Below are 111,254 nucleotides of genomic sequence, written 5' to 3'. Positions count from 1 at the left end.
CTGTTGATTGCCTGGGATACACCAGATCCAGAGTTATCCAGCTTTCAAAAATGCATATAGGCACCTATTATATCCACTCTTGAAAATTTTCAAAAAGCCTTAGACAACTTTCCTCATCAAAGGGGCAGACTTAGTACTCATGAGATAAGAGGATTCATCCACTTATCGTTAACTATCTAAAACATTCTTGGAGACTGCCTGGACATGTCTCTGCAATTTTCTTGGCGAGATTTTTCAGAAGTGGTTTACCATTGCCTCCTTTCTAGGGCTGAGAGAAAGTGATCCAAAGATCATCCGGTTGGCTTTGTGCTAGGGATGGGACTAGAATTCAGGGTCCGTCCCCCCGGTTTCTCACCTGATGCCTTAAGCACTACCCCAAACTGGTTTTAGCTAAAACACAGAAAAGGAAACCGCAAGAATGAATGAGCAACTTTTAGTGGAGGAAAGTAAGAAATAGATCTGTGTTGGGACTACACCTTGTAAATGTACAAAACGGACCTTGGCTTAAGGATAGGGAGTGAGATGGCTAAGTTTGTGGATGATGCCCAACTTTTCAGTGTTCTGAAAACCAAGAAAGGGTATAATGGTATTTGGGAATGACCTTGGGAGACAGAAGGAAGAGTTGCAGATTGGATGATCATCAAGTACAGATAGTCCTTGACTTATGATCAGTGGCTTAGCGATTGTTTGAAGTTATGACAGACCACCCCACAAAAAGTTCTGATGACCTATTCCCCACCCCCACCCCGTGACTGCTTCAGGCGCCTAGCAACTGGATCACATTTATGGCCATTTGCATTTTTCCTTAAACTCTGCCAGCCTTTAGACACCAGACATGTTTTTTTATATTTTAGTTGGCCATATAAAATGAGAAAGAAAAATACGCTTTTTCAAATTTGTTATCCATAAGAGAATTTTATTTATTATATTTTCATGGGTTAATTCAAAGAACTTCAACATGAACAATTACAAACTAAGAACAAAATGCTCACTAGTTATGTTTAAACATCTTAGATATCATACCAATATTGCTTATTTGCTTGGTGCCCAATGCAGTATGATACTATTTCCATACATATTTATGTGGACACACAGAATCATTAGCCTTTAGGCAATACCATCACATTACCTCTAATTTTATATGACAATATTTTCCAGTCAAAGATGTTCCCTCTGGGAAATTCATGGGCCTGGAAAACTTTCTGTAGGTCATGTGATTTTAGTACATAATCCCACATGTAGAGATCTGTTATTTCTCCCACAAAATATGGCTTTTGCTCATCAGACATATTTTGTGCCCCTTGATCCTGTCCAAGCATTGCTGTGCCACCTGCTTGCAGAATGTGCCCCATATTATGCACCTTTCGGATACTACTTTTTCCATTCATCCAAAAGGCTGTAAGGCCAAATACTGACTCCCAGGTGACACAGATGTGGCTCCCCAAAGGGCTGAGATCAGGAAGGGCAAACCCCACACTCCTACCCCCCATGTGTAAACCAAAGTGGCCCATTGCTTCACGCAAGATTCTCAATTCATCACTTTGAGAATGATAGGAGAAGAGAATTATTTTGTGTTCATCTAAACACTCTACTGCAATCCTCATACAGAGTGTGAATTCCATCAAATTCAAAGGCTGCATTGGGGATATGATCACAAAACTGCCTTTTGATTCATTGGGAAAACTCAAAACTCTGCCTTGTAGACCTAGAAGACAGAACATTTTCATGACCTTTCAAGAAGCAGACTAAACCAGTGTTTTTACTTATGTGCTATCACAGAGCTATATATCTTACATACAGTAATTAGCATATGTTATGAAAACCATTATAGGGATAGATAGGAGATGCTGTCAATATCAAGACACAATGTCTGTAGACTGTGAAGGTATAAAAAGCAGAAATTCTACCCAAGCAAGATAGAGCTACTATTTATGCATTAAAGTTCTTCAATGTCTCAAGTGTTCTTCTTCATGGAATGGTACTATCTTGAAGGAAAAGGATCTTTCTAGAGTAACAGCTATTGCTAGATGGGCAGGTGAAAATCTGTCCAGGGAGGTCTTACCTAACTTCAGTTTGTATACCAATTGCAGTCATACCTGGAGTGACAGACTATCATGGCAGTGACTCTCTTTCTTATTTCTCATTTGGACTACTCCTGTGATGGCAAACCTGTGGCACACAGAGCCATATCTGCGGGCATGCAACCGTTGCCCTAGCTCAGCTCTAGCATGCATACACGCGCCAGCCAGCTGATTTTCAGCTGGCCCCTCCCACACCACCTCTCCCCTCCACGGAGTCTTCATGCGGCCCATTTTGGATGCCAGGTAAGTACAGGGCTAGCGTGGAGGCTCTGGGAGGGTGTTTTTGGCCTCCGGAGGGCTTCCAGGAAACTGGGAGAGGCCATTTTTGCCCTCCCTAGGCTCCAGGAAAGGTCCTGGAGCCTGGGGAGGGCGAAAAATGGGCCTACCAGGCCCACCGGAAGTCAGGAAATGGGCCATTTCCAGCCTCTGGTGGGCCTCCGGGGGGTGGGGGGCATTTTTGCCCCCCCCCGGCTCCAGGAAAGCCACTGGAACCTGGGTGGGTGAAAAACGGGCCCATTTGGCCTACCAGAAGTCTGGAAATGCGCCGTTTCCGGCCTCTGGAGGCTTCAGGAAGGCCTGCTAGGCCCAAAATGGGGTGCGGGGGGTTACATGTGCATGCACAGGGCACAGGGGCATTGAATATGGATGTGGGCATGCCTGCACATGACACACACCCCCGCACTGTGCTCCCCATACCGCTTTTGGCACGCGACGGCAAAAAGGTTAGCCATCACTAGACTACTCTATTGCATGTAGTACATGAGGTTGCTTTTTAAACCTGCTTAGAAGCGTGGTCTCAGAGTTGGTCCAGAATACATCAGTTCAGTATGTATGTATGTATGTATGTATTTATTTATTAGATTTATATTGCTGCCTATTCGCCCATGGCGACTCAAGGCTGATGGACATTCTAACATGAGCACACGGCACCCATGCCCTACATTGGTTTCTATTAGCTCCAAGTGTAATTAAAGTGCTGGGGGGTTTTTTGGTATCTAATGACAGGACTGTATTGTTACCCAATTTTGGCCCACTTGAACATATTCAAATTGAACATCTCAGAACCACCTTGTGATTCCACACATTTTTAAAAGATAAAGGTAGGGCAGAATTCATAGAGGCACTTTCATTAGGGGTATGCTGACATTTTGGAATAGCCTCCCCTCAGAAATTCAATCCCTCCTTACTCTACAGACTTTCTCTAAGCTGTTAAAAACAAAGTTGCTTTGGAGAGCCATGGAGGGTTGAGCTGATGTCCTTAGGTAGTGTAAGTAACAGTGGGATATGATTTGATTGTTTTTATCCTTTTACCATGGTTGTTGTATTGCAGTGTTGCTAACAGTATTTTCTGATTGGGTGAAATATAAATCAAATAACTGTTATATAACTTCTCTCTATTGCTAATTTTTTTTTGTATCTTTATCCCTCTTTTGTATCCCCTAAATAACTTTTATTATTAGGGTGTTCAAACATATATATGTGTAGAAAAATGATTCATTATTTATTTCTGTCTCTATCACTGTCCCCTTTCTCTGTAATTTCACTTTCAATGAATTAGTCTGAAAGGCCCCGAGACAAAAAGCAGTAGCAGCAGTAGTAACATATTGCCACCTTTTTTATCTGATACTTGTTTTGTGTCTTTCCAGCCAAACATCAGTCAGGACAAAGCAAATCAGGAACATTCAGTTACTACCCTCACCCTAACACTTCTGTATTCACCCACATGCCCTAATTGTACATGTAGATACATCTGGGAAAAGGTATGGTGACTTCTCACATACCTGAGTCAGTGTCACTGTCTAGAACAGGACTTCTTCCTCCATGAACTGTAAGAAATGAAATGTCTGAATTTCTAATATTCAAGAATGAAAAATTCATATTCACCATAAGATTTGACAGTATCACTACTGTGGCCTACTGGGAAATGAAAGAGCATGTAGATATGGAAAAGGGTGCCTTACCCCACCCCCATGAAAAAATATCTCTCCCCCCCACTCTCTCCCTCTCATCTCTCTCCCCCCCATTCCCCCGTCAAAATAAGCATTGCAGGCTTGCAGTTTGTCTCCTAAAAGTCCCCTCTTACAATCATATTTTTTTTTCTAAAATAAAGTAGATATTTCTCTAATTAGCCACTTTGCTGATCCATTTTATAGCAAGGGTCTCCAACCTTGGTCCCTTTAAGACTTGTGGACTTCAGTTCCCAGAGTTCCTCAGCCAGTTTTACTGGTTGAGGGACTCTGAGAGTTGAAGTCCACCTGTCTTAAAGGGACCAAGGTTGGAGACCCCTGTTTTATAGCACAACCTTCAGGATAGCTAAGGGTTACACTTTCAGACCAGTAAACCCCCACTGTTGCAATGTAGCCCCTACTACTTGAATATTTATTAACTATATAACTTTTGCCTCCTTTTCCATGAAATGAAAGATGTAGTGAAACACTAGATTATCTTTTTATTTGTCTGATTATTTTGCTATTCTTTTGATCACCCCATAAATACAAGAATGCACTTATCGCAACAAAACAGGCAACCATCAGTGCTGTCAGTTAAAGGTATGTGCATCTTAGTCTATATTTTTCTTACATTAGATGTCTGATGTAAAGCAAACATCCCCATTATGATGGAATACAGTATAATACAGTAAACACAGAACATACCTTGATGAACATATCTTTTCTTTTATGTACACTGAGAGCACATGCACCAAGACAAATTCCTTGTGTGTCCAATCACACTTGGCCAATAAATTCTATTCTAATTATATAAGCCATACATCCTGTATTCACTACTGTGTGCATAGTATTCACACAGTTTCTACTTACCTATACGAAGCCATGGATATGCAAGCACCTGCACTTCACAGACTGTTAGGTATTCATATCTCCCGGGGATTGTGATGGTCACATACTGTCCTTGCATGCCTCCACAGTTAAATGACATTGTTTCCCCAAGTCCCATGCTGTTGATTGTAGCACACCTGTCAAGGGACCAGATTGTTATTGAACTGCGGACTGGCACAACATGAATCTGAGTCCCTGAGTTTTATATGTGAGCTCTATCAACGTTCATACTAAGAGAAGCATTGATTTCCACAAGATTCTCAGAATGGATGGGGAACAATATCTGCCATAATTACAGATCTGCTAGTAATCTCTGTTCTCCCAGTATTGGTCCTTGTAAAACTATATTGTGCAAATTTTTTTGCTTCTGGAGCAAGTAGAATAAACTATTATAGAATAAACTATTATTATGATAGTATAGATTGGCAATCTTTCCATTGACTTGTAAATTAGTTACATTTTACTGCAGATGCACTAATTCATGTTGAAATTTTATTTATTTATTAAATTTATTGGCTATCCATCTTACCACAAGGTAAGTTTTAGATACATTGGTGCACTGACCAAAAATTGATTAATACTTATTTATTATTTAACCCAGCTTCAAAATATTTAACCTCTCCAAAAACAATTGCAGTTTATTAATGTTCATCTCAATATAATGTTTAAGGAGTAATTTAAAAATTAAAGTAATACTCAAAATTAAACCTTTGGGTCTTCATTCAATCAAAATGCAACATCTAACGAAAGGATAAGCTTAGGAAAAACTTCAACTTTTCCAGAAATAAAGACAAAATGAAGTAAGAAAGAAGGGCTTAAGTCAAAAAATACATAGTAAAAACTGAGCCTCCTCAATTGCTTAGGATGCTAACTGACAAAAAGAGATGAAAATAATCAGTAACGAAATGCAGTATTTTGAAAACGACAGTACCTAGAACTATAGCTACAGATGTGTCTATAGACATCTGGATGACTGCTAAATACCTGAAAAGTGCTATGTCTGGATTACACAATGGTGTTAAAAGCAGGCAGTGGATGTAGCTGCATGTCAAGCATCGGAAGGGAAGTTTAATTGGGATTTCCAGGGGAGATGTGGCAAACTGAAGATGGCCGGCTATAGCAAAGACCAAAAAACTGGTTCATAAAATGGTTCCCTGGAATCTTCCCACATAACGAGAGGATGGGAGATTGGATAAGTGAGGAAGGCTGCTCCTCATAAGGAGATCAAAGGACAACTGTTTTCCACTGGTGCAAGTGCCAGAAAAAGATGAGATTACCACTGTCTTGCTTGCAGCGCTTGTAAACACTTTTAAACACTTAAAAACACTTTCTAAGTTCACAAACCACACTTTCTAGTAATTTCAGAAATTGCTCATTAACTACTGAGCTATTAAAGCTCCATGGATTGACAAATCTGAAAATGCCAGATGAGTCTGCCTTCAATCACAAACGAAAGAAAAAATTAATGCTAAGATTAAGTATTTAAAGAATCTGAAATAAGCAGCAAAAAGCTAAATAAGATTTTGATTTTAGAAAGTTATGAATGGGCTAAGGGAGCAGATAAAATTGAAATATTCAAACTTTTATAATAAGATTTTGGAATTAATGAGGAACAAACAGCTACTTGCTGGAAATAGATTCTCTTTAGGCGTTTACAAAACAAGCAATTTCATGAATTCAAAAACTGGACACTAGATGGGGCTAAAGTTTAGAGGAACAATTTATAACCTGAAAAATGTTGAAAACTTTCTAACAATGAATGTATCGAAGAAGACTTTTGAAGAATGGAATCAGAAAATAGCCATCAACAATATCTATAATGATGTCTGCTTCTATGGATAGACTATGTCCAAAAGATGTTACCACTGAAATGACAGATATAGAACAAATTTTAGATGACAAGATAGAGATGGTGTCAAGATGGACTTACAATTTACAGACCAAGAAAATTACTTAAAAGAATTATTTTAGGCGCTCAACAACTAGACCACATTTATGGCCATTTGCAATGTCATGTGACTGCATTTTATGACAGTTTTGCCAAAAGCTGGCATTTACCAGTTTTCAGCAAAACCAGAACATTGGTTCATTTAATGACTTAATGACTGCCAGAAAAAAGTCATAAAATTGGGTCCATCACATGGGTGACTCAGTTTACAACTGTCACAATTTATGACCATGATGGGCAAGTTGTATTACAGTTGTAAGGCAAGGACTCTATTGAAAAGATACAGAGAAAACCTGAAATACTTCCAATGTTTTGCAACTATTTTGTGCATACTACAAGGTTGTACAGTACTATAACACTCATTTTTACTCAATATAGGAAGTGGATTAGAATTTGTTTCAAAATCTCAAAGAAACATGTTTACTTTTAAATGGGCTCATGGGATACAATGTGCAACCCTTTATCAGTCTAGCCACTCTATGCATCTTATGAAGTGAGCTGCAGATCACAAAATGTATGTCCTTTAAAAAAAATGTTAGTCAGAAAAGATTGTACCAAACTCCCTCTGATTTTTTTTGCCACCATAGACTAACATGGTGGATGACTGCTAAATTCCTAAAATTGTTACTTATCCATAATGCCACATTCTGCGATACTCCATTTCACAGAACAGGAAATCTAAATCTTCCTAAATTATTGTGAATTACATGACTTAAAAAAGCTTTAGTTGGGTTTATTCACACAAATGCCCAGATTTAAGATTCAGTAAGACATATTTCTCATTAACTCACTCGAGAGGACAATATAGTATTGTGCCAGTACCTGGGATTCATTGCGCCCCCCTTCTGCGGCAAATCTCCAATCAGAATCTCAGCTCCTTTTATCCGTGACTCACAACAATCTCCTCTGTTTGTGATCACTACTGCAGATACCTGAAAGGATAAAATCAAATCTACCATCCACCAGGGCTCAAAATCCTTCTTTGTCAGAGTACAGTCTCCATTTGTGTAGATATTTGCCAAGGATCCATCAATGGCCTTCCTTGACTCCCCTTTTTCTTCAAATGTACTGGACTGAAATGATAGTTTTCCCACTGCTACGTTAGGATCTGGCATGGAAATAGAGACAATGGTGCATTTATTTAATGCAAAAGCAAATGAGAGCATCTAATAATATGAGACACACATTTGATGTATCAGAAAATAATCTCTTAGCATCATCTAGATGACTAGCCAGGGTGATGGAAATTATAGGACTACCGTAGTTTTCAGTTGTTACTAGTACCTTATCCTCAATGGACATTATCTAATTGTGCCATTCCAAGCCTGGGATCCTGCATCTTAATTTTGAGCCCTAAAGCCAGCAAATTTTAGGAGAAAGGCAACCAGCAAGGAAAAAGCTGACAGGGAACTTTTATTTTAGTTGCAGAAAACCTGTTCAGTGCTACAAGTGATTTTTGTTACTTCCTTCAATTATCAGTCTACCTCTTTGTTTATAAATTAGTGCCTGCTGCCAGCTTTGTAATGCAGACCTTGGCTTCAGATAGTTGGTTATAGTTCAGCTTTTCTCTCTAATCCCTATTCTGTGTCTTGTAATCGAATAAAAGGCTTTATTTTCTTGGATATTCCAGGATTCTGTTCATAATCCAGTTCCACATTTTCTTTTCCTTTTTTTTTGAAAAAAGTTCTTAAAAAAAACAAACCATGTACAGATCTTTGTTGAACAAGATATCAGTCAGGTACATAATTAAACATATTTCAAATTTCACCCTCTCATTGTATTGTTTATCCAATATTTTCCCTTCCTCTCTTTAAATTTTATTATTGCCCATTTCTATCAAAATCTCTATTCCACACCCTTTATCCTGAATAGCATTTAATCAAATCTAGTTCCCACATTTTTGTCCCCTTTCTTGCCCCTCCCTTCTTCATTAAACAAAATATTGTTAAAGACCAGTAACAAAAAGAAATAAAAACAAGGTAATATCTATAAAAATCTCTCCTGTCTTAAATCTCACCTTGATTAAAAGGTCTCCCATCACTTATTTATTTCAAAGTAAAAAATATTAAAATAATAAACTAAATAAAAAGAACAAAATAAAAAGGAACCAATATTATCCCATTTCTCACATAGTTCCGTATTCATATTCAAATATTCTATTGGAAGTTTTATCTCATAGTATTTCAATTTCATTGAATGTGCTTAAAATCTGCATATTTTCTTAATTTATTAAATTCCTTGTTTGCCCCGTTCCTCCTCTCCTCAACATTTTTATAATCCTCTAATCTTTAATACAAATTTTAATTTTACATTATTATAACATGCTTTTTATATTCTTCTCTACCATTGCTGCAAGCCGTTCTTGCTTCAACTTTATTCTTTGATATTATGACTCTTAAAATCAGCCATCTAATTACAAAAGGGTTCCTTCAGAGTGTCCTGAAATCACAAAGACAATCCCCTCCTGTATTTCTTCTTCTGCCTTTAGGTGTCAATCTTTAATATTGTTTTCTATTTTGTTCTTTGGAATTATCAGTCTTAAAGGTCATCTTTCTAGTTCCTCCTTTGAAATTGTCCTGAAATCACAAAGACATTTCCCTCCTGCATTTCTTCTTCTGCCTTTAGGTGTCAGTCTTTAGTCTGCAGTTACAATCCACAATTAACAAATTATCCATTTTGGAACCTTTCCTTTGTTTCAATTTGTTGCCTCTTTTCAATCCTGTAAATAGTTACATTATAATTCTTTAAATCCAAGTTTATGAAGAGTAGAGGAGCTGGGAAAAACTCAATTAAAGTCAATTTTTAAAGTCCTAGTTAATTCCACTCTTTTTCCTTCTTGGTTATAAATTTTTTAATAATCGATAAAAGCTTCAAAAATTCTCCAAAGTCAATTTTAAATGGAAATGATATTTTCTCTGTTTTTTCTATTCAATTAGGGCTCTAGAAATAGATTCCAAGCCACCTTTTGTCAGGTTTTAGGTATCTTTAATTATTTCCTTCCGTTTCATTTCCTGTTTAAATTAGCCACTATTTCTGTTTTTCCTTAAATGCTTATTGGTAAAATTGCCTTAAGTGCCTCTTTGTGAGCTGGTATTGACTCGCCCGGCGTCAATATCTTATTCAATATTTGTGCTTTATCCTCCTACCCGTTCTTGTGGCCATCCCAACTTCAAGCAGCTGGTGATGGCTGCGGTCCTCCTTGTTGGGTCGAGGGAAAAAAGCCAGAACTACAGGGAATTTGCAACTTCCCTGTCCGCTCCAGCGGCTCCCTCATTCTTCGCTGCCCCTACAGGACAGCTATGGTCTGAAGCGGACCTCCATTTTGAGGGGATTATCGGCACTCACCCCAGAGCTCTCGGGGTTCATGTCTGTTTCGTTGCAACGCTGGCCACGCCTCCCTCAGTTCTACATTTTCCCATACCCATTTGGATTTGGTGTCTTTGTTTTAAAAAAAGGAAAACTGGAGCCTAAAGGGGGAGGGATTGCTGGTGAAGGGAAATTTTCTCCAGATTCTAGGTGATGGAGAACATTTTCTCATTCAAGAATGTTTTAGCAGCATAACTCCCTGCCTGGCACAACTTTTTTACCTGGACAGCCTGGAACTCAGATAATAGAAGTGTGAAAGTAGAGATTCCAGGAAGGGTTGTGGCAAATGGTGTGAGTAAGGACATCTTCCTTCTGCTTTCACCCCTCTATGGATTTTTCCCTTCTGAAGAATTCTGACCATCGTCAGAACATCCAAAGGCCACTTAGTCTTCTGAGGCTATTCACTTTGAATTGCATGAAAAGGTTCTTTGCTGAGCCTTACTAGTCATGGGTTACTTAATCAATTTCTTCTAAAGCCATAATTGGTTGAATTCACACATTGCCATAAGCTATCAACCATGATTTGCCATCCAAACTGCCATGTAATATAGATTTCAAAAATTAAGCAAAGGGCAATCTGCTGCCCATTGGGTTATTTTTTAAGTGTTGGATATGTTCACCGCCTTGAGTTATTTGTTAAAATAATAAAGGCAGGAAATAAACAAACAGACAACCTTCCTTAGTTTTTTTACAGTAAGACAGATGGTTTCTAATCAAGGGAGATTTAAAATATATCCATAATTTTGTCTATATTGCTGCAATAACAATATATAATATTTCAGACAAATAGGATAGGGAAGCATTTAGTTATAAATAAATGTATTATGCATGCAAAGAGTTTATATTTACCTCCAACTGGGATTATTGAAGCTTCTACCATAGCCCCACTGCCTGCACCATCTAAAAAAAAGAAAAGAATTTACTAATCCAAAAAGCAGATGGCAGTTAGCAGAGAGAGAAATATGGCAAGGAAAATTAGGCAGAAATCTTTTCTTTTTAAGCCAATAGCACAGGTGCAAAACCAGCAGAGCCAAATATGGCTAACTATTACTAAATATATATACATTCAGATCCAGAACAGATACTTAACTGATTTCTAATACCTTAACTATGTGCCACATGAACCAATATATTTCTTTTTCCAGCCTCCTAGGCCTCTATATAAATTTTACCAGATTCAATGGATTTTAGTTCCAGTTATCATGCCTCAGGTGGCATCCTTAAATGTGACATTAAATCCAATAGGAGCCATATAAACTTTGCTGGATTTCATGTACCGAAATTAGGATTAAAACCTAAATTATCCAGCAAAGTAAGTAATTGATACTCTGCTACTTACATTTATATGCGATAAGCCAATGTAGAGCTACAATAACCAGGACTGCAACTTTGGGTAGCATGTTTTCTTTTACCAGCTTTTTCAAATACTGTGCAGACGTTTCAACATGTCTTCTGTAGCAGGAGATGTTCTCTTCTTTATCCATTCATTTTAGAGACAATCTTTTTTCCCTTAGGCTGTTCTCCAAACCTTGAAAGCCAAGACACCCACACAACACCTGCTGGCTGGGAAATTCTAAGTGATAAGAAAGTAGTGTATTTTATCCAGTAAAAGATTTAATGGGTCCAAAGTGTAATTGACTGAACAGGAATAGCCAGAACACAGTGACAACTGTAAAAATTCCAAGCAGAAAGTATTAGTTAGTATTTAACATACATATATATTAGTGACCTGAAGAAATAAGAGCTCTGCTCTATATGCACAGTAGAAACTTGGATAGTTTATTTTCTTCTATTTTTCTTAGCATTTCTCTTTTTTGATTGCCAGACCTCTTCTTTTAGGCTGTGTTAGTAGAGGTTAGTAGAGGTCACTCGGCAAAGTTTCAATACATGATGCCACAAATAGTTTTGTTTTCTGCCAACTGCCTCCATACCTAAGGCAGGATTAGAACCTGGGTTTTCCCTCTCCAAGCCTAGCATTTTAACCATTATATCATATTGCTCTTAGCTAGTTTTTTTCCTAAAAAGACAAGATGGTTTGGGAAGGCAAGATCAGAAAATACAGATAATTTTCTTTTTGAAACAGTGTTTATCCCAAGGAATCACAGTACATTTATTTTAAAAAAATCATTTAAAGGTTTCTGGAATTGGGTGGCACTGAGTAACTTAGTTTGATAATTTTTCCACTGAAACATTATAGGCCTTCTACTGTTGAGTTGAAGGGCGATTCATTCATCCTGAGTTTGCAGAAAACTATAAACAGCATATTTTTGTCCCCGCATTATTGTTAAGACATGTTTAAGCTGATATTAGGTGCAGGACAGGTGGAGAAAAGCCCTAGAATTCAGGGTCTCCCAATAGAGAGTAGCTTACAGAACAGCACACATAAATGAGCAGCTGTCTGCTGTCTGCAGGTACCAGATATATGTGCTTGAAATTCAGCTAATTTTTATAGTTAAATCTGCAGTCAGTTCCATAAGTAGATAGCAAAGGATGAACTTTTAAAACACCATTGGGCAATACGTTTTCTCAGGGGGCCACCTAAGAAACTAGAACACCTGTGGAGGCCCACTGCCACTGGCCCCCAACCCCTCTTCCAATGCCCCACCCTCTGATGCCCCACTCCCTGCCAATGCCTCATTCCCACCACCACCACAGACCGGACAGGATAGCCAAAGACCCAGATTGTAGCCTGTGGGCTGTAAAATGCCCAGGTCTGATTTAAATCTAGAAGGTTTTATACACCACACAAGAAAGAACAGAGAAAATTATAGTGGCTTAATACCATGGCTCTGTATTTTGGAAGAAATTGACATGACTCAGTTTGGTGCAGTGGTTTAAGTGCTGGCCTAGAAACAAGGAGAATGTGAGCTAGGCATGAAAGCCATTTGGGTGATTTTGGGTCAGTCAGTTTGTCAGCCTAATCCAGGCTTCTTGTTGTGGAGAAAATAGGAGGCAGGCATATTGAGCATATTAATGTTGTTCTTATTGATTTTTGTAGATCTGTTCTTTTTCTTCCTAATTATACTAATGACTTAGATATTAATAGAAAGATAGTAAAAAGTATCAATGCTTTTGAACCTTGGTGTTGGGAGAAAATTTGAGATTTTAGACAGCCAAGTAATAAAACAGTGGACCATAAATCAAATCAACTCAGAGTTCTCATTCAAGCACAAATAACTAGGGTCAAATTATCCTTTCATAATTTGAACACAATATGTGACTATCTAGCTCTCTGGATAAGGTCAAATGCTGAGAAAGAGGGGGGGGGGAGAAGATAACCAGCAGCAAGGTGAATAGACTGATGAGATGAGTGGAACATTAGAAGATCTGAAGGACCAGGTTAGGAATGGATCATTATGGAGAAAATCTATGCAGTCACTATGATTCAAGAATGGCTTCATGGCATGCAATCATAATCAGTGAAAGCATTGCAAAAAGCTAATACTGCAAAGCTGGAAGGACACCCCTTCTTCATTAATTTTCTCCATTAATTATTCAGCTGTCTGAAGAATTTACCTTGTCTAAATTTGAATAAATATTCCCACCACCTCAGAAAAAAATATCAGAACTCTTTAGACATTTGGAATGGATATGTTTAATTTCTCATTTTGTTTATTCAGCTGACTTAAGTGTGAATAACTAAATACAACTGAATAAAGTAACAATATCAACATAATTTAATAATTATCTTGATCTTGAATTACTGCCTTGATGCAGAGCTCAACTGTTCCTTTTGTTCTAAGATCAAAGGATGCAAAATACATTCAAGTAATAAATTGGGTACCAACTGTCTAAGATGAATTAAGTTACATTATACAAGCACTAGATGTTAAGTCACAAAACCCTTTTTTTTTAAGGACCATTAGGTTAATTGTTTGGGAATAAACATTATTTTCATAGAATGTGGTAATTTCTAAGATCATTCCATTTCTAAACTTGGATAACTCTATTAATAGTCTTACCCTAAAATATAAATACCTCAATAAATACCCCCTGGTGCAATTGTTACACCTATAAGTCTTTAATGTGTGCAGCATTCTCCTCGTATAACTAGAGAAGCCTCTATGAAGCCTTTACACCAATTATATCCTAAACTTGCTTCACAAAAGTATTTGCAAAGTAATTTGGGAACAGTGGCTGTTGGACTGGAATAAGCAGACAGGGTCCTTAGGAACTCAGCCACATAATCCTAGATCCATGTCCCTCCTGGCCTGGAGTATTGAGTGGGTTTTGGTGGTAATTTTTTGACTGAAAAGATTTTTCCTTTACCTCTTAGAGACTTTGGTTTACTTCCTTCTCAAGAAGCCTAGATCCAACTATCCTGAACAATTTTTATCTGGTATCTAATCTTAACCTTTTTGGAGGGAAGATGGGTCCAGGTTATCTGAGAGATTATCGCTTCCCAATTGTATCAGCCTAACCCATTAGATCCAGCAGAGGGAGCATGTTGAAGATATCATCTGCCAGGGACCTACAATTGACAGGTCCTAGGAAGCAGGCCTGCCCTCTGGAATATTTTCCCCAGTAACATTAGGTTAACTAGCTCCATCCCTTTTAATGTTTACTGGCCAAGTATGATTGGACACCCAAGGAATTAACTCTTTGGTGCATATGCTCTTAGCATACATAAAAAGACAAGATACATTTGTCAAGAATCACCAGGTACAACACTTAATGATAGTCATAGGGTACAATAAGCAATCAAATCATACTAGGAAACAATATCAACATAAATCTTAAGGATACAAGCAACAAAGTTACAGTCATACAGTCATAAATGGGAGGATGTCATGTTTATGTAGTGTACATTGGAGCTTTATGCAACAAAATTTTATGTTAATGTATGCGGATTAATGTACAAAGTGACAAAGTCTTATCTATCCATCTATCATTCAAGTTGTCCTGAAGGCCAGAGTACCTCAGATCGTTTCAATTCATATCCAGAAAACAAAAGCTGTTCTGTTTAGATCAAAACATCCACAATGCAGACTATCTGGAATCACTTCTCCCATGCCCAAAGCTCTTTACAAAACCCTAATGATAATGTAGGAAAAATCATGCAAAACTGAACTAGAAAACACCTGGTTTACACAAAGAGAACACAAAGCATTGAAGGGAGTGAGAGTACACTCAATTGGTATTGCACAATTTTTTAATGTCAGTCCTGAAACATGAAAAGATGAAATGAACCAGTATGTATGGCCAGCAGCTTCATAATTCTGCACTAGAACTGTGGTGAGTGGGTGACTTGTTAGAGGAAAGTGAGGTGCAGTATCCAAATGACCTGGTCAGGAAGCAAGATCATAGTAAATAGCCAGACACCAGGTGCTCACATCATAGAATTGACATCAGAACATAATGAAACAAAGCCATGTGGGAAGCTTTGCACTTTTCATCCCACGAATCGAGAATAGTTGCAAAGAATGTAACAAAAAGCTGCACACCCATATCTTCATACATACAAATTCACATAAAGACCTTTGGAACAGCTATGATTGGCCTCAGAATTTGATACCAAATTTTATATAAACTTACTCAAGAGCCTGAGGACCGATTGTTGGGGGCAATATGCTGACTCTGAAAACCACTTAAGAGTGCTGTAAGGCACTATGAAGCAGCATATAAGTGCTATCGCTATTTCTGTGCCTGGAACACATTGAGGCACACACATGCACACACCCAGAACAGAAAAACAGAAAACTGTTTTAAAGTTCCCCAAATCAAAACTATTAAGAATAATTATGGAGAAGAGACACGGACTTGTTTTCAGTTCATTTTATTAATCAATGACCTGTAATCCAGTGAAGTAGTTGTCATCTGTTGCTAGATACCTTTTGCCTAAATTAAGAAATGAAATACTTGTCTATTACAAATAAAGAGAAACGAACTTTGCGGTATTGATTTTTTATTAACATATTCCTGTCGGGGAGCTTCAGAATTTAAGCAGAAAAGATGCCTATCCCTTTTTAAATTTAAACACATTCGCTTCCAAAGTATTTTCTGCCACTCGGGATTAAACCTAAAATACCCTACAATATAGCGCCTTCTACAAGCTCAACCCTATTAGTTGAGCAGTTTCAAGAGTACCGTAGCCGCTAATGTGTGCGCATGCGCGTCAATATTCCCTCGAAGCCCCTTAAGTTTTAATTTTTTCATAAACGGTTACTTGCTATGGCCCAATGGCTCCCACTTACCTTCATGCCTAACCGGGATTAGAATAAAGATAATTTAATAAATCCTCTTTAATAAAGAGGATTAGAATAAGTACGCATACAAAGACTGACCGCTTTTTAAGTTTTCAAAGCACTTAAACTTGAAGAGACTTTCAGCTCTTTTCGAGACGAAGGTGGCGGCTCTTAAAAGAGCCTTTGGGTATGGTGTTAGTTTCCGAAACGGACCGAAGAAACTGGAGGGTCGCTGGACTTAAGCTCTCTCCCCGCGGATGCGCCGCGCCAGCTGAATGTCCTTCGGCATGATGGTCACCCTCTTGGCGTGAATGGCGCACAGATTCGTGTCCTCGAACAGCCCCACCAGGTACGCTTCGCTCGCCTCCTGCAGCGCCATCACGGCCGAGCTCTGGAAGCGCAAGTCGGTCTTGAAGTCTTGGGCGATCTCACGCACCAGCCGCTGGAAGGGCAGCTTGCGGATCAGCAGCTCGGTGGACTTCTGGTAGCGGCGGATCTCTCGCAGGGCCACGGTGCCCGGGCGGTAACGGTGAGGCTTCTTCACGCCGCCCGTAGCTGGCGCGCTCTTCCGGGCAGCCTTGGTCGCCAGCTGCTTGCGGGGCGCTTTGCCGCCCGTTGACTTCCGAGCCGTCTGCTTCGTCCGAGCCATCTCTTCGCAAAAAGGAAAAAAAGAGAACTGAAAAAGACAAATTCGCGGGACAGCATTTATACATCACCTCGCACTTTTGATTGGCTACTGCTGAGAAAAAGCCTCTTTCTATTGGAAGAAAGCTAATCATTGATTGGCTGAAGCCAGGAAGCCAAAGCTTCATTGGATAATTTAAAAATGCGCGCAATAATTTAAGATGAGACTGCCAATTTTTTAGCTTTTTTGTTACTGTTACTGTACTTGTATTTAATTTTAAATTGGTATCGTATGCTTTCCCCAAGTGTTATTGTATTTTTAAAAAGCCGGAAGGTAAAATCTATTTTCTTCAGTTCGTTTTCGCAGCTTGACTGAAAATTGAGGAACCTAGCAGATTACTATGGCGTCTTTTTTTTCTTCAAATATTCTATTGGAAGAAAGTGCCTTATATACAATTAGTCAACGGGCACCAATTTCATTTATGCACATGCACCCGTTGAAACGTGGTTTCGCTTCCATTATATTATCAATTTTTTATTTTTTATTTGCATTTATATCCCGCCCTTCTCCGAAGACTCAGGGCGGCTTACACTATGTCAAGCAATAGTCTTCATTCCATTTGTATATTATATACAAAGTCAACTTATTGCCCCCAACAATCTGGGTCCTCATTTTACCTACCTTATAAAGGATGGAAGGCTGAGTCAACCTTGGGCCTGGTGGGGCTTGAACCTGCAGTAATTGCAAGCAGCTGCTGTTAATAATAGACTGTCTTAGCAGTCTGAGCCACTCAAGGACCCTTAATTATTAAATCTTAAGCGTTCTGTCTCCCGTTTAATGTTAAGAAAACGGTTTAGTTTATTTAGTTTATTTAGCCCTTCTAAGAAATTCTCTTGTGGACAGTGGAAAATTTTGAGATGACACGATGGATATGATCATTTAACTGAGACTTCTTGAAGTCTTCCGCTTAGTAACTTTGTGCTCAGATACAAAGACACAACAGTTTATCAGTTTGAATCTCCGGAAGGGACAATGAAACACTGAAATGAAAAAGTAAACGAGTGGATTTCCAAGGTCCAGTGATGTTTTCGAAATTTTGTAAACGCTAATAAAGCAACTCTTAAAACATCGTTCATCTTTTTCCATTCTCCCTCGCAATCGGGGAGGGAAGACAGAGGGCGAGTCCTGCGAACAGTAGCCGTAAGCGACACGCGCCACATCAAATGTCCCAATAATAAACCAGTTAAGTGCTGCTTTATTTTATACTAGCTTCCATGCAAATAAAAAGGGTTCTGATACTCGTTTTCTATTGGAGAACAGAGCAAAGAGTGACGACCGATTGGATTACTTGACATCGAGCGGCTATTGGCTGTTCAGATGTCGTCTTAAGTGTGAGCCTATCACAAACGCATCACAAAACCCTTTGATAGGGAAGCAAAAGACCTGTAATTCAACCTGAGCGAACGAAACCTTCATTCACAAGCATTTTTAAAGTTATGCCGCGTCCATTCCGCTTCCTGGTCGGGGGAACAAGCATGTTTTCCTCTTTTTAAATTAAAAGGCGTGATTCACATTTATTGGCAGTCCATTTAAGCTTTTAGGGTTTTCGAAGCAAATTTGGAAGGTTTGCGACATCGGTACCAATATACTTCATAGGAACTTTCGATATAAACGCTCTTGCCCGTTTTAATGTATTCCCTAAATGGCGAGGGGGGGGGGAAACTACTGAAAGTGGAAAACTTAAGTGAAAGGCCGACCCCGTGCACCCTTGTTAATGAGAAAAGTGCCCACTTAACTGAGTGGCATTTGTTGTCCAGTTGCTTACTAACCAGAGGTGGAAACCTCCTACCCCCCCCCGCTCCCTCCCCACTTTTCAGAAGTAATGACTCGTCTGCTTTCGTGTGTAGAGCTCTGTTCTTAAAGTGTACGTGCTTCGAAGCTCAATAACACCCCTGAACGCTAAAGAATGCTAGCTTACAGGTTTCCACGCAAGCAACTCTGCATTGTTATTTCAAGATATTAAAAGCACCCGGACAGTGTTTTACTGAACGGACGACAGCTCTCTTTTAGATTTTGTGGGTGGCTCTTAAAAGAGCCTTTGGGTTTTTAGAAAAGCAACCACGGGCCAACTCTGGATTTACTTCTTCTTGGGCGCCGCCTTCTTCGCTTTGGCCGCTTTAGGCTTAGCCTTGGGCTTGACCGGCTTTGGCTTCACAGCCTTCGCTTTAGCCGGACTTTTGGCGACTTTCTTCGGCTTGACTGGTTTCGCCTTTTTGGGGCTCTTGGTGGCCTTCTTAGCCGCCGCGGGCTTTTTGGGTTTCTTCGGACTCTTCTTGGCCGCCGCTGCCTTTTTGGGCTTCTTGATGGCACTCGCGGGCTTCTTGGCAACCGGCTTCTTAGGCTTAGCGGCTTTCTTTTTGGGCGCTTTCTCTTTCCCTTCGCCCGATTTCTTGCCGAGCTTGAAGGACCCGGAAGCACCGATTCCCTTCGTATGCACCAGGGTGCCTTTGCTCACCAGGCTCTTCAGACCCAATTTGATGCGGCTGTTGTTCTTCTCCACATCGTAGCCACCAGCGGCCAAAGCTTTCTTCAAGGCAGCCAGAGACACCCCTTTGCGCTCCTTGGAGGCGGCCACCGCCTTAGTGATCAGCTCGGTGACGCTGGGACCCGACGCCTTGCGCGCTTTCGCCGCTCCCGCTTTCTTCGCCTTCTTCGCCGGAGCTTTCGAAGCTACAGCTGGAGCCGCGGCCGTAACAGCAACAGCAGGGGCCGTTTCAGACATGATCGCTGAGAGAAGCAACTAAAAAAAAAATTCTCCAAACACAAAAAGTGAGCTCAAGTAGGTCAGCCGCTGTTTATTTATAGAGCTGAGCTGCTTTGTGATTGGTCCGCTCCAGAACCCGCCCTGTTGCAAGGCTGAAGGGACTCTTCCGACCGCTCAGTTTGTGTTTCTTTAGAGTTAATAAATTGCAAATTTTACAGAATTTATGCCACTAAATAACGAAATCTTAGAATGGAGGAAAGAAGAAAGTGTACTTTTTATACCTTTAATTTTTCAAAAGGCAGAACGCAATATATACTTTTTAAAAGGGCTCATAACCACCGAATGCAGGATCTGGGAAGACCTGGAAAGAGTGGAAGTTTTGTTTTTCTTTGTAAATTAAAACAATGCATTTTTTAAAATGTTCGGAAAAACTATATAGATCACTTCTTTAGATAGTAATCTCTGAGGTGAGGCACAATATGTGGGTTTTATCATAACAGCCTCACTATAAATCAAGTTCAAGTAAACTGAGGTAACACAGACTTCTACAAAGTACACTCACCATTGCTAATCAAGCAAGCGCTAAGCAAGTCACTATCTCCAAAGAAAAACTGTCAGATAATATAACAATATGGGCAAAATTAGAATTTCATATGCTAATATATATGCTATAATATTCTTTTCTCATATTTACAAACTTAACCCTATATTGAATGCAAAAACGCAACCTAAAGATTGACCATTTCAGTGGGACCTTTTACAACTCAGTTTAGGAAGACTAACACTAATATTCTTGGCTGGGGATTGAATAATAATAAATTTAAAATTATTTTCCTGTTGAGATTTCACCCAACCATAAGAAACAAAATCACCAGACACATTTTTATTCATAAGAGACCTACATTCTGCTGAATTCAATGGGATTTACACCTAGAAAAATAGAGATGATTACAATTTAGATACAATTTCACTTTTCATTGGAGAAAAGCTTTATTGAGCAAACATTTTATTAAAAATTCTAATTTATGCCTCAGTTTAAATAAGTGCAGTCAGCATAAAAACCACTTTCTGTCAAAGGAATTTATTTTTTTAATTAGTTTGGCATTCAATCCTTAGCTTGAAATATTCTGATTGTTGAGCATCACCATATTTCCCCTTGTTACATTTGAGTACAAAATGGCCTTTAAAACTACATCCTATTTAGTTATTTGGGTGAAAATTTCAAGTCATGAGATTAATTTCATTGTAAATTTACAGTGCACACAGAGATGAACAAAATGTAAGTGCTTTCACATACCTTTAGAAGCAATATGTAATATGAAACTACAAATGCTGGGCATGTCAACAGTGAAATAAATTTAGCAATCAATGGAATTTATACTCAATACTTGTACATAGGATTATGAACTTTTATAGAGAATCCAAGGCAAGTCTATGTTGCTAAAAAAAATCTCAGAGTTCAGCCCTTTTTCCCAGATAGTAAAATAGGATTGCAGGTCACGTAGATTTCATCCTTCACTCTCTTCCAGAATGAAGAAGTTAGAATATTTCATTTATGACTACATATAACACTCTCTTTCCTGAAATACATCTAGTGAAAACAACCAAAAAATCAACTCTGTGAAAACTAGGTGACATATAAAGTGTTGATATTTAGGTAGGCTTTAAACTTTGAATTATATGCCTATTTTATATATTTTCAGATGATGAATGTGAAGAGTTCTGAAGTGAGTTCTACTTCTCCCTTAGCCATGGAAGCTGGCTGGGTGTTTTTCTTAGTCCAACTACCTCGCAGGGTTGTTGTGGGGAAAATAGGAGGAAGGAGTATTGTGTTCGCTTCCTTGAAATATTTGTAATAGAATTCTTTATTGGCCAAGTGTGATTGGACACACACAAGGAATTTGTCTTTGGTGCGTAATAGTAATACAGGCAGGATTTTAAAAAGTCTTTCTCTTACGTACAAACATACGTACGCCCTCCGCTCCATAGAAAATGTAACTGCAGCAACAATCGCATTTTGCTAAAGAATGGCAATCACGAAATCCTGAAACTCTCAGTTTGGCAGAGATGCTCGGAAAGTCGCAAAAACAACACAAACATCAAACCAGTGTAGTAGGCGTGGCTTTCTGGCATCAACCAAAGCGCGCGTTTTCAAATCCAGAAGCTTTCCAATGGAAATTGCCTTCCTGGAGCCAGCCAATCAAGAGAGAAAGCGGGACTCGCTATAAATTAGGCAGCGGGCGACTCAACCTTTCCTTAAAGGCTTCTTCCCTCGTCCTCGTTTGGGGCGAACGGAGAGATGGCTCGGACGAAGCAGACGGCTCGGAAGTCAACGGGCGGCAAAGCGCCCCGCAAGCAGTTGGCGACCAAGGCTGCCCGGAAGAGCGCGCCAGCTACGGGCGGCGTGAAGAAGCCTCACCGTTACCGCCCGGGCACCGTGGCCCTGCGAGAGATCCGCCGCTACCAGAAGTCCACCGAGCTGCTGATCCGCAAGCTGCCCTTCCAGCGGCTGGTGCGTGAGATCGCCCAAGACTTCAAGACCGACTTGCGCTTCCAGAGCTCGGCCGTGATGGCGCTGCAGGAGGCGAGCGAAGCGTACCTGGTGGGGCTGTTCGAGGACACGAATCTGTGCGCCATTCACGCCAAGAGGGTGACCATCATGCCGAAGGACATTCAGCTGGCGCGGCGCATCCGCGGGGAGAGAGCTTAAGTCCAGCGGCCCTCCAGTTTCTTCAGCCTGTTCCAAAAAATAACACCATACCCAAAGGCTCTTTTAAGAGCCGCCACCTTCGTCTCGAGAGGAGCTTGAGCCCATTTATCAAACAAATCCCGAGGCGGTTAAGGAGGGTTAAGTAAATGCTGTTGCCCCCATACAGTGTACCTACATTGTAGCACGAAGCAGGAGAAGAAGGGTGAATTTTGAAGTAATTCTGTCCGCTTAGTTTATTTGGACCCCTGATCTGGACATAAGTTTCCATTATGTGAACCGCCATTTTGGGATTGGGAAAATTTTGTATTTGTGTGGAGATTTATCACTGACCAGAGGAATTTGTTTCTTGTAGCTTTGGAAGGAGGGTTACTTCATCTCAATTGTGCAGGAGTCCACCAATTCCTGCACTTGCCTAAGGGTAGTCTCGAAGTTTCTGATCCTTCTCAGATGAGTGAAAAAGGAGAAGGTAAATTTAACTTCCTGCCCAACCGTTGAAAACGAACCTCAATTCAACTTTCCCCAGGAACTCTTAGATAGGAGTTTGCATGTAGGGAACAGTGCCTCCTGAATTTTGGATAAAGAGCAAGGTAGTCACATTCCTAGCAATCTTTACATCTTGAATCCATACACATGTTTCTGAACCCTTTGGGAACTGTGTCCTGTTTGTTAAACAGTAAAACATCTCAAAACCTGCTTTCATTAATATTTTAATTTGAAATTTTAAGACACTGCAAACCTCTATGTCCCAAATATGCTTTTTCAAGACGTGTTTTCTTTTGGGTTTTTTTGTTGTTCTGTTTTTCTTTGAAGTTTTGTTCATCCAGGAAGCGCCATCAGTTCTGACTGGTGAATTGGAAGGATTTATATTCCTTGCAGGAATATACTATAAAATGTATTCCCTAGATAACTTCAAGAAAAGCCAACTACAAGACTTTAAAACCTGGCTACGTGTTTCAGTTTTTCTTTAATTATCCCTTTCTCCATTCTTAAAAAAAAAAAACACCCTCACATTATTCACAAATTCCTAGATATTGATATAACCCACCCACAATTCACTATAGGTACTCCTTGATTTACAACCACAATTGGGATCACAATTCTTATTGCTAAGCAAGGCAGTTAAGTGAGTCATGCCCAATTTTACAATCTGTTTTGCCATGGCTGCTAAGGGAATCACTGCAGTTAAGTGAATCATAGTGTTGCTAGCAAATCTTGTCTCGTCACATTGACTTAGCTTGTTGCAAGCTGGCTGGGAGGATTGCAAATGGTGATCATGGTACCCAAGGATGCTTGCAACTGTCCTAAACACATCCCACTTGCTAAATTACCAAATTCTGATCACATGATCATGGGAATACTGTAATAATGTGAGGACTGGTGGTAAGTCACTTCTTTCAATGCCATTGAAACTGAACCAGGGGTGAAATGTAAAATCTGTTACTACCAGTTCTGTGGATGTGGCTTGGTGATCGTGGGGTAATGTGACTGGTGGGCATGGCCAACCTTTTTTTTTTTACTTTTAAAAGCATTTTTTCTACAACCTCTTCAGGAAGAGGTAGAAAAAATGCTTTTAAAAGGCTCTGAGGATCCCAGCTGAGTTGCCAGATCTTCAGAGGCTTTTTCTTTTCTTTTAAAAGCATTTTTTTTGCCTTTAAAATAAAAAAAAGCCTCTGATGATCAGGCAACTCAGCTGAGATCGTCAGAGGAGCCTTTTAAAAGCATTTTTTCTACAATCTCTTCAGCCAGAGGTTGTAAAAAATGCTTTTAAAAGCTTCTGATGATCCCAGCTGAGTGGTGCGATCATCAGAGAGGTTTTTTTTATTTTTAAAAGAATTTTTTCAGCCAAAGAAAAAATGCTTTTAAAAGTTAAAAAAAAACCTCTGATGATTGTGCAGCTCAGCTGGGCATGGGGGTGGACAGGGATTTTTGCTACCGGTTCTCCGAACCACCAGCCGCCATTGCTACTGGATCGGGTGATCCGGTTTGAACCGGGAGCATTTAACCCTTGCTTTGAACCATCATTAAACAAATGGCTGTAAATCAAGAACTACATGCCTTTTAGAATCATGGTATTTAATCTGCTGGCTAGTGATATTTTGCTTTGCTGAATGTAGCTTTCTATCTTTACATTAATTCTTTATTAATACAATGAGTCAGTTTACCATGGTGAGGTCAAGCAAGCAACGTGCCTAAGTTCCCTGTTGAGTTTGTTTCTGTATGTGGCATGAGTTCAGATCACAAGATAGAGAAAATCGTTAACCATGGAAAGAATGTCATATGAATGCAGTCACAAAAATTGATTAGTGATACCAAAGGGAAACATTTTACGCTTTCTGAATGGTTGTCATATACCCTCCTTGCTGTTATTATTTCTATCTATCACCACTAATATATCTACCATCCGACACCCTCAATTCCTGGCAAATAGATGGGGAAGAAATGGAGGTAGTGACAGATTTTATTTTCCTGGGCTCCAAGATCACCGCTGATGGAGACTGCAGCCAAGAAATTAAAAGACGCTTGCTTTTGCCAACAAAAGTGTGTATAGTCAAGGCTATGGTTTTCCCAGTTGCAAAGTATGGCTGTGAAAGCTGGACCATAAGAAAGGCTGAGCGCCAAAGAATTGAGGCCTTTGAACTCTGGTGCTGGAGAAGACTCCTGTGAGTCCCTTGGACTGCAAGGCGAACAAACAAGTCAGTCCTAGAGATCAACCGTGACTGCTCTTTAGAAGGCCAGATCCTGAAGATGAAACTGAAATACTTTGGCCACCTAATGAGAAGGAAGGACTCACCGGAGAAGAGCCTAATGCTAGAAAAGATTGAGGGCAAAAGAACGGGATGACAGAGAATGAGGTGGCTGGATGGAGTCACTGAAGCAGTAGGTATGAGCTTAAATGGACTGTAGAGGATAGGAAGGCCTGGGGGAATGTTGTCCATGGGGTTGCGACCACTAAACTTTTCTGATTTAGACTTTAAAGTCTCAAAGGTAACATTTAGATGGAACAAGGGCAAAATAAGAGATGTACATATGCTTGCTTACCATAGAAACAAAGGGAAATGACTTTTATTAAATAATTAATTAATAATAATTAATAAATAGGCTCTCTTACTTCTGCTATTTCCCCCAAAAACTTAGACAGATGCAAAAAGTATTCCTAACCATGTCTCCTCAAGGGGGGAGGGGAAATATTATCAGGCTTTCCTTAGCCTATTACAGACCTATTTTACTAATTAATACTTCCTACATCCCTCTTCCTTATCTTTGTTATTGTTAGTTGCCGTCGTATTTCACCCATCACAACCCCATGGACAACATTCCTCAAGGCCTTCCTGCCCTCTACCATCCTCCTTCCTTATCTATCTATATATATATAAATGGCTGTGTGTATGTTCCAGCATAACTCTGGAATGCCTAGAGCAATTTCAACCAAACTTGGTACACAGATTACTTACTCTCTAGAGAAAAATACTGTGGGGGTAGGACACCCCTAACACCCCTTGGGGTGTGTGTTCTGTTAAGATACAGCCTGTTGTGCCTTAAAACAGGGGTCTCCAACCTTGGTCCCTTTAAGACTTGTGGACTTCGAACTCCCAGAGTTCCTCAGCCATCTTTGCTGGCTGAGGGACTCTGGGACTTGAAGTCCACAAGTCTTAAAAGGACCAAGGCTGGAGACCCCTGCCTTAAAATGACTTCTACTGTACTGCCTTAAAATGGCTTCTACTGTCCAGCACAGTGGAGTTGCCATGGTAACGGCTTCACAGTACTCCACAAGGGGGCTCCCTCTGGTAAGGGGAAAAAATCCAACATTAGAAATTACATTTGGTCCAGACATTTTCAACAAGGCTTTGGTTATTCTTGAGAATAAATATATGGCCAAGATCATTAAAACATTACTGCAACTCGGTCTGCCAGCACCACTATGAGACCGACACAATGTACTTCACACAGATTTTCACGAGAAAAGAACTACAACATCAAACAAGTTAGTACATATATTGCGGACAAGAAGCCACTTCTAAATCAAGATCAGAAAAAATGATCACGGATCAGCTAGCAAAACAAGGTGGTATTTTCTTACTTGATACTTTGGGGGCACAGTGAAAACATTTTTAACTAGTTTAATTCTTGCCAAAATCAGGGCTCAGGGTGAAGTTGCTCTTCCTGTCTAATACAGGATTGGGATAAATAAATACCCGGGCAACACCGGGTTTATCAGCTAGTATGAATATAACTAAGAAATGCCTCACATTGCCATCCTTTGTTTTGTAGTTCCTTTTATTACAGGAAATTTTCCTTCCATAAGGAACATTCCATTTTTCCTTTAAACCATACTAATCCAGCCATTCTGGAGATTTTCTAATAATTCTCTAAACTGAAAGTGGTTTATGATGTTTCAGATATGGTCATGCCCTGAGACAGGTTTGTTTCATCTGAAGCACATACGTAGTACAAACAACTTCTGATTCAGTATATTAACTGCTCCTAGAATGGTTCAGTGTGATCCAAAGAAAAAATGCAAGCTTCCAGAATTCTCCAACCATTAAATTCCCAGGAACAAGATGTAGTACATATCTATTTTTCAGGAGACTTTTGTTCAGTTCATTCATGACCCTTCAAAGCATCAAAAAGCACCAGCCTATATAAATAATTTTACTTTCAGATGTTGTTAAATCTTCTGATTGTATAAAATATTCATGCTGTACTACATTCCATTCCTGCTTCCTGCATCTATCAATACGGTTTAGATGCCTTGTAACCTCAAAATAACTTTCTACAATTTAGAGTTCAAAAATTTATTGTCAGTGGATAGAAAAACTAATCACAATGTTAGGTACACAAAGCAGAATCCACAAAGGATTTCCTAGCTTGGAAGCAGAAATAATAAATAAATTGCCAAAATAATAAATTAGTGAGCACTAGATTGAGTCAGTGCTCCTTCCCTTAATGTGTGCTTTTTAAGCCTAGACCTCTGGACAAAATCACTTTCTCCTCCCATTTTGTCTTGCAAATGCTAAGATTTTAAGAGTTTGTAGGCCCGCCTAAAGTACAAAAGAATGAGAGAGAGGTGATAAATTTATGGACTGTGTCTTCTCTCTCAAATGAAATCAATGACGTCCTTTCCTAACCTTGTGAGCACCAAATGCATTGAATGTTACCTCTATATCCCACCAGCTACCATAACCAAAAAGTTACAAAGTTGGGGAATACTGGAAAAACAAATCTCTCTTTCCTGGATTCATTGGAGATTAAGTTTTACTAAATGTTATAATTACTTAATTTCCAAATGAACAATTTAATCAGAAAGTCCTCATTCTCTTTCTAAATATGAAGTGTTAATGCAGACACGTGATCACAAAAAGGGTTGTATTACATCAAATATTTATTCTCTCATAAGACAATGGTATTTGTCCTGCCAGCAAGAAGCCACTAATGTGACTGCAGAATAAGCAGGATACAAACCGTCTGCAATGCCACATATGGAACCAATCTTGTGTGCCCACCTCTATGACAGTGCACAAACCAAGAAAATTCACCAACTAAAAAATAGCATTGCAAAATATTTACAGAAGCCACCCAAACACAAAAGCCTGATGATCAGGTTTATATGTAAGAGATTAGAACCAGAATTTACCCTGGTAAACTATGTATTTCTTCTGATCACTAAAAATACTCAAGACAATATACTTCCCATACAGCACAGACATAACCAAGTCTTTCTTAAGAATTGATAATGTGACAGTGCCTTTTCGTCCATTTTCTATTATGATTTATCCTCCCAAGTATGATCATAGATTGAGATGGAAGATACTTTATTGTCACAAAAGATGTTGTTCAACTGGATACCACTATAACATGGAACCCCATTCCCATATCTCATCATAGAAGATAGAAATCTTAACTGATTGTCACAGAAGCCCCTCCATCTCCTTCATAAAAGCTTCATAAACATCATCCTTGGTCTGCACAGAAACAGGGGCAGATGAGCCAGGTTTAGGAGTAGTTTTGGTTATCTGAACAGAAGGCTCATCATCAGGTTTTCTCAGGACAGAGGCAGCTGTTCCCTTATTCTCTCGCCGAACTCGAAGAGCTGTAGGCACAAACCGGGTGATCTCAGCCTTGGGGTTTGTAATCTGTGGCTTTGCACTAATTGTTGCTGTGGCTTTCTTCTCAATAGTGGCTGCACTGGTATCATCCGTCTTGGGGCGCTGAATCAAGCTGGGGGGAGCACTCAATACACCTGGATTTGGAATTGGAGCAGGTGGGAATAACCCAGGTGGAGGAACCAAAGGAGGGCGTAACATGCCTGGACGAGGAGGTGGAATACCTGCAGAAAGAGAAATTGTTATTCTTCTGATCTTTGTGAAGAATAAAAATTTAAATTTCAAATTATATACCGTCTCAATTAAGATTCTCAAGAATTTTCCTAAGCATAAATTCATTGTGTTTGTTTCTTTATATGCACTATATCTGTATGAAAATTCAAGTGATCTACCAAGAAAGACTAATCCTAAAACACCTATCCTAGTGAATTTCACTTCTACCAACACAATTCATGTATGACAATATTTGCAACAGCAGAGTTACAGGCCAGTAGTTGAATTCCAAAATATAAACATTCCTATCACTGCATTTGCTAACATTGTACAGTACACAAAGTTCAACAATATTTATTTTCTTCAATCACAATCTCTCACATTTCATGGAATCCCAACTTAGAATGTTCTACAAGATCTCTGTTCTACTAGAAATCACTGGAGAAACAAAAACATCCCACTTCTCAATTATCACATTACCTGGAGGAGCTGGAGGTGGCAGACGAGGTGGGGGCCCCCTTGGAGGTGGGCCAGGAGGCAAACCAGGAGGGGGGCCAGGAGGAGGGCCAGGTGGCCGACCAGGTGGAGGACCAGGAGGTAAGAGGCGTGGCAAAGGTCCACGCAGTCCAGGCAATCCGGGTGGTCTTAAGAAAGGAGGAGCACCTAAAAATATCATACAAATACATGTTAATTGACTATTTCTCAATTAAGGGTAATTCTTCAGTATCATTTTTCTAATTGATATGGTTTAAATTGAAAAATGATGTTTCAAGAATGTAACATCACAAGAATGTAGCACAAGAATGTTTACAAAGCACTCCATTTCATGAAAAAGGTGACTTAGCAATTAAAACAAATGATTTTCTTTCTGAATCAAGCTCTCTCATATATACAGGTTATATATTATATAATGCAGAGTAGTATATATATCCATCCCAGTTTGTCACATGTATGTAGGGTAGTATATATCCACCCCAATTTGTCACAAAAGAAAAATGGGGGGGGGTTCCTTTTGTGACAAATTCTGCTGAGGTACCGTATTTTTCGGAGTATAAGAAGCACCTTTTCCCCCCAATAAAGAGGGTGAAAATCTGGGTGTGTCTTATACTCCGAATGTAGTTCTGCCCAGCTTCTCAAACGGGTTTCAGAGGCTGAAAAAAGCATCAGAAACGAAGCTTCAGAAAAAAAGCTCACAAACAGAGCTTCAGAGGCTTTTTTCTGAAGCTGTTTCGGAGGCTTTCAGAGGCAGAAAAAAGTTTTTTATGAAATGGAGTTTTAGAAGTTTCTGAGGCCGAAAAAAAAAAGCAAGGCACAGAGCTCACAACCAAGGAACCTGTTGCTAAAATTCACCAGTTGATTGGGGGTATTCCAGGAGGCCAATCCACCTGCCAATCAGCTTTTTTCTTATTTTCCTCCCCAAAAACTAAGGTGCGTCTTATACTCTGGTGCATCTTATACTCCGAAAAATACTGTAACTGAAATTCAGTCTTGTATATAGCAATCTTTTTATTAATCATATAAAACAACATTAGTGCCCCTACATATAGCTAGTTTAATAATAAAACTGCCTATTCAAATACCCACCTGGAGGGGGCCCAGGAGGAAGGCCAGTAGGAGGCCCTGGTGGTCTCAAAGGTGGTGCAGGAGGTGGTCCAAGAGGGGGCGGCCCAGGCATCGGAGGTGCTTGGATCTGAGTTGGAGGGACAGGCTGAGGTGGAGGTTGCTGCTGGGGCGGATTTGTTTGAGAAGGCGTTGTGGATCCTATCTCTGAGTGTGACTCTTCTGTGATTTGCTGCTGCTGTTGCTGAGAATCCTCTGCATCAGAGTCATCTTCATCGTCATCATCATCCTCTTCAGAATATTCTTCTATCTCTTTGCCACCCTCAGGAATTTCCTGACCTACAAACAATTACACTATCTCTTTACAATATTTAATAAATTAAGGGTTGTGGATAATAGTCTAATATTCCTTTATGTATTTTCTTAATGTTATGGAAATTTAAAAAACATATTTTCATTCATTATGATAAAAATGCACTTTAGACATATGAATTATCTTTGCTATGCAAATAGCAGACAAGGCAAATGTTTAGCAATTTCAAGGTTATTGGGCATGGAAGTGTAGGAATGTATTATTTTATTCCCTTTCCCACCACGATCTGGATAATTACCCTTTATTTGTGGCTTCTATCTTCATTGCAAAGGAAGCTTCCAAGGGAATCAGGGAAGTCTTCATTAAACAGAAATGTGTTTTCTCATTTGGGTGAAATCTAACAAAGATTGTGTAAATGAATGTAATAGGTACAATATTATATCTACTTTGGATCAGCCTTGCATATTAATGGTGGACTAAAATGAATGGTGACGCACTAAAATCAAGAAATTTATAAAAATGTTGGAACAGATCATCATGGTCCAGAATAAAACTGCACTTATAAAATGGTTTAGTATATTTTTCAAATTTAAGATGTGTGGACGTCAGCTCCTAGAATTCCCATCTTTTCAACATTTTCAAGAGGCTCTTGCTTGTACAAACTAAAAGTGTGTCCTAATATGATTCCAATAAGAGCATGTGCTACCATAAATCATCTAATCTTTCAGTCATGACAATTCTGCTTTAAGTCAGTTACAATTGGAACAAATTTCCATACAAACTGATTTACATTTATCCACAGTGAATATTTTATCTGTAGGCCCTCACTGGGATGATACTGTATGCTCCCTCGGTTTCCAGGTTGTAAAATTTAATTCTTTTGGATTTACACTTGGCTCCATTCTCAATGCTTTTAAAAGTTCACTCAAGATACGGTTTTTCATTTGGCTTTTGTTAATTAATTTGTGCTTTAGTTTTACTTTTACTATTTTACTTGGTATTTCAATTATTTCCTTGACTAAAATAACAGCAATTATATCAAATAAAATTGTAAATGAGCTCATTTTATGAGAAGAACACAAACCCACCACTTTTGATCTTTGTGTGATGCTTCTGGAACGTGTGAATTTAATAATCGGAAGTACAATGACTGCAAGCAAGTTATCATCTGAAATTATTTCATCACAATTGGTTTGTATTAATATCCCACATTATTTACTATGCTGAGTTTTTAATATAAATCCTTGCTTAAAAGTTCTCCTGGGTGTTATTTCTTTAAACAAGTATCCCTAGCTTTAACTAAAAAAAATAAAAAGAACATGGGACAAAGGGAAGATATTTTAAAAATTATTTACCGGCCATCCGCAACATCATTGCTTGAAGTGGAGTGAGTTCCTTCAGGTTCTTCTTCTTTTTTCTTGATTTTCCAGGAATGTCAGCAAAACGTACACTATGACCTACAAAAGTATGTGATGAAATATTGTATTAGATATATTTCTGAAGGAGAGGGGAATTGAGAGTGTGATTAAGTGTGGAGAGACTAGAGATTATAATTTAGGAATTATTTTAGATTATGATTGTTAGTTTTGATACCCTGCATTTTGTTTTGGGAAGTCGGGGTGGGGGCGGGGGTAAGGGGGAGGGGAATTGGGGGGTTGAGGCTAGAGATGGAGTGATGGTGAATGTACAGGGATTAATGAAGATGTATAAATATAATTAATGTAGGGTCGGGTCTGCCCAGTTACCATTTTAGAACGGTGGGGAGGGAGAAAAGAGAGAGTAGGAGGTAGGAAAGAGGAGAAGAAGAAGGAAGAGGGGTAGAAGAGGGAGAAGGAGTGTAGGGTGGAGGGAGGAGAGGATGTAGATAAGAGAAGGAGAGGAAGGTTTGGAAAGAAGGCAGAAGAAGGTAGAAGAGGGAAGAGAGTTAAAAAGGGGGGTGGTGACTGGGCAAGCCCGACTAATTGTATATAATTGTACATTGGATGAATTATTTGTTATGATTTTAAAAATAAAACTTTTTTATAAAAAAAAAAAAGTATGTGATGAAATATGAAGATTTTTTTTCATCTTCTATCAGGTTTATCAATAACTAATTTCCTGAAAGTTATCTATTCAGTTTTCAGTTCAAGACTACAGTAATTTCTTCCCAAGCCTATAGACGTGCATGTTATAAGTGCAATGTTTACTAATTTTTCTATTAGTTAATTCTGATCCAAATTGTTTTTCCTAAACTTACCAGATTTCTTGTCTTCACCACCTTCCCTTTCAGCACTGTCATCGTGATGCATGAACTCATCTCCATCACTGTCAGCATCACTTCTTTCACTATCACTGTCATCAGTAGTGTCATCATGCTTGTCCTGATCCATATCGTCAGGGTATCCCTCATCTTCACTTGTACTGGAAGCATCTTCATCGTGGCCTCTTCGACCTGTAAAATTTAAGGTATGTTTTATCTGAGGCAGGTGGAGGGGAGAGGAAGAGAGTCTTTTCTATCACATTTGCTTTTAAAATTAAAACAATTTTTCTAGTTCCAGCTCTTAAGCATACAAGGGAAAGAGACAAAATAGATGGCATATTCAGAAAATATCTATTTTTCTAATGACAGACAGGGAGTCTTTGTCTTATGACCATTTGTTTAATGATGGTTGGCATTAGAAAAAAAGTGGCTTCTGACCTGTCCTCAAAGTTACAACTGTTGCACCACCCCCGCAGTCACATGATCATGATTTGGGCACTTTGCAATTGATGCTTACTTATGACTGGTTTCAGCGCTCTGCAGTCACAATTGCAATTTGTGACCTTCTTACCCAGCTTCCAACATGCAGCCACTGGTGGAAGCTGGATTCACTTTATGACCACAAAAATGGTTGTAAATCTGGGTGTGAGCACCTCATGACTTGCTTAATGACCATACCACTTAGCAATCAAAATTCTAATCCAAATTGTGATCGTAAATCAAGGACAACTTGTACTAATAGTTTGAAGAGGGGAAGCCATTTACCTGTCTCTGGACTATAAGACATGTCTTCATCTCTTCTCCGAGGAGGCATTTCAACAGTGAATCCTACTTTACGTCCATACATCTGCAAAACCTGAGGTGGTGGTGGTCCTGGGGGAGGTCCAGGGGGCTTCCGACCAGGAGGCAGACGGGGTACACCATGCCCAGGAGGTGGAAGAACAGTAACAGGCCTGACAGGAGGCCTAGAAATATAATTCAGGTAAGTTAAATATTAGGAACTTTGGAAGTCTGAAACTTTTCCTACTTTTTTCTGATAAGGCAGTCTGAACCCTTATCAAACAGATGAGTGTGCTTCACCTTAAACAGATATAAGATCATAACTAATTGCTTCAGTTTTCAAGATATCTAAAGATATCAAGATATCTGACTGCCTAATTTATAAAAAAAATGAAAACAATTAGTGTTTCATTACTGAAACTGGCCAGTATTATTAACTAAAGCAGAAAATTAATACTAATCAGATTTATCCAAGTCTGGGGGGAAAAAAATCAAGAAACAATTAGCTATTTCTGATAGCTTCATTAAAAGAAGAGAGGAAAAAGGAATTGCAGAAGCTTATTCTTTGGAATATAATTCCAAACAATGATTTAATGTAATGTACAAATAGAGACTGTGAGTTGTGGTGGGTTTGCCATAATTATGCCTTCAGTTCCTGGTCTTACAAGCTGTTCATGTGTTTCATAACATGCATTTTCATATATAAAAGAACAGACAGTTTTGTTTCTTGGTTTGAATTCATCAGAACAGGTTAAAGCAGCAGTAACCAAAAAAATTATTTATAAAATATTATTAATAATACCAAAAAAGATATTTAAGGCAAAAAGCAAAAAGTATACTAGAACTAAAAATTAGACAAATAGGAAAATAACAAATGTGGAACTTTTTTGCAATTATCACAAAGATCATGAAAAGTGAAGACTAGGCCAAAAATGGAAGTCAAATTTGCATCCTGCAGGCTGGATGTGCTGGCCACACCCACGCCTGGTTTAGCGAAGGGGGAAAAGTCGTGATACGTCATACGACACAAGTTTGACACCTCCGATCTAAAACCTTCAATTGGGTTTCCTGGCTGAATGTCGATTCAAACCTGAATCTCTCTGGTCCTAATCTTATACTTTCTTGTAAAGAAAGTCAACTTTTGTCCAACTGTGTATTTTGAATTCCTTAATCTACAGTTTGAACATCATGATTGCTTGTGATGATAAAGCAAAGAAAATAGCAGTTACAAGCAAATTACAAAATAACAATACAGGATTCTAATCATTTTACCAACTCCATTCAAGTTCAGTCGTCTGCAATGTAATTTCTTTCTTACCCATAAGCTGATGTCTTTTTGAGAATGGAAGGAGGCTGGGCTCCAGGCAGAGGGATGTCTTGAATAAGGATGTTGGAAGGAGCATGAGGCATGTCAGGCAAGGGGATGCTCTCCACCTCAACATGCTGAGCATTCTGGGGAAAAAATAAGTTTCCTTAAGTGGTGCCAATGTATATATTCATCAGTGTTTGCAATATAAGTTGCATATTTCTATTAATTTTGAAGGAATTATATCCTGAAAATGATTCAAAATAAATACTTTTTTTTTAAAAAATAGCTGTTAAAATATAAAACCAGGAGGATTTTTAAAAAACTTTCCAATTATAACCTTGTTTTTTTACAAAAAGAAAAACTAATGGAAACAAAGTAGTAACATTTAGAAACATTGAATCAGAATTTCAAATTAATGCAACAGAACCAAGTGTTCTAGCAATTTGTCAGTAACAAACATTATTGAGAAAAAGGATTACTACACATAAAAATTTTAAGAGTCCAACTCAGTTCAATAACTGATTTATAAAATAGTATCACCAAAACTGAAATATAAGAAAACATATTTATATATTGCTTTTCAGCAAAACAAAATGGCAGTTAAAGTAGTAAACAAGAATAAAGAAGTACAGAAATAATAGTGATATGTTGTGTTTTAATCTGGTAGTTAAGATAGATAACAAGTAAATTCTACTGGCATCCTCTCTTTGCAGAACTACCTCTTGCAAAGATTTGATAACCTATCTGTATTGCATGACACTGCCTAACTGACTTTTTTCTATAATAGCTTTTATTGAAATTAAAAGTACAACAATAAAAAATTAATATAGATTAAGAAAAATATAAAAAAGTAAAAGTAAAATGTGCACCTAGAAAAAGAAAAAATGAAGGTGGAATGGAAAAAGGGAAAAAATATAGAAAAAAAAACGAAGAAAAAATATAGAAATGATTTCCCTTTCATTAAGACAAGAATCTCAATCCCCCACTTTCTAGCCCGGTGCCTTAACTACTAGACCAAACTGAGTCTCTGTTTTATTATTTTATTTAGGTTTATTATTTATATGTTATTAAGTTTAAAAATATCAAAAATAAATATTATTTAATTTTCAACAAATAAAATCTCAGTTGGTTTCATTTCACATCATTATTCTATCTTGCCAATTTTAAATCCATATTCAAAACAGCTTGATTTTCAGTTATATCCTGCCTTTTCTTTGAAGCCCTTAAAAGACAATCTAAAGAAAAAGTTCTGGGTACATCAATGCCAAACATCCTTGAATTCTTCCAGAGTTAAAATTCTTTTCTCCATTCTGTACTAGTAATTCTTCTCCTTTAATTATCATCTTTAATTCTTTCTGATTGCCTTTAATAGCCAGCATTCAAGATCTCCTCTTATATGTTTCTCTCATCCAGAATTGTTCACCAGGAAAAAAGTAGAAGAGGTTTCTTAACAATTATATTCAAAAACGCCTTATGTTTTAATAGGAATTTAAATAAACTACAAGAAATATTCCTATAATTATTTCAACATCTTATTTCCAGTCAACTTGGCCCCTTAGTCTCTTTAAAAGCTTTCCAAAATCAACATTCTAATCATCCTTTTGCTGCTTATTTCCAAATAAAAAATGTTTTATGTTTTAAACTTACATAAAAATGTTTTCATTGCAGGTTGAAGGACAATCATCCACTGTAATAAAACTTGTCCTTCTGAAGGTTCTTACTATCCAAAAAAGCAATTTACAAGCCATTTTCCATAAACTGATCAAGGAGGGAAGTGAGCCAACCCAGCATCCTTTTGAAAGTTCCGAACTGCATCTTGGGCAAGGCTGATTCTCCCAACTCCCAGAGCTCTAAAATCCACTGGAGATGGGAAGGTATCTCTGAGGGGCATTCTGTCTGATCCCAAGTCCTGTCCTTAATTTGGAAGAGAGTTTGGTGAGCCAATTCATTCACCGGCTACATTTTCCACTGCAGTCATCAGTTCCACTAAAAGCAAAATCCACCTTTGCTTCCCTGGAAATGCTTCCTACCACAGCATCTCATAAGCGCTTGACACTGCTTAATTGACCTTAAGTTCCATGTCATATTCTTTTTTAATTATGTCATTCTGACATAAGACATAATGTTAAAAAAATCTTCAGGTGCTTTGACAGAAAGATAGAAAATAACAATTGTAATAAATACATTATTTATTTTCAACTTCAAGAATTAATATTCATTGTGGTATCCCACTTCAGTTTCTACATTCCTTTAACTGTCTCCATTCTTAATGGTCATTTGAAGAACAAGTTAACTACAAGAATTGCTATCTTTCTTCTTCCCCTACCTAATGTTTATCAGAGCAATACAAGCAAAACAATCTTAACTGTTTTTAACTTTTTCCTTATGCAAATACATAATCATAAATATTTTCAGGACAACTATATAAATCAGGTCTGACAACAATGTTTGCAGACATCATGTCTCACACAATCCCTTTCTGCAAGGAACCCTAAAACAATTCTAGTTTTAAAAAATGGCCAAATTGTTACAAACAACCTTATCTCATAAGATTGGGGGGGGGGGAGAATGCCAAAATCTTTGACTCTCTCTGGCGTTTTTTGCCAATATCTTTTATATATTGGTACCCACACCAGACAGTACTTGAAATATATCGAAGACCACTAGTCCTTTGTGCACCATTACTGATCTCTGAACCACAGGCCTGGAACCAATGATTTAAAACATAGTATGTAATGAATACTAGCAACCAATTGCACAATGTTTGATTTCCCCGAGGACCAATTCGTACAAAGAGGTAACAATGTGAAATTCTGTAACACAAGTTTACAGAAGGAATATATGGTAAACCATAATAATTGAGCTCAGTTATTTCAGCCCTGCAAATGAAATCAGAAGATTTAAAAAATAAGTGTTTTTGCTGTGACCACTAATTACTAAACTCTATGAGAAGTTTTAATGAACATCTGGGCTCTTGAATGAAGCCATGTTTATAAGATTAAATTACAGCAATAACCATCATACTGTTATCAGCAAGACACATATTATGCACATGAGCAATTCCAAATAATTAAGATTGAAAAGCAATCTGAAGAATTCAACCAACCTTTCATGAATACTTAAGAAATAAAAATACAAAATCAAACCAATATTTTAAAGCTAATGTGAATAGGTACCTTTACAGCATCAAAGTACTGACTGAGCTGAGATCTTTTCTGCTCATATTCCACCTCTAGCTTGCGCAACTCCTTATAAATGTCTGGATTCTCCTTCTCATATAGTCGCAGGATACGCTCAAAAGTTTCACGCAGTTTCTTACGCTTGTCCTTAAGCACTTTTTCATTTAATTGAGGCTGTTGTACTGGATTAAATTCTATAAATAGAATTGGGACAGATACATGAAAAAAAATTGTGCAGACCTTCACCTTCCCACTACCTGAGGTTCATAGCAGCCAAGCACAATCATAAAGGGTACAGAAAATAAAGACAAGAGCAACTTTTTCTGATAAACATCCAAAAAAAAAAAAGAGTAAAGATTTCCCCTGTCTAGTTGTGTCCAACTGCAGGGGGCGGTGCTCATTTTCGTTTCTTAACTGAGGGAGCCAGTGTTTTCCAAAGACGTTTCTGTGGTCGTGTGGCCAGTATGACTATACGACCATCTATCACTTGTTAATTCTGAGTTTACTTTCTTTCTCATACAGTAATGGATAATGCTTGTTAAACTAGTTTTTCTATCACATTACTTTTTCTATACGAGTTGAAAAAGAGATTCAAACCTACCCATTTCATCAAGTTTTTCCATGTCTCGAATGATTTGTTTGGGATCCTTCATCTTTAGTACTGCCGCTCGCACCATCATGCGCTGCTTTTTGTTCTGAACTCAGCAGAAAATAAAAGCCAGAATTAAGGACCTGGACTTCACAAGCAATATATTTAATTTACTTAATACAATAAAAGTGCAACTTTTTAAAATTTTGAATGTTATATATCTGGCAAACTCAAGAGGGTTTTATTTATTCAGGTTTTACAGACAATATGACACCCACCAACACATCCAAATATATATTCATTCTTCCTCTCTTTAACACCTACAGTGGATATAGAAAGCCTACATATCCCTATTAAGATGCCAGGTTTTTGAGATATAAAAAAAACAGACCAAGGTAAATCCCTTCAGAATTTTTCCACCTTTAATATAATATATATGCTATGCAATTCAATTTAAAAAGAAACTGAAATCTTTTATGGTGAAAAATAACAATAAAAAACATACAACGTGATTGCACAAGTGTACATACTCTTAAACTACCATGTTTTTCGGACTATAAGATACTCCGAAGTATAAGACACATCTAGCTTTTTGGGAGGAAAACAAGGGGAAAAAATCTGCCTCCCAGCAATTTACCTCCTTGCAGCAAACAGCCTGGTCAGCTTCAGCACAGTCTAATTTAGTACAAGTAGCTGATTGGCGGTTGGGTCAGCCTCCTGGAATACCGCCTATCAGCTGCTCCAGGCTGCGGGGCTTATCACCGCCTATCGCCATCTCCGCGTGCCCCATTTTCAACCTCCGTGCACCACGTTTTCAGGCTCCATGCGTCCCGTTTTTGGCCCATTCCAGGCGGTGGGGATTGCTGCCACTGCCTATGGGTGCATGGGTGATAGGTGGCGATGGCGGGCAGTGGCGATCCCTGCAGCCTGGAACAGCTGATAGGCAGTATTCTGGGAGATCAATCCAACCACCAATCAGCTGTTTATACTAAATCAGCCTCTGCTGAAGCTGACCAGGCTGTTTGCTGCAGGTTGGGAGGCAGAGGCTGAAGGATCGGAGCCGGTGGGTGGGCGGGGCTTTGGCAACTTTTGCTGTATAAGACGCACAGACGTTTCCACCCACTTTTGGGGGGGGGTGTCTTATACACTGAAAAATACTATTTTGTTAAAGCACCTTTCTATTTTATGACAGCATTCAGTCTTTTGGAGTAGGAGCCTATTAGCAAGGCACAGCTTCCCTTGGGAATCTTTGCCTACTCTACCTTGCAAAAGCTCTGCAAATCTGTCAGACTGAAAAGGCATCTCCTATGCACAGTCATCTTTGGGTCACTCCTGCCCCTCACTCTGAGTTTCAACTAGATTCAGGTCCGCACTCTAGCTATGCCATTTTTAAACTTTTATCTTCTTCTGGTGAAGCCATTTTTTTTTAATTTGGATATATGCATTGGGACATTATTGTACTGAAAGATAAAATTCTTCTTCCGCATTTTAGTAGAGACCTGAAGGTTTTCCCACAGTGAGATAGGCAATTTAATAAATAAATAAAATATTTTGAACGTTCTTCTATCTTGTCTAAAGCCCCAGTTCCAGCTGAAAAAAAGCAGCCCCAAAGCATAAAGCTGCCACCATCATGGTGTACTTTTGGTGATGTGCAATGTCATTTCTGTAGCAAATATACTTTTAGGAATTATGGCCAAACAGTTCAACCTTGATCTCATCAATCCATGACACAGTTTCCCAGACTTGATGTAAATTTTTGCAAAATTCAGTCAGGCTTGGCTGTTCGTTCTTTATAACAAAAGGCTTCTTGTCTTGTCATCTTGTCATCCTACCCCATAGCCCAGATATATGAAGACTACGGGAAATTGTTGTCACATACACTACACAACCAATACTGGGAAGAAATTCCTGCAATTCCTTTAATGTTGCTGTAGGCCTCTTGGGGGCCTCTCAGATCACTTTTCTTATTGTTTTTTCATCAATTTTAAAGCCATATTTTCTCCATTTGTTGATGTCTATCTTCACTGTGTTCCATGGTATATCCAATGCCTTGGGGGGGGGGGGAAATTGTACCCTTCTCCTAACTGATACATTTCAATAATGAGATCACTTTGATGCTTTGCAACTTCTTTGTAGATCATGGCTTTTGCTATAAAAGTCAACTGCACAAATATCAGACAAATCTAGAAGAACAATTGAACTTTATATGGACTTGATCAAAATGTATATTGACTACTATTTACCATCAGGCTGAATGGTGATTAATTAATTTTGAAGACAATCACATCCATGCTTATAAGAAGATGTGCACACTTATGCAATTACATTATTGTGTATTTTTATTGTTATTTTTCCTCCTAAAAGTTTTTAATTTGTTTTTCAATTGAATTGTATAATTTATGTTATATTAAAGGTGGAAAAAATTTTGAATTCATTTATCTTGATTTGATTTTTTAAAATCTCAAAAATCTGGCTTTTTAGACTTTTTATATCCACTGTATATACATAATCATTTCATGTACTATCTTCTGTCCATGTCTTATGAGACAGTTTTGGTATCATTTTAAAATTTACTGTAATATTTATTAAATATAGCATTTATTAATAGGACCATAATCCTAACCCAGTGCTCTACATCAAATCTTGCTCAGACAAGACAGTTTATTAGGAAAAAAGTTGATTAATACTATGTTTCCCCGAAAATAAGACCCTGTCTTATATTGAACCCTGAAATAAGTGCTTGGCCTTATTGCCATGCACTCAAAAGCCCTATTGGGCTTATTATCAGGGGATGTCTTATTTTGGGGGAAACAGGGTATGATTTGTAAATTCTATATTAATACACATGCACTTAATACAAAGCTAACAGAAAAACATACAGCACTGCCAGCCTCTGTTTATAATTTGGCAAAGTTCTATTACCTTCTTCAGTTCTCTCTTCCGGGCCTCCTTTCCTACAAAAAGAAATTTAAATTATCACAAATATATATTTTGTAAAAAGAACAGTGCAAATATGGAGATAATACATTAATGGGCATATTTTATATATGAAGATAAAAACAAGATGAAATAAATCTAGCTAATATCTTTGGATTAGTTTTAGAATTATAACTGGATTTCAAATTTGGATATTAAGAATGTATAAAATTATGAATTAGAATGGAATCAGAAATCTGTCAACTTGTAGTTTTAAACAATTTGAAAATTAGTCTTCTATAATTTTTATTAGGTTAATAGGTTATTTACCTATTAACAGCAATAAATCTGACTCCACTCCCTAAATGTAAAAAACTATTTTGAACAACTGTTGGGGATTTAGTCATAATATACATAATTAGCAAAGAAAATTAAATTTTGGAAGAATAGATAGCACAGAGGATTTGGACTCAGACCTACATCAAGTCACTACTCGATCACGAAGCTAACTCTGGAGCAGCTATTCTCCCACCAACATACTCTATGTTCTTGTAGGGCTTATATTACACAAGATCACCCTGGATACCACGTTGCATTTCATAGAAAAGATGGCTGCTATCATAAATAATAAACTTAAAAAATAACTGATTTTATTTTGAGCAACATAAAAAAAGGATCATGTGCAGCTTTACATCATGAAGAATTTAATTCAATAAATTTAATTCAATACAAAAGTTATTATTTTGCTGGGTAATGATTGTTTTTCAAAGTAATTCAAAACATACATCTATTCTTTTTTAGCATAAAAAGGTAATTTGTTTCTAATATTGTCATTTCACATTGATCTGTGTAGTCAGCAAATGCCTTCATTTGTCCAGAGTACATATTATATAGAATATCACAGTGCACAATACTGCTTTGAAATTGTTATTTTCTGATATTGTCCAGTATTGTTGCAAGACTAAATTATACTAACTGCAGCATCTACTGGAAAATCTAATGCCATAATTAATTATACTCTCCCTTAAAGAATTCATGGTGTTTTCTATCTGGACATTAATTTCACATAAACACACATATCCATTATGTAATTCTCTTTTAATATAATCTTTGCAAAAGCACAAAAGAGAAACAGTCATCCAAAAAAATGAAAGGCACAAGATTAAATAAACCCCAGTTAAAAATACTGTATACCACCATCATTCAACATACCTCTCTAAACTTTCCTATCCTTCCAAATGATGGTCCATCACTTCATGTATGTTGCCTTTTGCCTGATCGTTGATCACACACACACTTTTTAAAAACTTCTCACCTTTCCCTTTTTCAGCATTTGGTCAACTCAATCTAACAACTTTTTTGATGTTTTTCTTAACCTATTAACTCTTTCTTTGAGGGTTTTTTTTCAACTTGATCCTCATTCATTCTCTATGACCAAACCACCTCAATATATGACCTTGACTTGCAACCATAATTGAGCCCAAAATTTCTGTTGCTAAGCAAGACAGTTAAGTGAGTTTTGTCCCACTTTATGATCTTTCTTGCCAGAGTTAGGTGAGTCTGCAATTGTTAAGTTAGCAATACAGTTATTAAGTGAATTTGGCTTCCCCATTGACTTTTGCTTGTCAGAAGTCCCAAAAGTTGATCATATGACCCTGGAACACAGTCATAAATATGAATCAGTTCCCAAGCACCCAAATTTTGATCACATGGGGGTGCTGAAATGATTATAAAAGTGAAAAGCGGTCATAAGTCACTTTTTTTCAGTTCCACTGTAACTTTGAAGTCACTAAATAATTGGTTATAAGTTACCTGTATTTTGTACTCATCATTTACTTTTATATTTGTATGTTCATTCAGAATGGCTACCACCTTAACAGCGCTTAAAACAATCCATCATATATCTATTCATCACCAACTGAAGGATAGCATTCCATTTATGGACAGCTGCAGAAAATGTAACTCTCTGGATCTGCAGGATATCCTTTTCATATGAATATTTTATGGTTGGGTTTAAACTTTTTTATCCATTTTGCACTATAAGTAATATTCTATCAACTATCACCGATTGATTCCTTTTTCGTATGTTTCCAGTACAACTTAAATAACCTCAGTTCAGACTTTCTGATACATTTAATTTTTCATTCATAATTAAATCTACAATTCTACTTTCTGCATAGATGCATAAATCCCATTCCAAAGTTGGCATTACTCTTATTCAGATCTACGGTATTCTTCATCTTTGATTCAAAGACATGCAATATAATTTAATTTAATTCATTAATCACTTTCATTTCATTGATTAATTCATATTATGTATTATTTTTCCTCTTATATTCCAAGTCATAATCTTCATATACCCTGACTGTCACTAGCGGGCCTTATAGGTATTCATCCCCACTGTGCATCCTGGCTTTGGTTAAGCGAGGTAAGTATAACAGAGAAGCTGTAGATTAAGTTACCGGCCTTAATAGCATTCATGCCATATGAAACATTCCCTGCTAATGGTAAGGACACTCTGGTCAATTTGGGCACATTTTGTCCAGTAAACTCAAGAACAACCAAATCCCAACTTTACTCCAAGCATGTTCATGCTATTCTGTGCAAGCTAGATTCTCCAATCTAGAGGTCACCTTGCAATGTATTTTTGTCTACATCCCATACATTTAGAAGGTATATGCAATGTATTCATACATACTTTTATTTTGCTAAATAAGTGATATTGTTTACTGGTGAACTGAAGAATATGGATGCACGTGAAGCCTGAATAGTGTTAAATACATAGAACATGTTACAAACCAACAATGACATATCCTCTCTATCCCATGTCCAAACTTGAAAAAGATTTCAAGGTACTTACGAGCTTGATCTGTGGGGTTCATGAACTTCCCACTCTTAGTGGAAGATGTAGATCTCCTTCCCATTTTGACTATTTCTCTCTTTTACTGCTCTACTTGATGAACCTAGACTAGAGGAAAAACATAATTTCAGTAATATCCTAACAGAGAATAATGGGCCATCTTCATCAGTTTCCCATGGCCTTCCTCGAATCTCTTGTGACCATTGCTTCTGCCAAAGAGTCTCTTAGACTTAAAACACATCCCTGACTAACAAAAGTGGAAAGGCAAAAGCCATTCCCGCACAGTTGCTGAATCCAAATTAATCTTCTTTTTCTTCCGTATTGAGATTACTTGGCTCTTGACAACGGGTGGCTCACGATCTGAATAAGACTAAAATAAAGATCCAATACTGCACAACCACAATCTCCAGTCTATTAACAGCCGCTTATTAATATTTAATCAAATCTAGCGTGAAATATTCGTAAATCTAGAAAGGAGAACGGAAGGTGCAACATAAACAACGCTCGATGGGCAAAGAGTGTAACTGTTTAGGACAGAGAAGATCCCGAAGGGAGAAATCTGCCTTTCTACCTTATTTTCCTTACCTGCCGCCAAGGCCTAAAGTCCTAAACCACCCAGAGAGCCACCAAGGCAATGTTTTCCACAGAGCCCATTCAAACGGAGTCCTCCAACCAGCTATCCCAGCCCGATGACCTGCCTCCGGTGGGGGAAAAAAATCGAATCCGCTTCCAGAGAGTTTTCTACTCAGGCGCCATCTTAAAAACCCACGCGATTTCACGCCTGTACCAACAAAACCGAGTGCGGGCTAGAGGTCCTCGCACGGCGCCGACTTCCGGCCAAATGAGCGACGTTTGGTCGCATAGACTTGATAGACTTGCCTCTAGCGCATAATTTCCGGGTTAATTGTACAGCATCTTCAGTGCATAACTTAAAAGTGTAACAGGGAAATGATAGCGACGGGGACGGGCGTTACTGTTTTTAAGACACGATCTTATGTTGCGTTAAGGTATTTATTGTTGAATTAATTTTTAAAGTTATTAAAATACACATCGTATACAATTCGAAAAGTGATAAATATCTGAGATTAACAGCACTGCGAAATAACAAGGGCTCAATTTAAAGAGGTTGCGACTCAAGGGCTTTTTAAAGCCACCTGCAACTGTAGCATAGTACTGGTGAATGTGTTCTGCATTTCAGTTGCATTCATAACAGCGTGAACAATCTATGTAGGACTTGTGCAAAAATCTGGCCCATATATAGCAGCCCTAGTTTATTATTCAGTATAGTTCCATATAGTTCATTTTTGCTCCATCAGTAGATATCTAGCTCTGTAGTCAGGTAATGCATTTATTGTATTAGGATCCACACAAAAAAGGCAAAAAAAAAAGAAGACACAAACATTCAACTTCTGCAAACGTTTTCATTATGGAAGAGAAGTTTTAAAAGTGCTACTATTCCTAGGGGAGAATGATCTGCGCTGTAGTTAAAAAGCACTAGCCACTGAAAAGAGAAAACATTAGTTTCTGAAGAATATGTCTATTGTGACTCCCACAGCTTAAAGCACTATCTACCACATCCTGCACCAGCATAAACTAATACCAACCTATGTTTTCTACCTCCAATACCAATCTCGTAACCTGCCACAAACATGAGTGGTGCTGCTTTGTTACAATATAAGTGGTACTTTAAAGATAGGGATAGATGGTTTTACAATTTACAAGATTTATCTTCCTCCTCTCATATCTCATCACCACAGGGGTGAAATGCTCCCAGTTCGGACCGGATTGGCTGATCCGGTAGCGATGGCGGGTGATTTGGAGAACCGGTAGCAAAAAATCCCTCCCCTCCGTGCCCATGCCCACCCAATTGCCTGGTCACCCACTTGCCCGCTTGCTGCTGCTTTTAAAAAATGCTTTTAAAAGGTTAAGAAAAAGCTCTGATAATCACAGCTGAGCCGCGTGATCGTCAGAGCCTTTTCTTTTTACTTTTAAAAGCATTTTTAACAACCTGGTTGGCCGAATAGGTTGTAAAAAAATGCTTTAAAAGTAAAAAAAAAAAGATCGCATGCCACAGCTGATCACCCCCCCTACCCCTGCATGCTGTTCTACTTGCCCCATGCCTCCTTTTGGTGTGCGCTGTGCGAGCACTCGTCACATTTGGTGTGTGGCACACACTGTGCATGCGCATGCGTAGCACATGCACAGCCAGCAAACCAGTAGTAAACCCGTTCAGATTTCACCACTGCATCCTCATCAACAACAATCAGTGGAAATATATCCCCTGCTTACTCCCCTTAATACTGTATTGTCTGGGACTAGACCTCGGTTATGAGATTAGGTCCGACAATTTATTAGACCCTTCTATTTATCCCTGTAAAATCCTAATGAGTTTATGTGTAAGAATTTTGCATGAGGGCATTTAAAGAGAAGCTCACTTATCAGCATTATCTATTGATAAACTCCCTTTGGATTCAAATTTAAACTTTAAATCTGTACCCCAAAGAAATCCAAACACTGATAATATGATGGAAGGACACTTCAATCTCCACAATGGAAGAATGGCTGCAAAAGTTGACAGAGTTAGCAGAGATGGCTAAATTGACTGCTTTGATAAAAGAAAAAAACTATAAGAACTTTTGTTTCTACCTGGAAACCGCTTTGTGCTTGAGGTGGAAAAAAATGAAACTTTGATTTTCGGTTTTACCAGTTAGGTAGATTTATTATATAATGTTGGAAGAAATGTCCATCTGAGTTCAGTTCCAAGTGGGGAGAAAGACGCTGGAAACATGGAGGTTGCTTGGAAGGATGGTTTAGTGGTGAACAGGACCACAGGGGTTTTAGGTCCTGGACAGCTGAATACATGGAGTGGAGACTCTCTTGGGCTTTGAACTTGAGCTTCCTGTTCCTGTGGCAAGGGCAAGTATCCTATTGGCTGTCAGACTCACAGGGGGTGGGGTCTTAGCTAACTTTGTAGGCTGTGTCTCAGGCTTGGTTGAATCTTGCTGGGTGATGTAATGAAGGGGCTTTGGGTAATTCCTATTGTGGCTGAGGGCTAATCCTATCTTTGTTGGATCTTGGGTGAGGGTATTTGCTTATGAATAAACCTAGCCATCTCTTTATCTCTTAAGTGCTGACATCCGCTGTGGGCTATTGAAGAGGGTAGGGGCTAGTGATTCTGCTTCCTGCCTCAAAAAACGTGTTTCTCCATTTCTCATCCAGGGAAATATAATATTCTGTCTTTTTAATATTTCCTAGAATATTTCATTCTTCTAGGAGAGGGGTGGGTACTAACTTTCTATAACAGAAATGGAGAAATGCTAGTTTATACTACTATGTGAAAGTAAAAAGTTGAGATTGTATGTTACTATCTTATTATATTGCACCAAAGGGAGTTGGAAGTCAATGCCTTTTCTTTCTTTTTCCCTTCTTTTCTGCACTCTTCCCTTTTCCTTTCCCTCCCCTTTTTTTCTATTCTTTGTTTTTGTATTTTATAAGCAATTTTTTTAAAAAAACCATTGATAATGTGCATGAATCTGCAAAAAAAAAGTTAGCTCTCTTTCTCATTATTCATTAGGCAATCTGATGCTCACCTGACCCTGCATTTCTCTGATCAGCTGATGATCAAAAATGACATGAAGCTGTCAGAGGCCTGGCAAGAGAAGACATTTTTGCTACCCAAAGCAGAAAAATCTGTACCTGCATCAGCTTCAGGTGGCAAATAATCTCACTCTGTGGAAGTCACTGACTGCATCATTAACGTACCATTTAGTGAAGTGGATCAGATTGGCTTTACAACAAAATCAGTATTTGGATAAGGGGGAAATCACTCCTATAACCCCAGGCCAGGTAAAGACAACTTAAGGCTGCTTCAGGCATGGACTGGAGTTTAAATAAAGGCAATGTCAGAAGCACATAGCAAAAGCAAAAGAAGACTGCTGGAACATGTTTCTACTGCAATTAGACAAAGCAAGGAAAGATTGCTAGAAAAGTACCACTTGCAATCTCTCCTTGTGGCTTCTTGCAAAAAGCTGAGGTCAGCAATTTCCTGAGTTTCAACAGTCCTACCTGCAGTGTTTGCATAACTTAATTCAGGAAGCATCTTTCCTCCTGTCCCCCATCAGAGGGGCTTTGCCTCAAAGCTCCCAAATTTCCACCCCCAGGAAACTGTGTCCCATCCTCCCTGAGCCCTATTAGCACCTTTCCTTTGCTTTTATACGAAGAACAAATTTGATTCGGTATATTCTTGAACCATTACCATTATCCTAAAATGCTTTATTTCGTTAAAAGATCCGTTTGGTTTTAAACACAAAAGAATCAACAGGTATCTTTTCCAACAGAGATTGTTTCGATACTTCCAACGTGATCCTCGAGTCCCACGCGGAGCATTTTACAATATTCTACGGATTAAATGAGAGAAGTGGCGCGGCCTTAAACCGAACAGCTAAAGCACTTTTTCTATCTCTATGGCAACGACGCAGCTCGACCGCGCCCCCTAGCGTTAATTGTCCGTTATTATTTTTTCTCCAGTTTTCAGCGAAGCGGCTCAAAGCGAAGCGGGCTCCGCGTGCTGCCTCTCCGTCACCAAGGGGAGGGGCAGTTGTGAGAGCGTGAGAGAGCGCCGTTTGGGGCAGGCGTGTGGTTAGATCCCTAAGGGACGGCAGGAGGCGCTCGCTGACTATTTTTTGCACTGACTTTTAAACTGCAACAGTTCTATAATATTTGCTTCTGTGGGAAACAACCCCACTTTAACCCTACTTGCTGTTAGAAAAATGCATCAAGTATAGCAACTATCAATGTTACGTTGCAAAGTTTAATCACATTTTTTTCCAGAGATATCAAACAAATGAAACCAAACATCCATAGCCCAGATGCAGCAAATGATTGTACTATGAAATTTAGATTTATTTATTTTTTAAAAAGAAAGCCGGTTTGATTCATTTAAAAGTGCAAGGTCCAATGTGCAGAAAGAAGCATCTATCTGAGATCCAGCCAAAATGATAAAAATTATGTTACGAAAAACAAGAAGCAAGACATCACCAAACGAAGACTTAATACTTCAACTACAAAGTTTGCAGTTAATCTTAGGTTTCAAGACCAATTGTATATAGGTCATTGCTGATGGTTCAAAAGGAAAACACCATTCTCTCTGAATCCACTTTCAAAGGTCCATCCTCATGCATGCATGCCCCCCCCCGTGCATGCGTGACTGCTCCCTATGCAGGACCACCCCCCACGCATGTGCTCCGCATCCCTCGCACATGCACCTTGCCCCACACCCTGTTTTGGCTTCCAGGTGGTGCAAGAGGCTTTCCAGGCCCAAAACAGGACACCGTTTTGGGCTTTAAAAGCCACCTGCACCAACATGGAAGCCAAAATGGGGCACTAGTGTGCAGCGTGACACACACCCCAGTGCCCCATTTTGGGCCTGGGAAGCCGCCTGCACCCCTGCACATGCTCTCCTCCCCTCTGCTCATGTCTGCGTGCGTCCCCCACATGCGCCCCACCCCGTGCATGTGTAGCAGAGACCCGAAGACCAGCTAGCCGGTAGGAGGCGTGCATGCATGCGCAGTGGAGCTAGGCTCGGGCAATGGCTGGCATGCCCACAGAGAGGGCTCTGTGTGACACCTGTGACACACGTGCCATAGGTTCACCATCATGGTCTTAGGGTATCTACCCTGGATTAAGCACTTCTTTACAGCTCATTAAAGCAGCATTCACCAGTCTAATGGCAGAAAATTACTGTATACCAGTAGAAAATTTCCTTCACCCTGCCTCACCTATCAGTATCCTGCCACTGAATTGTGAGTGTCCTTATTTACTGTGAACAGGGCAAGTTAAGGAAAGTAATTAATAGATTCTCCTGTTTCCCACCCACCCACCTACTATCTTCTTCCACCAGAAATCACTGCCAGCAGAAAAATGTACAGCAATCATTCCTTAATAATTCCTTAGGGTAGGATTGGGAAGCAATCCTAGTTTGGATAGATTATTCACCCAGCTGGTTTAGCTATCTTCAAATGTTATTCCAGACTTGCAGAAACTCCTAGCAACTGACTATAGACACTAGGAGAGATGGCAGAATAAAAGGCCTAACTTCTCTTCCTCCTTCTATCTCTCTAAACTGCTTTGTCCCCTGGCTACTATCAGTGCAACAGTGCAACTGCCCCTGAGTATCCATCAACTCATAAACTATTTTAAACAGCTTTAGTATAATTTTGAAAAAGTATAATTTTGAAAAGGCAAGAAGAAACCCAAATTCCACAATAGCCCAGCACTGAGAGACAGGGTGGAGAGATTGCACCATGAAGCATTAGGGGGAAAGCTGTCTCTCTTTTGCTTCATTCCAAGGCCTCATCACTTAATCAAGTACTATTTGAGGTGATCTAGATTTCTGAGCTATAGATCAGCTTGGCAAACTGGCAAATACTGGGCAGATCCCAGTTTTAAAAAAATTGAATTCTCCTGCTCAGAGATGAATAGTTGTGAGGAAATTGCACAAAAACTAGGGGGAAACAGTGTTAAGGGTACACCGTATCACTTCCAGAGTTCAAGGGTCATGAGAACATGGCAAAAAACATAAGATAACAGTTCTATGTTGGTGCTATGGTTAGGTGTAAATGGAGAAAGGTCCCTTTATAGACTTAAAATGGTTCCACTTAGACTTAAATTTTTGTATCTAAATTTCTGCAGAAAAAAATGGGACCTCCTGATTTCATCTTGACCATTCATTTTGTACATATAATGATGTTTTAACTGCTGACAGGAAGCAGTTACAGAAAACAGAACCAATAGAAGCTTCAATGAAGGAAACATCCAGTTCAAAACACCAATATCATTGCCAATACTCATGTCAAAGTACAGAGTTACAACCACGGGAGAGCAGGCATTCTAGACTGAGGAAAGTTAAATATTATTTAAATGTCATTTTTTTAAATGAAGTTTGCCAAAGTAGCAATAGCATATATAGTATTTAAAAAGTTTTAAAATGTTCAAAGCCATGACAGCAGTGCATTAATACTAGGAATTTTAAAACATTCATACTAAGTCAACCAACTAAAATCAACTCGTTCAAAAGACTAATTCGAGGAGACGTTTAAAATCTCATCTACAAAGCCAAACATTCATTTTAAGACAGGAAATTCAATAAGTGATTGGCCACCCTTGAAAAGGTATAATTGTGCTCATAAGTCCAATTGCTGCAAGCCAGGCCCACATCAGACATTTGAGCTTTGGTAAAAAATGTAGATTGAAGGAAGGATGTGCAAATAAAAGACATGTTAGATGTTGGAGAAAGCTTTATAGAGAAGTACAGGAGAATGCTAGCGTTGTTAGCAAAGGCTGAAAGGAAAGCTAAAAGTGTGTAAATGAAAAACTGATGTTATAGAAGTGGAGAAGTATGTATTTCAGAACCTTGTCAGTAAAATTATTTATTTAATCACCTTTATTATTTTTATAAACAACTCAAGATGGCAAACCTATCTAACACTCCTCCTCTTATTTTCCCCACAATGACCTCCTTGTGAGCTGGTTAGGCTGAGAGAGAGTAACTGACCCAAAGTCACTCAGCCAGCTTTGGTACCTAAGAAGGGAACTAAAACTCAAGGTCTCTATCTTTCTAATTGATTAGTGTTGTGACCAAGACCCAAGTAGGTAGTATTAGACACAATCAGTTCAAAAACAAACAGACTTTATTAGAACAGCTGAGAATTAACTCATTCTCAGCGTAGTCCAAACTAAATCAAAACAAATTCTTCATAACACAATTCTTCAGTCTTATCACCAACCTTGGTCTAATTAGGCAAACTGCCAAAGGCTTTTCTTGGCAAAAGTTCAGAAGCAGAAGACGCCAACAAGAAATAAATGCTGCAAGACAAGAAGCCAGTCTATCAACGTAGTTTTCTGGCAAAGAGCCCAAACACTGTTGCTGGTCTTTTAAGCCTTATGGGAGGGGCCAATCATCTCTTAGCTCTACTCCGGAGTCGTCCTCTTTGCTTTAGCTGCTCTTGCCTTCTGACAGATCTTCTCATGCGTGCACTAGGAACAGGCTCCTCCTGTTCCTCTTCCTCTCTACTGTCAGCCTCTGGAGGCTCCGGAGTCCGCACATCACTCCCAGATGGCCCTGGCCCCATCTCTGCCTCTGACGCAGAGCCCTCATCTGGGCCTTCCCCAGCCTCCAGGACTGGCCCATGTTCTTCCTCAGCCTCATCACTGTCCAGCTCTGCTGCCAGCTCTTCAGGCTGCTGGTGGACCCCAACAATGGCAGTGATAAATGTGATGTATTTGTTTCATTAGAACTGTTATCTTGATGAACCCATTTCTTCTTTATGTCTAGGGAAATTCTCAATCATCCAGGTCATGATTGTCCCCAAGGTGCTTTTTTTCAAGAGACAACTGGACTTTCTTGTTTTCTTCAGTTCTCATCCAAGAAGCTTCTTCAGCTCTGAAGCCATTTCTTCTTTAGAAAATTTTCCCTTAAAAATAATAAGTGTTAGAAAAGAAAGACTGCCACCCTCTTCAAAAATAGTCTTCATGTGTTGAAAATGTAGCATCCTGAAAATAGCAAGGAAAATAAAGGTAAACAATTATGAGAGCTGGTTATATGTGCAGCCTAGACAAGTGGGGGAGATACAGTAAGAGGTTGCTCTGTTTAGTTTAAACTGAAGCAGTTAGAGTGTTGTGTTGTTTCTTTGATTGTGTCCCATGATGTCACTGTTATATTATTGGTATCTTGCAGGATTATCCACCTGACAGGCCTCTGTGAGGTCATTGCCTGTGTAACCACTGATAACATTTCAACAAGATAAGCTGTTCTCTTCTAATTCTTCTCCACTGAACTGTATTTTCTTTTTCATCTCTTTCCAAGCAATCATACCAAGCCAAATGGCAGGTTGAGCCATGTTTTCTATTCATTTTAACTATGCTATTCCAAAGAAGTTAGGTTTCATTATTGTTTAAATTCAAAACTGGTGTGATTTTTGCTTCTGAACCTGTGCAATCATAAATATACAAATACAAAGTATTCCTAATGTAGCTTATTTAATAATACACAATTATTGCAACACAGAAAAAAAACTATAAAGAAGGTGGACTTTAAAAGAAAGTAGGAGAAAGACCAGAAGAAAACAGAGGAAAAATAAGAAAACAGCTGGTATTATCTTCATAGTATAAAAATCTAAAGGGCATATAAAATGTACTTCTGATCAGGAAATTCTTTTTTTCCTCTACAGTATCAGGTATATATGTGAAATGTGTGTCCTACTGAACACCAGAGTATATGGTTTGAAGACAGCTATTGACAACTGATGCAACTGGGTCCCTTAGGAATATCAAAGTTGGCCACTGAGGGTAGAAGATTGGAACATATCCAGATGGAATAAATAAGAAAATACAGGTAAAATAAATTCTTCATGTTCTTAAATTATTTCAGATTGGCATTTCTCTGTGAACAATATAATAGAAGATATATTATACATGAATTATGAAAGGCCGCTACATTTTCCTTTTGTGATAATATTGGCAATTTCTATTTCTTAACCACAATTAAAACATGTGTTTTTATTTTACTACTCCTTATTAACAACATACTCACGTCTTACTTTCTGATACTTTCTTGTAGTACAATATTCATGTATTTCTTTCTTCAGATCTGAGATCAGTTGCATATTTAACTTATCATATAAACTAGATCTTTCAGCACCTTTCAGTACTGTTGACCATAGTATTCTTCTAGATGGAAGGTTGTTAACCATGGTGTCCCGGGGTTTTGCGCGTTTCTCAGTGGGCAGGTTTCAGAAGGTGGTGGTTGTGGGTGGAGGGAAATCAGACCCCTGACCACTTCATGATGAAATGCATCAGGGTTGAGACCACTTTCCTATCCTGTTTAGCATCTACAGAAAATTTCTGGGAGAAGTCATTTGCCAGTTTGGGGTGAAATCTCATCGTGATGGCACAGTGGTTAGAATGTAGTAAAAGGTAAAGGTAAAGATTCCCCTCGCACGTATGTGCTACTTGTTTCCAACTGTAGGAGGTGGTGCTCATCTCTGTTTCAAAGCTGAAGAGCCAGCGCTGTCCAAAGACGTCTCTGGTCATGTGGCTGGCATGACTAAACAGAAAGGTGCATGGAACACTGTTACCTTCCCCACCAAAGGTGGCCCCTATTTTTCTACTTGCATTTTTTATGTATTTTCGAACTGCTAGGTTGGCAGAAGCTGAGAGCTCACCCTGTTATGCGGCACTAGGGATTCGAACTGCTGAACTGCCAACCTTTCAATTGACAAGCTCAGCACCTTAGCCACTGAGCCACCGTGTCCTGTTAGAATACAGTATTACAGGCTAACTCTGCTTACTGCCAGAATCTGTTTTTAACTTATTTATATATTATCATTACTAAGGATTAAGTAGTGAGCTACTCAAATATTGGGAGAATACTAAATTTCTCTGGGTGACAAAAATCAACGGTAATTGTGAAGGTCATCAGAATAATCTTTTAAACTGGGTAAATTACAATTAATGTCAAATATTGTGCAATTTAATTAAGAAGCACACCACCATTTTTTCCATATACATTGATTGAGTCTGAGCTGTCTGTGAGAAAAAGATCTTGCAATCATGGTTTCTACCTCTTTGAAGACATCAGTTCAATCAATGGCAGCTGAAAAATGGCAAATTACATGTTAGGGATTGAAAATAGGACATAAGAAATTGTAATCCCGTTTATGCAACTCTGTAGTATATCTGCAAATGTACTATATACAATTCTGATAGCCACATTTGAAAAAAGTATAGAAGAAAGTCACTCAAATTATTGGGGGTGTGTGTGTGAAAGGGCATTGAACCCTCTCATAAAAAAAAAGCTAGAACATTTGGGACTGTTTTGCTTGAAGAAAAGTCTTCTGAGGACAGAAGGCATGACTGAGGGGTATAATATTACTTGTGGCAGGGAGGAAGCTTTTCTCCCTAAGAACGTTGTGCCCAATGAAGCTGTCTGGAAGAAGTTTTATAATAGGTAGCAGTAAGCATTTCTTTACACAGAATATATTAACCTGTGAAATTCATTACCAAAAATGTGATAATTGCAAATAATTTGAATTGTTTAAAAGGGAATAGGATAAATTTACGGAAGACAATAGCAAGAGCACTTAGACTTACATACCATCCCATAGTGCTTCACAGCACTCTCTGGGAAGTTTCAATGTCAGCACCTTGTCCTCAATAATCTGGGTCCTCATTTTACCTACCTTGGAAGAATGGAAATGTAGGTCAATTTTGAGCCCTGTCAGGGTCAAACTCCAGGCTGTGGGCAGAGTTTGCCTGCAATACTACATTGTAACCACTGTGTCATCAAGGCTCTTTGACATGTCTGTCAAGAATTAGTCTTGTTGGCAATCTTATCCCTGCAAATACCAGATTCAAAGAAACAAAGACAAGAGAGATGGAATATTTCCTACATGCAAGGTCCTCAAAGCATTCAGTTGGTCACTCTGGAGAAAAAAGATGGGTTTGGCCTGATCGAAGAGGCTTATTCATATTTTTTAGCCATTCAAATAAAATATATTGTAGTAGCTACAAGTATGGAAATATATCAGAAATATTTTGAGTATGGCCTAGTCATCATAAAATATATATTATATTTGGTTTCATAAAATTAAGCAATTGATTTTCTTCCATTAAATATTGTTTTAATTTGAATTTCAGTGTGACATATCCTTTTATGGAAATGCAGTCCATTTTGTGTGGAGCAAGGTCTGAGGAGAAGCTAGTCAAGGCCAGCCGCGATATGTATGACTGTGTCTACATTTTTGTTTCTTCTACCAACACTGCATTCCGAATGCTCAACCAATTTCTTGGAAGTAAATTACCCATAATTACAGTACAGGAAAACCTTAGCATCAAGGACAATCTTCAGTTTCTACAGAGTGCTCTGAAAGAGATGCAGATGCTAATAGAGTTGAAAGACAAAGATTTTCAGGAAAAAATTGGAGTTCCTTTGTATTCCCAACTTATTCTGCCAAGCCTTTCCACTGATGAAAAAATCAGGCTTATAAAAGATATATATTCTCAATATAATGGCATTTTTGAAAATATCTGTGGTCCCATTTGTGCTGTTATAATTAAGAATGGTAATCTGCCTGAAATGCTTGAGATTGCTATTCGGAATGTAATGAGTACGCCTGTGCTGTCTCTTCAAGTGAGTGAACTTCTCATGACCAAAGAAGAAATTGCTAAAGCACTTCCAGACTCCAGTCCCTGTTCATCTCAAACTTCACCACCAGTCAAAAAGAAAACCCACAGTTTTTCTGTTGTGCCCGGTTCTTTTTCACTTACTAAATTCATGCGGATAATTCATTGTAAACAAACATCTAAAGATTCAGTTCAGTTGGCTGCAGAAATCATGGCAGAAGCTGTTCAGACTTTGAAACCATCTTGTGAACATTTCCAAAGATCTATTAAGATGGCTGAAGAGTATGTCACATTGATCATTGACAAAAGGCAATAAACCAGAAGAAAATTACTCAGCTTTTAGAAATTTACTTCAGTTTACAAATAAAAAGTAAAAAGTTGCAAATAAAAAAAGAGAAAAGTTCTGATTGCAGTATTTGTATTCCCATCTGCAGTTCAAACATGTTAATATTTTTTATATAATATCAGTGTCAGCAAAGGCATATGTATATGGTTTGGTTCCTATTCAAAATTCCCCTTAATAACTTTGAAGAGTTTTTTTATCAGTTCCTTTTAAATGGCCTTATCCTCCTTTATTAATTCTTCCCCGTGCTGCTACTTCCCTTCTACTGCTTAATTATTTTTACTGTATATTTGTGGTCTTCATTTCTTCATCACATTTCCATGACTCTGGAACACCTCGAGCCATTTCAACCAAACTTGGTACACAGATGACTTACTCTCTGGAAAAAAATACTGTGGTGGGATTGAAAAATTTAACAACCGGTTCGCTGCCCAGTTGCTGGGTGGGCATGGCCTACTCGGCCTCCTGCACACGGTGGGAGGGGGGTGTTTTTGCCCTCCTGAAGCTCCAGAGGTTTTCCTTGAACTTCCAGGAGGGTGAAAATGGTTTCCCCCAGGCTCTGGAGGCCGGAAACAGGCCCGTTTCTGGACTTCCGGTAGGCCCATCTTTCACCCTCCCAGAGCCTCCATGCAGGCCCTGCACTTACCTCACAACCAAAATGGACCACATGGAGACTCCGGGGAGGGGAGGGGAGGGGAGGGGTAAGTGGGATCAGCCAGTCCTTGGAACAAACAATTCGGCGAACCAGATTAAAATTAAAAGCCAGTTCACCCAAACCAGTCCGAAGCGGCTGAATCCCACCTCTGGTAAGACACCCCTAACACCCCTCAGGGTGTGTGTTCTGTTAAAATACAGCCTGTTATGCCTTAAAATGGCTTCTACTGTACTGCCTTAAAATAGCTTCTACTGTATACCACAGTGGAGTTGCCATGGTAGCAGCTTCACAGTATTCCACAAGGGGGCTCCCTCTGGTAAGGGGGAAAATCCAATATTAGAAATTACACTTAGTGCAGACATTTTCAACAAGGCTTTGATTATTCTTGAGGACAAATGTATGGCTATGATCAATAAAACATTACTGCAACTCGACCTACATGCACCACTACAAGACCAACTGTCAGCTTTGGAAGCCATATTAGGCCAGAAGCTTCCGTGCTGCCACTTTCTCATCTGTGGGAAAGTAGGAGAAGGGATTTAGTAGAGGGGTTGTCTTTAGACATAATAGCATTCTTCCTGTCAGTCAAGGTCAGGGCGATCCTGCAGCTGGAGAAGGAGTGGTTGGAGTGCTATCTCGAAATGGGACGGTTGGCGATTGGAGCATGTGATCGACTGCAGAGTCAGGGTGGTTTTTGGGGTTTTGATTTACTGAGGGAAAACCCGGACCTCTCAGACTCGGGTTTTCCCAGATGTGCCAGTTTACCTATCCTAGTAAATAAAACTTTGAAAGATGATATTGCTTTGGAGTTTTTACTTGGAGTTGGGGGGGTTTCTGGAACACTGACACCGACACGATGTACTTCACACAGACTACATACGAGAAAAGAACTACAACATTGAAAAGCTTAGTGCAAATAGCGCGGACAAGAAGCCACTTCTAAATGAAGATCAGAAAAAAGCATACCAAATGATCATGGATCAGCTAGCAAAACAACAAGGTGGTATCATTTTATCTGAGGCCTCTGGGGGCACAGGGAAAATATTTTAAACTAATTTAATTCTCGCCGAAATCAGGGTTCAGGGAGAAGTTGCTCTTGCCATTGCCTCTTCATGAGGTCAAGACATGTAAATTAATCATATGGGAGGAATGCACCATGACTCACAAGAAAGCTCTCAAGGCCCTTAACATCACTAGGGCCTCTGGTGGCTCAGACGGCTAAGACAGTCTGTTATTAACAGCAGCTGCTTGCAATTACTGCAGGTTTAAGTCCCACCAGGCCCAAGGTTGACTCAGCCTTCCATCCTTTATAAGGTAGGTAAAATGAGGACCCAGATTGTTGGGGGCAATAAGTTGACTTTGTATATAATATACAAATGGATTAAGACTATTGCTTAACATAGTGTAAGCCGCCCTGAGTCTTCGGAGAAGGGCGGGATATAAATGCAAATTAAAAAAAAAAACTATGAGAAGACAACTTTATGTTGCTTGCTCAAGGGTGGGTTCACCCATGAATTTATTTATTCTTGCTCCTGGAAGTGAAACTAAAAATGTTGTTTATAATAAATTTTGTGTTAATTTAATATTATAGTGAATTTATGAAACATTTTACTTTATAATTTGTATACTGTACTTATACTTTTAAAAGCTTGTAAATAAAATTACTTTGATTTGACTCTATACGTATGATTCATTCCTTTTCCTGTCTAATACAGGATTTGGAGAAATAAATAAAGCTGATAACACCAGGTTATCAGTAGTTATAAATAATAATTTGACAAAGGAAGTCCACTTAGCCTCTCCTTCCTTCTCACTCCATGTTTTTTTTCCAAAGTACACATACTCAGCACCTTGATTCCATAGCATTTGTTTTTGCCTGGGAATTCCCATCGTTCCCATATATTTGAATTGTCCGGCAAATAATACCCTCTCCAGTTTTATCCAGAATAGAAGTAAATACCATAGCAACAAGACACAGAATGAATCTGATTTTACTCTTCAAAGCAAGTTCAAGTAAGTGACTCAAGAAGATAGGCTGAATCCTTTTTGTTCATCTCTCCTTGGTAAACCCCAATTTTGTTATGTACCGTATGTGTATATGTGCAAAATCAGGATGGCCCCTAGCTGACTCACAAAAATTGAACATGGGCATTCAGTTCCTTGCATCTGATTTCTTAGGACAAACCTAGACAAATGACATATTTATATATTTGTATCTTTCTCATTTTTGTGTTTATACCATAGACCATCAAATATTTAAGCATAGGATAGGAACATAGCTGTAGAAGTTTTTGAATGGAAGAGATTGTATGATAGGGCTTCAAAAATAATTTGGAAATATATTCTGGGCCTTCTATTAAGACAGAAAAACAACAGGCTGCCTTAATGAGTAGCAGAAAGGTGCTAAATCTAGAACTTGAAAACAAACACAGAAAAAAACCCTCAGATGCTAGGCTGATGTGAAATACAAGAAAGCTACTCCAGAAGGTTTTGTTTCATGGGCAATTTTTTTCAGGAAAGAAACAATTGTTTAAGAAATATAGTCTTCGGTCTTTTAGTCTTAACAAATACACCAGAACTTGGAGTTCAGGAAAAAATAGTTGTGGTTAGGAGGTAACTAGCATGTACATTTCTAATTCAACCCAATGAAGAGAGAATTTATTGGCAGTTGGCTACAACATTCCCTACCAGTAATTGAAGTTGCTGAATTTGTTTTCATAGAAACCTCCACCTACAGCACATTAAACTAAGGAAAGTCTCATTATAGCAAATCTTCCTCGCCTCCTTTCCTTATCAATATATAACTGTCATCTCATTTAAATCCTTCTTCCTCCTTTATGCCAGTTGTATTTCTATGAGATTTTTTTTTAATTCTCTACTTATTGGCTATTGCTCAAGGTTGTTTTTCACCAACTTCCAACTGTGTTTCATTAAGGGAAATTGACAAATTGGATGGATGAAAACAAACCATTAGAAATGTAATCCAGTTAAGTGGTTCTTCCTCATTAATCCTTATTTCCGTGTATTTTAAAGCAGATGCTTGTTGCAATCCTATGCAGTGTTTCCTAATGGATATTCTGCTGGACATAATTCTTAATAAACATCTATGTAATGGGCCCAGAAATACCACATGATTAAGAACATTCCAGATGCTTTTTTCCCCATATACTTAGATGAGTGCAATAGCCATGACCACATATCTTCTAAATTAGAAATGTAAGAAGAATATTTTAAATTAAATCCATATTTCAGCATCCTTCCTTAGTCATTAAATGAAATAATCATATGTTGTCAGCAAAATAGCAGTAATAAAGAGAATAAAAAACCAAAACAAGCTTTTTGCATCACTATACTCTAGGTCCCAGTCAGGAACATGTTTAATCCCATTGTAGTTAAGGACTATATCTTTAGTATAGTTGAGGAATATGTTTCTTTGAAATGCTTGCATTGTACATGAGAATTTTTGTATTTATTTTTTTATTTCAAATGCTTCTATGACCAGGACAAAAAGTGTGCATTGATGAATTGATATAAAAATTTATGAATTGATATAAGAAAACCTTGTCAATAATACCTTCCATCATCATAGAAATTCCTCCTATCACATTGCAGTTTGAAATGTGAGAACATTTAGTATAGCATCTCTTTATAGAATTACAAATTTTACCATTAGATTGCCCTAGAAGTGACCCTCAACTTTCAATTACCTTAATAAATTTTTGCATTCCCTTTCCATGAAATGTTATTCATGTTTCAAGAAATATTGGAATTTATAGAATTACAAGAAGACCTTGCTAGTACTTAGTTGGTTCTCAGAAAATACTTGTCCTACTTATTTCTTGCTGTTAAAGCAAATATGTTGCTGTTAAACTCTTTTTAGTGAAGTAGAAACAAGATGCTATTTTTGTTTCTCTTAAGCTGCCCTGCACCAGTCACTCTTTGTCCTTGCAGATGTCCCAGCGGATGAGAAATGACTATATTCAGATGCTCCCAAAGTATTGGCGATATGCTGTAGGAAATCCCACTATTTCAGAGTAGTAGTTACAGGGTGCGTAATGCTCACACTGTTCTTGCTTCATCTCCATCGGGGACTTGAACATTTCATAGTACCTGAAGAAAAGGGACAAGATCAGAGGAAGAAGCAGCAATATTGTGAAATTATGCTGAAGGCTTGACTTCATAGCCTTGCACTGTATCCAGTGGTGGGATTCAAGTAATTTAACAACCAGTTCTCTGCCCTAATGATTTCTTCCAACAACCAGTTTGCCAAACTGCTCAGACAGTTAACAACCGGTTCTCCCGAAGTGGTGCAAACTGGCTGAATCCCACCACTGACTGTATCCCTTCCTTAAATCTTAATGTGAATGATGCCACTTCTTCCTTTAAAATGAGGTAAGCCAATCTTTCTATATTTGTGCCACCTCATTTTGTTGAGCAGGCTGGGACAAGTCGTTAGATAGGAACCTGCTACGCCTTTATACATTGCCCCATTAGTGTAGCATCATGAATCCAGCTCCTGAGTTATCCCAATTCCAGGCTTCCCAATTCATTTAGCTATATTCAGAGATAAACAATTGATAGGTAGGTCACCTGCTGCCACTAAATGGGTTTTAGTAATAAACACATTACTGCATTTGTTATGCCTGTATTTGCCAATAATTTACAAAGAAATTATGTTATTGTAATATATGCAATTTTATCTTAGTAACTGTTTTGTAAGAACCATAACACCTTTAAAACAGAGTGTTATTCCATGGAGAAACAAAGGAGAGTTTAACTTTATTCCTGCCAATCATTTTTACGTTTAAACTACAACAACCTCTCTATTAGATTTTAGCCACATATGTATAAACATGTAACTACAAGTTAGTATAGATGGGGAATCAATTTGAGAGTAAGTTATAGGTTTTCGGGGGGGGGGTTTAAAGTTGATGGATGAGAGCCTTAATGGGTATTTCTTATACCTGGAGTTGGGTTTAAATAAGTTTAATTTATGTTTTAATAAATTTAAAAACAATACTTTAAAATTAGTCACCAAATTTATGGTCAAGGAAGAGAAATTTAAGAGAAATTCTTCAAGAACTCCTCCAGGGAGTTGACATAGTACCACTGCTGTAAAAGCCTAATGGGGCAAAAATGTACTGGATGTCTTCTTTTGGGGAAATGTAAGAAGTTGAGGGTTTTGGAATTACTGGAGAGAGATTTGCACAGTGACAAAATATTCACACAGAGCCTTCAATGCTTCAGAATTGAACACAGAACTCTTATGTAGGAGAATTGCTTCAAAATTATTTTCTCGTTTGAAATAATTTCTAAAGCAAATTTTCTTGCAGCAAATTGAAAATTGGCAGAAAAAAATTCTTTTCCTGGTAACAAATAACACCAATTTGCAGTTTATTTTTTCTTAACTCTCTAAGGCTGATTCAGTGTTATGATGCCACTGAGAAAATGATTGAATACTATAAGGTGGAAAAAGAAATCCATGTAAATTAGAATAAAATGGTGACATGCAGGGATTAGGAACAGAGTGGCCAGAAAATTAGTGATTATCCTAAAAGTAGAACCTTGAGACTCCAAAAATAAGAGCTAAGTGATGGATATTAGAGGAAGAACATGAGTTTCTGTAACTTGGGCAAAAGTGAAGAGGAAAACATATGGATCAAAACTGCAAAAGGAACTGTATTCATCCCAACCATGGCAGAAGCAAGATGTTACAATGCTACAGGAGGTACAGGATCATAGCAGAGGTGGGTTTCAGCAGGTTCTGACCAGTTCTGGAGAACCGATAGCAGAAATTTTGAGTAGTTTGGAGAACCGGTAGTAAAAATTCTGACGGCTCCGCCTCCATCTATTCTTTGCCTCCCAAGTGCCAGCTGATTGGGAGGGAATGGGGATTTTGCAGTAACCCTCTTCTGGATAGGGGAGGGAATGGAGATTTTACAGGCTCTTTCCCCTGCCTCGCCCACCAAGCCACGCCCACCAAGCCACACCCACAGAACCGGTAGTAAAAAATTTTGAAACCCACCACTGGATCATAGCACTCTGGATCTGAGTGGCTAGAATAGCCATTGGAAGGAACATGAGATTTGTTGGTTGATGAGAAGAACCTTAATCCTGAATTTACTTAATACAATAAGCAATTTTTTTATTGGCATCATTGTGAGCCAGTTCAGTAGTACCAGAAGCCAGAATATGTATAACTTTCTCCAGCAATTACAAAGACAAAACCATAGTATATGATAATCATAACATTTAAACATATTCTTGCCCTTTATTTATTTCATACATTCAGCACCTTCATGAGATTGTAACAGCTGTGTGCCATCTGCTAAAATGAATGCAATATGTCAGCATGCATTTATACCAATACACGCCAAATAAGCCCTTCTGAAATACTACATCAGTTACACTAGATATCACCTTAAAAAGCACTTTCTCCTCCCCGCAATGATATTTAAATTAGCCTTGTTAAAGCAAAGAAGAATTGACTGGTATTTCAATGCTTCTCATAACCTTTGCATTCATCTTTTCTCAGTTACATTGAGAATGAATAATTACACATCTCTGCATTACCTTTCATAATATGGGTAAGCTCTCTTCTGTCTTCTCATAAAGGTATTTGCTTTTTCCTGACCAATTTTAATCCCTGTTGTAAATAAAATACGTTTTTAAAAATGAGAAAACAGCCTTAAATGCCAAAGCACAAAATAGTTTCTGAAGTTAAAATTCCTCTCATGCTCTAATTTGGGGCAGCAAACTTGCAGTCCTAGAAATTTCAGTTGCTTTTTGTGCAAGGACACAGGGCCAGTGGCAAAAACCGTCTGCCCAATTGTACCTTTTGGGAGCCTCCCTTACCCACCTTTTAGGAAAGAGCTACAGAAATAACACATTGGCATTTGCAGGCAATAGCAAATAAATGTCAGCAGTAGTCAGGATATCAGGAGCAGTGCAGCCAACAGCATGGCAACTAGAAGAGTGAGCTGTGGCCGCAACAGCAGGGTGATGGCATCTGGGCAAGATTGTTGCTGATAAGACATTCCAGGAAGCCAAGACACTATCATCCAAACCTCTCAGGTGAGTTAGAGCACTGGCATTTAGGACATCTATATTAGATCAGAGGGCCAGCTATGCTCCAATGAAGCTGGGACATCCACAATCATATGGAGTATGCCAGTGGTGGGTTTCAAATTTTTTTACTACCAGTTCTGTGGGCATGGCATGGCTTGGTGGGTGTGGCATGATGGGCATGGCAGGGGAAAGATACTGTAAAATCTCCATTCCCACCCCAATCCAGGGAAGGTTACTGCAAAATCCCCATTTCCTCCCGATCAGCTGGGACTTAGGAGGCAGAGAATAGATGGGGGCGGGGCCAATCAGAATTTTTACTACCAGTTCTCCAAACTACTCAAAATTTCTGCCACTGGTTCTCCAGAACTGGTCAGAACCTGCTGAAACCCACCTCTGGAGTATGCTGACAAGTAATTGCAGCACAGGGCACTGCAAACAAAGGCCCAGATGATGGGCATCCACAATGGCACTATAAGCCAAACCCACCTCACAAGTTTGTTGTTGTGGGGAAAACAGGAGGAGGAAAGTGCATTGGACATGTTTGCCACCTTTTCTAAAAGATGTTATTTGTAAAAACACAGCAGGATAGATTAGATGGATGGATGGATGGATGGATGGATGGATGGATGGATGGATGGATGGATGGATGGATGGATGGATCCATGCATGCATGCATTCATAAGCAAGCAAACCCACAATGCTGCTAAGAAATTATTAGAGGCCCAGAGCAGCAGCTGAAGAGGGACTTGTTGGCACAAAGCAAAGCACAGAAAAAAAGAATTGCTAATCTCTGAAGGCTTCTACCCAGGAGCAAAGTCTAGCATCATTATTCCTTACAAGCCCAGAGGAGCAATGAGAAATCTGCCTGAATCTCTCCCAATAATAGAGCCAACATATCAAGAACCAGGTAAGTGACTTTGGACAGAGTTGTGTGATGTGAGAAACAGTTTTGTTTTGTTTTTTGTCACAACATTATATACAAGCACATACATTGAAAGGAAACAATAGGACAGGAACGGTAGGCACTTTTGTGCTCTTATGCACGCCCCTTATAGTCCTCTTAGGAATGAGGTGAGGTCAATGGTAGACAGTTTTTGGTTAAAGCTTTTGGGAGTTTGAGAAGAAACCACAGAGTCAGGTAGTGTATTCCAAGCATTAACAACTCTGTTACAAAAGTCATATTTTCTGCAATCAAGATTGAAGCAGTTAACATTAAGTTTGAATCTATTGTTTGCTCTTGTATTATTGCAATTGAAGCTGAAGTAGTCTTTAACAGGAAGGACATTGCAATAGATGATTCTGTGTGTTAAACACAGGTCTTGTCGGAGTTGGCGGAGTTCTAGGTTTTCTAATCCCAGGATTTCAAGTCTGGTGGTATAAGATATTTTGTTGTAATCAGAGGAGTGGAGAACTCTTCTTGCAAAATATTTCTGGATTCGTTCAATTGTATTGATGTCAGAGATGTGGTATGGGTTCCAGACAGGTGAGCTGTATTCAAGAATAGGTCTAGCAAATGTTTTATATGCTCTGGTTAGTAGTGTATTGTTTTTGGAAAAGAAGCTATGCAAAATTAGGTTTACAACTCTTAGAGCCTTTTTTGCTATGTAGTTGTAGTGGGCTTTGGCACTTAGATCATTTGATATGAAAACTTCAAGGTCTTTAACACGGTGGGGGTCATCAGTAAGGTAATGTCCATCAAGCTTGTACTTAGCGTTTGGGTTCTTTTTTCCAATATGTAGGACTGAGCATTTGCTGGTTGAGATTTGGAGTTGCCAAGTTTTAGACCAATCGGATTCAAAGTCAAGGTCTTTTTGAAGGGTATTAGTAGTGTTCGTGGTGTTAAATAATTTGGCATCGTCAACAAAGAGAACACAATTACTTGAGATATGGTCACAGAGATCATTTATGTATAGTATGAAGAGTGTTGGTCCAAGAACGCTGCCTTGAGGAAAACCACTTTTGACAGGGACAGGATTTGATAGAGCATTGCCAATTTTGACCATTGGTTGTCTGTTTGACAGGAAAGCAATTATCCAATTGTGAAGAGGTCCTGAAATACCGTATGATTTTCGTTTTAGGAGAAATTTATTGTGTACTACTGAGTCAAAAGCTTTGCAGAAGTCTATGTAAATTGCATCTATTGATTTGCCTTGATCAAGATTAGTAGTCCATATGTTTTTGCAGTGGAGAAGTTGTAAGTTATATGAAAAAAAATTTCTGAAACAAAATTGTTTGTTAGAGGGTAGGTTGTTTGTTTCTAGATGGAGGGTAATGGATTGGTTGATGATAGATTCCATTACTTTGCAGGTGACGCAGCGTAGAGAGATTGGTCTATAATTTTCAACTAGGCTGGGGTCTCCTTTTTTGAAGATAGGAATGATTGTGGCTAGAGACCAAAGTTTGGGAAGGGAACCAGTCATGAAAGCTTTATCAAAGATTATGCTTAGGGGTTCTGCTGTATTAGTGGAAAGTTTTTTTAAGAAGTATGCACATAGTCCATCAGGTCCAATAGATAAAGATGGTCATGTATCATGTATGTATCATGTATTATGGGTCTTTACATGATCATGTATGTGATCATGTAAAGACCCATAAAGGAATAGGACAATGAAAGAGAGTAGTCTTGTATCAAGCTAGGGCATACAAAAAGGAATAGAAGAATGCAGAAGTATAGCATAAATAAAAAAATAAAACACTAGAGAAAAAAAATTCTTGCCACAAGTGATAGCACACTAAAGATTAAATGCTAAGTAGAATGGGAAATAAGGAACAAACAAGGTGAAACACTAAGTGTAAATTTTTGTACTTTGTAAATGTTTGATAATTTAAAAAACTTGTTTACAAGAATTGTCTCACCTTCTATTTAGTTTGGAACCTCCTCTAAAACTAAATGTATAAAACTCTGAGTTCCCTTTTTCTAGCTTGCTGCTGAAAACTGAAGATAGATTCCCGTCTGTCTGAAGTAGGAAGCAGGTGAAAGCTACAGTTTAAACCAGGGGTCTCCAACCTTGGTCCCTTTAAGTCTTGTGGACTTCAACTCCCAGAGTCCCTCAGCCAGCTTTGCTCTGAGAGTTGAAGTCCACAAGTCTTAAAGGGACCAAGGTTGGAGACCCCTTGTTTAAAATGTAAAATAGAAGTAGTAATTAAAAAATAAACCTCCTCAATCATCTTCAATCCAACTCTGTTTACATGAATGTTGTGGTCCTTAGCTCCCCTCAGAGTACAAAGCAAGCAAACATTAGGGTTGCCACAGCCTGCCCCAGATGGAGTGTTTGGTCACAGGACATTGACTGAAAGAAAGCCCTGTGGTTCTGATCAAAGCCCCAACTTCTCACAGTCCAACTATCTATCCAGGGATATGATTATGATAGAAGATCATTTCTACATTCAGGAAGCAGGAATTTTCTGAAAACCTATCAAGAATTTATTAGTATGAAAAATAGCTTCAAGACTGATTGTTTGGTGATATGGAGCTTCTACAATGTCCAGATATAAAGTGGTAGTGGTAGTGATTTAAGGGCTCAATATGCCCCATTTATTTGGGCAACATGTCTTCTTCAAAAGGAAATGTGGTTCTGTCTAGCAGTCATCATTGTGAAAATATTCCCTGAAGCAGAGAATTAAAAAACTACATTAATATACCATGTCATATTACTGTTCAGTGTTGTACACTAGAGGTAGTCCTCAACTTACCACTATTCATTTAGTTCAAAGTTACAGCGGCACTGAAAAATATGACTTACAATCAGACCCCCACTTAGAATCAACACAGCATCCCCACGGCACGTGATCAAAAACTGGTTGCTTGGCATTCGGCATGTATTTAAAATGGTGCAGTGTCCTGAGGTCATGCAATCACCATTTAGGACCTTCTGACAAGCAAAGTCAATGGGGAAATCCATATTTGCTTAAAGACCATATGATTCACTTACCAATTGTGGTGATTCTCTGAACCATTGCAAAAAAGATTCTAAATTGGGAGCAACTCATGTAACAATAGCCTTGTTTAATAATGGAAAATCGGGACTCAGTTGTGGTGATGAGGACTTCCTATATCTTGTGTCATACATGAAATATCAGGAATCATTGAGTATCACAGATAAATGTCTAATATTCTGAATAGTCAATGAATTGCTGAGACCTTTCAATAGAAAAAAAATGCCAGTGGTATTTTCGAGGAGAAAAATCATTTAAAATCTGTTGAATGGCCAAAGAAAATGTATGCCAGACACATCTCTTTTTCTTTTCTTTTTGAAGATGGAGACATCTTGTGAGATCTTGTATGATAGCTTTAGATCTGCCTTCATCAAATAGTATTTGAGGAAGCAACTTTAATCCACAAGTTTATGCTACATTAAATCAGGTAGGTGCCAGGAGAGTTATTTTGCTGCGACAGACTGACTTGGCCATCATGTTCTGAGAACTTTTCTTAGTTTTTGCCAGACTATCTGACAAGAATATTCCTATGTGTCTAGCCAATAGGACATTTATTCATTGGGGGACTAATAGGCAAACTGAGTTTGTGCCAAGTCTCTTTTAACACCTAAAAGAGATGTGTGTTAAGTTAGCTACTAGAGACCACAAGATTTCCTGTAAAATTTCTCCAGTTATTTAGCTCTTTGAAAATTCAAAAATTCAAAAGTAGTAGTATTTGTCACCATAATTGGTCTACACATGGAAAATCAAGGAATCCTTAACTTTCCCCCATCTAGTTCAAGGGATTGCTAACATATTGGAAGAAGGGAAACCTTCTTCCCCCAACTGAGTCCTATCATTCTCAGGCAGCCTGCATTGTCACCCCTTTCCCAATAAGTTTCCAGTGTCTTTTCTAAAGAGGTGGATAAAAACCAAACATCAAATGAACAATAAATAAACAAATATACACAGAGATGCTATCTATCTATCTATCTATCTATCTATCTATCTATCTATCTATCTATCTATCTATCTTTCTTTCTATCTATCTCTCTATCTATCTATCTATCTATCTATCTTTCTATCATCTCTATCTTCTATCCATACACACACCAGATCTATTAGAATTTGTAATGGGGAATTACTTACCTTCATCAAATGTTTTGGATGAAACTTTAAAAAAAAGATAAGATAGTATGAGATATCTAGTATAACTCAGAGACATTGTATCCCCACTCATTTAGGCACAACATACAAACACCCAAATACTTGTTTTTAGACTAAGTAGTATTTATTGGCCAATCAGTGTTTAAACAATTTTAAACGATTTTTAAAATATACTCAGAAAAAGTTTTAGTAGTTTACATATTTTCAGGGCTTTCTAAATAAGCCTATTTGTGTAAGTTATATGAGATGCTTGCTTTGTTCTGTATTCTAAATTTTAAAGCTGAAGAATTATGAAAAGACATGAAAAAGAAATTATTTTCTTTTATTACCAAAAAAATTCTATTCAATCTATCAAACACATTTTTTTAAATTTTCTCTATTTTAAAACGTCAGAAAGAAGGGATTTGGATATAAATTCATTGTGAATGTTCTCTTGACACTAAATAATCTGAGCATATCGTTCTTTTTCCTCATACATAAGAGAAAGAGACTGCTCAAATGTTGCTGGGATGTATGTTCATTCATCATTTGTATTGAGGTATGTGTATCGCTTTTCTTAAATCAAGGCTTCTTTCAGATTTATTGGAGCAGATCTCATATTAAGGATCCAACTGCTAATACCTAGATATGTATTGAGAAATAGTGTAAGTCTGAGGCATGTCACAGAATTGGAGAAGATCACAGCCTATATGTCAGGGTCTCCAACCTTGGCAACTTTAAGCCTGGTGGATTTCTATTCCCAGAATTCATGGGAGTTGAAGTCCACCAGGCTTAAAGTTGCCAAGGTTGGAGAACAAGAAGCAATGGGTGGAAACTGATCAAAGAAAGAAGCAACTTAGAACTAAGGAGAAATTTCCTGACAGTTAGAATAATTAATAAGTGGAACGACTTGCCTTCAGAAATTGTGAATGCTCCAACACTGGAAATTTTTAAGAAAATGTTGGATAACCATCTGACTGAGATGGTGTAGGGTTTCCTGCCTGGGCAGGGGGTTGGACTAGAAGGCCTCCAAGGTCCCTTCCAACTCTGTTGTTATGTTATATGTCATATTCTCTTACCTCCTTCACAACAGCAGGGGACTGTCAGCAGCAAGGCAAACAGCAGAAGCATCAGGAGATTCATCATTTTCTCCTTTTCCTAATAATTTTTCTCTGTTACTTAAGCTTCTCTTGAAAGGTCCAGTAACTTCTTACAAGCTTTTGCCTTTCAGCCACCGCTTATATTCTGTGACTACATACAACAGGCCCACAGCCAAGACATCTCTGGCCCTCTCTTTCTTGAGTCCTGGTTCTAATTCAAAATTTTTCATTTGGACTAAAAAGCCCACATCTGGTTCTGGCAGTCATTTGCACATTTGCCTTAAGCCAAAAGCTCCTGGCATTTTCAAAGAATTTCAAGGACTCCCACAAATGTATTTCAAACAAAAAGCAAATGACAAATTTGTTGCTGAAAAATAACAATTCATTCTAAATGGGTGGAAGATAAATAGTTGAAGATCCAGAGCTTCCTGGGATTTGTGGGATGTAAGAAAGTTTGCAGAAACAAAATGTTACTGAGAGCATCTGCACCAAGACAAATTCCTTGTGTGTCCAATCACACTTGGCCAATAAAAAATTCAATTCTATTCTATTCTATTCTATTCTATTCTATTCTATTCTATTCTATTCTATTCTATTCTATTCCATTCCATTCCATTCCATTCCATTCAATCCTTTGCCATTTTGAGGGCTCATGATTTCACTGCTAAAATATAGCAGAATGGATGGCCAAAGCTTTCTAAAATAATGCAATCTAAATAGAGAATGAGGAGATATTGCATCAACAAATGATTGCCAGGTTTAATTTTAAAAATTGTAAAAAAGAAAAAAGTGAGAAGCATATAGAAAATAATCTGGAAATGCCTCCACAGCTACCATTACCTCATGAGCCTAGGAGCCTTCTATTCTAAGCCAAGCCCTTGCTTCCTTCGGCTCAACAGAGGAAACGGTGGAGGAAATCTTACAGCAGCATGGTTTGCTTGTATAATATGCTACACCAAAAAGCCCAAGTATACAGCATACACAACTGTTGTCATCTTTAGTTTTGTAAGTGTAACTCTTAACCAAGTTCAACTCCACTAATTTGCCTTTACAGAAAACAAATGTGTAACTTGCCTCAGGATTGGAAATTCTGATTTCCCTACATTAAAAACTGTGGCTTTTGTAGGCTTGGCAGAAATGTTAACATAAAACTCTGATTTAAGGTGCACAAGCAGCATCAACTGGTTAGATGGCAGAAAGTGCATGTTCCTCTGATATTCAGATTTGGATGTTGTTTGGATATTGCCTAAGTATTATGATGCACTGGGATTTAACTCAACTGCTAAGCATTTCAGTGCACCTATATTAGCTACACTATTCAAGAAGGCACATTAATGAAACTGAAGAGAATGCTTTATATTTTTAAATAGGTAGGTATACTTTTTAAATAGGTAGGTATACTTTTAAGTCCACTGAAACTGATTCACAAGCAGGGATGTAGAAAGTTGGCAGCTTTAACTTCTAATCTTCTTTTTAAAAGTCCTATCATATTTATTACTCTAGAGATAAAAATAAAAAACCTTAACACTATTCTCCAAACTTAGTTTTATATGCAATAAAAATGCATTCCAGCTTGAATGGAAAAACATTGCTCTAGTTAACATTTTCTTGGAAATGATCACATATAATGCAACCAATTCCAATACTGTGGGTTTTTTAAAAAAAACTAATTCAGGATGTCTAACCTTTGTTCTTTCAGTGACTCCTTTTTTTTGGACAGTAGACTCTGTAAGGATATAATCTGAAACACTAAGCAGATCCACATTGTCTCCTTGGCTCATTGACAGTACACCTATTCACCACTTCCTGTATGTCGAAATGGATGATACATCTTCATCCCACGCCCAATCTATTGAAAATACACTATTGAAAATACACCCAGTGGTTCAAAACTAATGTTTTCTAATGTCGCCTTTCAGAGTGAAAGGGTCTCCAGCAGTCTGTTTTATTCCAGTAGCTGCAGGATCTTGCCTACCCCTTCTCTTCCAGGGACTGGTTGAACATAGCAATGAAAGAATACCTATTCCCTCTTGTTTTGATTGTAGTAGCATCTGAATTACAATGGCACTGTACAGAACCATCAAAGGAAAAAAATAATTAAAAGCGCATATGTTAGAAAAAAGAGATAAAGGTGTAGGGGAGAGGGAAAACATTCATTTATGTGAACATCTGGGAAATCAAGAGATTATTTGATTATGCCATAAAATTGGTGTTGATTCTGAGCAACCACATAGATTAATTTGTCTCCAGGACAAAAGGGAGGGAGGGAGACAGGGAGGGAGGGATAGGGGATTAGAGAGGAGGAAATAATCCCTAAAAGGAAAAAAAACTTTTTTTCCATGCATGGCTGAGAAGGGCAAGAACAGTGGTGGGATTCAGCCAGTTCGCACCACTTTGGGAGAACCGGTTGTTAACTTTCTGAGCAGTTTGGCAAACTGGTTGTTGGAAGAAATCATTATGGCAGAGAACTAGTTGTTAAATTACTTGAATCCCACCACTGGGCAGGAAATAAGATACTAATCGATCAAGTCTTTATTTATTTTATTTATTTGTCACAACAGTATATATAAGCATAAGCATGAAATAACTATACAATATATAAGTATATATATAAGCATAAGTATGTAATAACTATACAAAATTGGATACAATCAAAGGGAACATTAGGACAGGAATGGTAGGCATGCTGGTGCTCTTATGCATGCCCCTTACAGACCTCTTAGGAATGGGGTGAGGTCAATAGTGGATAGTTTTTGGTTAAAGCTTTGGGGATTTTGGGAAGAGACCACAGAGTCTGGTAGTGTATTCCAGACATTAACAACTCTGTTACTGAAGTCATATTTTCTGCAATCAAGATTGGAGCGGTTCACATTAAGCTTAAATCTATTGTGTGCTCGTGTATTGTTGTGATTGAAGCTGAAGTAGTCTTCAACAGGAAGGACATTGAAATAGATGTTTCTATGAGTTAAACTCAGGTTATGTCGAAGGCGGCGGTGTTATAAATTTTCTAAACCCAGGATTTCAAGTCTGGTGGCATAAGGTATTTTGTTGTAATCAGAGGAGTGGAGAACTCTTCTTGTAAAATATTTCTGGACAGGTTCAATTGTATTAATGTCCAAAATGAGGTAAGGGTTCCAGACAGGCGAGTATTCAAGAATTGGTCTAGCAAATGTTTTATATGCTCTGGTTAGTAGTGTAGTCTGGAGAAGAAGATATGCAAGATTAAGTTTACAACTTTTAAGACCTTTTTTGCGATGTAGTTGCAGTGGGCTTTGGTACTTAGATCATTTGATACGAAAACTCCAAGGTCTTTAACGGGGTGTGGGTCATCTATAAAGTGGTAATGTCCATCAAGCTTGTATTTAGTGTTTAGTTTTTTTTTTCCAATGTGTAAGACAGAGCATTTGCTGGTTGAGATTTGGAGTTGCCAAGTTTTTGACCATTCCAACACAAAGTCAAGGTCTTTTTGAAGGGTAGCTATATTGTTGGTAGTGTTAAATAGTTTAACATCATCAGTGAAGAGAACACAATTACTTATAATATGGTCACAGAGATCATTAATGTATAATATGAAGAGTGTTGTTCCAAAAAAGCTGCCTTGGGGAACACCGCTATTGGCAGGAACAGGATTTGATAGGGCACTGCCTATTTTGACCACTTGTTGTCTGTTTGACAGGAATGCTGTTATACAATTGTGGAGGGGTCCAAAGATGCTGTAGGATTTTAGTTTTAGGAGAAATTTGTCATGTACCACTGAGTCAAAAGCTTTACAGAAGTCTATGTAAATTGCATCTATTGCTTTGCCCTGATCAAGATTTGTAGTCCATATGTTTTTGCAGTGAAGAAGTTGTAAATTACATGATAATTTTTTCCTGAAACCAAATTGTTTATTAGAGAGTAGGTTGTTTGTTTCTAGGTGGAGGGTAATGGATTGGTTAATGATTGATTCCATTACTTTGCAGGTGACACAGTATAAAGAAATTGGTCTGTAATTTTCAACTAGGCTGGGGTCTCCTTTTTTGCAGACAGGGATGACCGTGGCTAGTGACCAAAGTTTGGGAAGGGAGCTGGTCATGAGTCTTGCATAAACTGCATTAAGCAACCAGTCTGTTGTTAACCCACTGCCACCCAGCCAGAAATTTCTGAAGTTGGTTTAAGAAAGAGATTGGAACAGATAGGAGAGAAGCAACTTAAACTACAATGTGGATTGCTCAGAGATGGTTAACTGGTTGACTGTTGGGTAAAATCTTTCCCTTAAGAAATGTTATCTGGCTCAGACAGCCTTTCCAATATTTTATCAGACCATGGTTTTTAAAAAGTTGCTCATAATTTTTAACACTTTCAGAAGAGGAAAAATAAGGTGAATGAGAATAATTTTACTGAAATATATTGTATTATTTAGTATTATCGGGGTTGGGGGGAGTCACCATACACTATAGTTGGTAAGGATTAGGAAACCAAGAACATTCATTGATGGCTTCCCAGAGTTGGAGATTTTTTTCAAATAGTTCCAATGAGAAAACTGCTATGAAGCCTGTGCTGTAGCCTGTAGCTTCCAGTTCAGAAGAAACAGACAGAATATTGAGAATTTTCTGAAAGGGATAAGGAAGCAGACAAATTTCCTTTTGGAAATCTGAGCTGAGAGATCATACTGGTGTGTTCTGTAGTTTTATTTAGATTCACATAAGTAAAAATAAAAACATAATTGAAAAGACAGTATTTCACAGCTGTTGTATAAAGGAAATCAACTCTAAAACTAAGAACTTAACTATATCACAGGATGGCACTATTTGCATTATACATTTAACTATACAATAGATTCCACTTGATAAAAAGCATCCACAGAAGAGGCCTAAAACAAGATGGAGCAATGACATCAGCAAGTATTGTGGTCCCAATTGGCAAAAGAAAGCTTAACTGTAGTGGCTGGAAACTTGAAAGAGGCCTTCATCCTGCAGTGGATAGATAATGGCTACGATGATGATGATGATGACGACATTTTACTAAATCATCCATTAAGTCCATTATCATCTTTACTGTAGGTGTGGCAGCACATAATCACACTAATTGGTTCCAAACCAAATGTTTTGAGGAATACAGTTTTCACCTATTTTCTTCATGGTATCTTTGATATTCCAGGAATACTTGCACCAGAAGATAATTAACAAGGTTCCTTCCATCATTAGCATTTCTTCATTTTATCTGGCATAAGCATTGGACTTGGCTTAGATCACTGTTCTGATTTAATTTGATTTGGTTTGGTGAGTGCCACCCATCTCATCCCATGCTGGATGAGGAGTCCAACTGTAAATTTGTAAAACACTGGCTTAAATGGGGCACCCACTCAGAATTTAGGGCTGCCAGGTTTCTGCCTGTAATGAGCTTGTTTCTCTCTTCTGTCCCATAACTGATGAGAAAAGGCTTAGAAGAATTAGCAAAGATAGTTTAACACAGAAGATATATATATATTTGAACTGAAACTGATCCTTTTCTGCCCCACTCTTGACCAGCAAATTGCGTAAAATCCAACCAATGGCCCTCAAGTATTAAAAATAATAATAATCCAGCCCCATTAGTGTTGAGTTCCAAATCATAATGTGTTTACTTTTGTGTCAGCCAATTTTGTGAACCCAGACACAATTGAGTCTTACTTGAGTCTTAAGAATACAGAATAATTAAGTAAAACAAATCATTGATTCATGAATTGTACTAAGTCATAATTCATAATCTCTTTCATCTGAACAGTTTAGCCTGTTCTGTGAAGGGACTTATTTTAGTTGGCCAGCAATGGTTTATAAATTAGCAAATTTATGTTAGGCAAACTAAAGCTAAAGTAAATTGTGAAATCACATGAACCAGCCAATGAGGCCTGATGATAGTTTGGAACAATTCATTTCCTGTTGATAAACTGAATTAAGGCATATGCTTTATTGTTTCACGCTCCTAAAATTTAATTATTTTGAAACAAATTGTAGATCATACAATTATAAACATTTTAGTTCCTTTGTTACTTTGGGTTTTGAGTAGTTTTTCGAAGAAGACATGAGGATTTCAACAAATTTTTGTATGTTGAGAAATGTTCTATTAAGTATTGGATTTCAGTACATTCAACAATAACAGCATTAATAACAGCCAGCATTTGCTGGCTCAAGGAATCTTTGGCCACTTTAGAAAAGTTTGTTCAGCTAATCGCTTAATCTTACCCAACTATTAAGGCTGATGGATTGCATAGAACCCTGCATGGAACTGAGCACAGAGACAAGAAAATGCTGGGCATTTGGAGTTTCCAGTCATCTTGAGACAAAAGTTGAAGGGTTTTCCAGGCTGATGCTTTCAAGATGTGTTAGGCTGAAATTCCAATATTTCCCAGATAGGGTAGCAGATTGAAGAAAGCCACTCTGGTATATTATAATCCACAAACATGTATACAAGACATGCATGCAAAATCTTTCACATTTTGCAATATATTTAATTCCCTAAATGATATTATCATTTAAAGAAAAGGAAACTGATTTATCAAACTTGAAAAATGAATTCCAAATATTCTAATAATTTTTCCAATCTTGTTCTATTTCCATTTGTTTATCCTCATTTAACCCATTACCAACATTGGGCAAAAAGAGAGTATTGATGAGATAGTTAGCATTAGAGTTCGCTATTACTGGCATATTGGTAGTCCCTTCACCAAAACTGTAAAAACTACCTCAACAGTTTTATGCATAAGTATGTATATGAAACAATAGAGAAGATAAAGTAGGATGCTATGAAAACACTTTAAGTCAAAAATATTTCATCAGCATCAGTTTCTAGATTGGTCAAAGAGGAGATAAATAGTCCTTAGGGCCCCCATACTTCCAAAAAGCCTAGCTATATACCCCAGTACCAAATGTTTCTATGAGGCCAAGAAATTGATCAGGATTGCATTTCCTCAATCTAATTTTCAGCACAGATCATCTCAGTATTATAGCTTAGAAGATATCCCGAATTTTGTACAAAAGAGCAGTTCCCCATCTTCTTTTGGCACGAAGGACTGTTTTCATGGAAGACAATTTTTCCATGGAGCAAGGGTGGTGGTGGTGACTTCCGTTTTGCTTGCTTATCCACCAATCATCTCCAGATGTGCATCCCAGTTCTTAACAGGCCGTGGACCAGTATTGGTCTGTAGTCCAGGGGTGGAGGACACCTCTCTTCTCTCTGTCACGTTCTCCCAATACATAACAAATCAATACTTCCATCTAGCATTAGATCCTTGAAAATATCAGCAACTGATCTTTGTAGCCTATGACTATCATTAAGTGTTGTATCATTAAGTGTTAAATTTGTACCCTATGATGATCATTAAGTGTTGTAAGTGTTGTACCTTGATGAAGGTATCTTTTCTTTTATGTACACTGAGAGCATATGCACCAAGACAAATTCCTTGTGTGGCCAATCACACTTGGCCAATAAAAAATTCTATTCTAAAAAAAATTCTATTCTATTCCATTAAAAAGCAAGTCTCTTGGACTGAATCTCCACCTTCACTTCCACTTCCCTTAGATTACAATCTGAAAGGAAGTGAGGTCCATCAAAAGCCTATCTCTTTCTCCAGCAATACTCAGACAATAGTCTCTCATTGTAGTCAACCCATCAGTTAATGTTGTATTTATTTTCAGACTATCGCCCATTTCGTACATTTTTATGTGTTTTTTTTTTCCAAAGGATTCCCAATGATATTATTTATTTATTTATTTATTATTCATATTTGTATACCGCCCTATCTCCCGAAGGACTCAGGGCGGTTCACAGGCAAATAAAACATTTATATACACATTAAAATAACCATTAAAAAACTTATTCTAATGCCAAATTTTAAAATATAAATATAAATATTAAAACCAATTTAAAACCCCTATAAATTTAAAATCTAGGCCAGTCCTGCACAGATGAATAAATGTGTCTTGAGCTCGCGACGGAAGGTTCGGAGGTCCGGAAGTTGACGGAGTCCTGGGGGGAGTTCGTTCCAGAGGGTGACATTAAGAGAAGAGGACGTATTATGTTATAGGAATATCAAAACAGGTTATATTTAATTTAAAACAGGTTCATATACAGGTTTAAACTAGTTGTACTCAGTAATGCATGTTATGGGAACCCCCTAAATATAGTTAATTTTCCACTTTATATATTCAGTCTTCGAGGAAAAGTGCTGGAGAGAAAGAGAGGCTGAGTACAGAACTTGCAGCAAAGGTGAACTGTGTATATTCTGAAAATGATTCACATGTATGCATTGGTGAAATCTTCCCCTGTTTGCCACCAGTTCATTGCCCACGCACGCCACATGCACGCTGCACACTTGTGCATGCAAAGTGCATGCCAACACATGCTGCATGCACATGTGCAGTGCACACCAGATGTACACTGCACATGCGCAGTACACGCCAAACACATGCAACGTGTGAAAAAGGAGTCTTGGGAAAGTATGTAGAACAGCGAGGGGGGAACAGCTGTGCTGCGCAATTTAGATTCCCTAGAAAGCAGGATTTCCTGTTTACTAGTGATTTTAAATCGCGCAGCACAGCTGATCGTCGAAAATACTGGTTCAGAGGAACCAGTAGCTTTTTTTACTATTGGTTCGCCCGAACCGATGCGAACCAGTAGCATTTAACCACTGCATGTATGGTGTCTGAAACAGGCAGAAGTCAAAAAGACCAATTGTGCATCATAATATTATGATGCAAGCTGTACCCTTAATGCGTGCAAGTGATATCACATATTAAAAGACCTGGAGTTTGCATTATGACATGTCATCATTTGCCTATTCCTGTCTCCTTGTATACAGCCATGATCAGAAGTAGTACTTCACACTGTTTGGGAACAAAGCTGATATAATATTCATTAAAAAGTATATTTGAAGGTACATAAAATACAAACAGTATTTTGAAGACTTCAAAAAGAGTACTAACTCAAGGCTATGCCTTGGCTGTGTCAGGTAGATTTTTCTAAGGACAGGAAACCAAAAACAAAAGAGAGTTGTTACATTTGTACTGCTACGAATTCTAATGATATGGACAGAAATCATGCTTCACAATATTTTCCTACTGTGTCAGTTAGTTCAGATTTAGGATGCTGTATCCACCAGATTCAAATAGGTTTATCCAGAAGGTCTGTTGAATATCTTAATTAAATTGATTTTCAGAGCACAGAATATTCTAGTCTGTTCCTTAGACCAAAATGCAACCTAAAGTGAAGTTAGCTGGAAGGGGACCAAAATACACGAGGACAGAGAAACAAGAAGTTGGATTTCTCTTGTAATATAATCTTCCTGTGGAATCATTTTAGCAGGTGGAGATGGCTCATGTAGACAAGGGATGAGGAACCAATGGCCATTCAGATGTTGCTGAATTACAAATGGTAGCATTCCTTATTGTTGGCCATGCATACTATAAGTTCTCTGCTCCTGATGTAGTTCACAACTTTTGAAAAGTTTTGAATATATGCTTCTTTGCTGACACAGTATATTCACAGTGCAGAACTGTAATCCCTTTGTGGAATTGGCATCATGCCCTTTTTACATCTGCTTTTCTTCTGATAAGTCCATGAAGGTTGCTGAAAGATCTCAGTTCATGTTGCCTACATACCATACATTTTTCAAAAGACACACTAGTGCCATATCAGCATACAAGGATTTAATGATTTTTCTGAGGGCAAAGTATAAAAATATTTTGCTCCAAATGTATTCAACAACTGTCTTGCTGGAATGTTGGCCAAAGCACAACCCATATTATATTCATAATATTTACATCAATTGCAAATCTTCTAATCTCTTCTATTGGTGCCAAATACATGGTATGTTATGATAGTATGTGGACAGATTGCAGTTGCTTTTCATGTCAACTATTAGCCAACTGCATGAGCTATCTTATGATAATAATATGCTTTTCCCATATTATTAGATACTTACAGAACAGTCTGCCCAAAACATTTTAAATAAGTATATTTTATTAAATTCTGCAAAAAGCCTACCTGTTTATGAACAGTCTCTGCCAGTCCTACCAATGATGAATGAGCAATTTGATAAAATTTGGCGTTTAGCCTTCATGGCTAGCTTTACAGCTTGTCCACACACTTTGCATGATGAAAAGCAATGTCCCAAAAATTGGATTCTCTGAACTCCACTCATGTTCTGCATGAGCCTTCTAGGGAATGCCGTGAATAAATAGTATATTGTTCTACCATAATGGAACACCCCCTCCCCAAGCTTCATGTTTCACCCCCTGGAGAGGATATATACAAATTTGTCAGAGTGGGTCTCCAGATACCTTACAGTGTCTCAAAGTCACATATCAACTAGAGACAAGTAAAAGTGGAGTCAAATATGTGGATAACTTCTATGAACCTTTGATTAAAGTTTAACTTCTATCATCAAGACTTAGCACCACCGATTCTTCACAACAATCTTCAATCCATGTGGAACAAGGCTATTGAATCTAATCCTTAAATCTAGGCTACTCTGCTTCCTCAGTTCTTAAAATGGAATATGATCAGGTGAAATAAACAAAGGATAAAGTACCTGTTTAATTCATACTTGTAGAAGTATTGTCAGTTTTTTGACAAATAGGAATCAACAAGTGAAGCTAGGGAAAATTATATCTATTACAGGGGTAAAATTCACTTACCTTCCCTACCGGTTCGCAAATGTGCGCACGTCGTCCACACATGACCAAAGCCTTCTGTGCATGGCAGAGGCTTAAAATTGTCACAAAAAAGTGATGTCATGACGTCCGTGTGGGTGGATGGAGCCTCCTGCAGGCGCCACTACCGGTTCACCCGAGCCAGATAGAACCGGCTGAATTTCACCACAGATCTACTACCCAGGCAAATTAGCACAGGCATGTGCTCAGTGTGTGCACTCTCCATTGCTCGCTATATACCAGGGGTGAAATGCTCCCGGTTTGGACTGGATCAAGTGATCCAGTGGTGATGGGGGAAGGTAATCTGGAGAACCAGTAGGAAAAATCCCTCCCCCCACCCCACGTCCATGCCCACCCAATCGCCCAGTCCCCACTTGCCTACTTGGCAGCTTGCTGCTTCTTTCGGGCTTGCTTGCTTTTCCTGCCTTGCTTTGGCAGCTGTAATCAATTGCATCAGCTAGCAACTCAATCTGCCTGCCTTGTCCCTTCAATTGGGTAAGTAACTGGGGTTTTGCGGGGGGAGGAGCTTTAAAAAAATAATTAATTGAGGTCTTTTTAGGAGTGTTTTTTTAGACATAGCAATTTAACATTAAGGAAGTTTTAAATTTAGCTTTTATCTAAAAATATAAATAAAATAAAATAATAAAATAAAATAAATTATTTCTGCAGCTTTCTGAGATTTGGTGTGTTTCTGTAGTGTTTCACTCTAACTACACAAACACACAAAACCTCACAAAACTGTATGTGGCATTTTGTGTGTGTGTGTGAATCAGTTGTGTGTGTGTGTAAAGTGTGAAAGTTGGTTTTTGAGCTTTTTGTGGCTGTGTGAGGTTCCTGCTTGTTGCAGGGGCCATTTTGGATGAAGTGCAGCTGTTTTTACATTGTGTATGAGCCAGTTGTGTTGTGTTGTGTGTGTGTAAAGTGTGAAAGTTGGTTTTTGGTACCTCTTATTGTTTTGTGTACTTTTTTTTTTAATTTGAATTTATATCCCGCCCTTCTCTGAAGACTCAGGGCGGCTTACAATGTGTTAAGCAATAGTCTTTATCCATTTGTATATTATTTGTTTAATATTTGTTTATTATTTTTATTATTTATTGTCATTCCTACTGCGCATGTCTAGGATGGACGCTTGACGATATCTCAGAGCGGGCCTTGGCGGAGATGTCCCGATCGCTGCGGTGGTTACAGATGACCTAGCCATCTTGGTTTGCCTGGCCGGATGGGTGAACTGCTCAGCAACCGCGTGAGAGGCTTTTCACCCTCGTGGAGTCCACGGTTGTTGAGTGCCGGGTCAGGAACCAAGTCGGTGGAGCGGGTGGTGAAATGGCGGCGGCTGGATGGAGCGGGGCAATTGAAGCTCCGGCCTATCTTCCGGCCTACTTTCCGGCTCTCTCTTGGCTTACTTTCGGCGATCTTCCGGCCTCCTTTTCGATCTCTGATGGCGACGGTATGGATGAGGGTCGTTTTGATCTTCGACCCCAACAACGGACACAGGACACAGGAGTCCCGGCTTAGCCCTGATTACAGCTATGGTAGCCCCGGCTTAGCTTTTGATCTAAGGAAGGGCCCTAGCTAAGCAACGGATGTACGAATGTAAGACTCACGGGTCCCCGCAGAGTGGGGGGGGGTGGCCCGCGGCCGTTGCCACGAGGGCGAAGACGTCTTGTTGGGGTGGTGGATGATGCCTGAGCTACTCGTGGCAGTGATCGTAGTAGGCTTTCTCCATCTTCCCCCCCCCTTGGAATTCCATCTGGACCTGTTAGGGCTGTTTTGGGCCGACTATTTCTGCCTCGTGGTCTGGGTGTGCGATGGTGTTCCATGATGGTGCACATTACATGGTAATCCTCCCCCCCGGACTCTGGAGCTTGGCTGGGGGTTTGGACTTTGGATTTTGGAGTTTAGACTCCCTCCTAGACTTTGGAGCTTGGAAGGGGATTTTAGATGGTCGTGACTGCTTTGCCAGGCTTGCCTTAAGATCTGGCAAGGGCCCTGAGACAGCGTTTGTTTGCTGTTCGGGACTGGCCTCATTTTGGCCAATCTATGGTAAGATCTGCCTTATCCTGGTTCTTCCCCCCCCTTCCCGCACTCCCTGTTGGTGGGGAGTGGGGTGTCTTGGAGGGGAATAGACTGGCAGCTGCATCACCTTAAACATCTGCTACTTTAACATCGTTTTGAGGAATTCATGAGAAAGCATTCATCTTGTCTTCATCATCTTGCCTTATCATCTTTATCATCTTTACCATCTGTGGGCTTTTTGTTATTGGCCCCTAAAATTATGACTGCCATACCATCACCAGTGGTCTGGGATGAACTCTTTTTATACCAGTCTGGCCCAATATGAGATATGAGATACTCTTCGTTGGAACTCCATCATCTGCGAGGTTCCCCCGCCTCGCAGGAATGGCCCTCTACGTTACCGGGGGCCTATCTCAATGATGGGTTTTGGGACCCAGAGAGATGGCATGCAAGAAGGAACCTTTGGGGTTTTAGATAGATTTTAAGGGAGGGAGGGTGAAGTCGGGTAATGGGGATACTCGTCGGGAGGAGCCAGTCCTCGCAAATGCTCATGGCAAGACTTTATTAGGTTCATTGTTCTATTCCAGAGGGATGTTCCATCAGCACGGTAAGTGGGAGGGGCAGATACGGCGGAAGTGAGGGGCCGTATCATGTTCAGGGGGCGCGTTCTCGCTGTTTAAAAGCAATTGTGCGCTCCGGCCCCTCAGACTTTTCCCATTCCCCAAGCGGTCAGCATCACCAGGGCTTGGACCTCCAGCTGATGTTGTGCAATGTGCGGTCCGTGGTTAATAAAGCCCCCCTGATTCAGGATCTTATACAGGGGGAGTCCGCGGACCTTATGGGCATTACAGAGACCTGTCTGGGCACGGAGGGGGGAGTGCTCCTTGTTGAAATGTGCCCACCGGGTTTCCGAGCATTCCATCAGCCGAGGGCCCAAGGTAGGGGTGGGGGGGGTGGCAGTTGTTATTGAGAGTCTAGAACCGAGGGAGACCACTGTTCCTCAGATTGCCGGTTGTGAATCCCTCTTTGTAAAGTGGGGTCATAGGGGTCAGATGGGCTTGTTGGTCATGTACCTGGCTCCTTGCTGCGTGACAACAGCCCTGCCCGAGCTGTTAGAGGTGCTTGCCGGGGTGGCGGTTGAGACCCCCAGACTTATGGTCATGGGGGACTTTAACTTGCCATCGACCGGCGTGTCATCGACAGCAGCTCGGGAGTTCATGGCTTTCATGACGGCCATGGACCTGACTCAAGTAGTTGATGGCCCTACTCACATTGGGGGAAGCACACTGGATCTGATTTTTATCTCTGGACAGTGGTTGAATGAACTGGACTTAGGAGATTTAGTCATCGAGCCTTTGTCATGGTCAGATCATTCTCTCCTTCGTCTGGACTTTCGGAACGCCACTCAACACCGCAGGGAGACGGGGCCAATACGTTGGTTCCGTCCCAGGTGCCTGATGGACCCGGAGAGGTTCCTGATGGAGCTTGGGTCGTTCCCTGAGGGTCTGGCCCATGGCACGGCGTTTGTTTGCTGTTCGGGACTGGCCTCATTTTGGCCAATCTATGGTAAGATCTGCCTTATCCTGGTTCTTCCCCCCCCTTCCCGCACTCCCTGTTGGTGGGGAGTGGGGTGTCTTGGAGGGGAATAGACTGGCAGCTGCATCACCTTAAACATCTGCTACTTTAACATCGTTTTGAGGAATTCATGAGAAAGCATTCATCTTGTCTTCATCATCTTGCCTTATCATCTTTATCATCTTTACCATCTGTGGGCTTTTTGTTATTGGCCCCTAAAATTATGACTGCCATACCATCACCAGTGGTCTGGGATGAACTCTTTTTATACCAGTCTGGCCCAATATGAGATATGAGATACTCTTCGTTGGAACTCCATCATCTGCGAGGTTCCCCCGCCTCGCAGGAATGGCCCTCTACGTTACCGGGGGCCTATCTCAATGATGTATTTTGGAACCCAGAGAGATGGCATGCGGCAAGAAGGAACCTTTGGGGTTTTTTAGATAGATTTTTAAGGGGAGGGAGGGTGAAGTCGGGTAATGGGGGATACTCGTCGGGGAGGGAGCCAGTCCTCGCAAATGCTCGCGGCAAGACTTTATTAGGTTCATTGTTCTATTCCAGAGGGATGTTCCATCAGCACGGTAAGTGGGAGGGGCAGATACGGCGGAAGTGAGGGGCCGTATCATGTTCAGGGGGCGCGTTCTCGCTGTTTAAAAGCAATTGTGCGCTCCGGCCCCTCAGACTTTTCCCATTCCCCAAGCGGTCAGCATCACCAGGGCTTGGACCTCCAGCTGATGTTGTGCAATGTGCGGTCCGTGGTTAATAAAGCCCCCCTGATTCAGGATCTTATACAGGGGGAGTCCGCGGACCTTATGGGCATTACAGAGACCTGTCTGGGCACGGAGGGGGGAGTGCTCCTTGTTGAAATGTGCCCACCGGGTTTCCGAGCATTCCATCAGCCGAGGGCCCAAGGTAGGGGTGGGGGGGGTGGCAGTTGTTATTGAGAGTCTAGAACCGAGGGAGACCACTGTTCCTCAGATTGCCGGTTGTGAATCCCTCTTTGTAAAGTGGGGTCATAGGGGTCAGATGGGCTTGTTGGTCATGTACCTGGCTCCTTGCTGCGTGACAACAGCCCTGCCCGAGCTGTTAGAGGTGCTTGCCGGGGTGGCGGTTGAGACCCCCAGACTTATGGTCATGGGGGACTTTAACTTGCCATCGACCGGCGTGTCATCGACAGCAGCTCGGGAGTTCATGGCCTCCATGACGGCCTTGGACCTGACACAAGTAGTTGATGGCCCTACTCACATTGGGGGAGGCACACTGGATTTGATTTTCATCTCTGGTCAGTGGTTACATGATCTGGACTTAGGAGATTTAGTCACCGAGCCTTTGTCATGGTCAGATCATTCTCTCCTTCGTCTGGACTTTCGGATCGCCACTCAACACCGCAGGGAGACGGGGCCAATACGTTGGTTCTGTCCCAGGTGCCTGATGGACCCGGAGAGGTTCCTGATGGAGCTTGGGCCATTACCTGAGGGTCTGACCCATGGCACGGCTGAAGAACTAGTTGCGGCTTGGGAACAGGCCGCGGCTGGGGCTCTAGACCGTGTCGTGCCTTTGCAGCCTCTGACCCGGCGTAGGTCTCAATCAGCTCCTTGGTTTTCGGAGGAGCTGAGGGAGATGAAATGCCGGAGAAGACGCCTAGAGAGTTCCTGGAGATCCAGCCGTTCCGAGGCTGACCGGACACTAGTTAGATCATATAGTAGGACCTATCTAGTGGCAATGAGGGAAGCGAGACGCCTCTATGTCTCCTCCCTCATTGCATCGGCAGATAACCGCCCGGCCGCCCTGTTTCAGGTGACCCGCTCTCTCCTTCAACAGGAGACGCGGGACGACCCATTGCAGGGACGTGCCGAGGAGTTTAGTGATTATCTATACGATAAAATCATTCAGCTTCGGGATGGATTGGATCAAAATTGGGTTGATCCAGGTGAGAGGTCGGAGACGCATCTTGTTGAGACTATTTGGGATGAATTTGACCCTGTGGCTCCCGAGGACATGGACAGGTTGTTGGAGAGATTGAATGCCACCACATGTTTACTGGACCCGTGCCCCTCCTGGTTGGTACTGGCCACGCAGGAGGTGATACGAGGCTGGTTCCAGGGGATTGCTAATGCTTCTTTGTTGGAAGGGGTTTTTCCTACTGCCTTGAAAGAGGCGGTGGTGAGACCCCTCCTCAAGAAGCCTTCCCTGGACCCAGCTGTTTTAGGACATTATCGTCCGGTCTCCAACCTTCGCTTTGTGGCGAAGGTTGTAGAGAGTGTGGTGGCACGTCAATTACCCCAATACCTGGAGGAAACTGTCTATCTAGACCCGTTCCAGTCCGGTTTTCGGCCCGGGTACAGTACAGAGACGGCTTTGGTCGTGTTGGGACACGACAGGTCGCGTTGGTGAATGATCTCTGGAGTGCCAGGGATAGGGGTTATTCCTCTGCCCTGGTCCTATTAGACCTCTCAGTGGCTTTTGATACCATCGACCATGGTATCCTGCTGCACCGGTTGGAGGGATTGGGAGTGGGAGGCACCGTTTATCGGTGGGTCTCCTCCTATCTCTCCGACCGGTCACAGACGGTGTTGGCGGGGGGGGCAGAGATCGACCACAAGGTGCCTCACTTATGGGGTGCCGCAGGGATCGATTCTCTCGCCTCTCCTGTTCAACATCTATATGAAGCCGCTGGGTGAGATCATCAGTGGTTTTGGGGTGAGGTACCAACTGTACGCTGATGACACGCAGCTGTACTTTTCCACCCCAGGCCACCCCAACAAAGCTGTTGAAGTGCTGTCCCAGTGTCTGGAAGCCATACGGGTCTGGATGGGGAGAAACAGGCTCAAGCTCAATCCCTCCAAGACGGAGTGGCTGTGGATGCCGGCACCCCGGTACAGTCAGCTGCAACCGTGGCTGACTGTTGGGGGTGAGTCATTGGCCCCAATGGAAACGGTGCGCAACCTGGGCGTTCTCCTGGATGGACAGCTGTCTTTTGAAGACCATTTGACGGCCTTCTCCAGGAGAGCTTTTTACCAGGTTCGCCTGGTTCGCCAGTTGCGCCCCTTCCTAGACCGGGATGCCCTATGCACGGTCACTCATGCGCTCGTGACATCTCTCTTGGATTACTGCAATGCTCTCTACATGGGGCTTCCGTTGAAGAGCATCCGGAGGCTCCAGTTAGTTCAGAATGCAGCTGCGCGGGTGATAGAGGGAGCCCCTCGTGGCTCCCATGTGACACCTCTCCTGCGCAGGCTGCACTGGCTACCTGTGGCCTTTCGGGTGCGCTTCAAGGTTCTGGTTACTGTCTTTAAATCGCTCCATGGCTTAGGGCTGGGTTACTTACGGGACCGCCTACTGCTACCGAATGCCTCCCACCGACCCGTGCGCTCGCACAGAGAGGGACTCCTCAGGGTGCCGTCGGCCAGGCAATGTCGGCTGGCGACCCCAAGAGGACGGGCCTTCTCTGTGGGGGCCCCTACCCTCTGGAATGCCTCCCCACAGGACTCTGCCAACTTCCTGACCTTCGGACCTTTCGCCGCGAGCTGAAGACCTATTTGTTCACCTGCGCAGGACTGGCATAGGATTTTAGATTTATATGGTTTTTAATTTTATATGGGTTTTATTATTCTAAATTTTTTAATCCTGGCCAATTGAATAAGTTTTTTATTTGTATTTTAATAGTATTTATATTGTAATATTATTGTCTATTTTATCTGGCTGTGAACCGTCCTGACTCCTTCGGGAGAAGGGCGGTATAAAAATCTAAATAATAAATAAATAAATAAATAAATTATTGGCTACGCCCACCCAGTCACCTAACCACCAAGCCACACCCACAGAACTAGTAGGGAAATTTTTAGATTTCACCCTGCTATATACTAATGACTGCACCTCAAAGGGAACTCTCTGTTAAAGTTTGCAGACAGTACAACAGTCATTGGCTTCATTTAAGATGGTGATGAGTCTCCATATTGACAGGAGGTTGAACAACTGACCCTGTGATGCAACCATAACAATCTGGAGCTAAACATGCTTAAAACTGTAGCTATGAGAATGGATTTTAGGAGGCATCCCTCTATTTTACTACCTCTTACTATATTCGACAGCATAATATCAGCAATAGAGTCCTTCAGGTTTTGAGGTTCTATAATTTCCCAGGACTTGAAATGGATACCATCATTGAAAAGATACAACAAAGAATGTTCTTCCTGCATCAGTTCAGGAAGTTCAGACTGCCCCAGCAGCTGTTGATACAGTTTTACTGAGTCTGTCATTTGTACTTCTGTAACTGTGTGGTAAGAAACAGGCCAGGTACAGACTCCAATGGATAGTTAAGACCAGTGGTGAAATCCAATTTTTTTTACTACCGGATCTGTGAGCGTGGCTTGGTGGGCATGGCAGGGGAAGGATACTGCAACATCTCCATTCCCACCCCACTACAGGGGAAGGATACTGAAAAAATCTCCATTCCCACCCCACTCTGGGGCTAGCAAGAGGTGGTATTTTCCAGTTCTCCGAACTACTCAAAATTTTCGCTACCGGTTCTCCAGAACCTGTCGGAACCTGCTGGATTTCACCCCCGGTTAAGACTACAGAAAGAAGAATTACAACCAGTCTGCCTTCCATAGAAGACCTGTATATTGTGTGGGTCAAAGGAGGGCTGAGAAGATATCTGCAGACTCCTCACATCTGGGACATAAATTGTTTCAACTCCTCCCCTTGGGATGGTGCTATAGGACATTGCAGGGTTAGGGTTAGGGTTAGGGTTAGGGTTAGGGTTAGGGTTAGGGTTAGGGTTAGGGTTAGGGTTAGGGTTAGGGTTAGGGTTAGGGTTAGGGTTAGGGTTAGGGTTAGGGTTAGGGTTAGGGAGACATGGGGAGTTTTTTCCCTTGGGCCATCACTCGGCTGAACACATAATTTCACAGTGCTGTCTAATGCAGTGATGAAATGTAAAATTTGTTGCTACCAGTTCTGTGGGCATGGCTTAGGGGAGTGGGGGTAATATGACTGGGTGGGTGTGGCCAACTTTTTTTTTTTAACTTTTAAAAGCATTTTTTCTACAACCTCTTCAGCCGAATCCCAGCTGAGTTGCCTGATCGTCAGAGGCTTTTGTTTTCTTTTAAAAGCTTTTTTTTTGCCTTTAAAAGAAAAGAAAAGCCTCTGACGATCAGACAACTCAGCTGGGATCATCAGAGGAGCCTTTTAAAAGCATTTTTTCTACAACCTCTTCAGCCAAAGAGGTTGTAGAAAAAATGCTTTTAAAAGGCTCTGATGATCCCAGCTGAGCTGCACAATCATCAGAGGCTTTTTTTTTTACTTTTAAAAGCATTTTTTCGGCTGAAGAAAAAATGCTTTTAAAAGTAAAAAACAACAACAACTGATGATCGCGTGGCTCAGCTGGGCATGGGGGAGGGGCAGGGATTTTTGCTACCAGTTCTCCGAACCACCCACTGCCATCACTATCGGATCGGGCGATCAGGTCCTAACCGGGAGCATTTCATCCCTAATATGACTGTAATATTATTATTTATCCTTCTATCTTCTTTATTCCCCCCCCCCTCTTATTGGTATTTGTAAAAACGTTTTTCTTCGTTGCTCCTTTTATGGGCACATCGGAAACAGATTCATACTACCTGTTTAGTAAATATTGTAGCTGCCCAGATTTGACCTATGCACAGATGCTGCTTGTAAACTATTTGTTACAGCACATGTAGCTACATTTTGTGCAGCAGCAAAGAGCCATTACACCCCGATGAGCCAATCTTCCACAATGCATTTTTTGTAACTACTGTTATAATTCATTTCAATTTTAGATATTACTTTGTTGATATCAATAGTTTTAGATACCAATTTTACATGTTATAGTATTTAATATATTATTAGTTTTTACATTATAATTTAATATAGGCTGCATCCTATAGATGCAATTATATAGACCTCACTTAAAAATGTTAGTTGGATTTTTTACAAATATATTTTAAACTTTATTTTATCACTTATACTAGTCTATGATCGCAGTTCAACTTTCCTTCAGAGTTAAATTGAAGGAAAGAATTCAGATTGCAGTGGACAGTATATATTACCTAATGACATGACTGACTTCAGCTTTGGTGCTATACCCATTTCTTTAACACTAATAAACATACCACATCAGTATGCTATGTTATATAAATGAATGTATCCTTGGGTGTCTTATGTAATTTTAAAGATGGGGAAGACTAATCTTATTGCTTGATTTGGAATGTGAAACAAACAACATTATGTCTCTTTGGTCATACCCATCTGGATACTTTCAAGAACTAATGGATTTAATTTCAGGGGGTTGCCTTTTAATACCATATTGAAAACTAAGGGCACTTAATCACTAGACCTATTGAAGTGCCTGGATAGAATAAAATAGAGTAGAGTAGAGTAGAGTAGAGTAGAGTAGAGTAGAGTAGAGTAGAGTAGAATAGAATAGAATAGAATAGAATAGAATAGAATAGAATAGAATAGAATAGAATAGAATAGAATAGAATAGAATTTTTTTATTGGCCAAGTGTGATTGGACACACAAGGAATTTGTCTTGGTACATATGCTCTCAGTGTACATAAAAGAAAATGTAAGGCCACGATGGGACAGAAACTTTCACCTTCCACAATCAGTAGGTTGCTCAGAGCAACTATTGCCAGAGCGTATGAGGTACAATCCTTGCCGAGACCGAGGGTGGTTATCGCCCATTCCACCAGAAGTGCTGCAACCATGGCAGCTTAGGCAATGCAGGCTTCGGTGGAGGAGATCTGCCAGGCAGCAATTTAGACTACTCCATCGCCTTTTATACACCATTACCGATTGGAATCTTATGCGTCGGCGGATGCCGCGTTTGGCAGGAGAGTCCTGCAGAGGAGACACCCACCGATGAAGTTGTAAAAATCAGTACCTATTAGTATTAGTGTATAATAGGATCAGCAACTTTTCAGGACAGACGAAATAATAATAAAAATCTAGAATTCCTAAAACTGCAGGGACCAGTCAAAGCAGTTGCCAGGAATCATCACCAAGTCAAAGGCATAGCCACAAAACAAAACAATTTTACCAGAGATCATCAATCGTGTGAGATTTTGGCAATCTTTCCCCACTCTAAATCCTTGCACAATCTCATGTAAGAACCCCAAAAGAGGAAGATTTGGTTATCTTTTCAGATTTCACCTACTTTTACACTTTAAAAAATACAATTAAAATTTAGAGACTGTCCTAGATATTCTAGGGCATCATGAGGATATAGTGTTGTTGACGCCTTTATTTCATTCATAAATATTCTAAAGTTACAACCAACACAAAGTATTTTATTAGATATATTAAATTCTAAGTGTGTACAAATATGCACTTTCATGTCTGACATAAAAATAGCACACAACAAATCTGTTATGAACAAACCATAATGTTTATTTCATAAGAAAACCTCTGCCCAACCATCATTACATCAGCATTGTGCTAGTTAACATACTAGAAATCACTGGCTACAAAAGAATGAAGCAACAGGTGGAATAATATGCAGTTAAGAAGCAACAATACATTTCAAAGGTGTCACTCTTTGTAACTACAAAATCCAGGCTCCAGGCACTGGGAATATAATGTTTTCACTCTCCTCTCCTCTGCCCAAAGAACCGTTTGTAGGCAGCAACGTAGCCGTGGCGCATAGCATAACGTTCACATGGATTATAATCTTCACATTCCTCCCGCTGGAGTTCCTGGGTAGTCTTCCTGCGCTCTCGGATCCTGTCAACATAAGCAGGAGAAGCTTATGAAAGATCAGACTGGGAATTACCTGTGAACCTTTGGTAAGCTACTAAGTACCATCTTACTCTACTTTTCTTCCTGTGCCCTGTTTTAAATGACTTCCAGTTCTGTTCAACATATTTTGCCATAGAAAGTCCTTGAATAATCTTTTCAGGATTCTCAAATAGCGCAGATGTTTCTCAAAGTAACAGCTAAGTAGAATCTACCCATTAAAATTGAGTAGAATCTACCCATTAAAAACAAACTTGTGAATTTGTTTTAGAGCAAGGGGAGAAACCCACACTCTCTAAATGTTGAAGCCATGATGCCCACCTAAATAGCCAACAGCCAGGATAGCTTGATATTCAACAACATCTGGAAAGTGTCAAATTTTCCATGTCTAAATTAGAATAGAGTGGGCAGTCACAGCCAATAAGTTACATCAAAGACAGTCTGTGTGTCTTCTGGAACTCTTAAGTTGTCAACATTTGAAAGAAAACCAGAGAAGAAGGTATCTATGGGAACGAATCTTTCCCAATTGTGTGAGATGACCATAGTGTTAACCTTTGTCAAACCAAAATAAAATAAATACAATAGCGTTGATCTCCATTCAAACCATTTTTTTTAAAAAATGTATAGCCTCTAACCAGTAATTGGCTGCCTAGACCTTAGGTCATTTCCCTTCAGGGGAATTTTCTAGAATCATCTTACTATTTTTGTGCCAAAATATCAGTAATCAGGACAGGCTTTTTATCACTTTAATAGTGGCTGGGGGATACTGTTAAAAAGCTGTATGAAGAAATGACACTGGAAAAAGAATAAGGGAGAAGAGGGCTATACGCAATGATGAGAAATAATAGGATTATTGGGAAATTGCAGAACTGACTGACTATGCCAACCTGTGACACACACACACCCTCCCCAAACATTGTACATTGGGGTTGTTGTACCTTGGCTGTTAATGATTCTCAGCTATGCACAGGATTCATGTGTATCAACAATAAACCTTTTGGATATTTTCTTCCTATGATTTGTTCCAAATGCAAGTCAGCATTCTTTGAGGAAGAGAAGCTTTTCCTCAAAGCAAGTCTTATATAATCTCTTATCTTTCAGATAATTTGAGTTCAGCTCCCATAATTGATTTGGATAGTAAAAGTTGGGAACCAGCACCAAGACACCAGGATGATGAACTTTCCCATTGGTTCTGAATGATCCTGAATTCTAATGAAGCATACCTTTCCTGCCAATAATAGTTTCTCCTGTTCTCTGGCTGGGGTCTCATAAAGATGTTGGCATACCTTCTGTTAAGGAAAGGACCTGATAGGAAAGAGATAAATAGTTAATAATTGCTGATACATATCATAATCATAATATATGAATCAAAAGATGTGCCCCCCCTCCATCCTGTGCTCATGTCCTTTTGACATTGGTTTCCCCATGTGAGATAGCCAGACCTATTATTTTCTTCTGTTCAATGCAGGTCTTCTGTTATTAATAAAAACGAATGGCTTTTCTGTTGCATAATTTTCCATGGGAGCTTCCAACTCATTCACCCCACCTACACAAAGTATCTGAGGGAGGATTGTTTATTTTAGTGCAAATCCTGTTACATAAGAATGCAAGAGTCCAGATGAATGAGAGAAAGGATCTATCTAGCCCAACTTTTTGATACCTTGGGAAGCCAATAAACAAAACACAAGGACAAGAAAACCTTTCAGGTTTTTGACTCTGCATTTGAGAGTTATCCACTATGCATATAAATTAGCTGTTGTGTTTTGGTTTTTTTTCCAGTAATTTGCTATTTCCAGAATGTGAAAGCACAATTATCGATTTATTTTTCATATTTCTTAACCTCCCATCTCCCCCAGATTATTTTTTTACATTTACTTCTCCAACTTTTTGAAATAGTTCCAGTATTTAAGGCAGTAACAATTAGATCTCTCTCCAGTCTCATGGAGAGATCAGCAATCACCAGTCTATTATGACAATATTCTATGATCACTCAGGGTGAAAGACTTTTGATTAAACTAATGGTAGTAAGATTCTGAATGAGAATATTGACCAATAAGTTTCTTTGGGATCTAAACTGACTTTACTACGCTACCATTTACTGTATTTCATAGCAAGCTTCTTTACTTAAAAGAAACAGAAAATCAGGATGAAGGCAGATGCAAAAGAGGCCAGATTTTTTAATAGAATAGTGTTGTGTGTAGTTGACTCCATAGACCTGAAAAGGAAAATATGTCTTCTGTTTTCCTTTCATCTTCAGTAGCCCTTCCTCATTGCCTAAAGGAAAAATTGGGAATCAGGGAACTTATACTCTATTCTCATCTTCCATTCTTAACTATTATTTGTGCAGACAAAGGTAGAGAATGACCCTTGGCACAGAAAAATCCAGTTTTCTGCTTAAAGAAGGGATTCCAGGGAACAAAAAAGTGTTGGGGGAAAGAAGACCACCCCTTGATATAATCCAATTTTACCATAATATTAACTTGTTCCAAGGAGGTGACTGGGAGGCAAATGGATTCTTAAACTGGTGAGGTCCCTAAATCATCCTAAAGATTGGTATGTAATTTTAAAAACTGAAAATAAGTTTTATGTTGCTATAAAAGTAGCTTCCTTTATGGATAAAAATGAGATTTGGATCTAAAGAGGTTTACAAAAGTTTAGCTGATTTTCAACAAAGATCTCTTTTTTCTATCCTTTGACAAAGTTGCTTGTAAAAATATATTGCAGGTTGAATATCTTTGTTATATGATTAAAATGTCACCATTTTAAAAATATTCTCCCTGTTTGTAATTTTTACAATGAACCTTCCCCATAATTCCTAATGGATATGAATTGAATAGTCCAATCTTAAAAATGCTTCCCTGAATACAGTCCTGAGAGAACTGTGGATATTATTTTCTGTCCTTTCAAATAGGCCTTTTTTCAGGCATAGATAAGGTGGGCTTCTTGAAGTGTTTTCCCATTGTGGATGACAGGTCAGACTTGGCTTTCACTGTGTGAAAGCCAAGTGTGTGGACTGAAAAAGCTATTTCTTGCCACCCTTTCTATGACAGATGGTATTCTTAGCTTGTTCTCTAACACAATGTTTAGTGATGTTAACTTGCAAACACTTGACTCCCTGAGAGTATCACAAGCTTGGATGATAAGAGAACAGTAGGAAAAGAAAGCATAGGGGAATCTGAGTGGGCTGTTTGGATAGACTGAATCCGCCTACCCACTCAGATGTCATCATGGATACACACGCGCGCACTCATAGTTCCAAACCGGTAGCAAAGGTAAATGGAAACCACTACTGACATATACCATAATTTCTTACTTGTAAATTCATGTGATTCGATGCTCTCGTGAGACTCTGTAAGAAAATAGAGAAAAAGTGGCTTATTCAATCATAGCACTATAAGAATGCAAACATTTAAACCAGGCTAGTGAGCCAGATCAAAAATCTTTTTAGTCTCCAAAATCTGTTTTTAAAGATGTCTAATTAACATATCTTCTCAGGATAGTCAATACAGAAGTTTCATTCCCAGCTTTGGGCAATTAATAGATTGAGCCACTTGTAGAATCAACTATTATTTTTTAAACCTATTTATATTAGTGAATGGTGTAATAACATAAATACAGGTACAATTAATTTATCAATCAAGTGATAAAGAGTTCTACAGTGTGTAATTATGACATGATATTGGTGTCATAAGAACATTCGAATTTGGCTCATAACTAAGGCGTATTAGCATATACATATAGTCCACTAAAAAGAAAATTCATGCTTTAATTTACCTACAAGGCCAAAAAGGCTAGCTCTTAGTCTGGGGTCCTAAATATATAAGGTAAAGGCTCCCCTCGCACATATGTGCTAGTTGTTCCCAACTCTAGGGGGCAGTGCTCATCTCCATTTCAAAGCCAAAGAGCCAGCGCTGTCCGAAGACGTCTCCGTGGTCATGTCTAAATGCTAAAGGCGCACGGAACGCTGTTACCTTCCCACCAAAGGTGGTCCCTAAATATATACAATTACATTAAAAGATTACAGCATCTTTATTCAAATAGTTCAAATGGAAAAATGTTTTACGAATTACATTATTTTTATAAAATGCACCATCATTCCAAGAATAAATATACCTTGATAACACAAACCAAGTATTATTTTTTCCACATTATGCAATTTTATAAAATCTTGTCCAGAATTAATAAAGCATCTGACGTTGTAGGCATGAAAGACACCAAAAAAGGTAATGTAGCCCAAACTGAAATCAATCATATCTAATTATTACTCATAGCGTGATCATTTTACAGAATTTTATGTTTCATACTTTCATATCATGTTAAATCATGTTATTCTTGTGGCACAAGAATAATGGCTGAAGGGAGACACTCTACATTAGCAACAGAGCAAAAATTATTTTAGCAAGATAAATATAAACCACTTGAAAGAACTTGTGTTTCTTTAGACACTGCAGGTAAGTGGAGCCAACAACCAAAAAATTACATTGTCTAATAAAAACCTATTTATTTATCTATCTAAATATCTAAAATTATCCAAATATCTACCTATTTAAGTGATATCTCTTTATTGGCTATTCTGGCCATCTTTAAAACTTCAGAAGGAAACATTTGGAATATCTCTGCAGGATAGGATTTTCTTCGAACACTGCATTACTAGAATATGCTTATCAATCTCTCCAAATTAAAATCTAAGACTCTCTTCATCAGCTGAAATTCAGCTAAAAAAAAAAATAACAACCTTATGTATTTTCCGCAAATTGCATTCTGCAATCTTACAAGCATACAGTTTATTGATAAATTGAACTGCTACTTAGTAAAACAAGTAACTTGGCTGAAAACACACATGGGTTACTAGAGAATAAGGACAGAATGGGATGGTTGTATTAGATGGAAAAGACAACAACTGAGCACTAGACAGGAAGTATCTAGCCTGAAGTACTGGAAAAAAGAGTGCTAAGGAAGAAAGATACAACAGAGAGATAAGTAGCAGCGAAGAGAAAATAAAATCAGATGAAAATGTGTGCAGAATATCAACTTTCTGTGATAGACTACTGCTACCCCAACCCCCGAAAATAAGTATTGGGAGATTGAAGACTCACTTACCATAGCAGAAAGCTGTCATCATGAGAACAGCCAGGAGTGCAAGAATGATGAGGGTCCGCATTTTTACGTCTGTTTCTTGATTTCTGCTCTTGCCTTACTCTCTGTCTGTATGGAATCTGGCCCCAAGCTCCAAGCAAGCTGCAAAATTTAGCAATTAAATATGTATGTTTAAAAGCAGCAGTAAGAAAACAAGAGTCAGCTGAATGGCATGCCTGACACTTGGTCTCTCAAGAGCTGTTATAAAATATCCTCCTAGAGGGTTTAATCATCCTCTAGTGGGAGTGGGCTTCTTTTCTTTCCCTCCCTTTCTATTGAGGGAGGGCTTCACATTTCAAACAAAGGTAAGTTATTAACTCTGCGTGTTCAAAAATACTGGATAAGTGCAGTGGTGGGATTCTACCAGTTCTACCTGATTCAGGAGAACCAGCAGTGGCAGTGGTGGGAGATTCTGGCTACCTGCCCGGATTTCATCACGGATGCTCTGTGCATGCGCAGAGGTCGCACGCGTGCTCACATTTGTGAACCGGTAGCAAAGGTAAGTGAATACCACTACTGGATATGGGGTAGAATTCCAGAGTTTAACCCAGGCCCACAGGGACAGGATTAATTTTCTCCAAAAGGGAATGTTTAATTTTCTGAGTCAGAAGGGCACAACTGAAGACTCCAAGGCCTTGTCTCCTGTGAAAACCTAGAAAGCAGTCCACAGAAGAAATCCCTCCCCCCAAGATTGCTATTACATTATAATGTGTAACATTACATAAGCTGAATATTATTAAATGCATGACTGAAGAATAACCATATAACTTAATACATTTCAGTGTAAATGAGATGAAATCAAATCATGTTTATATTTTTGCCTAAGGTTATATTTTTGCCCTGGTCCAACTTACCAATTTTTGGAATACTTCCTTCAACAAGTCACTAAAATGCCAGACATCAAGAAACTTTTGTGATTTTCCTGTCCTTGCCACTTTCCATTAATAACTGTTTTCCTTGGTTGACCCCCTCCAGAAATATGGGATTGCAGTTCCCCCAATCCCAAGGAACATATTTCCATACATTTGTTCCCTCAAAATTATTAGAGCTTACCATATCATCTTGTTACTTTCAACTGTTGATTTTCTTCATACTTTTCTAACCCTCATTTATCTATTAAGTCAATCAAGCAGGGTTTGGGATATGCCCCAAAAGGCAAATGAAGCACTTGTTAATATTATAAGGCTCTTACAACAAGGGATCTGGCACAATAAAAACATTGATGAACACCAGATGACTTACTGAGGAAGATTGGAAGCAACATCCAGTACTGTCCCATCCCTTTTATTTATATATAATAACAACTTAATTTCACATTGTCCTCAAAGTGAATCTTAAAATTCCAATGACTTCCACTTTATATTGTTATCTAATCACCAGGTTGATAAGCTTATATCTTCTCCACAAAACTACTGGCAGTGTGGAGGCCAAGAGAAAATTCCCCTCCTTCTAGGAAAATTAGTTCCTAAGAAAAAGTTTTACTCTAATGTTCCATCTAAGAGATTTGTTTTATGTTCTGAGGTTTGTGTGTGTGTCTGTGTGTGTGCAGAGTCAGTCAAGGATATAACTTTCCATTTTAGTCAGTCCAAAAACAGTTTTACTATACCTTGCAGAGCCAATCTAAATATCACAAAAGCAACCATAACTATTGTTCATATAATGTATTCAAAATACAAGTGTAGGGAGGGGGATCTTCTTTTGGTAACCAGGAGGGTTCACTTAAGGGCACAAAATCCTTTCTGCTTTTCATTTGCTGGCTAAAACGTAAAGATTTATCTTAGCTTCTTTTCCATCTTAAAAAAAATTCCATAGGTGAAAAGCCACTACAGGTCCAGGGCTCCATATCTTAGAGGCAGGTTCTACTCTGTACAGTCTCTGTAGCAACAAAGCTTTTTTCTACTATGCAACCAAACTCTTAAATAATTAAAGGAACCAAAGAAAAATAATGGGAGATAAAGAGGTGGCAAGTGAAATGGAACTAGAAATCTGGGGAGGAGATACATTGGAGAGTGTGCAGTGCTGCAAATTATGTGTACATAGAAGTAAACTGGCTGCTATGGAAGATGTGGATTATTCTACAGAGGGAAGGGTTTAGCACCCGAGATCTTGGTTGGGCAGAATTACTATGTAAAGCATATCTTTCTTTTGTTCATCATGCCATCATGGTTTGTAAACCAGGATCTCTGACTGATTTCCTTTTTAAAAACCAGAGAAAAACATCAAGGTTTGTTCTTGCAATCAGAGTCCTGATATATTTCAAAGAAAAAAAATCTGAACTGCAGTCTACACTTCATAGTAAATAAATTATGTAGGGAACGCTATGATTTCTTTAACTGCTATCTTTGGCAGGACAAGCTAGTGGCTTGCCACACTATAAAAATATGACCAATAATGAGTCATATAGATTTTCGCAATAAGCACAATCAAATTTAACCATTTGCGGAATCTTGATTCTTGGCATCAATTCAAAATCGTAGTTTCTCAATTCCTTACCTAACCAAAAACTTAATGATTTTGTACACAGTGACACGCTATAGCAGAACTATCAGAACAGTTTCTACATAAAGTGAATATGGCATCATGTCTCCATCATATTAATAATGAATTTTCAACCAGGTTTCAGTCACTTGTACTTCTACCCATTTCTATTTCTGGTTTCTTATTTGTGAGGAGTTTCACATCATCTTGGTTCTTGCAACCCTTTTCCAACAAAGATCATCTGCTGTAGCATTTTGCCAAGCCATTGTTATTTCACAGCTCTTTAAAAATGGAATAAAAGTGACTTGGCAGCTACTTCCCCATAATCATTATTGTGAGTAGTAGTGAGGTATGCAATATAAAATAAATTCATGAATGGAGCTGGACTAGGCATTCCCTGCCCAGAGTTTGTTAGGAGTAGGGCAGCCTAGAAGAGCTGTAAAATAAAAGAGCAAGGAAATCAAACAACAGGCCAATTTTGCCTTGACTAGCTAGAAAGTATTCTCAGAGTTTTCAAAGTCAGTGGCAACGAAGGCTTCCAAACTGTGTGTGCATAAAAACGAATGTGTGCATATGTCCAGAATACTGTATAACATAGCCGTATGCAATATGGTTTTCCCCAAATGGCATTTCTTCAGGGCCATTTTCCCCCTTGAGATGACTAGGGATGTCTATGAAGAAAGGTGTACAGAATTCCAGTATCACGGATTCTGGGTACATAACATTCAAAATTCCTAGTAAATAAGAATGGAAGAATATCGCTTACCTTTCCCCAAACTATTAAAAATTTCAAACCTCTTATAAAATCTCATTGAGACCAGAAATCTCTTGCTTGCTCGCTGAGCAACTCAGACAGCCAACCAGAGCGATCATGGTAGCCATTAGGCCATGATACCTTACAGTCCTCTAAGCTTCTGCAGCGATAATGGGTGGGGGACAGAAACAGAGGCAAACAGAGCTATTGGAAGAGTCCTGAATGGGAGAACTTAGGAGGCTCAGAGGCATTTCAGAAGCCTCAGAGTGGTGGAGGGTTCTTTCCAAACAGGAGAGTTATTCAGGTCTTTGCTTTCAGAGGAAGCTATCAGGACATGCTTGGAGAGAAAACAGTAGCTCACCACAGCACCATCTGTGGTTTATGTGATCTTTTCTCCCTCTCAGATTGTCCATCCATCCATCATTCCATCCATCCATCCATCCATTATCATGCTTACTGTGAAATGTATAGAAATATGGATGGGCTTTTAAACATCATATTTTTATTTTAAGCATCTTTCTCGCAGCATGCCTAATACTTCCCAAAGGAAATAATGTAAAGTTTAGTAAAGCAGGATAAATTTTCAGAGAAAAATCTGTTTTGATCCACATGGGCTTGTATCATCATTTTCATTGACTTTGATAAGCAATGCTTTGGGGTTTTATTGGTTCTGGTTTATAATTATTATTTACAAAATTCTTTGCCAAATGATTTCAAGTTTGACGCATAATTAATGGAAGTATATCTTAATAGTGGCTAATTATAGGCAGCTTACTATGTTGCTAAAATCAGAGGTTAAAGATGATTTGGGAAATATGGAATATCCAGCAACATTTTAATGCAAATTAAACTATGTTTTTTTTAAAAAAAGTGAAGAACATTTTATGTGCCAATATTAAACTATTTTAATTTTAAGCAAGTTATATAACTTACCTTCCTTGCTGCTGAATTACACTTCTCATCCAACCCACTCACCATGCTTCAAATATTAAGATATCCTGGGAATTGTAGTTTAGCTAGAGTATTAGAGTCATATGTTCCTTATCCCAATTCTAAGCAATATATCATTCAATTCTGAGGCTCAAATAAAACCCAGGAAATTTTATTTGAAAATGAAAAGTTGTATTATCACAGATATCCTGTAGTACTGTGCACATTTAAAACATTCAGATCCACTCTCATTTCTTATCATTTTCTCTCCTATTACAATTAAAAACCAATATTTCTAGTATTAATTCCAGCACTTACTTTCACTAACAATCCTGCATTTTAATAGAACAAAGGGGAATCCTTTGGAATTTATCCTGTTGAAATTATTCATGATCATAAATATTGTGCTATATATACCTTTTTCTTTCTTTGTTGCTATTGCATTTGCAATTGACTGGTGCACAGATGTTAGTTAGGCTCTGCATACTCACCGTAATATAATGATCAGTGCTGTTCTCTGTTATCTAGGGCTTTTTCTGATGTAACAGGTTCTCTTCTCCCAATGTTCCTAGACTCTACACTGGTAAAGGAGAGACCTTTTTATTTATGATAAGTGACCCCTCCCTCCTATTCTCCATGCAGCCTCCTCCTTCAGACTGCCACCCTCTTTCTGAATATTTCCATCCCTCACTCAGGAAATCAGAAACCTCAGGAAATGAAAGCAGGAGAGTGAGTGGGTGGGACAACAGATGCTAATTGCTGATGGGAGTCAAAGCCACATCTTGGGGGCAGTGTGGCTGCATCTAAACTACACAGGGTCCTTGAATAGAGGTCTTGAAAGCAAATCACACTTTTATACAGGGACTCTCTGATGGCTGTGGTACTCCTTCTATCCTTCAGTAATCATGCTCTGAAGCACAGTAGTCCTTTAAATACTTAGAGTTTAACTTGAGTCCTGGAGAGGGAGGAAAAAAATAGGAGTGGAAAAAAAGTGAGTTTTTGCTTTTCCCAACCTGATTTCTCCACCTAAAACGAGATGTTCAGGATAGAATTAGAAAATATGGACTCATGTATTTGAACTGAGTGGGAGTTTGGCATCCGTAGGAAGCAACTTCTAAATTAGTTGCAGATGAATTAATGTTTAAAGAAATCCATTACGCATGTAATGACAGAATGAACAATCCATGACATTTGGACAAGCCTAACAAATGGAACAATTGGACTTCTCATCCAAATATCATTAAAAAGAAAGAAAAAAAAATCCTCTCTCCATGCTCAGAGTTAAATGTCTGAGCTTGTGGAAAGAAACCACCTGGCTAGATATTTATAAGTACACCTGGAGGCTATTTTCAATCTAATAACATTTTTATATTAGTAATAAACACCCTTTGGATGTATTTGTTATATTGAACCAATCAAAACTTTGGCATGTCTACTTTCCTTTCATAAGAAGAACATCCAGACCAGGGTTTGCCTTACTTCTGAGTGGGTACCAATTTGGACACATTAGATGTTTCCCAGAAACTGGTATCCATTGTAACCATGGCAAAGTGTACTGCTTGCCTGCTAATTTCTTATAGTTATGGCAAACAGTGCAAGATAAATATCTGGACAACATGTAGAGGGATTAATATAGTGCTCTTTTTTTTTTTTTTTTGGTAGAAAAGCCCAATTGTTCTATATAAGGTCACTACCAGACATGTACCCAAGGAAAGTACATCTTAAGGCCCTTTCCTTGGTCTAGCTTGATAAGAGGTTTCAGAGCTTACAATTTGCATAGGCTACCTGATGCCCATCAGATTGAAATATAAAGGAAATTTGTATCCTGATTTGTTCACAATAAATGTTTAAAATAACTGATTTCTTTTTTCAAAATAATTATTAAGTTTCAGCAAAAAATAAAATACAAAAAAAATGGTTAAGGAACGGGAAGGTTAAAGAAAAGGAAAGGGGAAATAAAAAGGAAATGGGGAAAAAATCTTCCAACTTTTTTTAGTGGAGATACAAATGTAAAATACATTAACTTCTCAGTCTAAAATCACCAATAATACACAGCGCTTCTATAATCATAAACAGTTCTAATCATCAAATTCCAAAATTGAATTTGCATTTTCTTTCCGTCTCTAGCAAGAAATCATTTCTAAGTAAAAACAAAGTTAGCCAAAGTCTTTTCTTTAATTAGAATAGTCAATCTCTGATTAATCCCAGCCATCTCAGCCAATTCTATTAGCTTCATCATCCATTTTTCCATTGTAGGAATTTGTAAGTCCTTTTAGCTCTGTGCATACCAGAGTCTCACTGCCATCCTCATGTACAGAAACAAAGTCCCATATTTCCTTCAATCTGTTTATCCATCAAACCTTGAGGAAGAATCTTTGGGTTCAATTGCATATTTAGGTTAAGAATTCTCTGGATTAAAATACATATCTGATGCCAGTATTTTTTAGTTTTGTACATGTCCAGAGTATAGAAAAACTCAATGAATAGTGCAAGATAGGAAGATGTGGAGAGACCTGGCCCACAGAATCACCATGAATCGGACTCGACTGAATGGATAACATCATTGTCACATGTCCACCAAAATGATAAAAATTACCTTCCCATTGATTACATTTCCAAAATCTATTTGGCACTCCCCTTACACATCTTTGATAGTTTATCAGACATCAAATACCAACAGTACATCATTTATAAAAAAAATCTCTTCCAAATTATACCCACCAATCAAGCATTATATATCCAAACTTTTTGCCCATTTCATAAACTTAAGTCTTTAACATATTCATCTTCTATATTCATTTTCAGCAAAAGCTTATACATCTTAGCAATAACATGTTTATCATTGGTACACAGATTCAATTCAGACAGTTTTCTCATTTGCAAAAGCATAAATTTTCTTATGCAATTTAAACCTTTTTATCAACTAAACATGAGCAAATCACTGGCAAAGATTATTAACGACAAAATGGAAATATTAGCTGAAATAAAATTCATAAATACATAGTTCTATATTTAGTCAATAATGTAGTATATTCATTGTACATGTAAATCTCAGTGTCAACCACAAACAGAATGCTCCAAATGTCTTCTTCTGGACACCATCATTTAGGGAGGATGAAGGTAAGGTCCTTTGATGAATGGTACCGGAAATATTTAGCCCAGGATAAAGAAGACTAAGAAGGGGCATGGTGGCACTTTTTAGGGTTAGCCTTAAATTCAACTGAAACATTAGCTGAACCAGGTAGCAAATGGCTGCAGTGTAATGCTGGAAAATAGAGTTGGATATGTCATACAACTTGCTTTTAACTCTAAACTATCAACTATTCTACAGTGTAATGGTGACAGATAATAAAGTAAGATAGAATAGAATAGAATAGAATAGAATAGAATAGAATAGAATAGAATAGAATAGAATAGAATAGAATAGAATAGAATAGAATAGAATTTTATTGGCCAAGTGTGATTGGACACACAAGGAATTTGTCTTGGTGCATATGCTCTCAGTGTACATAAAAGAAAAGATACATTCATCAAGGTACAACATTTACAACACAATTGATGATCAATATATCAATATAAATCATAAGGATTGCCAGCAACAAGTTATAATCATACAGTCATAAGTGGAAAGAGATTGGTGATGGGAACTATGAAACGATTAGTAGTAGTGCAGATTCAGTAAATAGTCTGACAGTGTTGAGGGAATTATTTGTTTAGCAGAGTGATGGCCTTCGGGAAAAAACTGTTCTTGTGTCTAGTTGTTCTGGTGTGCAGTGCTCTATAGCGTCGTTTTGAGGGTAGGAGTTGAAACAGTTTATGTCCAGGATGCGAGGGATCTGCAAATATTTTCACGGCCCTCTTCTTGATTCATGCAGTATACAGGTCCTCAATGGAAGGCAAGTTGGTAGCAATTATTTTTTTTCAACTGCAATCCAATTGATTCAACTGCAATCCAATTGATTTCTGCCCATGCTACTGCAGGGATGATACCATCTTGTCATTTGAATTATGCAACAATTCTTGGGCAGACCTGTTCTTCAAATATCTGAAGGATTGTTATCAAATGTAGTTCCACATAGCAAGCAGGCTTCCCCTTTGTGCTCTTGCTCTGCCATAGTTTTACTGCATCATTCAAGTACCTTTATTACTGAACTGAGAGCTGGGGAGGATGAAAAGGCCACCGGCTGACCAGAGAGTGGAAAAAGTAGGGCTACAAACAGTGCTTCTACTCTCTATTTCTCTGTCCTCCCTTGATTGCACAATAGTGAGGGGAGGACCACAAATGACTGTGAAAAAGCTGCTCCTCTAATTTCACCCAAATGTGGGGATGATGGGAAGACAATACAATGGTCAAGAGAATATCAGAATGTAGATCAGAGCATAGATTCCCTTCAATAGTCAACTGCTCACCACAGAGCTCTAGATGAAGTATTGTAAAATTGTTTTTGCAGTGGCTCCTCTGTAGCAAGAATTCAGTTTCCCATATATATATAAACAAATATATATATTTGTTTTCTGAGGTTTTCGCGGGTGTTTGTATGTAGGTCTTTGGTTATTCGGGTTCTCTCCCGATGGCTCCCTAGGACACACCCTCTACCAGAAGAAAACACACACAAACCGCTATCTGCACGCACTCTCACACCACCACCCAGCACAGATCAACTCCGTAGCCAAGACACTCATCTCTAGAACAAAACACTTAGCTGACGAACAACACCTAAAAACCGAAATAAACACTCTCACAAACATACTAACATCCAATGGATTCCAGAGAAATAAGATTACCAAACTAATCCAAAAAGAACCCCCCACTAAAACCCAAGACAGAGAGCAAGAAAACGGCACAGCCCTCCTCCCATATATAAAAGGCACCACAGACAGAATCAGCAAGATCCTCCACAAACATAACATCAAGACAGCATTCTGCACAAACCAAAAAATATCCACCATCCTAAGAAACCCCAAAGACAAAATTGAGTTAGAAAATCAAGGAGTATATGAAATCCCATGCACCGCCTGCCCCACCACATACATCGGACAAACCAACAGAAGAATAAGTGCACGCATTGAAGAACACAAGAACTCAGTCAAAAAAGAGGAACCAACTTCTTCCCTGGTCCAACACCTTAAAGCCACAGGACACGATATTGACTTTAAAAAGACCAGAACTATCGCCAAAACTGAACACTTTAACAACAGAATAATCAGAGAAGCCATCGAGATAGAAAAATGCCCACACAGCATGAACAAATGAGATGATACCTCCCGCCTACCAGCCATTTGGAAACCCGCCCTTATTGACAAACGAGTCCTTAACACGAGGAATGACACCAGACCCACACTCACGAGGTCCACACCTCGTCAGGATGTCATCACCACACATCCAGCCAGAAAGCAGACCCAAACCCACACTGATCAGGAAGCACGACCAAGGGCCAGAAGCCAGACCGCAGCTGCAACATTAGCCATTTCAAACCCCTCCAATCCATACATGCAGCAGACTGACACCCACTACGAAGATGTAGCACGACCACGACCACGAAGCCAAACAGCAGCAGTGCAGCTCACCAGCTCAAATCGCCCTGCAACTCAGACTAATCTGAGCACAACCAAGCCCCCACCCAAACAGGACACACCCCCAGCCAATCAGAGCACAAAAAAATCCCATCCAATCAGAGCACAGCCAAGCTCCCACCCAATCAGTTCAAACCCCCACTAGCACTTAAAAAGGAAGAAACAGCTGCAGTCACACATTGCTCCCAGAAGCACGAAGCTGAAGCCTGAAGATGACGAATGAGACTTCATCGAAACGTCGCCAAGACACTTCCAATTTTACGCGGGAGAAAACCCGAATAACCAAATATATATAATTTGTATAAGTTAACAGATATAAGTATAAACATGATTATGAATACAGGAAATGGATACGAATAAATGGGGACAGTAGGACAGGGACGGTAGGCACATTAGTGCGCTTATGCATGCCCCTTACAGACCTCTTAGGAATGGGGTGTTTGGTTTATTTGGTTGACAATTAGAAGAAATGTTTTGATGGCACAGCAGTTTGACAAAGAAATTAATTATCTTAAAGGAAATCCCATATAGAGACAAGATACAGGAGGAATTAATTCTAAACTTACTGTATCAACAGTAAATAAACTAGATCCCCAGCCAGGGGGATTCTGGGAGTTAAAGTCCACCAGCCTTAAAGTTGCCATGGCTGGAGACCCCTAGACTAGATGATCAAAAACTTTAACTATTATTGAGAGCAGGTTTAGTGTAATGGTTAAGGCACCAGGCTAGAAAGCAGGAGACCTTATGTTCAAATCCCATCTTAGCCATGAAAGCCAGCTGCGTGATCATGGGCCAGTAATTCTCTCTCAGTCCAGTCTAACTCACAGGGTTGTTGTTGTTGTGAGGAAGATAGGACACACATAGGTGTGTTGAATATGTTCACCACCTTGAGTTATTTGTAAAATTAACAAAGGTAGGATACAAAATAAATAAATTATACCCTTATACAATAGACATTCACAGATAGAACACAGTCCGAGACTCAACCTCACAGATAAATGATCCATTTAGGAAAGCATCCCCAGTTCTTAGTTTCTATTATGACTTGAATCTGGTAGGAATATGAACCAAGAGCAGATGAGGGACTTGTGATCCAAGAGAAAGCATCTAATTATAAATTATTTTCTTAGCTTCCCTTCAATTGCTGTTCATAGTCCTCTTCTGGTTTAATGAAGCTATTATTTCTACAGTCTGGGAATGAAGGAAGACAGGCTGGAAAGGGGTTTTTTTTTTTTTTTTTTACAAAGTCTCTCTATGTTATTTTTACACTTTTAACATTTGATGAGTACTCTGACAAGAGGCACATGTAACTAATCAGATGCTCTAAATGCAAGAAGAACTAGGTGAAAATTCAAATTGGAACACGAATCAGAAGTCTTCTGCATTTTTCCTCCCATCCCCTTGTTTAACCTAATGACATGACTCCTTCTCTGCAGCCAGATGTGATTTAAACAACTTTCCTGTCCAGATCTGAGAGGTGATAAGAACAGCCTTGGACTGCCTGACACGCTATGACAGGGGGAAAAAACCCTGTCTTTTATCTTTCTTACAAAACAGCTCTATTGGCAGCCTTAGGCCAAAGCCTTGCCTGAAATCCAAAACCTTCATATGTTTCTTATAAAGTGTTGGATTTGATCCATGCTTATGAAACAAACATCTCCATGAGACATCATAAAAATATTCCCTTGCATTTTCTACTTTAAAACTAAACCCTCTTTTTATTTTTGTTAAAGTGCTTTCTTGCTCTTGTCTTGCACTCCAAAGAACATCAGGCTATGTTGGTCTCACCAAAAGTGTAACAGCAGCATCTGGAAAGAAAGAACAAAAGCTCACACAGATTTGCATATATGTACAGATACAGATGTATATTTATCTACCATACTGGAGAAAGAATATGGATGTTTCTGCCTTTTCGTCTGCTGCTGGGTGCCTCTTGTTGTTAGGAAATTCCTAGACTCAATACTCTCTTTTGGTTTTCCATCATTAAACCATTCTTTAGAAGAAAACTTTTTTTATATAATTTATTAAAGATTACATAGTGCAGGTGAAACCAATACAAAGTATTAAAAAGAAAGAAGCAAAAGAAATAACTTCCCCCTTCATCCCAGCAAGTATAAATAATTTTAACATCTTATCACTGTCTGTGGGGTTCTTGGTGCTCTCTCAGCTTGATTGTTTTCCTGCAGATGTTTCATTATCAAACTAGATAACATAATCAGAGCTAGAAAGGAATAGGGCCTTGCTCTCATTTTATACATTCGTAGCTTGCCCTGTCAGTGTTAGTGGGAGTGGTCTTGGGGGTGTTAAGTCATAGTCATTAAATTAAAGTAGTATAGGTTTAACTTGGCAAGATTCTGTCTATACAATGTAAGCAAATAAACAACTGAAGTTTGGGTGGATTGTGTTGTCATCCTAAAGATGGAATCCCTCAACTCTCAGCTGCTCATCACAAATTCATTGGTTCCTGCTGTCTGTTCACAAGATGCCACTGTCCAGAATATGTATGGATGACCTCATGATATCTCCTTTTGTTGACTCAGATCTTACATCCAACCACCAATTTCACCCATAAAAATCTCTGTAGGTGTCTTCAGTCCACCATGTCCTCACTGAAAGTCCTAAACCTAGAAGAAGACATTTAGATCAAGTTCACACATCTAAATATAAAATATCAGGGCTGGAGGCAAGAATGGGATGATGAAAACCAATCTCCAAAGAAGACAGCGGCCACTTCTTTAAAATACAACTTTTAGTATTTTTACGGAGAAAACATCATGTAAATGAAGTCAACAAAAGCTGGACTTGGTTTGAAAGAAATTTCATCAGACTAAGCTATAATGTGAGGTTACTGTTTGAAATCAGTCATTAAGTTTTATAATATTGTGCAACATATTATGTAAACCTAGTCAAGCATAATATGTATGATATGGTCTTCCTACCATTTCCTCTACTTTTTTTTTCTTTTTTCAGAAAATTTGCTAAGGAAAAAATGCTTTAAAAAAGTAGTTGCCAATGTCTTTTTATTAGCAGGACATGACTCATTTGTCTGAAATTAGCCTTAGAAGGAGGGAACTTTCCAGAGACAACTTCAAACAAAGGTTTTCCACTGATAGCCTTTCAAAGAGCCAGACACAAAGGGCCCTTAGTTGAAGATAATATAAGCAAACCCATATTTCATCAGTATATCAAACTATTGATCTTGGAAAGAAGAACATTAGATGGAATAAGTGCTTCTAGTCCCTTCACCTCACAAATGGAATTAATTTATATCAGTTTAAAATCAGATACATGCTTAGGCATGAAAGCAGAATCTACCACATTTGGACTATGTGGTGATGATGAATGTATCTACTATGTAGAGTGCTTTAGGGTAGTCATATCTT

General features: G+C 39.0%; 8 protein-coding genes across 11 annotated transcripts; 2 read left to right on the top strand and 6 right to left on the bottom strand.

The window, feature by feature from the left end:
- Positions 1–1,100: 1,100 nt before the first annotated feature.
- LOC131202557 (pentraxin fusion protein-like) lies at positions 1,101–11,716 on the bottom strand. Its single transcript, XM_058191661.1, has 6 exons — positions 11,572–11,716; positions 11,082–11,132; positions 7,689–7,974; positions 4,901–5,055; positions 3,863–3,907; positions 1,101–1,705 (listed from the first exon to the last, which is right to left on the bottom strand). The coding sequence occupies exons 1-6, from the start codon at positions 11,714–11,716 to the stop codon at positions 1,101–1,103; spliced, it is 1,287 nt and encodes a 428-aa protein (XP_058047644.1).
- Positions 11,717–16,094: 4,378 nt separating this feature from the next.
- On the bottom strand, positions 16,095–17,066 carry LOC131202401 (histone H3). Its single transcript, XM_058191346.1, has one exon. It carries the CDS (start codon positions 17,064–17,066, stop codon positions 16,656–16,658), a length of 411 nt encoding a protein of 136 aa, XP_058047329.1. The 3' UTR covers positions 16,095–16,655.
- Positions 17,067–18,980: 1,914 nt separating this feature from the next.
- On the bottom strand, positions 18,981–19,933 carry LOC131202002 (histone H1.10-like). Its single transcript, XM_058190497.1, has one exon. It carries the CDS (start codon positions 19,822–19,824, stop codon positions 19,180–19,182), a length of 645 nt encoding a protein of 214 aa, XP_058046480.1. The 5' UTR covers positions 19,825–19,933; the 3' UTR covers positions 18,981–19,179.
- Positions 19,811–24,085, top strand: LOC131202003 (histone H3). Of its 2 annotated transcripts, none has more exons than XM_058190498.1 (2): positions 19,811–19,881; positions 21,510–24,085. In XM_058190498.1, exon 2 carries the CDS (start codon positions 22,106–22,108, stop codon positions 22,514–22,516), a length of 411 nt encoding a protein of 136 aa, XP_058046481.1. In that variant the 5' UTR covers positions 19,811–19,881; positions 21,510–22,105; the 3' UTR covers positions 22,517–24,085. The 2 variants fall into 2 exon arrangements, with proteins under 2 accessions (XP_058046481.1, XP_058046482.1); XM_058190499.1 differs by having other exon boundaries at positions 19,850–19,871.
- A 3,208-nt stretch (positions 24,086–27,293) lies between these two features.
- WBP11 (WW domain binding protein 11) lies at positions 27,294–45,364 on the bottom strand. 2 transcript variants are annotated; one of them, XM_058190683.1, is made up of 12 exons: positions 45,161–45,364; positions 44,576–44,683; positions 41,722–41,753; positions 38,812–38,905; positions 38,208–38,404; positions 35,041–35,174; positions 33,708–33,907; positions 32,940–33,134; positions 32,059–32,160; positions 30,415–30,729; positions 29,311–29,493; positions 27,294–28,841 (listed from the first exon to the last, which is right to left on the bottom strand). In XM_058190683.1, the coding sequence occupies exons 2-12, from the start codon at positions 44,637–44,639 to the stop codon at positions 28,423–28,425; spliced, it is 1,935 nt and encodes a 644-aa protein (XP_058046666.1). In that variant the 5' UTR covers positions 44,640–44,683; positions 45,161–45,364; the 3' UTR covers positions 27,294–28,422. The 2 variants fall into 2 exon arrangements, with proteins under 2 accessions (XP_058046666.1, XP_058046667.1); XM_058190684.1 differs by having other exon boundaries at positions 44,576–44,678.
- A 141-nt stretch (positions 45,365–45,505) lies between these two features.
- On the top strand, positions 45,506–60,063 carry LOC131202103 (uncharacterized). 2 transcript variants are annotated; one of them, XM_058190686.1, is made up of 2 exons: positions 45,506–45,582; positions 53,803–60,063. In XM_058190686.1, exon 2 carries the CDS (start codon positions 56,286–56,288, stop codon positions 57,069–57,071), a length of 786 nt encoding a protein of 261 aa, XP_058046669.1. In that variant the 5' UTR covers positions 45,506–45,582; positions 53,803–56,285; the 3' UTR covers positions 57,072–60,063. The 2 variants fall into 2 exon arrangements, with proteins under 2 accessions (XP_058046669.1, XP_058046668.1); XM_058190685.1 differs by lacking the exon at positions 45,506–45,582 and having other exon boundaries at positions 52,308–53,966; positions 56,270–60,063.
- A 1,090-nt stretch (positions 60,064–61,153) lies between these two features.
- LOC131202104 (matrix Gla protein-like) lies at positions 61,154–71,105 on the bottom strand. The gene is made up of 4 exons (XM_058190687.1): positions 70,962–71,105; positions 69,886–69,909; positions 64,327–64,399; positions 61,154–61,863 (listed from the first exon to the last, which is right to left on the bottom strand). The coding sequence occupies exons 1-4, from the start codon at positions 71,026–71,028 to the stop codon at positions 61,734–61,736; spliced, it is 294 nt and encodes a 97-aa protein (XP_058046670.1). The 5' UTR covers positions 71,029–71,105; the 3' UTR covers positions 61,154–61,733.
- Positions 71,106–92,633: 21,528 nt separating this feature from the next.
- Positions 92,634–102,946, bottom strand: MGP (matrix Gla protein). The gene is made up of 5 exons (XM_058190814.1): positions 102,789–102,946; positions 98,100–98,237; positions 96,313–96,348; positions 94,223–94,304; positions 92,634–92,987 (listed from the first exon to the last, which is right to left on the bottom strand). Exons 2-5 carry the CDS (start codon positions 98,158–98,160, stop codon positions 92,849–92,851), a joined length of 318 nt encoding a protein of 105 aa, XP_058046797.1. The 5' UTR covers positions 98,161–98,237; positions 102,789–102,946; the 3' UTR covers positions 92,634–92,848.
- Positions 102,947–111,254: the final 8,308 nt, after the last annotated feature.

Source organism: Ahaetulla prasina, chromosome 7 (genome assembly GCF_028640845.1).
Source record: "Ahaetulla prasina isolate Xishuangbanna chromosome 7, ASM2864084v1, whole genome shotgun sequence".
Classification (NCBI taxonomy): Eukaryota; Metazoa; Chordata; class Lepidosauria; order Squamata; family Colubridae; genus Ahaetulla; species Ahaetulla prasina.
The sequence above is the reverse complement of the archived record's forward strand: the minus strand, read 5'-3'. Positions and strand labels throughout refer to the sequence as shown.

What these genes read in the sequence shown, in the direction of transcription:
- LOC131202103 (XM_058190686.1), top strand. Translation starts at nt 56,286, where the DNA reads ATGGAAATGCAGTCCATTTTGTGTGGAGCAAGGTCTGAGGAGAAGCTA.
- LOC131202401 (XM_058191346.1), bottom strand. Translation starts at nt 17,066, where the DNA reads ATGGCTCGGACGAAGCAGACGGCTCGGAAGTCAACGGGCGGCAAAGCG.
- LOC131202003 (XM_058190498.1), top strand. Translation starts at nt 22,106, where the DNA reads ATGGCTCGGACGAAGCAGACGGCTCGGAAGTCAACGGGCGGCAAAGCG.
- LOC131202002 (XM_058190497.1), bottom strand. Translation starts at nt 19,824, where the DNA reads ATGTCTGAAACGGCCCCTGCTGTTGCTGTTACGGCCGCGGCTCCAGCT.
- LOC131202557 (XM_058191661.1), bottom strand. Translation starts at nt 11,716, where the DNA reads ATGGATAAAGAAGAGAACATCTCCTGCTACAGAAGACATGTTGAAACG. An exon ending in GGGGGCGCAATGAATCCCAG is followed by an intron (nt 5,056 to 7,688) that starts GTACTGGCACAA and finishes GTCCCTTGACAG; the next exon opens with GTGTGCTACAATCAACAGCA. An exon ending in AGACAGTGACACTGACTCAG is followed by an intron (nt 1,706 to 3,862) that starts GTATGTGAGAAG and finishes TCTGTCTTCTAG; the next exon opens with GTCTACAAGGCAGAGTTTTG.
- MGP (XM_058190814.1), bottom strand. Translation starts at nt 98,160, where the DNA reads ATGCGGACCCTCATCATTCTTGCACTCCTGGCTGTTCTCATGATGACA. An exon ending in GATGACAGCTTTCTGCTATG is followed by an intron (nt 96,349 to 98,099) that starts GTAAGTGAGTCT and finishes ATTTTCTTACAG; the next exon opens with AGTCTCACGAGAGCATCGAA. An exon ending in AACTATTATTGGCAGGAAAG is followed by an intron (nt 92,988 to 94,222) that starts GTATGCTTCATT and finishes TTATGTTGACAG; the next exon opens with GATCCGAGAGCGCAGGAAGA.
- WBP11 (XM_058190683.1), bottom strand. Translation starts at nt 44,639, where the DNA reads ATGGGAAGGAGATCTACATCTTCCACTAAGAGTGGGAAGTTCATGAAC. An exon ending in AAAAAGACATCAGCTTATGG is followed by an intron (nt 33,908 to 35,040) that starts GTAAGAAAGAAA and finishes TTATATTTCTAG; the next exon opens with GCCTCCTGTCAGGCCTGTTA. An exon ending in TCCTCCTGGGCCCCCTCCAG is followed by an intron (nt 29,494 to 30,414) that starts GTGGGTATTTGA and finishes TGATATTTTTAG; the next exon opens with GTGCTCCTCCTTTCTTAAGA.
- LOC131202104 (XM_058190687.1), bottom strand. Translation starts at nt 71,028, where the DNA reads ATGATGAATCTCCTGATGCTTCTGCTGTTTGCCTTGCTGCTGACAGTC. An exon ending in CCCCTGCTGTTGTGAAGGAG is followed by an intron (nt 69,910 to 70,961) that starts GTAAGAGAATAT and finishes TTTTTTTTAAAG; the next exon opens with TTTCATCCAAAACATTTGAT. An exon ending in GCTTACCCATATTATGAAAG is followed by an intron (nt 61,864 to 64,326) that starts GTAATGCAGAGA and finishes CCTTTTCTTCAG; the next exon opens with GTACTATGAAATGTTCAAGT.